The following is a 144,179-nucleotide window of genomic DNA, read 5'->3' on the forward strand; positions in this document are numbered from 1 at the left end:
TTTATACATACAAATTGTACAATAAAATATAATGCTCACTTGTAAGCCGACTCTGAAACGTTTATCCGTCCTTTGACTCCCGTTGTTTCAGTCCTGCTGGTAATATTTACAGTGTTTCCAAACAAGCAATATCTGGGCATGCGCTTTCCAATAACTCCAGTCATAACCTCACCAGAATGAATACCGATGGTTATCTGTTGAAAATTGTAAACAATGATCAGACATCCAACATTATAGAGACACAGTAAGAAAATGACCCTTTCCTCTTCGAAATGTATAAGTAGAAGGAAAGCAAATCTCTAAGTTGTTTTACTAATATGGTAATGAAAAATTACAGACAAATGAGATACAGAACATACGGAAACCTAGAAGTATCAAAAGCAGGTATATTGGTAGCCCTGATCGGCAATTTAACTTCTGTAGATTTTTTCACAATATTTCTTAGAAAAAAATAAAACTTTTCTTCTACATTTTTAAATAGTAACCTACCATCACCCTATCACCAGTTGGATCTATAATGTGTTTAGATATCGCCATCATATCCAAAGCAAGTCTCGCTATACTTCGCGCATGATCTTTACATGCTTCCGGAAGTCCACTTACTGCCATATATTTATCACCAACAGTTTCAACCTAAATTAGAAATTAATTATATATGTATTTTGCTGAAAGGTAGCAACAAATAAAGTTTAATAATATAAAGCCTCTACTGGGTATATCTTTCATATTTCTTACCATATAAACTTTTGTTAAACTTAAAAAAATGTAAAAAGCAATTTGAAGATTACAGTTAAAAGTAAAGTATTTTTGACATTAGAAATCGTATAAAAAATTACCAACATATTGAAAAATTATAAATCTTGTTCAGAAGAAATAACAATTTATATATTACCTTGTATACATTTGGATTATTCTTTAACAAGTCATCAAATTTTGTATAAACGTCATTAAGATATTTAACAATTTTCATAGCTCCATGGGCGTCCGAGTGATTCTGACAAAATTCGCTGAATCCAACGATCCCACTAAAGAGAATTGTGACACTTTCGAATTTATTTGCAGGAACTCGTCTTTGATGACGTAATTCATTTGCAACGGAGGCTGGAAGAATGGAATACATTAACCTGTAAATAGATACATAAAATTCCATGGCTAACTGTATACATAAGCAAGTTAAATGTCATGGGAAAATGAAAATAAAAAAAAAAATATATATACGAAAATGAGTTATAAATACGGTGCGTTTTCTCTTTAAATGCATCGTTTCCTGCCATGTTGCAATTTTGCTGCACGCTATTTAAAATATGTACTTCTTAAATACATTTTTGTACTTACATTCTGGTAGTAAACGTACTTTCTATCACTTCTGTTTAGTTTTTTTCCTAGCAATTTAGTATTAGCAAACATACCGAACTAACTCTGACAAAGGCCGTACGGTGACCTATAACTGTTAATTTCTTAGTCATTTTGATCACGTGTTGAGAGTTGTCTCATTGTCAATAAATTCAAAAAAGTAAAGTCAACCGAAATCATTCAAAAATTTGTGAAAAGAATACAGTAACATTTTAAATAATTCACATACTTATCTGTTTTCGCTTTCTCATCCTCTAGTTCTCTGTGTGTTTGTTGCAGTTGATCGTTCAGAATTTCTAGTTTACGCGCCAATTTATACTCTGCTTCAAATTTCTCAGATAACAACACGAGATCACGTGTGGCATCGTGAAGTGGAATGTCGCTCAGATATAAGTTACGCCGAGACAATTCATCTAAGTTAGCGACACTGGGCGAGCACAAGAATAACATACAGTTAGATTCAGTGACATGAATCATTTGTCCTTTGAGTCTAAGGTGAGAGTGGTCGTTTTGTTCTTCAATATCATTGTCTATGTACAGTCCATTGGAGTCACAACCAACAGCAGACTTTGTTTTTAAAACGTAAACAGTATTGATATGGGAGAGTAAATGATTAAAGTAGAAATCCATGTGGGGTCTTACCATATCAAAAATCATGTCAATTTTAGAGTGTCCTATTCTAAGTTTTGGTATGACTCTCATCAACGACGTACCAGCTTGTTGAATAATCATATTTTCATCAAAGAGAACGTGAAATGGAAACGCCCGACAGAATGTTGCTGGACTTATTTTTGGGTCCATAGACAGATTTTGTTCGTATCCTTCTATTTCGGAAACGCTTGATCTAGCGTCTGTACTTTTGTCTGTTATAGCAAACTGCACATGGTCGCATTCTTCTCCTTTTGTTTGAATAATATCTACATTAACCTCACCATTGTGTAGTTTTAAAGCTACTTCTTTAACAATTCCAATTACGATTGGTTCTAGACCGTCACGTTCTGAATAGTAGTGCAGGACAGTTGCTCCATCTGATTCCCGTGTTGTACAACGGAATGACGGAGCTCGCATACCTGGATAGATCGTAGCTAGATGGTCATGGAGGGCATCGAGATTTTGTAAGAAATCCTTCGTGGTTCCTCCAAGAACTTGTAAAATGGTATCGTATCCTGATTCTTGACAGAAATCGAAAAACATTTTGCCAAATAGTTCCAGGATTTGTCCTGCGGGAACGTCTGCAATAAAATCAAGATATATTTGTAACTATTGTGTGATGCATGTTTTTCTACAATACAGATCAATACACCTCTTGAGAGACTTGTCAAATCTCCTTTTATTTACACAAAGAAATTACAAGAGAAGTGGTTCATTCAAAAATACGCTATATAATGCCAAACCTACATAAGATCTACACTGCAACATTGGAACCAAGTCCTAGTCAAATGCATGGAGATGTGTTTAAAGTTACATTTAAGTAAATCATGGTCAATGACATTTTGAATATATGATACTAAAATTAACCAAATATCGTACATTTGTTGGCCATAGTAATTTGAAAAACATTTCAGACTTTGATGTTAACGTTTCTCCGTATTATACTAAAAACGGAAGGATTGTGATGCTCATATTTTCAAAATTTCATAAAATTTTGTTACCTTACTCTTGACAATGTTTTGAATGTGTTTTTCAGGTTATCCGTATATTTAACAAGAAATTTTTTTGAGACCATCAGGCTAACATACACTCATGATCAAAGAAATAACACGTTTCTGGTCATACATAAATTGCGTTCCATTCATCTTATTGAAGAAACCGATAAACATCGACTTCCCGCCTAAAATTCTTGTTTTCGAGAATTTTGACATAACAAAACAAACACACGAACCTTTGATTATTTTCCCATAATTCAAAAGTTTTATACATTATCTATCGAAAATAAAATTTTTGATGAAAATGTTGCTATTTTGAATTTTAACAGCAAGCAAATTTATGTGAAAACTTATATTTACCACAAGTGTCTTATTTTACTCATTGAAGTCAGTTATTTAAAGCTTAGATGCTTATAAGCCTGATATCTTTGATGAATTTATAGATGTTAAGTATTTGTGACCTTTTGTGAAAGTATGTGTCATCCTGCCAATTATCAAACTTTTTATTCCATTCACTATCTATATAGTTTGTTGAGTACCATTCGAACACTTTACCCCCGCTGTTAAAATCCAGATTTACCGTGTCATGAAGACATAATCTGACTTAAATCGTTACTTTTCTCCTTTTAATCTTAACTAGATAATTTATCATATTCATATCACTAAGAAAAATATACTTCCGATCTTTGAAAAGTAATATAAAATGCAGCAGTCGTCATTATCTGTAAGTAAAAGTTAAACGGTTATCTCTATTCTGATTAAAGGGTATATCTGAGACAATCCCCAGGAGTCTTAACGTGTCAAACTTAATCTAACTCGTCATGTCGTTATAACGGATTCGACTAGGCTTGATTTCTGCATTTAAAACAAATGAATGAATTATTTTATTGTTTTTCGCCTAACAAAAGTATCTACAGATTTTATAAGATGGTTAGCCTATATATATCTGAAGCTAGGCATCTAAGAGATTGTCTTCGTTAGTAAAGAGAGGTGAAAGATACCAAAGGGACATTCAAACTCATATTAAAAAAAATGACAACACAATGGCAAAAAAAAAAAAGGAAAATGACAAAAAGACAAACAACAGTACATAAAACACAACACAGAAAACTAAAGACTGAATTACACGAACCCCACTAAAACCCGGAATGAACTCGTGAACTAAACGAACCCCACTAAAACCCGGAATGACCTCGTGAACTACACGAACCCCACTAAAACCCGGAATGACCTCGTGAACTACACGGACCCCACTAAAACCAGGAATGACCTCGTGTACTTCGGAAGTATAAGCAGATCCTGCTCCACTTGTAACACCCGTCGTGTTGATTAAGTTACGATTATTTCATTTATCATTTTAATTTTGATATATGCGATCATTGGTCGACATAATTGTCTTGAAAAACTTAATGAAATAATGCCTTACTTAATACTTTAGAAGCTGCTCCAACCAAATCATACGACAAAGAATCCTCGTATACCATACGTACTAGGAAATGGCCTTCCATCTCCAACTCGGCTTCTTTTCTGAAAACGAAGATGAAAAACACATTTGACATAAACGCAGCTAATGATCATGGGTTTGCCTTAAGATTTAATGAAATGTCTGGAGTTAGTTTCCTTTCAATCTGAAATTTCAATAGAAAAAATCTTTAAAAATCATGTATCGTTCAATAGTAAGGCACATGTTTAGTTTTGTACTTTTGCGTTTGTAGTAGAATGATTTAAACAATTTATTACGTTTAGAAAGCCTAATGATGTAAAATTATAATATAGACAGGTGACTTTGGTGATAAATGAGAAGGCAAATCTTTAAACGGATTGGTTTTGGTTAACTTTGTCGATTCAGGAAAGATTCGGCAAATTTCGAGCATTAATTCACCAAAAAACAGAAAGAAAATCCCGCACCCTGGAGGTGGTATGATATATTTCATCTTTTAAAGACACTCTATTTTAACTTCTGAGACGACCATTCCTTGCTCTTATCCTCCTAAATGTCATGTGCTTAATAGACAAGCATATTACAATTTTGTAGTCTTTTTATCAATTAAATCAATACATTCCTTCGTGAATGATATAAAATAGAGATTTCCTGCATAAATTTAACAAGTATAAGTAATGGTGATGAACAACCATTGCACATACATAAAATGTACATCTTTGAATTTTATCCATTTGTTTTATTCGGTTGGTATTTCATTACCATTAATCAGCAAACGAACTAATTTGATCATTATTTTACTGAAACAAGCAGATTTGAGTGACAAAAACATTGAAAAACCAAAATGCATCACATTTTTACAGCAAAAAAAATATACCAAAAATGTAATAAATTACACTAATTTGTCTTTCTATTATTGAACATCGTTATAAATTGAATGCTGCAGCTGTTGATGTTACTGATTTCTGTATGTGATTAAGGTTTTTAACCAAATTATTCAAAGTGAGATTAGATACAACTTTGTTAATGTCAAACTATCTGTCATCCACTGATCAGTTTCTGTATCATCTACTTTATACATGACTTTGTACTAGGCACAGCTTGTGCTTTGGTATGTATATATAGCTTGTTACTATTTTCTAGTGCAATAGTTTATTAGTTTTTTTTTCAATAAGAATTTGAAAATGATTTTTTTTTCACTCAACGAATGAATATTCACCCTTTAAGCCATAAAATCAAATTAAATGTAAATGACATAGAATTAAAAACGTTCAAAAACTCCTTCCAGGTTTACAAAATGAAGCCTGACGTGTTCATGATTTTTATTCGTGTACCTACTTGATGGCTTCCCATGCCTCTTCACCAAACTTCCTGAGAACCAACAACTCCAAAGCATAATTGACGAAACCATACTGAAAAGAATCAAACATTATAGCTGTAGGTATGAAAGTTTAACGTGAGCTTCTTAATTGTATAAATGGATGGGTTATGCTCTAAAACATAACAAAGTACTGACAGATTTAGTTCGCAATAAGAGGAGTTGATACGAATTGCATTTGTAGAATAGCTTGCAAAAAGGTTATGTTTTATTGCTTGCATCCCGATTCGTCTGATACAGTAAATACATCTCTCTGATCTTTTTCAACTGCTTCGGACTTGTGTTGTCTTTTTATATTGTATTTTATATTTGTCCTTTTGGCAGGCAACTAGATACAATAGTTATAATACTGATTTATTCGAGGTGAATAAAATGTGATGTGTCCTCAAATCAATTTTAAATCGAAAAGTAATTTTCATAAGATCTTTTGTATTCTGTTAAAACAGTTTAGTTGTGGGATTTTTCAATGTTATAAATATTCAATAAAGTCAAATTGACGATCATTTTAACTTAGATTGAGCTTTACTTTACATCTTTGATTTAAATAATCATCTGATTTCTAGTTCTGACATGATTTAATACAATCCTGTGATCTTAATGTAAAGTTGTAACCCTCCTTATAACACATACTCATAGGAATAATCTGACCAAATAAAATAAATCACAGGCTTTTAATTTTTAAATTTAAATCAAATTTTTACAACTTATCCGTGACTCGATTGACAAAAGTGACAGAGTACTTTCTTAAAGAATTTAAATGACTTTGATGACATCAATAACAATTTAAATGCGGGTTCAATTTATTTTAATATGTACCCAGTGATGGAATTAAATATTTAATAAAGCTTGATATTTACATTTTCTTTGCTTAAAGTAACACCTTTGAAATATCGTTCAATGACACTAGAATATTCTTTTACAATATGAATGCATGTTACATTTTGTATGCGACTCAGATATGATATGAATACTACATAATTATTGCACAGAGTCATACATTGCGATCTTTAATAACCAGGAAAATATTAAATATATTAATAAAACTACAAACCAAATCTTTAATTAAGACAAACAAACAATGGTTTTCCGTTAAGATAAATACAAAACAAAACACTATCACAAACGAACGAGGCTAATATGTGTTTTTCCGCAGTATTTTATATCGATATTAGATAAACGATTGGATGTCTATAAAACGATCACTAATTACGTATTAATATAATCTTTACAAAGAGTTGCATGCATAAGTTAAGAAATTAGAAGAAAACTTAACTTAAAAAGCTATATAAATATAGGAGAAAAATGAGAGCTTACCATGATTTGGTTTCTTAATCACACGCCGTGTATCGATCACTGGTCTAGGCTATAAACATTATACAGGTATTCACCATAAATATACACAAGTACTCGCAGGGATATAAAATCTCCCAATAAAATGTAAATACTACTTCTTGTTTAACTATGGAGGTCAAATTCTGCAGTAGAAAATCTCAAAGTAAACTAAACGCCGACGATATTGTAAACACTGGTTAAGGTGTGATAGGATGAAAGCTAGGGATTTAAAACCAATTATATATACAAAGCTTAAGTTAAAGCGGAATGTAATTACATCGGACAAGAATTTCTCTTTGGATGATAACCATCTTTCGTCGCTTGTGGGTGAATGGTTTTATAAATATACTACAAGAAACTGAAAAGCCGTGCGTGGCTTAACAGCCTTTTTATGTGTCAGGGAGCTGTTTACAGATTTCACGCGTACATCTGGAGAAAAATGCTTAGACAATAAACAGTACACAATGAGAAGGATTTAGGGAAAGGGCGATCAACCATATGGAGCTACATATATAGAAGAAGAAGAAGAAGAAGAAGAAGAAGAAGAAGAAGAAGAAGAAGAAGAAGAAGATGCTTTATTTCCATAAAATGGGCTCACAAGGAGCATGATATAATATCATTACAATATTATTATTTTACAAATATAATAAACAATACAGTATACATAGTCACAAACACAAATAAGAGACAACAGTCTTCATGTATTATATATATATATATATATATCATGTATAGGAGTATACATAAAACCTTTGTCTCAGGCACACCTCTAGAAAGTAACAAAAAAGAACACTGTGAGTAGGCCGAATATATCTAGCCGAACTGCAGGAGGCACCAAGGGACGGTGCTATATGGCATGGTGGGTGCATATTAAACCGTGTATCAGGACACTTATGATATGGTAAAATATTGTAAGAAGTTGCACATAACTGGTATGTCATCCTCGTGCCTGGTGCAGAGGAGTCAGTACTTTTTAAAGTGACACAACTGCAAGAGGCACCAAGGGACAATGCTAATTGACATTCCAAAGTGCACATATTACGAAAAGGATAAAATATTAGCAGTTTGATAAAAAATATCACAAACAGAAAGGTAATAGAACTTATACGATGTGTCCTATACCTCACCATGCCAACCTCGTGCCTAGTGCAGAAAGCCTGATTTCAATATTTATCTTTCAAGTTATATTTTGTCTTCATCAACTAACTCACAGACAGATATTAAGATATCAAGATTCTCTACATTAAGAAGCCATATCAGTTTTTGACTAGGAATCAAATGCATAAAGTTAGAGCATAGTGAGTTAATAGTGGAATTTAAACAATTTCTCTTATCTTGAGATGATGTGCACGAGAATAAAAAATGTTTTTCATCATCAACTTCATTTGAGGTGCACCTGAGACATATCCTGTCTTGTCGGAGACTATTGCAGTATTTTTACATGTCAATTCCCGAACGTTAACTTGTTATTCACCCACCCTCTACCCTTTTGAGATTATCGGATGTGCACCTGATAAAGAATAAGCGAAAATGGTTGAATTTAAGGTAGCACAATACAAAGATTGTTTTACTTCCAATCACTAACCTTTAAAATGCTGTAACTTTCTTATGAATGCATAAAAAATAATAAAAAAGGTATATATATATATAGATAGATAAAAGATTAATCTTTTAACTGAATGCAATATTTTTATTTTGCAATCATTATGTAATCAATTATTATGTAATGAGTGGCAAAATCTTGGTAAGTTCACTTGAATGAATTTAGCTCTATCGTCTCTTTAACTATACAGAAAATTTTAATCAACACATAATGGGCTTCAAAAGGGTGTCTCAAATTGTCCCTATGGTATTCCACTCTCTCATAAATCTCTAATTAGTGTAAACATCCTAACCACAAAAAAGAAGTTAATGTTTAATTAGGTGTAAAATTTGATCTATACATTCTATCTGAAATCTGAGACACCCTTTTGTAGATAATGGCCATAGGAACAACATGTAATAAAATCAACCCTCTAGAGATACCTATGCCGAAGCTAATTTCATTTGAAAGTGGAAATTTGGTGCAAAATATTTTAGACACAGTTAACATTATAATTGGTTACATAATTGTTTCATGATACTAACATTGCATTAATTTGAAATAGTAATCTGTTAGCTATCCAAAACTACCACTTTTATAAATTTTCAAGCATTATTAAGAAAGTTACAGCATTTTAAAACTAGAGAGTTGGAGTTATAAAATCTTTGTATTGTGCTACCTTAATAAGAATTACAACTGAGCACAAATGATAATTAAATCTGCGGAAATATATTTGCATTTATTATGCATTATGCAACTACAATATTTAAGTTATAAACATTCTTTAATTTTCGAACTGAAATTATTTCTTTAAACTACACTTTGCCTTTTTTAGAATGCAAACAGAATGCGACCACGATGACTATGGCAGGCCATATGAACTAAGTATACATCGACAAGAAGTCTTATCAGTTCATTTCTATGTCATATGAACTTATTATACCCCATTTCCATTCTCAATTTTCATTGAAGATACAGAAAGTTCAATCGTTAGAGTGCATCAAAATTCGATACTGTGATACGATTTTTATCAAGAAGGAAGAAAATATATTGAAAGTTGCTAGCTTGACTATCCATTTCCTTGTTTTGTATGTCAAACTAATTTTGTGAGCAAATTTTTAAATCAAATGTCATTCTTATCGTTATCAAAAATATAATATATTACTATTATATATAAACAATGTAACTAATTTTTTTTATAACAACAAAATGTTTCCCACAACACGTAACGAAAAGTCTAACGAATCTTCACTTTTGTCAACAGTGACCGGATGAAAAGCAATTCATCATTATATACTGTTAGTCAACAGTGAACAACAATTCCTCACTATATAGTCAACACTGGCCGAGGATATAAAAGGGAACTAATGCATTCCGTATACATAACGTATACATGTATGAATAAAAGTAATACGAATATACCAAGTGGAAATACAAATAAAGTTGAAAAATCGAAGATTGAACAACATAAACAATATCAGAAGCTTCGGCGAACTCTGGAAGGCTGAACTGTTCCTACACCACCTGTGGAAATGTACACAGTTAAATAAACGTGATAAATCATATTCGTCTTTAATGATAAACATTCAAATGGGAAGATGGGACTAAGGAGAGAATATCTGTGATCGTTTTTGTGTCAGATTTTAAGCAACGGTCAACCAAGTCATGACGGTGTTTGTCAACCTCATATAAGAGATTGTAAACCTCATAAGAGATTGCTGCAATAGTTTACCGTTTAAATTCTTTGATTTACTAGCTTCCTTGTTAGCAGCAACCCTCCATTAATAATATCGCGACCACGAGTACGAACTGGGATATGTGCACTAATAATAAAGGCTCAACTTGACTTTTGGTTAATTTTGATGTAATGTTGTAACATAATTTCTTATGGCGCGCAAATATATAATACTACTTTTGAAATGAAGTACACCGTAGAGCGCTGACAACACATGTCAGTTCATTCAGTACAATGGATTAGGTAATGAAAGAATATTTTTTTTCTTCAGATTATCATGTCTTAATTAAGCAATTGTTTAGTACGCTGGCAGACATACAACTTATTTGTTCCCAGTTGAACTCTCAAAATTGATACACTGTTAAACGTTGCTCAATACAAATTGTTTTTAAGGGCAGTGGTGGATATACTTTCGGTAATACATTAAGCTTGCTTTCGGTCAAACACTAATTAGATATAGGAAGATGTGGTATGAGTGCCAATGAGGCAACTCTCCATCCAAGTCACAATTATAAAAGTAAACCATTATAGGTCAAGGTACGGTCTTCAACACGGAGACAAGGCTCACACCGAACAGCAAGCTATAAAGGGTCCCAACAATTACTAGTGTTAAAACAGTCATACGGGTTGTTGTCTCTTTGACACATTCCCCATTTCCATTCTCAATTTTATAAATATGGCATTAAAATATTTTTTGCTCTTATGGAGGCTCGAGGGTATAAAAAAATCAGCAAATTTTTAAACTTTTTTTTCTTTACAAATTATATATATCTATAATACTAAAATTACGAGGTCCAATTTGTCAGCCGTCATCACGTAAAAACGACGAATAAAAGAATTCAACTTTATATACAAATAATATAGTACAAAGGTGTAGATTAAAAATTACACCACTCCAGGCCCTTTTGGTTTTCCACGTAATTAATATCGCCAATAATTAGGAAGTTCCGGGTCGAGTCCGATACCGATACCAATAGTATAATCACCTGTTACCTATTACCTTATCTGTACGTTCCTCATCTGACAAGCGCACCACCAAACGGTGTATTCAGGATTAATAGGCTATATAAACGGGTCATAATCACAGGGTTGACACTACTAAATTGTCAAATTGTTACCTATTGTAGTTTTTTAATCCGTAAGACTTTCTAAGATAACAATACGAATACTAAAAATCTGGACTAAAAATAAGTTTCAATTTGTTAGCGGGCATGACGTAAAACAGCGAATCAAAGAATTCAACTTTATTAATAACTAATATAGGACAATACTGTTGATTAAAAAATACTCCATTCCAGGACCTTTTGTTTTCCAAATATTTAATATTACCAATAATTGATAAGTTGCAGTTCGACGGGTCCAAACAGAAAGATTTGAAAGCAGAGAAAATTGTGTATCTTATAATCGGCATGACTTTATCAGATGACAGTACTAATACTAAGATAAGGCTTGCGCATAGTTATATACTTTAATTCAGTCACGGACCCGCGATATCACGGGTGTGTTCTAGTAACACTAATAGTTGTTACTTTATCATATGGTACAAAAAATAAAAAATCCGTCGGGTCGATTCGCGGGACAACAGAACATACTTTCAAATTGATGAAGAAGACTTTTAGCGTAATGTTTCTCTTCTTGAGTTAGTAATCCATTTTAAGTAGATAAATCATTCAATTTTCACGAAAAAAAAAACCCTTTATAAGATGTCATATGCATTTAATGCCCAAATTTGATGGTGTCGACAGCATCATCTCTGTCAAAATTTGGAGTTTGAGAGATGGGAGTTCACGGTCGAGAATTCGGTGGTTGTGTAGGAGTTGTCGATTGAGAATTTGATTTTAAAAAAATAGACTGCCTAAAGTCGTGGGATAACAAAGTGTACCTTGGTAATGGTGATTCAGACGTACAGGCTAAAGTCGTGGGATAACAAAGTGTACATTGGTAATGGTGATTCAGACGTACTGCCTAAAGTCGTGGGATAACAAAGTGTACCTTGGTAATGGTGATTCAGACGTACAGCTTTACGTCGTGGGATAACAAAGTGTACCTTGGTAATGGTGATTCAGACGTACAGCCTCAAGTCGTGGGATAACAAAGTGTACCTTGGTAATGGTGATTCAGACGTACAGAAATAGACTGCCTAAAGTCGTGGGATAACAAAGTGTACTTTGGTAATGGTGATTCAGACGTACATCCTAAAGTCGTGGGATAACAAAGTGTACTTTGGTAATGGTGATTCAGACGTACAGCGGCATGTTTCTGTCTCGAAATAATGAAAGATCGATTTTGAAGTAGATAAACATAAAATCTATTGATTTCTTAGAAAATGAATGTTTCGTCTATGTGTCAGGTTTATATTGTTAAAGGCTCTGCAGGTTAGTGGTGTCAGTTCTATAGTGAATACTTAGTTATAGCAGAACAACTGTTAAAGGGGTTAACAAAATAAAATAGGTTATCATGGTATCGAAGCATTGTTGCTTTTCCAATAACAATTTTTACATAAATGACAAGAAAAAATGTTGAAACAGATGAGAAAAAAAATACTAAAAACGTTTTTTATCAGGGTATGAATTTCAATAACATTTAATCATTTTATATGACCAGTATTCAATCTTTGTGATGAAAATGGTTCAAAGTATATCTTAAAGGGATCGGTAAGTTTTTATTACAAGAAATAACTTTTTGTAAACATTTTTATAAACAAAATATTTGAGAACTGGCAATCGTATCATCAATATTGATAAAGCATTTAGGTCTCTATGTTTACATTATCATCGGATGAAGTCAATATAGGAAACCTTAAAACAAACAATTGTCAATGATCAAACAGAAGAGTACGGAAGTCAATACGGCTTCTATTAACAAAGATCTCTATTGATTTCATCTCAACCAAATCAATAGGATGCCAAGTTTAGACGGATTTAACGGGAACACAAAATGAATTAAGATTTAACTTTAACAATGCGGAGGAACATCAATTGTTTTATTTTAATTAGCAGAGTCATTTTGTTTTACATGGAACATCAATTATTTTATTTTAATTAGTAGAGACATTTTGTTTCACATGTGAATCTAAATGTTAAGTTTAATAGCGAAAGCATGTCTTTAAGAATCTAATTATTTGTGACATTAGCAGAATTTTTAAAGGCACCATTCTAAGCACGATACATTTAAGAAATAGTTTCATTGTTTGAATAATGCATGTAATCATTGTCGTATCTGCTTCTCTTTTGCTATTTGTGGCTATTGCCAGTCGTTTGAATCATTTTTGATGATTGGGTTTTAAAATATAAATTAGTTTTGTGTTTGATACGAATACGAATATACGAATATACGAATACTTTCCAAAGCCCAGTAGTCAGCACTTTTTGTGATGACATGAATTGTCATTGATATGGTTATATTTATAAATTTACTGTTTACAAATTTTTGAATTTTTTGAAAAAAAAACTATATTTAAGGCTTTTCTACCTCAGGCATAGATTACCTTAGCTGTATTTGGCAAAACTTTTAGGAATTTTGGTCCTCAATGCTCTTCAACTTCGTACTTTATTTGACCTTTTTAACTTTTTTGGATTCGAGCGTCACTGATGAGTCTTTTGTAGACGAAACGCGCGTCTGGCGTATATACTAAATTTAGTCCTGGTATCTATGATGAGTTTATTTATTTCTCACAAAACTACAATTACATAGTTATAGAGAGCATACATAAATGTAACTATAAGGTACAATTATTACAAGCATGTACGAACAACACAATGAAATTAACTTGAAGGACTGACTTTCATATTGATAATTGAGTTGTTTTTCAAACACTGTATATAATTTCATCTATTTGTAATATGCGGAAACTTTTTAACCGTCATCTAGTTGCATTATTTTCTATCTTAGAAAAGATGAAGGACGATGTTTGTTGTTTTAAGAAAGAAACTTACAGAACTAGTTTAATATGTTTAATGCAAATAATTTTAACATGTCCCACTCCTAATGTTGCCTTGTTTTGGGTCACCTTTTTGTTCAAAATTTGGATCCAAATCTACTTTATTATAGTCTGGTGAAAAGCTAAGATTCATATCAATTCATTTAGGTTAAGATGTCCGTCGTATGAAAATTTTCTAAATTTGGAATATCGTATCGAAATGTTTATCAACAACAACATAAAACTTAGTACTTAAAAAACAAATGATCTTTCCAAATGAATGGAAGAAACAACTCAGGACAAGCAGAATAGGAATGTGTCAATCAAAACATCTGTGAAGGCATAAACAACAACGACACAAAGCCGTTCTGGAAGTATATTAAATCTAAAAGCCAAGACTCAGGAGGAATAGTACCATCAACAAAGGGGCATAACCTCATCACTGACATTAAAGTTAAGCTGAACTTCTACGAGAACAATTCAAGTCAGTCTCCACAACAACATCATACACTAACCTACAAATACAAAAATAAGATAACGATTGACCAAAAGAGACTTAAACAAACTAATAAAAAAACAATCTAAACAAAGCCCTTAGACCAGACATTCCAAACCGCTTACTTAAGGAGTGTGCTGAAAAACTAACATCAATTCTGCAAATCAGACATGTATCCTTTACATCTGTCACCAGCAAAATTCTGGAACATATTATATGCAGGCACATCCTAAAACATCTGAAAAAAACAAGATCAAATCTAACTTAAACTGATTCAGGTTATGGTTAGTGAAACCCAACTTATCACTGCCATCAATGACGTCTTACAAGAACTTAAAAAGGGACATCAAATCGACGTAGCCATGTTAGACTTCAAATTCAGTACCACAAAACAAATTACTACATAAACTAGACAATATGGAACATAAGGAAAAATCAAACTTCTTAACTGCCAGATCAATGCACACCATCCTGGCAAAGTAAATATCCGGTGAAACATCAGTTGACTCTGGGGTACCCCATATGACTATCTTATGACCAATCCTGTTTATAGGCCACATAAACAACCTGCCATACAGTGTTACAGTCATCAGTAAGACTATTTGCAGACGATTGTCTGTTATACAGAACAAATTCTACACACTAAATGAACACATCCTACAAGATGTACCAATTAACTCATACTAAGGACTCCAAATATCAAATGACCTGAAATACAATATACACATAAACATCTTCAGCAAGACATCCAACGTCACCTTGTGCTTTATTACATGTAGGAGGAATTTGAGGATTGTACCAGAAACATGTAGAAAGGCAGCATACATATTCCTAGTAAAATTCAAAATGGAAAATAGCGCAACCATCTGAAACCCATAAATGTGGGATATAGACAAATTGGAACGTATTCAAAACAGAGGCATACGATGTATAAGGAAAAACTACAGGAGTCGAGAAACAGGGTCCATCACTAACATTAGACAATGCAGACGCTAGAGGAAAGAAAGCAGAGTTTCCATGTGATCCTGATAGACAAAGTTGTTGAGGGTCTGGTGCCGGCTCTACCAGCCGACAATTTTATCACACAAGCACGACCGAAAACAATCAAAGCCAATTATTAAAATTGTGAAACAGACAACATCATTTAGCGACAAGTAATAAATAACACCAGATGGCAGGACCAGACAGCAATAAGCCACAATATAAACAGTTATTCTTCGTGGATTCACTTGAACCAACAGCCAGATAAAGTTGTATTGTACACGCAGACTGCTCTGCAAGAACATCGTCCATAACAACGGCGTTCTGCTCCACCGTGTATAAAAGCCTATCATAAATAGGATTTTACACGTACCAATATAGATACAGATACAACATATACGATGATTACAATTTATCGTTGTCAACGATTTAATCTCAACTCAAAACCACACACATACTCTTATTTCTAGCCTGCCAGTCTTAAAAAAGTTCGAGTACGATTATTATAACCAGATTCAGAATTCAACCAAATAAAATTCCTTGAAAATGATGGTTTGTAAATAAAATGTAACTTCTTAAAAATGTACAGTCGTATTTATCTCCTTCTTTATGCATGCAAAATTGTTTTACAAAGATTTGTATAAAATGTGTATAAGGGCCGGTGCAAAGATTTTTTTATTAGAACACAAGTCTTTTAAATAAACTCATGATATATACCAGGATTAAAATATGTATTCAGACGCTCGTTCGTCCACAAAAGACTTACCAGTGACGCTCATGGTGATGAAAAAAGTGCTAGACACATATGGTTGTATGATATGAAGGTATATTGAAGTGACCTTCTTTTATATAGTGTAAAGCTTAAAAAAGTAAAAAGGAATAGAGTACAATGAACTTGATTTAGCAGCAAAAGTTACTCTGTTACCCATGGGAGATGAAATGCATCTATCAAGTTGCTAATTTAAAGACTTGTAATTAATCCGAAGTATCAGTGGTGTAAAAAAAGCAATCAATCTAAAAAGTAAAATTATGTAACACATAATTAAACAAAAACTACGCACATTTTGATAAAGATTGTTATATATAGTGCATGATTTCTATCAAATTTTATTTCGGTTTCAAGATGAAATAGTTCTGAAAGTAAAAAGTACAAGAAAGTCTTTAGTGCAAATATTCTGTCTTAAAAACACTAAAAAAAAAAAAAAAAAAAAAATTAGATGTAGACGGGAGAGAAGGGGGTTGAAATTATATAAAAAAGTGAAAGAATCGATAATTTGTTGAATTAATGTGTCTGGGTTTCGACTAGAAAATAATGATTGAGATTTACAAGAGATCCAAACTATTGAATACACCTTACAAATTATATGCGTCACAGAAGACAATATAAAAGAGGGACGAAAGATACCAGAGGGACAGTCAAACTCATAAATCGAAAATAAACTGACAACGTCATGGCTAAAAATGAAAAGGACAAACAGACAAACAATAGTACACACGACACAACATAGAAAACTAAAGAATAAACAACACGAACCCCACCAAAAACTAGGGGTGATCTCGGGTGCTCCGAAATGGTAAGCAGATCCTGCTCCACATGTGGCACCCGTCGTGTTGCTTATGGGATATCAAGTCCGGTAAATAGTCTTATTCGGTAGGTCACATTCATGAACGGGAAGGAGATTGTAGTTACGACGTAAGGAACATATCCGATATTATTTGTGAAACGGTTATTCCATAACGGTCAACCAACTCGTGCTGGCGTCCGTAAAATTTACGAAGAGATGATTTCAACTTCACCATTTGGAACTCTTGATTTAATAGCTTCCTTGTGAGCAACAACCCTCTATCAAAAAACTCATGATAGGAAATGCAAGCACGGAAATATCGTATCAATTGGGAGATATATACACCGTATGCAGGTGCTGCTGGAATGTTGCTACTTAGAAATGGAAAGTTCACAATTGGAAAGCTGAAATCATTTCTTTTGTCGTAAACTTTTGTTTTCAATCGACCCTCATTGTCAATTTCTAGATGTAAGTCAAGATATGAGGCCCACTTAACTTTTTCAATTTGTCTATTAGTTTGGAATGTGGAATACTTGTATAAAGTGTAGAAAATTCAAATGTTTTAATACTACTACAAGATGAAAGAGAGTTAGATTGTATGTACTCTAAAAAATCTTTGGAATTTTTAAGTATCCACATCTGATTCACGCCACCTCTAGAATAAGCAGGTTCACAATAACTCTGAAGCCCGTCTTTGATTGCTGATAAAATAGATGTTAATAATTTAGAAAGAGGTTTCGTGGAGCACTTGGAAGACCTAGCAATATACGTTGTTTGTAAGGACACTTATGTAGTTTAGGTATCTAATACAGTGATTGAAGATCCAGTTCATCATCTTTGGTTGAAATTCCAAAGGAACATAGAACAGACCTATGAATATCCAGGATTTCCTCTTTGGTAAGTGTCGTGAGGGTATATGTTGGGTTTCCAAGTGAATTGGCAATACCTAATTCGTTTATCAAGCAGTTAATTTAATGAGTTTTACACACCAAAAAGATATTGTTTGGGGCTTTATCTGCGGGGACAACAACATATTTGTCATGAAGGTAGGAAAGCTGTTTTGCAACATTAGGGTCTTTAAAGATTGACGTATCATGGGCATTGATAGACTCATTCAGTTTCTTAATTCTGATTTGTATCAACGACCTCACTGCCTTAATCCATTCGGAAAGAGTTCTACGTCTTCCTTCTCACGCTTAGCCCATTGATTGCCTGGCATAATCCTCGACTGAATCCATCATTTTGCAATGAAACTTTTGCAATTTTGTATATAAACTATACGTAAACGTTGCGTAATCACGAACTCATGATCCTGACTCACATTCGAATCATCAGAAATTATGCCTGACATTTGTATTGAGCAATTTACCACATTTGAATCGTATATCAAATAACTCGCGAATTTCAGTGGTGTTTACGCCGCGTTATCTGCATCTTTCTGCGTTTAAATGCATGGGGAATTGTTAAAAAAAAATCTTGTCTTAATTTGTCATAACCTTGTTGTATTAAGTCATTTCTAGAGTTTATATGTTTTGCTGCTTATTGAGTTGTAATTCATTATGCATGGTATACACGAGTTATAAATCACGATTCCCTTCTTGGTATCCATGAACTGGAATTCATGATTCCCTGTTAAATATCTATGAAGTACAATTCATTATTCCCTTTATGGTATCTTTGAGTTGTAGAACACGATTCCCTGATTTATATATCTACGAGTTGAAAATCATGACTCACTGCTCGGTATCTAGGAGTTGTAAATCATGATTCCCGGCTTGGTATATGTCCGAGTTGAAAATCATGACTGCTTGCTTGGTATCTACGAGTTGTAAATTATGATTCCCTGCTTGGTATCGATGAGCATTAATTCATAATTCCCCGCTTAGTATATCTGTGCTATAATTAATCATTCCCTCCTTGGTATCTATAGTTTTAATCAATGTTTCCCCGCTTAGTATTTATGAGTTTTAACTCTTATTTCCTTGCTGTGTATGTGTGACCTGTAATTTATGATTCCATCTGACAATATATTAATTATACAAATTAAAATTGCTCTTCATTTTTACAATTACTTTTTTTGATTGATGATATAAAAAGATGATTAAAAATGAACGCATACTCCACATGTGCATGCATTGGCGTTATTTTTTATTATTGTTTTTTTCATTTAAAAAAAGCTAGATAAACACTGACTTGAAATTACTTCCGAGAATATTTAAAAAAATATATTTTGATGTGCGTGTCTACAATGTAAGATTAATGATTCGTAAATACAACATGTATGCTTATTTACCTGGAATAAAACTAGATGTAGCTAATTATGTTTGTCAGTCTCTACGTTAAAGGAGCACGCTAGCAATCAATCTATCTGAACAGGTCATATGAGGGTGAACATTTCATGTGATTCAAATAATTTTCGTGTGACAGATCAGATTATGGGTTCTAAACAAAGTTGCTTAAAAAAGAAGAGAAATGTACATTAAGCAATACATGTCTTATCATTCAATTGAAAAATTGTTTACTAATGTTTTCGCATATTCTTTTCCAATTTATACTTCATACTCCCGACCGGTTGATGACTTTTTGTTTTGTAAATATCTTGTTGCTCGTTTAACCTCTGTTTTCGTTGATCAAAATACAGTTGTGACGTCAACTGTTCTTGCTGTCCTCTTAAATCATTTGTTACGGCATGACATACTATCTAAAAATATCCGCAAGCATCGTTTTTAAAATTGGAAAAAATTAAAGTGTATTGAATGGAGATGTAATGTAGCACACTCGGTAAAGTGGTAGAAACTATAAGAATCTACTTTTCTACTTTAAAAAAAACCCAGCAACAACAAAAATAAAACAACAGAAAACAGATGGTTCAATTCATTTCATGAAATCATATAATGCGCTTAATACGGCAAAGAAACATGCTTTCTTCGATTGAAAAAAAACCTTGACATGAAACAATTCATGAGGATGTTTAGCACCAAAAAAGCAAAGTTTCTCTGTTAACGACCATTATTAGATGAATATACTGAAAATATACGTCAGCATCAGTAGCAGTTGATTTAAAAAAAAAACAAACGAAAGAATGTACAGTAACTTGTAAGACCATATTTCAACAGAATTACAAATCCTAGCTTGTGCTTCCTTGTTAAATTATTGCTTAGGGTATATTTTGTGTTTGACATGTGGCACTCGTTTGTTGATGAATTAATGCGACATAAGACGACCGATGTTTAAATTGATTTGAAAGAGACAAACCAAATAACAAATAAAAACTGAGAAAACCGCATTAACTCTTAAAGGAACAACACCCAACGGCTCAAACGGTCGAAAATCAATTTACGTATAACCCTGTATCTCTTTTTATTAATTCAACGAAAAAAAGAGCGTTAAAAGATGTGACTTATAGGTAAAAATAGTCTTATATTTATCCGTATATACATTTTTAATTTTTCATCTGGTTGTATTCTAACATTCAAAGAGAAATAACTCTAGTTGGATACTAACAACATCCTTGTGTTTATGAAGTAATTTTAAATCATTTCAGGTAAATACAAAAAATATAACAAAATCATTGTTTTGAATATAATACAAAAAGAAAACGAGCATAACAATGTTCTACCATATATCAAGATCCATGTAGATGCAAAAATGACCACACAGAAGAACGTGATATAGGTCGTTTATAGTCTTACTGGAAAATATTAACAACAATGGTCCTGATTTTTATAAAAATAGGCAACGTATTCCCCAAACCCGTACTGCTAGACTTTCGTATTTAATTTTTAAAGAAACGGAATATACAGAAAAAGAATAACCTATACGCTCAACCTCTGACAGTTAAACATACGATACAAACTCATGTTATTATTAAACATATTTTTTATTAAGGAATAAGAAGTCGTATTAGATAAATGAAGGCCACAGTAGTAACTCGTCATATATATCAGGATTAAAAATTGTGTGCGCCAGACCCGCGTCTCATCTACAGAAAAATGCTATTTTACATTTTGCTGTTTATAATGATCTTAGACAAGTACTTTTTACTGAATCTCTTAAAATTGATGAGCATTTTAATAGTTTTACAGATTCTCAGGAAATGGTATTTTTATTTTCGAATCAAGATATTATAATATAATGTGCCAAAACCTGTAATTTTATTCTGAAAAGTCCCCCGAGAAGTTTTATATTGTAAATAATAATTGAATGATTATGTTGTATAGTCTTACCATTCATGCTTAGTATTTATTATTTACATATACATATTGTTTTAGTTGATTATAGTCTGTCACAAATCTGAACAGATTGGCTAATGTATAAAAAATGTATTGTGTTATTTTGTACATGAGGTGAGACGTAAATAAAATATTGAATTGAATTGAAGTCTATTCCAGATATAGAAATTCAGTTAATTTATGATGTGACCATAACAGTGATAATAAATGTCAACATAGAACACAGAAGTGTTGACTACTTGGCTGGTGCTAACCTCATTAGGGTCTTTAATTATTTTATTCCTTTTAATGCTTAAAGTAATAACACCAAATGAGAACAAAGAAAATATATATGTAACACTCGAAAACGTGTCCTTCCCCCCGAACCTGTCTGATTTCCTCAAACGTGTCTATTCCCCCAAAACGTGCAATATTCAATTTTGCCCAAACGTGTCCGATTTAATAACCCCCAACGTGTCCGATTAATGTTATTCGCCGAAACGTGTCCACTGTTCAACGCCAAAACATCTCACGTCTTTTAGCGCTAATATATGAATGTCCTAAACGACATCAATAACGTTTACGACTGAAATATGGCCATTGACAAGTTGCGTACATTTGAATTAATCGTTTACTTAAGTGAACAATTTTGTACTAATAAACTCCAATGATGCCTTTTATATTAATCCGAATATTGGAATATTGCACAGAGGACTTTTAGCAAAATTAACTTCCCCCCTTTTTTTTTTACAGTTCTGTATTTTATAAGCCAATCAAATCATAAACTGGTTATTATTTTCTTAAATGAATTTTATGTTTCGAGCATCACTAAAATTACACACGAACAAGAGACATAACGTCCAGTGCCATATATTTCAGTTGCCGAAATTAAAAAAAAAAACAACTGACGGCTTTTTTTTATATAGTAATCACATATTTAAAGAAGCAATAACGCTTCTTCATAAACACTCAAATTTGACAATGATTATATGATGTAATATAATATACACTCCACCATAAGTTAAGCACCACCCATATTTTTATCAATAAGAAATTTTCAAATCCAAAAATTCAATATTTTTGAATAAGAGTTAATCGTGTTGACATTGGTTAAATAAAATGTAAATATTGCGCAGTATAAAAAAATAAAAGTTAGGGTTTTTTATGCTTTCTGCTGTGTGAAGGGAACTTTCAATTTTACGATAAAAACAGTAAGTTAAAATCCCTATAAAATGTTTTAATTTGTTGATCATTTTCATTAATTTCAAATAATGATACAGTTTTGAACTTTTTGGAAAACAATCAAGTATACATTTACTGTCAATTAAGGTTCATAAAGTCAATATCGTGTATAGCTTCCGCGCTTCCGGTAGATATTCAATACACGTCTCCTCATTCCTTGCACAAGTCGTCGTAGCCTATACTGTGGAAATCTCTGCCATTCCTGTACCAAAGCGACCCTCAATTCTGGTATTGTTGCACATTTTGGTTATCTCTGGTTAAGTTTACGGCCGATAAGGTCCCATACATGTTCAACTGGGTTCATGTCAGGTGACATGGCCGGCCAATGTAAAGTGTCTATTGAATCCGACGTCAGGTATGCGGTGACAATTCGTGCGAGATGAGGTCTCGCATTGTCATCTTGAAAGACCGGTCTATCAGCTAACGCGTGATTGTCAAAATGAGGCGATACAATGGTGTTCAGGATGTCATCCCGGTACCTTTGTCCATTCAGGGTACCGTGAAGAACATGCATATCAAGCTTACAGTCATGGAAAAAACATCCCCATACTGTTACACCGCCGCCACCGAAAGCTGTTGTACCAAGACTGTTATTGTCCCGATATGCGGTGTTTCTTTCCCTCCAAACACGTGTTCTGCCGTCGACGGGCTTCAGCAAGAAACGACTTTCATCGGACCAGTGAATTCTTCTCAAGCTGCGTAAAGTACATCGGCGATGGTTCCTAGCCCACTGTTGTCTACTCTACGGTGTCTTAAAGTTAATTCTGGGCGCTTTATTGGCCTCCGAGCCCTTAGACGGAAACTATGCAACCTACGTATCACAGTCCGCACACTTACTCTACCCCCAAAAGGCCAAAGTCTACGAAGCTGATCAGCAGACGAGAAAGGTTTCAATCTTGCTTGACGGGAAAGATTTCTGTCTTCTCTGGGAGTAGTTTTACGTGGTCTGCCTGCTCTAGGGCGGTCTTCAACTGACCCTGTCTGTCGGTATCTCTGCACGAGCCTGATAATCACAGTGTGGTTAACACCAAAATGGACCGTTATTCTACGGCAACTTAGACCTGTGTTTGCCATACCTACAACTTGCCAGAGTTCCGCAATACTCAGTTTTCGTCAAGCCATCTTAAAAGTTTGATATCAATGGCTAATTCAAGTGCGAAATGCACGTGCTAAAATCATTTGTGTTTAGTCAAAAACAGTAACGCGAAAAACACACAACACAGGTTGTTAAAACTGGTTTTGAACAATCAAAATGTAATCGATTGACGTTTTACCTGTATCCAAAAATTACCTATTGTTTACAGGTTTAAGTATATATAGTATTTCTTTTATAAAAAAAATTATTTCGAAATTAAATTGGGTGGTGATTAACTTATGGCGGAGTGTATATATCTCGTTCAATGTCAATTTCCATAGCAAAAACTTCTAAGGTTACGATCGCGAACAAAATGAAGTTTGGCTGTGAGGTTATATACTACATTAAATGTACTATCTAATAAAAAGCATGAAGATCGAAAACCAGACAACGAATTTCATCAATTGGTCAATGAAGCAGGTAACCACCTGTCTAAGGAGAAGAAGCGTCAATTAACCGAGGACAGAATAACAGGTAACGTTCTGCTCTTTCTGATAAGGATCTCGAGTGTGTCGGTATCGTATGCCACCGCATAAGTACTGAAGGATCTCGAGTGTGTCGGTATCGTATGCCACTGCATAAGTACTGGAGGATCTCGAGTGTTTCGGTTTCGTATGCCACTGCATAATTACTGGAGGATCTCGAGTGTGTCGGTATCGTATGCCACCGCATAATTACTGGAGTGAATCAAACTGGTAAACAACCATATAGGTGGACGTTATAAGCCAAACGTGACGAACTTGATCAATAAGTTAAAAATGTGATTGGCAAGTCGTAATCGAATCGTCATTTATCGTACTTATCTGAAAGAATGACGGTTCAATTCGTGGATTATCGTCTTATCAATTACCTCACGATAAAAGACGTTTTTTACTGTTCATGTTAGCCCGTAAACAATTCATTGAAGCAACTCGCCGGTTCTCAACTCTTTGTTAAGGTATAAATAAGAGTATTGACCGCTAAAAAACTCCATTCTCTACATTGTTTGACTTTATAGGGGAGAGTCAAGTTCGTAAAACACCCCTTAGTGGTAGTTGTTTGTCTTATTTTGTAAATAAAGAGGCAATGATGGTATTACCATGTAACATTTGCTTGGAATATATCACACTTGTAGTTGACAGAAGTTTCGAAGTTGGTAAGAGGTCCATGTAATCTGAAAATAAAGCACATGCTTCAAAATCAACAGATAAATGCTAATACGCTTAACAGGATTGGTGATAATGTGGCTATGAACACGACTGGGAGTTAAAAAAAGTGAAATAACAAACAAAAACGAACTCTGAGGAAGATTTCAAACGAAAAGTCCTTAATTGATAAGCAAATGGCAAAATCAAAAGCTTAAACATATCAAACGATTGATAACAACTAGCATATTCCTGAAATGGACTGGGAGAAGTAACGACGAGTTAATATTGCAACACCAACACCAATACTTTAAGCGAATGAAGTATATCTTAATGATGGTATTAATGGAAATAGGTCGCTTTTGATGCTACAGCTTGAAGGTTCACATTTCTATAATTAAGACGTTGTATGAAACAGAAAGCACCCGCTTACCGAGAAATTATAGAATGCTATTATGTAATTGAATGTTGATGGTCACTATATAAAACCTTCAAAACGAATACCGGTTTTCTAGGCAAATAACAATTCACAGGATGTACATTACGCGTCGTCGCACCAATGACAGAAAGGTGTACAGGTTTACAGCAATATCATGACAATAAGACATCAGGACATCTTGAAATCCGAAAGATATAAATGCATATTTTTGTTTTTTGTTTTGAATGCGACGTGATATGGGTGTATACATAACATGATATGAAACATGCGTTAAAAGAGAAGGCCGAAAATTAGGGCAGACATCCAAATGTATATACAAAAACCAAAACCGTATCGAAAGGATAGCAATCGATATCATATACAATTGCGCAAGTTCCAACAAACAGCTATCGAAGACAAGCACATACTGATGAGTTTGATCATTACACAAAATAAACATACAGTTTCCCAATGCAGAATATGGAAGGATCGATCACAACATATATATATATATACGAGTCTAAATTGAAAACTACGCTCAAGACTATGATTGCGTTGTATAAAAACCGCAATTTTTTTTACGTGTGCATGTAAAACAAATTTCGTTGTAGAAGGGTATAAAAACAGCACAAACAACATTTTCCAAAAGACCAAAAAAGTGAAAAAGTATATTTAAACAAAACGCATTTGACTAACAGGTTATGCCACAAACATACGGGGCAATATTTATATATATATGTAGGACTCGGAGGTGCGATGGGGACGCTGAAGCGCGATAGTCACGCTGAAGTGTGTTGGTCTACTTCGAAATGCGATGGTCCCTTCGCTGAAGTGCGATGGTTTTGCATGAAGTTTGGACATTGTGACGTTAACTTGTTGATATTTACGCTGAAGTGCGATGGTGGTTACGCTGTAGTGCGATGGCCAACTTTAGACTTTGAGTAAAAGCAAAATGCACATGGGCTGTTGTAATAAAATAACACCATTAATATTTGGCTGCTAGCCTCTTATTTGGAAGATGTTTTAGCTTCTGTTTAGATCAAACCAAAGACTTTAATTTTTGTTTTAATCTAATTTTCCAAGTCTCAAATTATTCTTTTAGCACGCAAGAATCTGGAATAAGGTGTTCAAAGGAGAAATAAAAAAAGATTCAGCGTGTAGGTCTATATAATAGTACTAAGAAGTGTCCATCTTATTTACTTAAATATTATGATAAAACTTAGTAATTGCTCACATTCTTCTTCGATTTATATATACATGTTGTACCTTGAATGTCGGAACAGTACCACGAAGTAAAAATACCGACAAGTAAATTTATGCTTTACTAATAGCGAAGCTTGTCAATTATTTCACGAAAAACAAAGATGAGGATGATAAATTGGGAAGTACACGTAGGGTTTAGTTAGGTTAATGTCATGTTTTAGACTGAAACCATAAAAAACCAAGAGCGACGGTGTTCTTTCAAAACAAAACAAAAATATCTCGGGAATAAAACAACATTATATGAACTTGATATAGCAAAATCATTGAAACATTGCTAATACTATCATATTTTTTTTTAATTTTTAAATTGCCCACATAAAATCATGTGACGCTTACCGTACGATAAATTAAGAATAATATTTAGATTAGTATACTGTATTTATCGTACAAAAAGTCTGCGGAATAATTCAGAATACTGGTAAGCCCATTTGGTGACCAAGTATATCTTTCAGCCTCTTTGCTGCCTAAAATATTTTAACAGATTTTTTTAACCTCAACATTTAATAATGCTTAAAACTGTTCGGGACTTGAATTGTTTGTTTCCTTTTTTATTTCCTTACTTTTCTTTGTTAACATGAAACCTTCATCTACAAACAATATTCTCCTGCCTGCGAATCTATGTTGTATTTTTAAAAAGGTCATATTATTCAAACGTCATACACAAAACCATCGCACTTCAGCGAAAGGACCATCGTACTTCGGCGTGGACCATCGCACTTCAGCGTCCCCATCGCACCTCCGAGTCCTACATATATATATATATATATATGTGAGTCTAAAAGATTGTGTAACAATACCGATAAATAAATGGAAAACAAAACACTAAAAAGTGTTGAATATCATCGCACAAAGATGGAAAAACTGAACAGATGATATAAATCATACAATAATTGCAAATATTTCGGCTCAACAAATGGCCTTTTTCGGTGCAAAAGTTTTAACAATACTGATACATATATTAGCGACAGTTCATTTGCAGATTTGTGGTAGCAACACTAATTATTCCGACAGAAAATGAGTTGAGCCCTTTTCAACTGATTTTTATAGTTTGTGCTTATGTTTTACTGTAACACCACTGTCCCAGGTTAGAGACGGGTAGGTGCCTTCAAACATATGTTTAACCCCAACACATTATGTATGTGCCTGTCCCAAGTTTAGCGGTTGTCGTTGGTTCATATATGTCATATATGTTTTGTAAAAATAAATGTTTTTTTTTATAAATTAAGCTGTTTAATTTCTCAGTTGAATTGTTGCATCATTTTTATGTCGGGGCTTTTTATTGCGGACTATACAGTATGTTTTTTTTTTTTTGCATTGTTGACGGTCGACGTACGGTTACATATAATTGCTTAATCGTACTCTGATGAATATTTGTCTCATTAACAATAATCTGTGTATATCTATTTTAATAAATACACACTTTTCATTGCGTTTCGCCGTGTGTCTACACTCCCACTCTGGTGTAAAACTGAATGTTTTTTTTCTATATTTGTTTACTCTAATATTGGGTTTTAATACAAATACAAAAGATGAGTCTTTAAAATTTTTACGAAATTATACCGTATTAAAGTTTCATTTAGTTCCTTGTACAAGACACGTTTTCTCTCGTAAAAATCAAAATAATTGAGAGTTATCGGTTAAAAAACAGTTCATACCGTAGCTAAAAATATAAAGTTCATAATTTAAGTATGTCACAGTATAGGATCGAGGTTTGGTGTCAATTGCACACACTAAAAATATATGTCTGTGTCTGGTTCGATTATTCAATAAGCACAGATGCAGTATACCTTAATGAATAAGATGTAAGAATTTCAAATGTACATGTATTTAAATGCACAAACAGTTTAAATGACTTAACTTGCTTGTTGATAAACGGGCGTTAGAAATGGAAATGAACAACTCGAGAATGGACGGAGAAATAGTGTCGGAGAAATGGAGTAAAGTTGTTGATTTTGAAGAACAGTATGCACTCCAAGATGCTGCACCGACGGCAACACTACGACAACGGATAACTGGGTTTGCAGGGAAGTGTTGTACAAGAGACAAATTAAAATCTACCTTACATTCTAATTTTCCTTTCATAAATGTCATAAGGAGATATAAAATTTTACAGGATCTTCCAAGTGATATAATTGCAGGACTGACAGTCGGAATTATGCAAATTCCACAAGGTATGTTCATTTACATATTATAATTAAGATATGACAGTTTCCCTGTCTTTATGAAGAGAAATGGCAAAAAAAGTATAGGAATAATCTGGATAGGGTCGTATATTAATGACTTATGTTTCGAAGATGAATTAGAAAATTATATGATAATACCGGGCAACAGTAAAATAAACAGCTGTGCCGTGCATGTCCTGCTCTGGTTTTGCCTGTAAAATGGACCTACTTGTATTATTCTTTCACAAATCATTGTAATTACTAGTCTGGTGGACTATTTTTATTTTTGCATGTCTCTACTACATGGGATACATGTTTTCTTAATTGTTATGTTACTATTATTTTCATATTTTATTTATTTATATTTTTGATTTAACAACTATGCAGATATTGCAAGCATGTAAACATTGATAAGTATAGGTCATATCTAAAAGACATTCAATGTTATTCTATTTTTACTCTACCACTTTTGTTATTAAAATTATATGCAACTATGACACAAAAACGTTAACATGGTTAAATGGCAGTCAATGTAAGATTCGGTTTCCTGTTTACAGTTTACAGTACAAAAAATGTCACTGAACCTGAAAATAGATATTTAAACAACATGAGATCTTTCTTGACAATTTATTTTCAAATAGAAAGTTCATAATTTATGTTTGTTTAGAATGGAATCACCTTTAAAAAAAACCTAGAATATATGATGACCTTCACATGTCGTCTGCTCAAATAGATAAAGTTTGACAATGATGCAGTCATGTATGGTATTATGATAAAATAAACAAAAGTTGCTCAATTGCTCCATTAAAATTCATGGTTGAATAATAAACATTCAGCGGCAAATATGTCAGCATGTGCAACTGTACATGATGTACGTCCCAATTTGTTGTACACGCTTTATGTGAATTGTCTATGTTTATGCAGTATAAATTGAAAAGCTAAGCAGATAATAGTCTAAAACAAATAATATGTCAACTTGTATTCAATGGGAGATGATTAACGTATACATGTGATTGTTGTAAAAAGAGAGAAAATGTTACATTGGACAATTAAAGTTAGTAACAGTTGTACAATCAAGTTTGTTTTAAAACATTTAAGAAACACACAACCAAAAACTGTGTCAACTACAAAATTCATTTATATCTTAAATCTTATCTTTTAAGTTTGTATGCAAGTTATCGTTAGAGAATGTTAGCTTTCGATAGCAAACTGGCTACCAACTTTAAACAGCTATAGAAGCTAATCTTTTATTCAAATATGGTAAAACAATAGTATCGGTCAATTCCAGATATCTCCAATATATATACATGTAGTCTATACATTAAAATGTTAAAAAGTTTGACAACGAGTTTTGGTAGAGTGAATAAAAGTTAGCCCATTTACTAGTAATTTAAATACCACTGACTACTAACTTAAACAAAAAATAACACCTCTGTATTAATAATGTGAGCATTTATAATTAACTACGATTTGGACATAAAATTAAAATATGTTTCAGGTAATAAAAGCGGAAATTTGAAATAATATTTCGTAATTATAGTTTAAACATATTTTAGTGGATTTGGAAACAAGTTAATGCAACTTATATTAACCCCTTTGCACTTTGCGAGTGGTGTCTTGTAGCGACATTAGCTTGCTTTTTTTTGCCAAATCTACAAGGGTGTTTTTTACGTGCAAGAGATATGGCTCTCTCTTATCAAGTGGTCAGCCATTTTTCGTCCCCTTCAGTTTCGTACAATATTTCGTATTAAGCAGTCATTTTGGTCAATATTTGTCCAAAGAAGCTACAAAAAGCGATCATGTATTATTGACTTGCAAGTCAATAATTCAACCTCATGAATCCGCATTTACGTAACCTTAGCTGGAGATGGGTTACGAATGTACTAGGCTAGACTAGAATGAGACAAATCGGTGAACTCTAAATTGACAGCTAATCTCCCTTTAGAAGCAAATATATGTAGTTAAAGTCATATGAAACCTCAAATTAAAACAAAAAAATGCATATGTTTTTTATCACGAAATGGATAGTTTTCATTCTTAAACTTATGTACATATGGTTTTTTTTTCTGAAGAACATTCTTTTATTTGTCCACATTTAAAATAAGATTTTTTTCTAAACAGAAAAGACGTATATTTTGGCTAGTATACTTTATGAATTCCATGTACTTTGTTTTTGATATTTGTACTATTATACACAGTAAGTAACTTTTAATATGTATTTCCATTTACTGTGTTTGATATTTGTACTTAAAAAGTTTCTTTGAATATATTTACAGGAATGGCATATGCATTGCTAGCTTCTCTTCCTCCAATATGCGGTCTGTATACGTCTTTCTTTGGACCGTTGATATACTTCTTTACTGGGACTTCAAGGCATGCTTCAATGGGTATGTTTTCTCTTCTCTTTTTTAGCGAATAGTATTTGTTGAATTTTAGTTATGATCTGGGCTGATCTGGGCTGATGTAGCTGTGAGATAAAAGTATTATGGCATGGAATACTGAATGCACATAAAAACAAAAGATATGACTTCCATGTGCTTGTGTTTCTTGAATAATCCCCACTAGGTATGGTAAAGTCTAAATGTTTGGACATGCGAATTATATTTAAATTGATGAGCACAAAAGGTAAAATTGTATTGAAGATACTTGTAACACGTCAGCATATTAAGGAATAATGGAATTATAAATGTGCTTTCATTCATCAGGAAAGATAATGGGAAGGGGTTGTCCATTTTGTTCTGTTTTCTGGCGTTACTAATTTGATTTTCGTTCTGTGGTACTATTTTACAGGAACTATTGCAATCGTTGGCTTGATGATCGCATCCGTCCTTGACACAACTCTGGGTAAAGATACCTCACCTGATGGCATGGTCTCTAACTATACCAACGATTCAATGCCTAGTTTGGAGCATACTGGGATGACAGAACACGAAATCAAGAAGATCAAAATGGCTACTGCGCTGTCTTTTGTGTCAGGTTTAGTCATGGTGTGTAAACACAGCAATATTAAATGTCATATTTCAAAGTAATATGTATTCCCAACTTTTATTGTTTCTACATGGGTTTACCCATTGAACATCAGCCGCCGATCTAGATATCGTATATTAAAGCAGGACAGGGGCGATTTTTAAAAAGTGTTATGTAATATCATGAATATTAACACAGAACGTTTCGATAAGGAATTTAAAATTTTGTTAAATTAAAATTATAAAATAACTGTATATATAATCTATTACCTGATAAATAAAAATTCATTAAGTAATGACCGTTTAACTTCAAGGAGGTCGGGGGAGTTATGGTATTTTCCTTAAAAATAGTTTGGTCCTAAATTTAATGAAAAAAAAAATAATGTGTTCAAGCGGGTGATAACCAATATATTCTGAATGGAGATTCACTCCATACCTTGTTATAGTAAATTTTGAATAAAATATTTGATTGATAGTTTCGAAAATAACATAAATTGATATCGCTTTGCCAATCGCTCTTTTCCCTCAAACTATATATACCTCTGTTTCACCAAAATCCTTATCTTTACATATTTTCATTGTCATTCATAATTTTATGTATCATGTATTAATAGGTTCTTCTAGGGAAGATGCGACTTGGATTAGTAGCGACCTACATGTCGGAATATTTGGTCAGCGGATTTACATCCGGTGTAGCTATTCATGTAGTGACAAGTCAGATGAAACATATATTGGGAATCAATGTTCCGCGACATAATGGTGTATTTAAAATAATAAGAGTAAGAATTTTTAATAACATTAAGTTAATGAAAAATAAAAATAATGTTGAAGAATGTTAAAATAATTTTATATTCTACGTACGTGACTTGGTGTTTTTTATTGACGATCTGCAGTTTATAGTTTCTGGCTGTGTTAAAGACCCATTGGTGGCATTCGGTTGTTTCCTGAATTTTTGTCGTGTTGTTGTTTCTTTGACACATTCCCGATTTACATAATGTACCATTTCCATTCTCAATTTTAAAATCACAGTCAAGTTTGAAACATTCTATCACATGTGTCCCTATCCTTACTAAATCTCAAAAACTTTGCAGATACATGTACATGTATTAGTCTTAGATGCATGATTTGTTTGTAAAAGTTGTTATTGGCTTTGAACAAACTGTCAGTAACTGTGAATATTCTCATTTCTGTACTTAGTGTCATTTCATTGAGATGTATAAGTACTCGTCCTCGTCAACTCTGTGTATTTGTTAGATGTATTACTTCTTGTACCCATCTGACGAGTCAAGCCATTTTCAACTGATTTTCATAGTTTGTCTTTATGTTGTAATGTTTTCGATAAACTTTGTTATTAGAAAGTGGAATTTTGAAATCGTAATTAAACATCTCTCGCATAATGCGCTTTGTATATTTCAGATGGGAACCTTACAGATTACATTTTGTTTTTAATTTATATTTTTGTAGACATGGAAAGACATAATTCTAAATATTTCGTCCACCAATGTTGCAGCGTTGTTGACGTCAATAGTTTCCATGGTGATTTTATACATTGTTAAAGTACAGATCAATCAACGATTCAAGAGCAAATTAAAAATTCCGATACCCATAGAGATTATTGTAGTAAGTAAATATTAAGAATCCTTAACAATATTTTTTCTCTAGGAAAGACATACCCGTTTACATAGGTATGTGTCATCTGGTAAAGAGTAAGCATAAGATATGGATACAGTTTACCTGAAGTATTGTTTGTGGATTTGTATGTATTGTTGTAATGCCATCGTGGTCTTGTCAGGTTTCTTCCACTTTTGAGATTTGAATATCAGCTTGGTTTTTTCTGCATCTTTATGTACACTTACAGACCTATCTATATTTCATCAATTAATTACTTTAAAAATTGTGAATTTATACTTCTAAGAGACAGCAACTCAACGACAAGAAACAATAAATCAAACAAAAATATGTAACATCTAGAGGTCAAAATAGGTCGTCGCAATGGACAAGTGCCCAATAAGTATGTCAAGGTTACACAGTTAGAAATGAAGTTACTAGAAACTCATACAAATATGCTACCACCGACAAATAATAACATCATTCACATTAAGATATACACAATTATAACATTTAACTTAAATCATAATCTATAAATGTCGTTTCTAAAACCATAACATGTTGAATTTACTGCAGGTTGCCATAGCTACAGTTATATCTCACTTCGCAAAGTTCAGAGAAAACTTTGACGTAAATGTATTAAAAGACATTCCTGCAGGGTGAGTAATTAAAAATGAACCGAGATGCGAATTTCTTGTTCCAACTGAGATCAAAATTTCCTTTTGTGTTGGTAAGATACAATTGTTTCATTGCTCGTTTATATAAATACAGGATGGATTTTTAAAAAAAATTCTGAAACATTTTCTTCACATATCATTTGTCTTTTTACAGTATACCAAAACCTGATATTCCCGACCCAACATTGTTAGATGGACACGTGAAAGATGCCATTATTATTGGAATTGTAGCATTCTCTCAGTCTGTATCCATGGCAAAGATACTAGCAAAGAAAAATAACTACAGAATTAACCCCAGTCAGGTAATTTTCTCTGAACAAAGAAAGTAAAGTAAATGGCAGTAGTTAGAAAAGTTATAATCTTAAATATATATTTGAAAAAAACTTTTTGTTTTTCCTTAAAAGTCGCTGACTGGGGATCTATATGCCATATCCTCCAAATGAGTACATGTTTATTATTGTTTAATTGATGAAAAATTTACTATTTTTTTGCATTCTAAGCTCATGTAATTGTTGCAGGAAATGGTAGCCTATGGAGCAGGTAGTGTTTTATGCTCATTGTTTTCTGGCTACATAACTGCAGCTTCAGTAGCTCGAAGCATGGTTCAAGATGGCGCTGGTGGGCGTACCCAGGTAGCGTCCTTGTTTGGTTGTTTGGTAGTCCTGGTTGTTATTATAGCTGTTGGACCATTATTTTACTCATTACCCAAGGTAAATATATGACTTCTCATTAATTTTATACATGTACTATCTTTGTATAAAATAATCAAATTCTCACTCGTTATGAAACCTATATTCATAATCAAAGGTTTTCATTTCTTTTTAAATTTTCATAAACAAGATACGGTATTGGACCTTACAACAAACTGTAATCAGAAAAAAGCATGTCACGACTTATTTCAAAGGTTTTTCTTTAATTTTACATCACAAAAAATGTTTTAAAAATAGCTGGAATGGATGATATTTTTTTAGTATAAATATTGGGAGCTGTATGAAAGGACTCTCATCTGATTATGTATGAATCAAATTCATTGCACGATGTGCTTCTAATTGCTGTTTGTTCAGACCGACAATATCAGGATTTTATGATTGTTTTTGAAGAATGTTCTAAAATCATGGAGCTTCTTTTCTGAAATAATTTTCCAAATGACTTTTAGAAAATAAATATTTAGAATTTAATAAACTTATCAGATCAAATGTTTAAACTATTTTTGCCTTTACGAAATACACATTGTTTATAATATTTAGCTTGCGCTGTGATTGTGTATATGTTTGTATCTTTATTAAAGTAAACATAATTTTACAAAATTATAATCCTGGTACTTTTGATAACTATTTTGTTAACCTTGCTAGTTGTCACATGAGTATATTTTGTTAAATAAAAATTCATTTGTATACAATTTGAAATAAGAAAAAAAACCGAACTATTAGGGAAAATTCAAAACCAAAAGTCCTTTGTCAAATGTAAAAATCAAAAGCTCAAACACACCAAACAAATGGAAAACGAATGAAAAACTACTGTCATCTAACTGACTAAAGATTATAAAATGACTATCTATAAAACCCTAATTTTTCATGGAATATACAAAGCACACTAAGCAGCATAGATATCACAACATAATAAATTTATGAACACATATTCTCCATATCTTACAAAGATGAATTGTTATATATTTTCAAAGGCCTTCCTCTGAAATAACAAAATAGTCCAGTACGACAAACCGTCAATTTGTTTGTTTTAAAACTCCTCTCCCTTTTTGTCACCTAAGGTCCATTATTTGTTACATATGTATGTTCTATAACTACAATAAAGTGTATATAAATGTACAATGTAAATTTCCTTTTCTTTCTTTAAGTGTGTGCTGTCATCTGTGATATTTGTGAACTTGAGAGGAATGTTTTTACAATTTTTGGAAGTACCAAAAACATTTAGAAGATCTAAGTATGACTTTGTAAGTAATTGATATCTACAATCGTCGTTTTCATTGTCGTTGTCTACCAATTCACTGTTGAATGATGCCTTTATTGTGAACTGTTGTATACTATCTGTCTTACGCAGTGGCGGATCCAGAAATTTTCATAAGTGGGGCCCACTGACTGACCTAAGAGGGGGCCCGCTCCTGTCACGCTTCAGTGATTCCCTATATATGCAAACAAATTTTTCCCAAAAGGGGAGGGGGCGGCCCCCTGCCCCCCTAAATCCACCTCTGTTACGCTTTGCATGGTCATTGTGTTGTGTATCCATATATGTCTATAACATGCTATGTATAGGTTTGGTATCAAAGCGACTCGGTTTCAATACAAAATATGCATTTACCGGTAAGGATATCTACATTGTAGAATGTTATATCACTCGGTCTAGCAGTGATTTATTGATCTAGTAATTCTGTGTTGAACTATAAAAAAAGAGGATATATAAATCAAAGGGATAGTAAAACTCAAAAGTCGAAAACGAAGTGACAACTAGAATTGCCATTGCGAGCAATAGCGGATGTCACCCTGGTACGCCAATTGCCACTAAGTTGCAACCATTTAGATTTTTTAACATTGAATTAACATATTTACTTCAGAATACATCACTCTGCAAATGTTCAGGAAGTTTGAAGCATTTTGAAAATATTAACATTTGTACAGTTTCCATGGCAACAGCGCCCATTTTGAAAATTCCAAAGATGGATGGCAGATCCTCACATGCCAAAGATTATTTCCACAAAGTTTCATTCAATTTGAGAGACTTTCCGATTTTTCACATTCTTTCTGTTTCCATGACAACGGCAGCCATCTTGGAAATGCCAACCCCTGATTGAACATCTGCACATGGGGTTAACATTATGATAAAGTTGCATCATCATTGGTCCATTCAATTCCGAGAAATAGTCTGGACAAAAAAGTGTGGAATAATAATAATAAGGAAAAGAAAAAGAATCGAACAATAACAATATGTCATCCGACCTCCGTCAGGGTGACATAATGATTTGCAAAAAACATAGAAATTACCTAAAGAAAAACAAAAGTCTACAAAACACAACATAGAAAAGAAAAAATAGCTCAGCAACATGTATCTCACCAAAACCTAAGACTAAAATAAAGAAGAGTATAATACGTCATATAAAGATGTCAATCATTGATCACCTTTTAACCAAGACATATATTTAGAAGGAACCATAAAGTTGTGGACACATCCAATTTTTTATGGAAATATTCTTTATAAAGCACAAAGGTGTCAGTATTCACCTCAAAAACTAACAAAACCTTTGAATAGACTTATTAAGAAGGGATATAGTTACGATACTGTTGTCAGGTCATTAAAGATTGCATATTTTGGCGTTAACATTGATTCACTTATAGGGTCTTTGCATCGGAACTTAACACATTTATTCAAAAAACAGTTGTTGGCATGACACGGGTTATGTTCTTCTCATATATGTAATGATGGTATGATACTAAACCCCTAACGGGAAGGATTGTGCCTGATGTTCATATGATGAAATCATAATCTTTCAGTCAGTTTAATTGAAGTCTGGAGCTGGCATGTCAGTGAACTGCTAGTAGTCTGTTGTTATTTATGTATTATTGTCATTTTGTTTATTTTCTTTGGTTACATCTTCTGACATCAGACTCGGACTTCTCTTGGACTGAATTTTAATGTGCGTATTGTTATGCGTTTACTTTTCTACATTTTACTTTGCTAGAGGTATAGGGGGAGGGTTGAGATCTCACAAACATGTTTAACCTCGCCGCATTTTTGCGCTTGTCCCAAGTCAGGAGCCTCTGGCCTTTGTTAGTCTTGTATTATTTTAATTTTAGTTTCTTGTGTACAATTTGGAAATAAGTATGGCGTTCATTATCACTGAACTAGTATATATTTGTTTAGGGGCCAGCTGAAGGACACCTCCGGGTGCGGGAATTTCTCGCTACATTGAAGACCTGTTGGTGACCTTCTGCTGTTGTTTTTTTTCTATGGTCGGGTTGTTGTCTCTTAGGCACATTCCCCATTTCCATTCTCAATTTTATTAATAATAGCAATACAAACTGACATGCATTGTTCTTTTACACAATGTGACTTGGATGGATAGTTGTCTTATTGGCACGCATACCACATCCACTTTTATCTATGAATATGGTGATCGTCCTATTTCTTTCCGCATCACCTTCATATTTGGCACATTATATTTCTGTCAGTATAGTAACTCAATACTTAGATTCACCGTACTTTTCCTTGAACCGATTGGCCAATAAAGCTGTTTATGCCATTTGACCTCGAGCTATCCGGTGTAAAAAAAGCCAACAGTGGTATACCGGTGTTCGAACCCATTCATAAAAAAAAACTTGATATATAAAAAAGAAGATGTGGTATGATTGTCAATGAGACAACTATCCACAAAAGACCAAAATGAAACAGACATTAACAACTATAGGTCACCGTACGGCCTTCAACAATGAGCAAAACCCATACCGCATAGTCAGCTATAAAAGGCCCCGATAAGACAATGTAAAACAATTCAAACGAGAAAACTAACGGCCTTATTTCTGTTATAAATGAACAAAAACAAATATGTAACACATAAACAAACGACAACCACTGAATTACAGGCTCCTGACTTTGGACAGGCACATTCAGAAATAATGTGACGGATTTAAACATGTTAGCGGGATCCCAACCCTCCCCTAACCTGGGACAGTGGTATAATAGTACAACATAAGAACTATAAAAATCAGTTGAAAAAGGCTTAACTCATCAGATGGACAAAAATACAAGTGGACGTGGCCAGGTACTTATACATCCCGACAGAAAAAGACACAATGAACAGATCTGAGAGTACTCGCAGTTATCTGACAACTAGCTCAAAGCCACTAACAACTAATAAAAATATTATGCATCTAAGACTAAACTTAAACTATCAATCCGTACACATCCAACATCCAATGGATTTAGTGTAAAGCCGTCATAAACAGCCAGAGAAAAAACATGACCTTGTGCAATGCCAAGTTACAGGTATCGACAGATTGTAGATCCATGAATATGTATATGTATAAAACATACTAGTAATATTTAGTTGGCTTTTTTAATTTACTGATAACAAAATCAATGTTTATACCAATAAAAACAATATTCAATGATCTTATTACAGTGTTGAATAGGTAACCTTTTAGAATAAGTTTATTGAAAGTATGGTCTATTACATCTATTACAATTATATCTATTCCAGTCCAAAAACTAATCTACCAGATAAGCCATGATAAAAAAATAATCTTTCTTTTGAGTATTGGCACTCGGGTATATATGGTTAACTTTGACTTCTTGTGACACAGATTTCTTTCAATCTGATCTGGAATAATTTTTGTTTGTATTGGTACTATTTTTTGTTTTCATTTAGAATAAACTATATATCTTATGATTGTCATGTGTGCTATTGTTTGTCTGTGTGTCTGTTTGTCTTTTTTTCATTTTTAGCCATGACGTTGTCGGTTTGTTTTCGATTGATGAGTTTGACTGTCCCTCTGGTGTCTTTCGTCCCTCTTTTATGATATGTTTAGAACAGTATCATGAGCTTGCATTTTATCACATTTTAAGATAATTATCACTATTCCTTCCCTAGAGATGTAAGTATGTACTCTACTTGTGTTAAGCATATCTTGTGCTACGTACACCACCAGTATATTACCATTTAAAAAATAATCTGGCGTACTGTTAGTGTGTACAATGCATTTTGTGTATTAATATTGTCTTCATTTTACATAATTTATTCTTTAGTCTATATGGCTTGTGACATTTCTATGTACTGTTATCCTGGACGCTGACCTCGGAATAGCTATTGGTATCCTGTATTCACTCTTCACTGTTGCTCTGCGAACTCAAATGTAAGTGGTTAATTTCCGAAACATTATTTTTTTTTCGTCAATGAAAGTAAATTTTTGTTTTATGACATTTTCGAAAGCGTTATTTCAACTCAAAGTACCTATAATAAGTCAAATAAATGTCTTCTACATTAACTGAATATATCAAGACTTATCTAAGAACTGAATGCTTCTTTTTGTAACTTTATTGGGGTGTAAAAGCGTTGACCGAAGTACATTTTGTATGAAGCGCAAAAGCGCTTAATTCTAAAAATGTGCGCACGGTCAACGCTTTTACAACCCTATGAAGTTACAAAAAGTAGCATTCAATACTTATAATTACATTTTTTTAGCTAGGATCATGAAACACGAATATTATCATTTTTTTTTTATTTAATTCACCTGTGCACTTATTGTGGGACCTCGTGTTATGAATGATAAGTTTTATTGTGTAATGCAATTGCTTAAGGAATAACACGTGATGTGAAGTTAGCCAATCGGAATAACGTATTATAATCAAACACACATCTGATGTAATTATATAAATTTAATGTACAGTTCTTAACAGGCCAAGTTAATGAAACTATGCTGTAAAAACTTATGTGAACAATGTTCGTCACAGTTTGACTCATTGCAATGAGTGCATAAGTCGTTTGGTTCCATCATTGTCAGGTTCATATCAAAGAGTTTGATATGCATGTGTCAGTGTACAGCAAAAATAATCGTCCTGTTGACAGTCTGTGTTATTTTGTATCCGAAATGTTGAGAATAAAGTCAAAAGCATAAGTTAATCTACATGACAGAACGGTTTAACTGAACTGCCTGACATCAACCGTTAATCTTGAGATGACGTTATTGAAAGATGTCTTCATATCCGTATTTCCTACGAAACTAATTGTTGATCATGTAATGTCATAAGAGAAAGCTTTGTTTCATACATATATTTAATTTTAACAGACCATTATATAGCAGATTAGCATATGTTGGAATGACGAATATAATGAGACCATACAAAGATTTCTCTCCGGTAAATATATTATTAGTAGAACTATCAACAATCTGGAGAAATGTTACTTGAAATTTAATCACAGATATAAAAGATACACATACGTATATTTTATTTAAAAAAATCAGATGACACATATATATGTATATGCCAGGTGGGAAAAGATTTCTGTGGAGCTTGGAAAAATAGAATATAAAAAGCTGCGAATTATTATTCTTAACTACTATAAAGTAGGTAACCTATACATGCGTTTAGACGTGCAAGTTACAAGTTGTTTCTGAAGTACACAAAATGTACTTATAATGCTTACCAACTGCTACATAATACTTCAATAATATATAGGCATAGGACAAACCAATAAACCTATTTCCTTTAACTTATTTAAAGCCACAAAGAAGGCTCATTTTTATGTTTTTCCATTCTAATATTACGAGGGCCAAGCGATATAAGAATTTCAACTACAGCGAGTAGTATCTATTGTCTGTTTACACCAATGATGTAAATTCGAGTCCCAGCCAATGCAGATACGTTCGATTCCGATTTTAATTGACAACGATTGTCAGTTCGCTAGTCCTTTCTAGGCATACCTGCTTACTAAATCATCAAAAACTGACCATTAAACGTGTCAAAGGATGTATTTAACACCATCAATCAATCAATCGATCAATTCATTAATTGAATGTTATGATGGGTTAACCTGTTATGTTAAATTATATGAACATTGTTTCAAATCGATGTCCGTTGCTGTTTGTGACATTTTATCATTGATTTTGTAGCAAACAGAACCAAGTGGTTTCCGTGTGATACAGTACCAATCTCCAATTTATTTTGCGAATAGTGACATGTTTGTTAAAGCTGTAGCTAAGGCATCAGGTGTCGATCCTGAAAAACTCAGAAAAATGAAGAAGAAACTTGAGAAACAGAAAAAAGAATCTGCAGAAGTAAGTCACTGTTTCAATTTTGTTTTAAATTCAATAATTAAATTAGAATTGAAATTTGTCAGAAGGGAATGTGGTGGAGTGATTCAAAGATGGTCTTAACTGAAAAGAGTTACACTTGCTGCATCAGTGTTGAATTTTTATACATATGACAGTGCTTAATGTGTTTGACATTTTTACTGATATCCCAAAATATCTTCTTTTTTTTTTTAAATACAACTCAAAATCATGCATTATACCGAGTAGAAAGTTAAAAAAAATCTGCACGCTTAAGGTAATCACAAATCAGAATATAAAGGAAGCATTTGTCTTCCTGGATAAGTTTTACTCAGCATTTTTGAGTTCATTTCAAGTATAATACAGATACGAAGAAGCAATAACTTTGCTTTTCTGATGAATCAGTTTGTTTTTTTTGTACCATGACTCAAATTCTGACAGGTTTATAAAAAAGGAAATTACAAACATACTGAACTCTGAAGAAAATTCAAAACGGAAAGTCCGCAATAAAAAAGCATATCAAAAGCTCAAACACATCAAACGAATAGACAACTACTGTCATACTCCTGACTTGGGACAACCATTATCTTAAGTAGAAAATAGTAAATTAAACCTGATTTTATATCTAGTTAATCCTCTCATTTCTATGACGGTCGCATTACAAGAGCTTCTTATACAAATTCAGTTTAGCCTTTTATGTTTCAGAATGAAGAACAGTTAACTAATGTTAATTCAGATGAAAAGGAAAAAGTCATACTGAATGTTGACACGAGTGCATTTACTGATGTCACAACTATTGTTCTTGACTTCTCCACTATAAATTTTGTTGACTTGGTCGGCGTAAAAGCACTACGTCGCGTAAGTTTTCTATTGTGATAGTGAAATACTGTGAAATCAAATCTAGTGGAACATAACGTCGTTAGAAAAACGTAATAATGTGTATATGATTTGCATATCTATAAATATTCAAATTGGATTGTACCAAGTCCTGTACCAAGTCAGAAAAATGGCCATTGTTATATTATAGTTTGTTTCTGTGTATGTTACATTCAAATGTTGTGTTTCTGTTGTGTCGTAGTTTTCCTCTTATATTTGATGCGTTTCCCTCAGTTTTAGTTTGTAACCCGGATTTGTTTTTTTTTTCTCAATCGATTTATGAATTTCGCATAGCGGTATACTATTGTTGCTCTTATTGATCATTTATAACGTTTCAGCAAATTTATAACACGAAAAAAGAAACATGTTACATTTTATGACACTCCTTCATTGCAGTTGATTCCATTATTATTCAAATGATAAATGAACAGTATTCCTTTTTAAGCACGCAAAGTGTTGGAAATCTAACTACAAAAATACCAAACACGAAGGTATTTTCAAAAGAGGGAAGACCTTTAAAACCGCAGAAATAAATTATTATTCAACTGAACGAGTAAAAAGTAGACCAGCCCTTACAATAAATTGAGATTTTTTTTCTTTTCCAATTATAGTTGTACACTGAATATGAAAAGGTGAACATTCGTGTGTTAGTGGCTGCACCAAACAGTAAGTTTTTTTTTCTCTACCCGGTCATCGAAATGCTCTTGTATTTCAAACTTGAAGTTGTTAATAGTAAAGGAAATAAAGTATCAATAGTAAAGTGGAATTCAAACATTTTCAAAGTACTTAACAATGATGAAGACGTAGGAACACCAGTCCCACATCTCCCATGGTGGTATCATGTTTTATTGAATGTTTATCAGATCGTGCTCCACTATTGGCACCCATTGTGTTGATCATGACAAGTAAAAACCAGGTAGTAAGTCGTATTCGGTGTTTTATTATTTGAGGAAAAGCTGACATGATTGTGGCTACGACAATTTGAACATATGCATGGGTATTTGTGACTGATATTCCATAACTGTCAACCAAGTCTTTATGTCATACGTAAACCTTTTGAAGGAGTGACAATCATTCTGAAAGCTTGGTTCAATAACTTTTTATGTAAATTAGCATTCTAAATCAAGTAAAACACTATAGGCCTCTAAAGTTCTGGAAACTCGTATCAACTGGGAGATAAATACTCCAAAAACAGACACAGCTTAAATTTGTTAGACAACAATACAATTAAAAGATAATAGAATAGCTACAAGATCATATTTTTGTCGTAAGGCTAGTTCTTCACCGACCGTCATTGGTCATTGTCAATTTCTATAAAAGAGAGGCGAAAGATATGAGGGACAAATCAATAAGTAACCCAAGATGTGAAGCACAATTAACTGTATCTACGGTATCCTTTTTCTCAAGTATGATGGACTTTTTACGATCTTTGAATTATTTAGCGGAATAAATTTGTCTGTACAGGGGAGCGTGAAGTAAAAGGGTGGTGACAGTTCTTTTCATTCAAAGGTAACGGATCAGAGGGGCACAGTGTTCCTTATGATTGTCGTTTGTATTATTTAAATGTTCAAAATAAGTCAAACATTCAGAAAGACAAACTTTTTTGATTTTTGTAAGCAAGTACAAAACACACATTATACATAAAATTTTCTCAACCTATATTTATTTTATTTTCTTTTTTAGAAAAAGTATTGTCCATACTAAAAGCAGCAGAATTCTTTGAAGAATATAAGGACAGTATATACATCGATGTCTCGAGTGCTTTAGGCAACCACTCAAATGCCGAGGTGTAAGATTGTATGCTTCACTGAGCGCATATACATGTATCTGCATTATCTAGTGTATTTCAAAATCAAATTGTAGAAATATGTTACACATTAAATGTAGCAGAATTTGTTTAATTTTTGTTTGTTTTCTATTTAATACCCAAGTGCAGGATAACTGTTAAAATGATGCACAATTACTTTAAATAAGCATAGGAACAAACTCAAAGAAAGAAAATAAATATAAGATAAATGGTGTTCAGATAAAACAAAATGGCTAAAAAGTTTAATAAAAGAAACCAAAATTTAAATAAACTCTGGACTAATTTGGTTCTCTGCATATCGAAGACTGTGAATTTTATACAAACAGAGAATCAAAAATTTTGAATAACCACATCTAGTATGCATACAAGCTGATTAGGGCAAGCAACTGGTATTTTCGATACTTGTAAGTATATTATTATGATAAAACTTTATGGATGACTTACGTATACATGTTATAAAGCATTTGTGTCTAAACGCAAGAAAAAACCAGATTACATATGACAGATAAAAGATATACATTTCAGTAACATTGTTATTCATGTTTTAAAATAATATTAGTCGTCTTCTTTCTGTTTAATGATATATGTAACAATCTGGTTATAAAGCTCTCTTCTTTGATGTATGACTCTCTCACAGTTACTCCATAACTTATGTCACAGAATATTATCATTCTAATCCGCCCATACACACATATTTAATTTCTAAGTAATCTTCCAGTCCATATTTTCCTCCTTCACGCCCAAGCCCTGATTCCTTCCAACCACCGAAGATAGCTTCTGGCATTGCAGGTAGTCCTTCATTCACACCAACAATACCAAACTCAAGTTTCTCAGCTATTCGCCACATTTGACTAATATTTTCCGTGAACACGTATCCTGGAATAAAAAGGGGTCTATAAACAAGTTATCAACCTTAATACTTAATAGACAAAACATTTTAACTCAATTATGGAATTTTCCGCACAGTTGTGTAAAGTTATCATATTGTAATGAAACAAATCGACAGGTTTTTCTGCAGTTTCAGTTTCAATGTTTAGCTCTTTTTTTAATTTTCAGCGCTCAAAACTTTGGTTCCACCATGCATTGTGCGCAAGCAAATGAGAATAATGCTGGTTTTTATATATATTTCAGTCTATTCGTCAACGTAGGGATCTTACTGATAAAAGTTGAAGTATGAAACTTTGCTATAATGTATGTCAGTATGTTGCGATTTAATAAGTCAATCAGTTAAAATTTAATCATAATTGCAATTAACCAAATAATTTTCATCTTGAATTCTTTTATATTCACCAAGAGTTTTGTTTAATTGTAAGAAAAATTACGTTAAGATTAATGTTTTACTGTAATTTCATGTTCACACTAGATGCTTTTATGTGTGTAATAAAATCATAAAATACTGTAAAAAAAATATGTAATATACATGAATCATATAGTTAAAAAATTTCCATCATTCTATACTTAATCGGTTCTTATCATTTGATAATATATATTAAAATTTAACCTATGGTTTTTGTCTTGAAAAAGAATAATGTAATTTTTCAAAAATACCAATTATAAATGCCCATCAGTTAGCTTAATTTATCTCCCGTATGCAAAGCTATGATTCCTTGCCCGGCTTTGGCATACTTTTTTGTCCTTTTTTAGTTTAGAACTTTTTATACTTTTAATAAGCTTTGGACTTTAAAATATTTGGCCTCGATTATCACTGAAGAGATATTGATTGTCGAAATGTGCATCTGGTGCAGAAAAATTTGTACCGTTTATGTTATTAATTTACCTGCTAGACCTGATGATGTATTGTTTGCCAAATATATCGCCTCTTCTTCTGTTTTAAATCTGAAATAATCAATTTAAACATAGCTTATCAATTTAAAATTATAGAAAAGTTCATTAATTTAAAATTATAGAAAAGTTCATCAATATATAACATTAACCCATGTTCAAATTGTTCAGAAAAATTAAAACAACACGTTCTCAATTTAAAACATTTTTTATATGCATATCTTTTCTTTTGTCAAAAGTTGTGTCATTGATGCTAAAAAGTAAAATCACAAAAATACTGAACTCCAAGGAAAATTTAAATAGGAAAGTCCCCAATCAAATGGCAAAATCAAAAGTTCAAACAAATCAAACGAATTGATAACAACTGTCATATTCCCGACTTGGTACAGGCATTTTCTTCTGTAGAAAATGGTGGATTGAACCTGGTTTTATAGCTAGCTAAACCTCTCACTTATATGACAGTCGCATCAAATTCCATTATATTTTCACCGATGCGTGAACAAAACAAACAGACACAATAGGTAAAAATGTCAAAAATAGGGGTACAGCAGTCAACATTGAGTTATCATCTTAATCACTATAAAAACAACAAATATAACGAGAAGCACAAAAAGGCATGCATCAAAATTAACATCCTTATTTTGCTTATATTATACGATTTTATTTATCTATGTAAAATGCACTCATAAAGGATGGAAGGTTTTAAGTACTGGTATAAAATTGCGTGTTTGAAATTCGCACATGTAGAAATGAAATAATTTTGTCGTTCAAAGTATGACGGGATACATGTAGGTAAATGTGTCAGTTCAATTTCTAATGCAAACTACTTATTCTTGTAACATCAATATTGAACATGAATTTTTATGTTAATTACAGAATAAGTTTATACTTCTAATATTCAAAACAGATTGCAAGGTGTACTTAACCATGTTAAACCAAGTTAAACTTTATCAGTATACAATGTACCTTATGACAGCAGCCAGTGGGCCGAACTGTTCCTCATTATAACATCTCATATCAGTTGTAACATCACGGATAAGTGTAGGCTCATAGAAGTTACCCTCTTTCCTTTGTCCGCCTAATAATATCTTGGCACCATTTGATTTTGCATCTTGAACCAAATGATCAATCTGAATATAACATGATTTAGATTACATGTAGCAAAATTAAAAAATAAACCATATTTACTGAATACATAGGTTTTGTCAAATGTGTTTAGGGATTTCTTGTAAAGAATATACCCACATAATTTTCTATTAAATTGACGTTTCTGGCAGTGCCAAATGGAGGCTTCAAATGTTTTTGTTAAATAATAGCTCTACCTATGTGTACATGATATACATTATTTGACTTTCTTATACATTATTTATTGGCATATCTTACCTAACATATGCCAATAAATAATGCATAAGGAAGTCAAATAATTCTGATGGAATTCATAAAAATCTAATACAAGTGTGGGTAATGATATTGTGTGGGGAATTTATACATCATATAAATATTCCATCATATTATAAGGCTTTGGCATTGTTTGTGAAGGCTGTAGATAATTTTTATCCATACTTGAGGTATATTATCTTTTGTTTTTGCAATGCATTGATAAAATTGTCGAGATAATTATCCAACGTTTACTACAATAAATTCTACCTTTATCTCTCAAGACTAAATGTTTATCATATTAAATTGATATGCAGTGAAACCGAACCTTTTGCCTCATTCATTCAAAAAGCGAGACACAGAGATCCTACATTCCGTCGTCGTCGTCATCGTTGTCGGCCGCGTCCACAAATATTCACTCTGTGGTTATCGTTTTTGAAATCTTCTTAAACTATCCTGGATATCTACCAAACTTGTACAGAAGCTTGTTTATGATCATAAGATAATACCCAGAAGTAAATGTTGTAAAAGAAATTCCTGTGTTTCCGTATTTTACTTACAAATGGACTTAGTTTTTCTGCCAGGAATCATAACATTCACTCTATGGTTAAATATTTAAAATTTAAATAACTTTCTTAAACTATCCTTGATTTGTACCAAACTTAAACAGAAGCTTGCTTATCAACATAAGACAGTATTTAGAAGTAAATTTTGAAATTATCAGGCAATTAAGACAGCGTATATATATATATATGGGGCCGTGCAATAGAAAATAGCCAGTGTAAGTTTAAAGGAGGAGGAGAATTGGTAGCTGTTTCACTGATTCATACAAGTCATGTATGAATAGCTCTTTTCTTGTGCAATTGGTTTCCACTATCCTACGTTCTTTTATACAATTGTAACATGTAAACAGCATTCAGAAAATTTGAATAAGCCATATCACAATAAAAACGTTAAACAAAGGAACAAAAGAAAAAAAAATGTTGTAATATTCATTTTAGTGGTTTTTTTTTACCTTTTCAACGGCTCGTGCGTTGATAAGAGGTCCTTGGGTAGACTTTGAATTGAAGCCATCCCCGATATGTAATTCTTGTTCCATCCTTTTCGATAAAGCATCTAAGAATGTCTCATAAATGGAATCTTGTACCATAATTCGATTGGCACATATGCACGCCTAAAATGAACTCTCCATCAAAAGTTTGAAGATAATTAACATTCCCACTATTCAAACAATCTCTTTCATTTTAAAGTAAAATCAATCTTAAAGAAAAACTATTTATGATTCAATACATACCATGTTCACAAAAGAGTACAAAAAAGTACATTATATTAAGCATTGTGCCCGGATATTCGGAACTCCAAACAGGAATTCATGTGCGGCGTGTCTCGGTATCTTATATATCCAACTTTCCTGGATTTATGTTTGATGTTTTTGATATGGTTTCGGTTGGATACTCTGCTATGTCTTATTGTTTCGAGACCAATTAATTATAAAATTGCCTTTCCACACCATTATTGTCATGAAAATTATTTGGACAAATATTATAAAATAATTGATACCATTATTGTCATGATAATTATTTGGACTTATATTGTAAAATAATTGTATAAACGTCGAGATTGAATGTTAGTTACGTAAGCGCATCAGCTTTTGTTTATATTCTGTGGAGTTTGTCATTAATTGTATACGTTCGTTATTGTTCTGCGGTGTGCATGTTGTGTCGACTAATATATTATTTGTTAGTGCGTTTCTATTGGATGAATGTTCTTGCGTGTGATTGGGCTGTATTTCTGTCACGTTGTGTTTTATCGGGAAGTTTGGTATGCCATTAAACCAGGTTCAACCCATATTTATTCTTAAAATATTCTGTACCAAATCAGGCATAGGGCAAATATATCGTTTCTATGTGTGTTGTGTTTGTTTTTGTTGCACTATGGTTTCCTGTTGTTCCGTTGATTTCCTCTTATTGATGATGCGTTTCCAATGTTTCGGTTTGTTACCCGGATTCGTTTTTTCTCAATCGATTTATGACTTTTGAACACTTGTATATTGCTGTTGCCTTTATTTATCATAAAATATGAAGTATAGAATAGTATATACTTCCTGGTTCAAATGTTAGAAATGCTTTGGTTAAACTTGATGAACAAGTCAGTGTTGTCTTTGTCAATACATACTGACAATTTTAAAAACAAAAGTTGTAATTCCTCTTGTGATCATGTACCTTTGGTCGTTTAATGCTCTTTGGTCGAGTTTTTGTCTCTTTTACACACTCCCCGTTTTCATTCTCTATTCTAGCGTTAGTTAAATATTTCTATGAATTAAAAAAAAACATCTTCATGTTTTAGCCATTGATAACAAATGACAAAACTAACCTGGCCAGTATTCCTGAATTTACTCCCCATAACTCCAGTTACAGCTTTGTCAATATCTGCTGATTCAAAAACGATAAACGGTGCATTACCACCGTTCTCTAACGAAACCCTCTTAACAGTAGAAGCTGATTGTTCCAGTAAAATCTACAAGATCAGAAAATAACCTTTTAAGTTTTTCAGCACATTCTTTGTTCAATATTTCTGTATTCTATAAATTGTTGTTTTTTCAAGTTTATTTTTTAAAAAGTGTACTTAAACGTGTTTATCCGATAAAATGGCTGAATAATATTATTCTAATATATAATATAAAATATGGGCAAGGTCATGAATGCATACGGCACTCTTTCAATTATACTTTACTATATGCACATCATTATACAATGATTACAAAACTACTACAAAAAAAAATGGCGAAAAATTATGGTCCAAAATATGGTCATGTGTCAAAACAAAATTAAATTAAACCTGAAGTCAAATTGAAATAGCAATAAGACATAGTCAATGGTAAACGTACATGATACATCATAATTAAAGATACTACATATGCAATAATTCAAATACACTTGTACTGGTCATTTAAATACATGTCATTGAGGACACAGTTCGAGATAAAAGGATATACTAAATTGTATGGCATATATCATCTTGGACTGATTGAAGGTTAAATAATATATTATGTAAATAGTTAACTTAATATGTGCCAAACAGCCACTGGTTTGTGAAACAAAGTCTTCAGTTTATGAACCAACCTGCAAATTAGCAAAACGGTTCTATCTAAATTTAAAAAGAAAGTCTGTCTGATAGTAAGAATATAAATATGGTATCCCTACTGTATACATTTAGTACAGGATACATTTGAATTCCCACGACAGTCGAAAATGACATGTTTCCGTAAGTAGGTATGTAACATTAGGAACTATATCTCATTTACCTTCCCCACGGCAGTTGATCCTGTAAACGATATCTGTTTGATGGTAGGACTTTTACACAGAGTTTTGCCAACTTCAGCTGAATTATCTCTACTACATGTAACAACATTCAACACCCCTGGCGGCAATCCTGCTTTCTCAGCCAACTAATATTCAGATAAAATGATTAAGATAGAATTATCTTTTTATTTCACACAAGAAAATCGTAAGTACTAAGACAATTTACAATACAGTGAAAATATAAATATATATTTTTTATCTTATCAACAGATCCCAATTATGCTGTATGATTGATTCTTTTTTTGAAAATATTTGACTTGTTTTAGAATTAGGAATTATTTAAGTGATAAGTTATCAATATAGGATATCAGTTTTTAAAAAACCTAACACAAAACAGTAGCATTTATGAAAAGACGCAAGTTTCTGATCAACCAGAAAAAGATGGTAATCATGAAATACAATATATCCGCACATGCAGTCTGACCATGGCTGTGGGACTCGCTGCATATTATGATTATGAACTAATAACAACTATTGTTGAAGTTTGATGTTGTCTTTTGTGGGGATACATTTTAGAAATATTTACATTAGGTTTTAGACCAGCTGTTATATGTCTAGTGTCATATATTGTTATAATGTAAAACATTACAATTTTTTATTCAAAGAATGAGTTTGTACAATGAATATACATTATGATTTTGTCAACAGAGAATTTATGGTATGCTTACTATCATTAATGAAGCATTTTATATTTGTCAAAGCTTGTAAAATTTTAATATTTACCTCACAAAGAGCTAATGCAGAGTATGGTGTATCTTCTGCCGGTTTCAATACTACTGTACAACCTGCAGCAATGGCGGGTCCTGCCTTTCTTGTTATCATGGCATGAGGAAAATTCCACTTTTAAAATAGGAAGATAATCAATGTTGTACAAGAATATCAACACATAATGCCAAAGCTTAGTTTAATTGAATAGTTAATTCCACAAAGAAGACTAGCTACGCTGCTTCATTAGATAAACTGACCAATAGTGTTAAACCATGACGCACCATAAAAAGACGTCTTGATTGTATCACGAATGCACAAGTTTAAGTGTGCACATTTAACAAAACAAAACAGATGGACATTATTTGGTTTGTTCAAAAGGTGTATGTTATAAGAGTGAAATGCTCGGACCATGACGTGTATATATATTTAATAGCATTTGTATTGTCCTTTTCCTTTGTTGCTATACTATAATGCATGTAAACTAGCCCTTCATAGTTTGCTGTTCAGGGTGAGCCTAGGCTCTGTATTGAAGACCGTACCTTGACCTATAATGGTTTACTATTATAAATTGTGACTTGGATGGAGAGTTGTCTCATTGGTACTCATACCACATCGTCATATATTTATATAATGCATGTAAACTATAAAGTATCCAGGAACTGCTGACGGTATATTTTAATACACACACTGTGTATTATGTAAAAAAGGTAAGTAATCAAAACTTTTTATATCTGCATAAACAAATGTATTTTACAGTTATTGAGTGCCTGTTCTAATTGTCAAATAAAAAAACCCATCAAAAGCGTGTACTCCTTCTTCAAATATAATTTCGGCCGATCTACTTCTTGCTTATCAATTTATCAAATAGTAAAATTTTTAGTTGCAAATTCAATGGTTAAACCAAACTTCAACTACGCTGATTTCCATATTTGTAATATCACTAATGTGTATGAATTCGTTTAAAATCCCAAATAATATATACTTACCGGTGTTATCATACCAGTTACTCCTATTGGTTGTTTCAGTACCAACATTTTCTTTGATTTGGCGGGAGATGGTATGATGTCGCCATAAACACGTCTAGCTTCTTCCGCAAACCATTCTAGGAATCCTATTCCATAGTTAAGTTCTCCGATTGATTCCTGGAGTGGCTTGCCCTTATGAATAAGAAAAATAGTTATTTCAAAACTTTCAAGAAAATGTTGAGACTTGTGAAAAATGACAAATTCTTATCATTCAAAAATAAATCCAAAGATGCAATAAAAACTAACATTACTTTGACCCCTAAAAGACGTTTGATGAATTAAAAATAACAAACCAATCCGTACAGACTGCAAAGGACCAGTTAAAAGAAGCCATTCCTATGTACATATTTATTTTATAATATAAACATAAAACGACCAAACAAGGTATACATTAAGCGGTAAATGTTGTAAACACAACATCCCAAGTTATCAGCAGATTTCATGAAACAATGACGAAATTAGTATAAGCTGTACAATTATAACAGGTACAATTTTAACAAGAGTGTTAACAAAGCAATGGACACATCAAAATGTAGGATAGTGCTTTAAACATAAGAAAACTAACCATTTCTAATGTTAAAATCTTGGCTAGATCTTCTTTGTTTTCATTACACAGGTCAACCCATCGTCTCAAGATATTACTTCTTTCCTGTAATCAATAATTCATAATATACAAGAGTTTTAAATTTGATTATATAAAGAAGAAAACGGAGACACATGTACCATCGGAGCAAAAGAAAATATCGAAGACCGACAGACAAGAGCATTTTGACATTGTCTACAAGCTCCAAAAAGCTTAATCGACAAATCGGCTCATCGCTCATACATGTTTATGCTATTTTGATATTAATCTCATCTTTCAGCGATAAATGGAAACTGTGAATATGTCAAAAGGCAAAAACACGGCGATCGAACACTAAAAAAATAAGCATTCAATCCCTTTTTCAATCTGATGTTGATGCGTATGTATACACCCCACTCCAACATAGTCAAACGGATTGGAGAACTAAGAAGTCCTGGTGATCCTTTTCTTAACGCCAGTCAATCCTCGCAGTGAGATGGTTCTAGTTATTTCATGTAAATTACTTGTCATTATGTATGAAATAAATGCATTTATTTGTCTTATTCGTGTGCAAAACATTGACTTAGTTGTGGCTGTTGATTAACATAAACATGATTAAAACAAACATTCAGTGTTTCAATAACCCCTCATATATACACTACCTTAGCAGTTGTTTCTTTCCAGGTCTCAAATGCTTCAGAAGCACACTGTATAGCCCTCTCGGTATCCCCTGCATTCATGTCTGGAACACATCCTATTTTTTCTTGTGTAGAGGGATTGAAGACTGTGTCATGAAAAAGGGTGAATAATTAGAAATCACAATATTAATAGGGGTTTCAGAACACCTAACATGTATATAATCTGTGGTCAGAAGTTCAATTTAAAAATTTTTCATAGACACATTAACTTTAACATGTTTACTATATTACATATTAAGCCTATTTTATTAAAAATGAAATTAGTCTTTAAAAAAAACCGGATTATTATTAATTTTATTTAGACCATTACACATATATTGAAAAAATAAATTATGTAGGGTACAGGTATTTACAGAAAACAGACACACCAGTGTCACTCTGTAGCGATTTGGCATGATCAAACATATTCTTATAGAAAATATTTTATAATAACTTCATTTACCCCATTACTTTTGTTGATTGGTATACATGTAACGAGCACCTGAGATCACCCCAGGTTTTTTGATTGGTATACATGTAACGAGCACCTGAGATCATCCCCAGTTTTGTTGATTGGTAAACATGTAACGAGCACCTGAGATCACCCCCAGTTTTGTTGATTGGTATAAATGTAACGAGCACCTGAGATCACTCCCAGTTTTGTTGATTGGTATACATGTAACGATCACCTGAGATCACCCCCAGTTTTGTGGATTGGTATACATGTAACGAGCACCTGAGATCACCCCCAGTTTTGTTGATTGGTATACATGTAACGAGCCACTGAGATCACCCCCAGTTTTGTTGATTGGTATACATGTAACAAGCACCTGAGATCACCCCCAGTTTTGTTGATTGGTATACATGTAACGAGCACCTGAGATCATCCCCATTTCTGTTGATTGGTATACATGTAACGAGCACCTGAGATCACCCCCAGTTGTGTTGATTGGTGTACATAAAACGAGCACCTGAGATCACCCCCAGTTGTGTGGATTGGTATACATGTAACGAGCACCTGAGATCACCCCCAGTTTTGTTGATTGGTATACATGTAACGAGCACCTGAGATCACCCTCAGTTTTGTTGATTGGTATACATGTAACGAGCACCTGAGATCACCCTCAGTTTTGTTGATAGGTATACATGTAACGAGCACCTGAGATCACCCCCAGTTTTGTTGATTGGTATACATGTAACGAGCACCTGAGATCACCTCCAGTTTTGTTGATTGGTATACATGTAACGAGCACCTGAGATCACCCCCAGTTTTTTTTACTGGTATACATGTAACGAGCACCTGGGATCACTCCCAGTTTTGTTGATTGGTATACATGTAACGAGCACCTGAGATCACCCCCAGTTTTGTGGATTGGTATACATGTAACGAGCACCTGAGATCACCCTCAGTTTTGTTGATTGGTATACATGTAACGAGCACCAGAGATCACCCCCAGTTTTGTTGATTGGTATACATGTAACGAGCACCTGAGATCACCCCCAGTTGTGTTGATTGGTGTACATGTAACGAGCACCTGAGATCACCCCAGGTGTGTTGATTGGTATACATGTAACGAGCACCTGAGATCACCCCCAGTTTTTGTTGATTGGTGTACATGTAACGAGCACCTGAGATCACCCTTAGTTTTGTGGATTGGTATACATGTAACGAGCCCCTGAGATCACCCTCAGTTTTGTAGATTGGTATACATGAAACGAGCACCTGAGATCACCCCAAGTTTTGTTGATTGGTATACATGTAACGAGCACCTGAGATCACCCCCAGTTGTGTTGATTGGTGTACATAAAACGAGCACCTGAGATCACCCCCAGTTGTGTGGATTGGTATACATGTAACGAGCACCTGAGATCACCTCCAGTTTTGTTGATTGGTATACATGTAACGAGCACCTGAGATCACCCTCAGTTTTGTTGATTGGTATACATGTAACGAGCACCTGAGATCACCCTCAGTTTTGTTGATAGATATACATGTAACGAGCACCTGAGATCACCCCCAGTTTTTTTGATTGGTATACACGTAACGAGCACCTGGGATCACTCCCAGTTTTGTTGATTGGTATACATGTAACGAGCACCTGAGATCACCCCCAATTTTGTGGATTGGTATACATGTAACGAGCCCCTGAGATCACCCCCAGTTTTGTTGATTGGTATACATGTAACGAGCACCTGAGATCACCCTCAGTTTTGTTGATTGGTATACATGTAAAGAGCACCTGAGATCACCCCCAGTTTTGTTGATTGGTATACATGTAACGAGCACCTGAGATCACCCCCAGTTTTTTTTATTGGTATACATGTAACGAGCACCTGGGATCACTCTCAGTTTTGTTGATTGGTATCCATGTAACGAGCACCTGAGATCACCCCCAATTTTGTGGATTGGTATACATGTAACGAGCACCTGAGATCACCCTCAGTTTTGTTGATTGGTATACATGTAACGAGCACCTGAGATCACCCACAGTTTTGTGGATTGGTATACATGTAACGAGCACCTGAGATCATCCCCAGTTTTGTTGATTGGTATACATGTAACGAGCACCTGAGATCACCCCCAGTTTTGTTGATTGGTATACATGTAACGAGCACCTGGGATCACCCCCCAGTTTTGTTGATTGGTATACATGTAACGAGCACCTGAGATCACCCCCAGTTGTGTTGATTGGTATACATGTAACGAGCACCTGAGATCACCCCCAGTTGTGTTGATTGGTGTACATGTAACGAGCACCTGAGATCACCCCCAGTTTTGTTGATTGGTATACATGTAACGAGCACCTGAGATCACCCCCAGTTTTGTTGATTGGTATACATGTAACGAGCACCTGGGATCACCCCCAGTTTTGTTGATTGGTATACATGTAACGAGCACCTGAGATCACCCCCAGTTTTGTTAATTGGTATACATGTAACGAGCACCTGAGGTCACCCCCAGTTTTGTTGATTGGTATACATGTAACGAGCACCTGAGATCACCCCCAGTTTTGTTAATTGGTATACATGTAACGAGCACCTGAGATCACCCCCAGTTTTGTTGATTGGTATACATGTAACGAGCACCTGAGATCACCCCCAGTTTTGTTGATTGGTATACATGTAACGAGCACCTGGGATCACCCCCAGTTTTGTTGATTGGTATACATGTAACGAGCACCTGAGATCACCCCCAGTTTTGTTGATTGGTATACATGTAACGAGCACCTGAGATCACCCCCAGTTGTGTTGATTGGTGTACATGTAACGAGCACCTGAGATCACCCCAGGTGTGTTGATTGGTATACATGTAACGAGCACCTGAGATCGACCCCAGTTTTTGTTGATTGGTGTACATGTAACGAGCACCTGAGATCACCCTTAGTTTTGTTGATTGGTATACATGTAACGAGCCCCTGAGATCACCCTCAGTTTTGTAGATTGGTGTACATGTAACGAGCACCTGAGATCACCCCAAGTTTTGTTGATTGGTATACATGTAACGAGCACCTGAGATCACCCCCAGTTGTGTTGATTGGTGTACATAAAACGAGCACCTGAGATCACCCCCAGTTGTGTGGATTGGTATACATGTAACGAGCACCTGAGATCACCCCCAGTTTTGTTGATTGGTATACATGTAACGAGCACCTGAGATCACCCTCAGTTTTGTTGATTGGTATACATGTAACGAGCACCTGAGATCACCCACAGTTTTGTTGATTGGTATACATGTAAAGAGCACCTGAGATCACACCCAGTTTTGTTGATTGGTATACATGTAACGAGCACCTGAGATCACCTCCAGTTTTGTTGATTGGTATACATGTAACGAGCACCTGAGATCACCCCCAGTTTTTTTTATTGGTATACATGTAACGAGCACCTGGGATCACTCCCAGTTTTGTTGATTGGTATACATGTAACGAGCACCTGAGATCACCCTCAGTTTTGTGGATTGGTATACATGTAACGAGCACCTGAGATCACCCTCAGTTTTGTTGATTGGTATACATGTAACGAGCACCTGAGATCACCCCCAGTTTTGTTGATTGGTATACATGTAACGAGCATGTAACGAGCACCTGAGATCACCCTCAGTTTTGTGGATTGGTATACATGTAACGAGCACCTGAGATCACCCTCAGTTTTGTTGATTGGTATACATGTAACGAGCACCTGAGATCACCCCCAGTTTTGTTGATTGGTATACATGTAACGAGCACCTGAGATCACCCCCAGTTGTGTTGATTGGTGTACATGTAACGAGCACCTGAGATCACCCCAGGTGTGTTGATTGGTATACATGTAACGAGCACATGAGATCACCCCCAGTTTTTGTTGATTGGTGTACATGTAACGAGCACCTGAGATCACCCTTAGTTTTGTGGATTGGTATACATGTAACGAGCACCTGAGATCACCCTCAGTTTTGTAGATTGGTATACATGTAACGAGCACCTGAGATCACCCCAAGTTTTGTTGATTGGTATACATGTAACGAGCACCTGAGATCACCCCCAGTTGTGTTGATTGGTGTACATAAAACGAGCACCTGAGATCACCCCCAGTTGTGTGGATTGGTATACATGTAACGAGCACCTGAGATCACCCCCAGTTTTGTTGATTGGTATACATGTAACGAGCACCTGAGATCACCCTCAGTTTTGTTGATTGGTATACATGTAACGAGCACCTGAGATCACCCTCAGTTTTGTTGATAGGTATACATGTAACGAGCACCTGAGATCACCCCGAGTTTTTTTGATTGGTATACATGTAACGAGCACCTGGGATCACTCCCAGTTTTGTTGATTGGTATACATGTAACGAGCACCTGAGATCACCCCCAATTTTGTGGATTGGTATACATGTAACGAGCCCCTGAGATCACCCCCAGTTTTGTTGATTGGTATACATGTAACGAGCACCTGAGATCACCCTCAGTTTTGTTGATTGGTATACATGTAAAGAGCACCTGAGATCACCCCCAGTTTTATTGATTGGTATACATGTAACGAGCACCTGAGATCACCTCCAGTTTTGTTGATTGGTATACATGTAACGAGCACCTGAGATCACCCCCAGTTTTTTTTATTGGTATACATGTAACGAGTACCTGGGATCACTCCCAGTTTTGTTGATTGGTATACATGTAACGAGCACCTGAGATCACCCCCAATTTTGTGGATTGGTATACATGTAACGAGCACCTGAGATCACCCCCAGTTTTGTTGATTGGTATACATGTAACGAGCACCTGAGATCACCCCCAGTTGTGTTGATTGGTGTACATGTAACGAGCACCTGAGATCACCCCAGGTGTGTTGATTGGTATACATGTAACGAGCACCTGAGATCACCCTCAGTTTTGTTGATTGGTATACATGTAAAGAGCACCTGAGATCACCCCCAGTTTTGTTGATTGGTATACATGTAACGAGCACCTGAGATCACCCCCAGTTTTTTTTATTGGTATACATGTAACGAGCACCTGGGATCACTCTCAGTTTTGTTGATTGGTATCCATGTAACGAGCACCTGAGATCACCCCCAATTTTGTGGATTGGTATACATGTAACGAGCACCTGAGATCACCCTCAGTTTTGTTGATTGGTATACATGTAACGAGCACCTGAGATCACCCACAGTTTTGTGGATTGGTATACATGTAACGAGCACCTGAGATCATCCCCAGTTTTGTTGATTGGTATACATGTAACGAGCACCTGAGATCACCCCCAGTTTTGTTGATTGGTATACATGTAACGAGCACCTGGGATCACCCCCCAGTTTTGTTGATTGGTATACATGTAACGAGCACCTGAGATCACCCCCAGTTTTGTTGATTGGTATACATGTAACGAGCACCTGAGATCACCCCCAGTTGTGTTGATTGGTGTACATGTAACGAGCACCTGAGATCACCCCCAGTTTTGTTGATTGGTATACATGTAACGAGCACCTGAGATCACCCCCAGTTTTGTTGATTGGTATACATGTAACGAGCACCTGGGATCACCCCCAGTTTTGTTGATTGGTATACATGTAACGAGCACCTGAGATCACCCCCAGTTTTGTTGATTGGTATACATGTAACGAGCACCTGAGATCACCCCCAGTTTTGTTGATTGGTATACATGTAACGAGCACCTGAGATCACCCCCAGTTTTGTTAATTGGTATACATGTAACGAGCACCTGAGATCACCCCCAGTTTTGTTGATTGGTATACATGTAACGAGCACCTGAGATCACCCCCAGTTTTGTTGATTGGTATACATGTAACGAGCACCTGGGATCACCCCCAGTTTTGTTGATTGGTATACATGTAACGAGCACCTGAGATCACCCCCAGTTTTGTTGATTGGTATACATGTAACGAGCACCTGAGATCACCCCCAGTTGTGTTGATTGGTGTACATGTAACGAGCACCTGAGATCACCCCAGGTGTGTTGATTGGTATACATGTAACGAGCACCTGAGATCGACCCCAGTTTTTGTTGATTGGTGTACATGTAACGAGCACCTGAGATCACCCTTAGTTTTGTTGATTGGTATACATGTAACGAGCCCCTGAGATCACCCTCAGTTTTGTAGATTGGTGTACATGTAACGAGCACCTGAGATCACCCCAAGTTTTGTTGATTGGTATACATGTAACGAGCACCTGAGATCACCCCCAGTTGTGCTGATTGGTGTACATAAAACGAGCACCTGAGATCACCCCCAGTTGTGTGGATTGGTATACATGTAACGAGCACCTGAGATCACCCCCAGTTTTGTTGATTGGTATACATGTAACGAGCACCTGAGATCACCCTCAGTTTTGTTGATTGGTATACATGTAACGAGCACCTGAGATCACCCACAGTTTTATGATTGGTATACATGTAAAGAGCACCTGAGATCACACCCAGTTTTGTTGATTGGTATACATGTAACGAGCACCTGAGATCACCTCCAGTTTTGTTGATTGGTATACATGTAACGAGCACCTGAGATCACCCCCAGTTTTTTTTATTGGTATACATGTAACGAGCACCTGGGATCACTCCCAGTTTTGTTGATTGGTATACATGTAACGAGCACCTGAGATCACCCTCAGTTTTGTGGATTGGTATACATGTAACGAGCACCTGAGATCACCCTCAGTTTTGTTGATTGGTATACATGTAACGAGCACCTGAGATCACCCCCAGTTTTGTTGATTGGTATACATGTAACGAGCACCTGAGATCACCCCCAGTTGTGTTGATTGGTGTACATGTAACGAGCACCTGAGATCACCCCAGGTGTGTTGATTGGTATACATGTAACGAGCACATGAGATCACCCCCAGTTTTTGTTGATTGGTGTACATGTAACGAGCACCTGAGATCACCCTTAGTTTTGTGGATTGGTATACATGTAACGAGCACCTGAGATCACCCTCAGTTTTGTAGATTGGTATACATGTAACGAGCACCTGAGATCACCCCAAGTTTTGTTGATTGGTATACATGTAACGAGCACCTGAGATCACCCCCAGTTGTGTTGATTGGTGTACATAAAACGAGCACCTGAGATCACCCCCAGTTGTGTGGATTGGTATACATGTAACGAGCACCTGAGATCACCCCCAGTTTTGTTGATTGGTATACATGTAACGAGCACCTGAGATCACCCTCAGTTTTGTTGATTGGTATACATGTAACGAGCACCTGAGATCACCCTCAGTTTTGTTGATAGGTATACATGTAACGAGCACCTGAGATCACCCCGAGTTTTATTGATTGGTATACATGTAACGAGCACCTGGGATCACTCCCAGTTTTGTTGATTGGTATACATGTAACGAGCACCTGAGATCACCCCCAATTTTGTGGATTGGTATACATGTAACGAGCCCCTGAGATCACCCCCAGTTTTGTTGATTGGTATACATGTAACGAGCACCTGAGATCACCCTCAGTTTTGTTGATTGGTATACATGTAAAGAGCACCTGAGATCACCCCCAGTTTTATTGATTGGTATACATGTAACGAGCACCTGAGATCACCTCCAGTTTTGTTGATTGGTATACATGTAACGAGCACCTGAGATCACCCCCAGTTTTTTTTATTGGTATACATGTAACGAGTACCTGGGATCACTCCCAGTTTTGTTGATTGGTATACATGTAACGAGCACCTGAGATCACCCCCAATTTTGTGGATTGGTATACATGTAACGAGCACCTGAGATCACCCCCAGTTTTGTTGATTGGTATACATGTAACGAGCACCTGAGATCACCCCCAGTTGTGTTGATTGGTGTACATGTAACGAGCACCTGAGATCACCCCAGGTGTGTTGATTGGTATACATGTAACGAGCACCTGAGATCACCCCCAGTTTTTGTTGATTGGTGTACATGTAACGAGCACCTGAGATCACCCTTAGTTTTGTGGATTGGTATACATGTAACGAGCCCCTGAGATCACCCTCAGTTTTGTAGATTGGTATACATGTAACGAGCACCTGAGATCATCCCAAGTTTTGTTGATTGATATACATGTAACGAGCACCTGAGATCACCCCCAGTTGTGTTGATTGGTGTACATAAAACGAGCACCTGAGATCACCCCCAGTTGTGTGGATTGGTATACATGTAACGAGCACCTGAGATCACCCCCAGTTGTGTTGATTGGTGTACATAAAACGAGCACCTGAGATCACCCCCAGTTTTGTTGATTGGTATACATGTAACGAGCACCTGAGATCACCCTCAGTTTTGTTGATTGGTATACATGTAAAGAGCACCTGAGATCACCCCCAGTTTTATTGATTGGTATACATGTAACGAGCACCTGAGATCACCTCCAGTTTTGTTGATTGGTATACATGTAACGAGCACCTGAGATCACCCCCAGTTTTTTTTATTGGTATACATGTAACGAATACCTGGGATCACTCCCAGTTTTGTTGATTGGTATACATGTAACGAGCACCTGAGATCACCCCCAATTTTGTGGATTGGTATACATGTAACGAGCACCTGAGATCACCCTCAGTTTTGTTGATTGGTATACATGTAACGAGCACCTGAGATCACCCCCAGTTTTGTGGATTGGTATACATGTAACGAGCACCTGAGATCACCCCCAGTTTTGTTGATTGGTATACATGTAACGAGCACCTGAGATCACCCCCAGTTTTGTTGATTGGTATACATGTAACGAGCACCTGGGATCACCCCCAGTTTTGTTGATTGGTATACATGTAACGAGCACCTGAGATCACCCCCAGTTTTGTTGATTGGTATACATGTAACGAGCACCTGAGATCACCCCCAGTTGTGTTGATTGGTGTACATGTAACGAGCACCTGAGATCACCCCCAGTTTTGTTGATTGGTATACATGTAACGAGCACCTGAGATCACCCCCAGTTTTGTTGATTGGTATACATGTAACGAGCACCTGAGATCACCCCCAGTTTTGTTGATTGATATACATGTAACGAGCACCTGAGATCACCCCCAGTTTTGTTGATTGGTATACATGTAACGAGCACCTGAGATCACCCCCAGTTTTGTTGATTGGTATACATGTAACGAGCACCTGAGATCACCCCCAGTTTTGTTGATTGGTATACATGTAACGAGCACCTGGGATCACCCCCAGTTTTGTTGATTGGTATACATGTAACGAGCACCTGAGATCCCCCCCAGTTTTGTTGATTGGTATACATGTAACGAGCACCTGAGATCACCCCCAGTTGTGTTGATTGGTGTACATGTAACGAGCACCTGAGATCACCCCAGGTGTGTTGATTGGTATACATGTAACGAGCACCTGAGATCACCCCCAGTTTTTGTTGATTGGTGTACATGTAACGAGCACCTGAGATCACCCTTAGTTTTGTTGATTGGTATACATGTAACGAGCCCCTGAGATCACCCTCAGTTTTGTAGATTGGTATACATGTAACGAGCACCTGAGATCACCCCAAGTTTTGTTGATTGGTATACATGTAACGAGCACCTGAGATCACCCCCAGTTGTGTTGATTGGTGTACATAAAACGAGCACCTGAGATCACCCCCAGTTTTGTGGATTGGTATACATGTAACGAGCACCTGAGATCACCCCCAGTTTTGTTGATTGGTATACATGTAACGAGCACCTGAGATCACCCTCAGTTTTGTTGATTGGTATACATGTAACGAGCACCTGAGATCACCCACAGTTTTGTTGATAGGTATACATGTAACGAGCACCTGAGATCACCCCCAGGTTTTTTGATTGGTATACATGTAACGAGCACCTGGGATCACTCCCAGTTTTGTTGATTGGTATACATGTAACGAGCACCTGAGATCACCCCCAATTTTGTGGATTGGTATACATGTAACGAGCCCCTGAGATCACCCCCAGTTTTGTTGATTGGTATACATGTAACGAGCACCTGAGATCACCCTCAGTTTTGTTGATTGGTATACATGTAAAGAGCACCTGAGATCACCCCCAGTTTTGTTGATTGGTATTCATGTAACGATGACCTGAGATCACCTCCAGTTTTGTTGATTGGTATACATGTAACGAGCACCTGAGATCACCCCCAGTTTTGTGGATTGGTATACATGTAACGAGCACCTGAGATCACCCTCAGTTTTGTTGATTGGTATACATGTAACGAGCACCTGAGATCACCCCCAGTTTTTTGGATTGGTATACATGTAACGAGCACCTGAGATCACCCCCAGTTTTGTTGATTGGTATACATGTAACGAGCACCTGAGATCACCCCCAGTTTTGTTGATTGGTATATATGTAACGAGCACCTGAGATTATCCCCATTTCTGTTGATTGGTATACATGTAACGAGCACCTGATTTCACCCCCAGTTTTGTTGATTGGTATACATGTAACGAGCACCTGAGATCACCCCCAGTTTTGTTGATTGGTATACATGTAAGGAGCACCTGAGATCACCCCCAGTTGTGTTGATTGGTGTACATGTAACGAGCACCTGAGATCACCCCCAGTTGTGTTGATTGGTATACATGTAACGAGCACTTGAGATCACCCCCAGTTTGTGTTGATTGGTGTACATGTAACGAGCACCTGAGATCACCCCCAGTTTTGTTGTTTGGTATACATGTAAAGAGCACCTGAGATCACCCCCAGTTTTGTTGATTGGTATACATGTAACGAGCACCTGAGATCACCCCCAGTTTTGTTGATTGGTATACATGTAACGAGCACCTGAGATCACCCCTAGTTTTGTTTTTTGGTATACATGTAACGATCACCTGAGATCACCCTCAGTTTTGTAGATTGGTATACATGTAACGAGCACCTGAGATCACCCCGAGTTTTGTTGATTGGTATACATGTAACGAGCACCTGAGATCACCCTGAGTTTTGTTGATTGGTATACATGTAACGAGCACCTGAGATCACCCTCAGTTTTGTTGATTGGTATACATGTAACGAGCACCTGAGATCACCCTCAGTTTTGGTGATTGATATACATGTAACGAGCACCTGAGATCACCCCCAGTTTTGTTGATTGGTATACATGTAACGAGCACCTGAGATCACCCCCAGTTTTGTTGATTGGTATACATGTAACGAGCACCTGAGATCAACCCCAGTTTTTTTGATTGGTTTAAATGTAACGAGCACCTGAGATCACTCCCAGTTTTGTTGATTGGTATACATGTAACGAGCACCTGAGATCACCCCCAGTTTTGTTGATTGGTATACATGTAACGAGCACCTGAGATCACCCTCAGTTTTGGTGGGATTCGTGATGTTTTAGTCTTTAATTTCTATGTTGTGTCTTGTGTAACTATTGTTTGTCGTTTATCTTTTTCTGATTGGCCATATGACGTTGTCAGTTTATTTTTGATTTAGGAGTTTGAATGCCGCTCTGGTATCTTTTGTCACTCTTTTTCAACAATCAAGATAAGTGTAAATTTAAAGATAGTCAAAGTAACTGTGGACTTTCTTCAGCACGCTATACATGTTTGTTAATTCAGTTTGCTATTGTCACTATGAAAAAAAGTGATGACACAATGATTGTAAAGAGCATCAATGATGAGTCTTAAGACGAAACGCGCACGTCTGGCGTATCCATTTATAAGCTTGGTAACTGTGATAGCTATATGATAACAAGTAACCGTAACTTAACATATCTAGTTCAAATAAGTATACGTGTAGGTTATCTTCTATCAGAAACCGGGTAGACAGGCTGTCAGTTAATATAACATTGTAAACAAACGATATTTTGTTTGTCATAATTACCATCAAATGTCTTTCCACTGCTCGCCTCAACCCATTGTCCGTTCACATAAGCCTTTTCATATAACAGCCTGTGATATGATCGTAGTGTTTGGTCCAGTCTGGTTTTTGTAAATGTTGTACTGTAGAAGGGAACTATGCTTGTCTGATAAAGATTCCAACCTTTCCCAAGCAGAAGTCTAATCCTCATTTAAAACCTTGAAAATACAAATGTATCCACTATGAATTTTACAATCAGTTTTGTGGAAGTATTTTACGAGGTAAACAGTAACACCGATAAGTATGCTGTATCACGACTATACAAAATTTAATATGCGTAATTGAAATCTATTTTATTTAACAATGAAACAAATGTTGATGTTATGTAAAAGAGAGACGAAAGATACCAATGGGACAGTCAAACTCATAAATCTTAAATAAACTGACAACGCCATGGCTAAAAATGAAAAAGACAAACAGACAAACATTAGTACACATGACACAACATAGAAAACTAAAGAATAAACAACACGAATCCAACCAAAAACTAGGGGTGACCTCAGGTGCTCCGGAACGGTAAGCAGATCCTGCTCCACATGTGGCACCCGTCGTGTTGCTTATGTGATAACAAATCCGGTAAATAGTCTAATTCGGTAGGTCACATTCATGAAAGGGAAGGGGATTGTAGTTACGACGTAAGGAACATATCCGATATCATTTGTGAAACGGTTATTCCATAACGGTCAACCAACTCGTGATGGCGTCTGTAAAAATTAAGAAGGGATGATTTCAGCTTCACCATATGGAACTCTTGGTTTAATAGCTTCCTTGTGAGCAGCAACCCTCTATCAAGAAAATATAATTTTTGTATCTAAGCATTATTGTAGTAAATAGACAAATGTGGTTGTAACAACCTGGCACGACAGCAGCGTGCGAGTCAGTCTACTTACTTAATTCGCAAAGGCCTGCAATATGAATAAAGGCCACATGTTTCCCGTTAAAAGTTTACAAAAACACACGTTTCGGATTAAAAATTATCGGTCCCTTGGCACCATCGTATGATGTTTATATATCTCAACTTGTCCGTTGCTCTCGTTTATTTAAAAACGTAGTTGATTTAATGAAGTGATATATTGTATAACTGAAAAAAATATTACACCAGGATTTTCTATATCACAAACTTGTCAAAACATTTACTAAATTGTATACGGATGTTTTATCATCGGTACAAGGAAATAATTCGTATATATGAATCAACTTACAGACATCTAATACGTTAATTCCAGTATTTCACATCCCATCTTTTATGGTAAAATTCCTTATAAAGCATAACAATTTTGTTATTCACCACAAAAGCTAAACAAACAGACTAAGGACATTTTCATATGACGAAGACATCTGTAATCTTTCGGTCAGTTAAATTGAAATCGGGAGCTGGCGTGTTAGTAAGTTCTACTAGTCATAATTTTTTGTTTATTTATGTTGATCACTCATTTTGTTATTTTGCTTAGTTTCTTTGTTTACCTATTCTAACATCAGACTCTGACATCTGTTAATTTGAATTTTGCTATAAATATGCGCATTGCTGTGTGTTTGTTTATTCCACTCTGGCTAAAGGTATAGAGGGAATGTTGAGCTCTTTCAAAACATGTTGAAACTCGACGCATGTTTACGCCGTGTTCCAAGTCAGGAACCTCTATCCTTTGTTAGTCTTATTCGTTTTTATTTCTTCTAATTTTGGTTCAAGGTTAAGTGTGGCATCCCTTTGCTAAACGAGTATACATGCCGGCATCAGGGTTGTGGAAGTGTTCTCTGGGTTGAAGAACCATGGCTGTTTCTGCTCTTTGGCCAGGTTGATGTAACTTTGTCACATGCCCGTTCCATTCATTATTCTAGTATGTCTTCTCTGGTAATTTTATCATTTTCAACATTGACTTGAAAAATGTTTTTTTTTTTATTTATAGGAATTGAGTATTTGGTATCAATACCTCATAAATACACTAGTATCGTCAATACCAAATATCAGATATCAAGAAAAATCACAATCATTGAAATGAATTAGATATTAGGAATGCAGTGTAAATTATTTTTTTACATTAATTTTACACAATTTTTGCCATCAATTTTTCACAATTTAAGGACGACTCTTTATCCGTCACTGTGGTTCAAATGTTTCAAAATGCATGTAAGACAGAACATTAAAAATGACTTCTTTAAATAATTCTTATTTACTCTTGTTGCAGTTTCTGTTTACGACCTATACATTCTGCTAACAGACATCAAAGTTATTTTAGTAAACTCTTCCTACGGATAATAAAAAGCGAGCTTTTTCTTAATCAAATAACACTAAGTTTGTATCTCAGAAAACAGCTTTTTGTTTAGCTTCACTTCGATGCCAGACTCAGAATAAATAAAACATGTAGAATATGAAAACAAATGAGACTTACGTTTTTTTTTTTTATTTGATAATTTCGTGATGAATTTCGAAATATTATAGTAGACATTCACCGGAAGCGATTGTCGCTACACAACACAAAATTATATAATTGTAACAGATCGTTATTGTGTATCAATATGTAAAAATTACTAGATATATTTTTAAAATGTTCAATGTACTATAGGTTGAAATTTCTGCTTTAAAATCATAGACTCTGATAACGAGATGTGCCATTCAAGTAGGATACAAAACTGTATACCAATTTAGGGACCCTCCGAAATTACTTCCGACTGAAACACAGTAGAATGTCCTTTGATCATACAGCAACTCCGGTCTGTATATATATCTAAATAATTTCATAATTATGTAATTTATGATAATGATATATACTAGTACATATGCCATTATGATGACGCTACATGTAACATATTGGATAGTCATGCATAAGCAGACATACGATTTTCTATACCGACACGAGCAGATACATGTATGCAATATATACATGTAAAACTATGGAATGGTATCGAATAATAATTCTAAACGGACGTTAAGTACTGCGTACTTTAACATCCCGCACAGACAAACGGACGCCAAACTTTGACAAGGGTTTTGCTGCCGGATTGAAGAAGAACAAGAGTGATCATATATATTTTACCCAGTCACCCTAGCTTAATTGAAAGGTAAGGGTAAAGACTATATTGAGTGCATCCTTTGCGATAAGAAATTGAATCATAATTATGCAGAAGTTTGTCTGCAAAATAAACTAACATTCTTTTTATATAGTTTAGACTGTTGGTTTTCCCGTTTGAATGGTTTTACACTAGTAATTTTTGGGGACCCTTACAGCTGGCTGTTCGGTGTGACTGGCTGTTCGGTGTAAGCCCAGGGTCATTGTTGAAGGCCATGATGTGACCTTTATTAATTAATGGTTTACTTTTATAAATTGTTACTTCGATGGAGAGTTGTCTCATTGGCACTCATACCACATCTTCCTATATCTATATTCATTAAACATATATTTCTGAAATTTAAAAAAAAAAGGCTCTAAAAATTAGTACATGTATTATGGTCAGCTATTTGATAGACTGATGGTCTAGATGATGAAGACTGTAACATTTATATCAACTTTTATAGTAATAAAATCTTATGTTCCTGCAGGTGTTGTGTTGCAAAGTATGCTAAAGTATAAATACTCACGTAGAAATTTGCACACGCTAAGGTCATAAATGAGGACGTTTGCCTGTGACCTTCCTAAAACCTTGTATATAAATTTATCTATTGCGGGGTAGATAACATCTTAATCAATTTAATATATTAACTAAATGAGCGAAAATGTATCGGATTGCAAAATGTAGATAAGTACGTGTTTTTAGCATACTGACTTGTACATGTTGTTTATATATGTTTTTTTTCCATCTTCTCTAGGTCACAGTAAATAGGCTATTTTGACTATTTATAGATACAAATATACAAATAAAAATAAACATCGATAAAAATAATCTTCTTTTTTTTTTTATATATATACACACGAAGTAAGAAGAACTTTATCTAAAGAAATAAATAACATACAAAATAACTCCTGTCATCCAATAGAAAGCCGTTCGTTATAAGACCCCCCCCCCCCCCCCCTCATATAATAGAAAATGGGTAATTAACAAAAAAACAACTATTTTACATAACTTACGTATAGACACCTCTGAATCTTGAGACTTGATTTAACCGTCATGTACTATGATAGTTAGCTTTAATTAATTTTCTTAGTTTAGCAAACAAATAACATTCCAGAAATTTTTATTTTGTTGAACTTGTTTTTCATGTTTTTCTTTTTTGCCTTTTGCTTATCTATTTTTTTTAAATTTATTTCCTATTTGGAAACGAACAGCAATCTCGAGTTGATATAAATGTATACTGTCCTGTAATATAAAATCTTCAAAAACTGAATAACTGATTTATAACATAAGCCTCCAGCAAGCACGCTACTCACGTTTATTTGTTGGAATCCAAAATAAAATTCAAACAAAACTAATAAGTGTTTCCTTTCTAAAAGTATGTATTTTTCTGTTAATAGCGATACATCACGTATAAAGTATTAGTAGAACGTTGTAGTATAATGTCATTTTGTGATTTTTAGACACATCTCTAAATGGTTCTGTTACGTGTTTATCCTCATTGTCAACTTTAGTGGTCGATAGAATTGGTCGCTAGCTTGATTGGTCGCTAGAATTGGTCGCTAGCTTGAGTCTGGTATTCCTACACTGTATAACGCAAAAAAAAAAAAAAAGATTAAAAGGATGACCTCTTTTAAATTATCTTCTGACTTTTTATATTTTTTTTTATACTCGGTAATCAATTAATCAAAAACACAGTCTTAGATAATCAAATAATCACTAAAACATAAGTTACCAAGTATCACAAACCCAACATTAGATGCTTACCTTGTAGACTTTCACTATTTTACACCAATGTGTGAAACAAAACATTTATACGTTTGGTGCATGTGGATAATCAGACCAAATTATAATAAACAAAGTCAACATCTGCCATATATCTCTGACAACAAACAACACAGAACGAACGATGTTTTACAAACGACATTTAAATTGTATTTTTAGCAGTGTATTGATCTAGAACCATTGTGTGTTGATATGTGTATGGATTATTGTGTATAAAACACGTGGAAATATAAAACAACATTCACACTGCCATTATGGCAGAGCCTGAAACAGAAATCCAGGAATTAACGGCAAATGAAGACACCGGGTTGCACAGAGTTGTTGATTTTAATGCAAAATATTATAAACAGAAAACAGATGAAAAGATTTGCGATAGAATTAAAAAACATGTCAAGAAATACTCCTCATTGAATTACATGAAATCATGTGTGTTTTCAAATGTGCCTATAATACAGAACCTAAGAAAATACAACTTACGGAAATACTTAGTGAGTGATATTCTCTCTGGAATTACAGTCGGTATCATGCAGATACCCCAAGGTATGTCAGTTAACTACATTGCACAAAATTAATGTATTTTTAAAGAGCAATCTAATTAATATACTGATCATGGTGGATAATTCTTCTAAAATTCTCATTTGTCGTATTTGCATGTTCAGCGAAATTTGACAATTTGTAGTTGCATCTTTAATTACATGTAGACTAATAATGCAATGTATATATGATTTATAATGTACTAGTACTTGCTCGATAGTACAGTCAGTTAAATTGGGATCGGGAGCTGCCGTGTCAGTAATTGCTAGATGTCATAGTTTTTTGTTTTTTTATTGCTGAGTGTTTGTTTATTCCACTCTGCCTAGAGGTAAAGCGGGCAGGTTGAGATCTTTGAAAATAATTTATTATGTTTAATCCCGACGCATGTTTACGGCGTGTTCCAAGTCAGGAACCTCTAGCCTTTGTTAGTTTTTTGTTTTTTTTCTCTTCTAATTTTTGTTCTGGAGATAACCGTGGCGTCCATTTTGCTAAATAAGTATCCAAGGTGCGGGAATGTCTTGCTTCGTTGAAGACCTATTGCTGACATTGGGCTTTTTCTGCCTTTTGGTCCGTTTGTTTTCTCTTTGTCACATTTTCCGTTCCATTCTCAATTCTATCGTCTCTCCTTTTGTAATTTAAACCTTTTCAACATTGCTTTGCAAATTGTTTTTTATGGGACTCGTGTAGGATTTTAGAAATTTTATTTCATTAATGCAGAACTGAAGTATCGTCTATACCAAATATCAGATATATATATCTAATCGGGAAATCACAATCTTGAAATTAATAAAAACTTCAATATTTGGAATGCAATGTAATTTATTTTTTTACGTTCATACTATTTTTTCGCCACCCATTCTTAAACATTAAAGTAACATTATTCGTTACTGTGGTTCGAATATCAAAATATATGTTATTCAGAACATTAGAAATAGCTTTGCAAAAATAATTCTTATTTACTATTGTACGAGTTTCTGATTACGACCTATACATTCTGTTTACAGACCTTCATTTCATTTAAGTCAACTTCTTCTGTGGATATTAGAAAGCGAGCCACAGAACTACATTATTTTCCATAATCAACGAATACCATATTTACTCTGTATGATGTGTAAAAAATTGTTGTATTATTAAATGAATGATTTGATTGTTGGTGTTTTGACGCTACTTTTAAGCACCGCATATAGGCTTTTTTCGTAGCGGCCAGTTTTTATTGGTGGAGGAAGCTGGAGTGCCCGGAGAAAACCACCGACCTTTGATAGGAAAAAGAGAAAATGTTCCATCTCTAGGACATATATCGTAAACTGTTTCCAAGTGCACTTTTCATTCACACGAGTCTTTTCCATTACAAAAGAAATATAAGAAAAAAATGTTTTGTTTACCTTCACTAAAATGCCAGACAGATAATAAACAAAACACGTAGAATGTAATACAAATGAAATTTACGTTTGTTTATTTGATATTTTCGTGATGAATTTTTGAAACATTAGACGAAGAGTTATATTATAATGACTTCAGAGCAGAAATTTCTGTAAGTAACGGACAAAACAGTACTAGAAAAAACTTAAATTACGAGTCTGGTTAAGAGGAACCGTAAGGGGTCCTGTACTGTAAATCAAGTATAAGTAATAAGTAATAAACATGCACAAGAAGCGATTGTCACTACACTTTCCCCCTGTTAATTTATTGTGAATTTAATATTGCCATCCACACTAGTCTTTTCCATGACCAAATAAATATAAGAAAACAGTTTTTTGTTTAGCTTATATATGCCAGACTCAGAATACATAAAACATGTAGAATATGAAAACAAATGAGGCTAACTTTTTTTTTATTTGATATTTTCGTGATGAGTTTCGAAACATTAGTAAACGTTCACCATGTTCACCAGAAGCGATTTTCGCTACACAACACAAATTGTAACAGATCGTTGACATATATTATTATGTAAAAATTAATAGGTATATTTAAAAAAAAAAATCGATGTAGATTGAAATTCCTGCTTTAAACATCTTGATAACGAGATTGCCATTCAAGTCGGATATACTCATTTAGGGACCCTCCGAAAGTACTTCCGACTAAACACAGTAGACTATCCCTTGATCACACAGTAACTCCGGTCTGTATATAATTATATATGAAAATAATATATACTAGTGCATAAGCCATTATGATGACGCTACATGTAACATATGCGACAGTCGTGCATAAGCAGACATACGATGTTCTTCGCCGACAAGAGCTTGTACAATTACATGTATGCAAGCATGTAATTCAGGAGCAAGCATGTAATTCAGCCTGCAATTCAGGAGCTGTAATTCAGTGGTTGTCGTTTGTTTATGTGTTACATATTTGTTTTTCGTTAATTTTTTTATATAAATAAGGCAGTTAGTTTTCTCGTTTGAATTCTTTTACATTGTCATTTCGGGGCCTTTTATAGCTGACTTACGGTATGAGCTAGATTTGCTCATTGTTGAAGGCCGTACGGTGTCCTTTAGTTGTTTCTGGGACATTTTGGTCTCTTGTGGAGAGTTGTATTATTGGAAATCATACCACATCTTCTTTTTTTTATAATATAAGGCATTGTGTATAATGTGGAATGGTATTGATAGCTTGAATCATGATTTTGTTTTGCATTGTTTATTCCAATCAAGTCACTAATTGATTATATTTGAATCATAATGATTGTTCATTTGTTTCTCTTTTTTGCGCTGATTTGAAACATACGTCCGCGTCTAACGTGCGACACCTCGATGAAAATTTCACCCACGTAAATTTTTTTTTACCGAGAATATAGTTTGCCGGCTTCGATGGTCGAGAGACCCGCGGGTATGGTAAGGACAGAAAAATGCAAAACTCACCAGCTAGAGTAAGGGAAACACTTCATATACACGTATACATGTCCGGACGGATTTTCTGAAAGCAGAAAAGACTACTGTTGCATGAAGACGTGTACGTTCAAGTGTCAATTTACGATACAACTATTCAACATCTGTAGTTAAAAGTAGCTTCAAAGTCACAAGTTATAGTTTATTCGAATCCTTAAAATTAATCTTAAATATTGACAAATGGAGGTTTGGAACCAAAGGCCCAATTAGTACTGTACGTAAAGTCGAAAACTTTGAAGTGCAGTCGCATTTAAATTTGTATTAACTTTTGTATTAAAAAGCTGATGTTCCAAAACAGGTATGCTTAATATAATTACTCACGTACAATGTAGATATTTCACTGCACAAGATAATGTCATAAATAAGGACGTTCACATGTGACCTCTCTAAAACCTTGTATATAAATTTATCTATTGCAGGGTAGATACATTTGTAACATCTTGATCAATTGTATGTATTATATTAATTTATCTAAATGCGCAAAAATGTATCGCATTGCAAAATGTACCTAAGTAGTTACGTGTTTTTTACATGGTTTTTTACATACTGACTTATACATTAGACATTAGACATTAGACATTATTTTATTAGACCAATCATGGGCCCTTGTCGGGCAAGATACAAAAACATCATACAATGATTATATAAACATTAGTGAAATACACAATATTATAAACAATACACAAATAATAAATTGATGATATGAGCAATGTAGGATATAATTAAGGTAAGAGGCATTGAGTGCAATGAGGTCGATTTAATATTAAAAGAATATGATATAAAGTTTATTAATACGGAAACAAAAGGTAAAAATAGAACCAGGAATATAGTGTCTCATTCTGCAGTAGTTCTCCTCATGACCAGTGCACAGCAGTGAGGGATTTTTACATCACAACAATGCAAAGGTCATCAAGGGGAGATCCTTCAGAACTAGCTACAGATACATGAGATAACTCCAATAGTGATTCTCCTCATGATTAATGCACAGCAGCAAGGGTTGACATTGCTACTGGGCAATATTCATCAAGGGACGGTGCTCTAGAACTCACTATAGAGAAAATATAAAGTTCAATTTACAAGTAGTAGAGGGAGATAAATCCCATTAACACTTTTCATATTTCTTAATGAACATGCATAATTCTGATAATAAATTCTCATCTTCATTATTCATTAACCATATCAGTTTTTGGTTAAGGTCAAGATTTTTAAAATTCTTGCAGCAATTATTTATCATTGTTATCATGTCTTTCCTTTGGTCCGATAAACTATCACAGTTGAAAAGAAAATGTGTTTCATCTTCGACCTCATTACTACAACATCTCTTACAAATTCTATTGTGTCGGGGAGTATTACTATATCTACCTCTCTCTATAAGTAAATGGTGAGCAGATATGCGAAATCTTGTTAGACTCCGTCTATCTTCAAATTTTTTAACAATATTAAGATATTTTTCACAACCAAAATTTGATTTAAAGGTAACATATGTGCATAGTTTTCCATCTGAGTGAGTTTTGAGATTTTTTTCCCAATCTTTCAACATGGCATTTCTTAGTTTTCCATTGTCAGTTGGTTTAGCCGTGTCTGAGGATATTTGATAATTATTAATCAGTGAAAGAAGTTTTTCAGACGACATATACCAAGACGGTTTCTTTGACTCATACAATTTTTTTGATTCTATAAATGCATTATATAACAATGGAAAGTTAGTGTTTGATTTTTCTAGTCTGTAATAGTATTTAGTCATTGCTTTAATCATGTTAAAATATATTGGTAGTCTTCCCAACTCAGTTAATACTGCAAAATTGGTGCTTTTTTTGGAGCTCCAAGAATAAATTTACAGAATTTAGTATGAAGTTTTTCAGCAGGTAATTTAGAGTAAATATGGTCAAATGAAAAAATTCCATTTCTATATTTAGATGACATTGGATTAAAGGCACCCCATATCTCACAGCTGTATAATAGGATGGGTTTGATGGTATGATCATAAACATGCATGCTTGTTTTGACTGAAGGATGCAAGGATAAAAAATCTTTAGATAACTTAAAATAGGCTTTTAGTGCCTTTTTATACAATTCATCCTGGGCTTCTGTAAAGGAGCCAGATGCACAAAAATGTATACCCAAATATTTATATGAATTAACACACTCTAGTTTTATACCATTTAGCATAAAATCATATTTGTTAATCAATCTACCTGCCTTGTTGAATATAAGAACCTTTGTTTTGTTTGTATTCACACTTAAGCACCAATCATTGCAGTAATTTTGCAAAATGTCCAATTTTTTTTGCAAACCATTCGGAGATGTTGACAGTAAAACAATATCGTCAGCATACATAAGGCAGTGTAAATCTTGATCATTTATTGAAACTGGGTCTTCAGAGTGTTTTAAATAGTTTGTCAAATTATTAATAAAGATCTTGAAGAGGTTTGGACTAAGATTGTCTCCTTGTTTCACCCCCAGGTGCGTTGAAAAGGAATTTGTTAAGTTTTCATTTACTTTTACACATGATTTACTTACTTCATACATGCTTTTAATGATGTTGTAAAAAGAATATCCCACCCCAATATCTAGTAGTTTCAATTTGATTACTTTAAACATATTTTATTTCAAAAAATCATGTACATGGCATACACATATAAATACAGTGATAACATATTACAAAAGGATTCGGAAACAAGGTTTCCCTTATATTAATCCGTCTCCCTATTTGATTCCATTTTCAATTTGATTCCAGTGTGAATAACAGTATCAAAGGCCTTTTTAAAGTCAACAAAGCAGGCATATAGTCTACCACCAGGGTTATTACAATATTTATCAATAATTGTCTTGATTACAAACATGTGGTCAGAGGTCCTAGCTTTCTTTGTGAAGCCAATTTGGCAGCCATCAATTATTTTGTGTTCGACTAGAAATTTGTCAAGTCGGGAATTTAAAATAGAATTAAACAATTTTCCTATTGAACTAGTTATGGCCAAACCACGATAGTTATTAGGATCAAGAATATCATTAGCCTTATGTAAGGGTGCAATATATCCTTCTGCCCATTTTTCAGGATAAATGTTTATGTTCATCTACTCTAGGTCACAGTTAATAGGCTATTTTGACTTTTTATAGATACAAATAGATTTATGTAGATAAAGATCAATAAAAGTATTCTTTTTTTTTTACACAAAGGAAGTTAGACTGTAATTTTTCTAAACTGTACTCACTTCCGCTGTCTAGACTGAACTCTCTATTGAATGCGTGTGAAGAATGCCACACTACAGATAGTCGCTCTACGAAGTATAAAATAGTTGCCATGGTGATGGATATGGCTAACCATAGATTATTCAGACCCGTTTTTGAACATTCGAAGGAACTGCAAAAACGTTCTTTCTTCAATTTGAAGTTCACAAAAACAAGGGTATTGATGCTATAAATATTAGCAATATTCTTCACCATAAAAGAGTAAAAAGCAACATTCCTTCTTTCTTTAAGGAGCAATCTTCTCCTATAGTATCGTATTCCCACACCAACCCTGTTGAATCTTTAATCACTAAAAAGTTTTGCAGAATCTAAATAGTGATGACCTCAAAGCTAAACCACCTGATTGTGCCTGTTCACATTCCCATTTCGTGTATAATCCTGCTGGCCATGTAATTCCTGGAGACCTAAACATAGTAAATAACTACAAGTTGAGACAACTTTTGTCCAAGGGTCCGAAATACATAGAGCCACAGCCAATCAATTTGAAGCAGAACTTCAAACTACTAATGGATTCTGTTGAGGGTTATGCAAAAGACTTGGCAAAAAGAGAAAAGGTTGAGGTTGACACTCTTTCGGATTAGGTAAAATCAGTGAGGTCATTGATTGAGATAAGAGTAAGTAAAGGGTCAATGAGCACCAAAGCTCCTTCCATCTTTAAAGACCTTCAGTTCATAGAGGAGTGGTCCTTGCAAGAAACACTACATTGACTGCCTGATTAAGGAACTGGGGATAAATAACACACTTGGAAATCCTACATATACACTAAGTACGCTAACGAAGCAGGAGATCCTGGAAAACCACAAATCGGTTCTAATCTCCTTTGGTGTTAATCCATAGGTTGAAGACCAGGATCTTCTATCCTTATATTGGATTCCTAAGCTTCACAAGAATCCTTATAAGGAAAGGTATATTGCAGATTCTTCCAAGTGTTCCACTAAACCCTTTTCTAAAGTTCTTACTGCTATACTCACTGCAGTCAAAGAAAGGCTTCAGAAATATTCCGAAACAGCATGTTCAAGAAGTGGTGTTAATCAGATGTGGATGCTAAAATATTCAAAAGAGTTATTGGTGAATTTACAATCTCAATCATTACAACATTGTACCAACATTAAAACCTTTGATTTTTCAACTCTTTATACCACTATTCCACATACTAAACTTAAAGCTCGACTGAAAGAACTCGTCAGCTTATGTTTTTTTTTAAAAAAAGGGCACAAGACGTTCTTTAAATATCTAGTTTTAGGCTGGAATTCAGCTTACTTTGTGAAAAATAACACAGAGTCAAGGAAAAAATACATCGAAGAGGATATCACTGTCATGCCGGACTTTTTAACTGACAACATATTTGTTGAATTTGGAGGTTTGGTCTTCCAACAGACTATTGGAATCCCAATGGGTACCAATTGCGCTCCTCTACTTGCAGATTTGTTTTTATATTCCTATGAAGCAGAATTTATCCAAAGGTTTGTACAGAAAGGAGAAAAGAAATTAGCCCAGTCTTTTAATTTCACCTTTCGGTATATTGATGATGTACTGTCTCTTAATAATAATAGATTCAGTGATCACTTACATTTAATATATCCAAGTGAACTTGAAATTAAATTACTACCGACACAGATAAATCTGCTTCATATTTAGACCTTTTTCTCGAAATGACTTCTGATGGTAGGTTGAATACCAAAAGGAGTAGGTTCAGTAAGACCCCTTTTTGGCCCCAAAATATAGCAGTTTTACAAAAGTGTGAAAATATTACCTTTCAGCTATTTATTGGAAAGTAGAATGCTTCTGCTACATAAATATGGGCTGTTTTTGACAATACAATGCACATATATCGAGTACTAGCATCATTAAGTCGTGCTAAATTACAAAAATCTTCCACAATTTCAGCATTTTTGTTAAATTTTAGACGGTTTCCGTCTTAAATGAAAGTGGCCGCATTCGTGTTCATTAATAATTTTGAAATGTAAGTTGTATTTGATAATATTAAATAACATGCATAAAGGTTAAGATTATCTAACTATTCAACTATACCTATAACGCAATTAAAGGAATAAAAAGATGATCTCTTTTATCTTTTGATTCTAATTTTGTTTAAACTCGGTAATCAATTAATCAAAAGAACAGTCTTAGATCATCAAATAATCATGACATACATTTGGTATAGTAATCAAACTTAAAACACCGACCAAGTAATAATGTAATTAAAAACCCAACGAGGAGGCTCAGAGATTAGATTCTTACCTCATTTAAATAGACTTAAATGCCTTTACAACCTATGTGTGAAACAAAAACATATGCATTGGTGCATATGGATAATCAGCTATAATTAAGAGCCAATCTGCCAGAAAACCATACAAAACCGTCCGAATGTTATTTTTGCCAAATGAGTCCATATTTGGCACATTGATGTACCTTAGTAATGTACATACATTTGTAACCACACAGTTGAAATTGCTCGCAAACAACAAAAATAAGACGTTTCTGGCATATTTCGCTGGTTTAAATAAAACAATATGGCAAGATTAATGATTTTTTTTATAGTTTCATAGTAATATATAGTTTTTCCTAGTAATACATGTACATACTTTTATGTGAAAGAATGCATCAGTCTAATTAAAACCAGCCCTACTATCCACTTGCGTTTGTAAACGCAAGTGGATTGTGGGGATGGCTTTAATCAGACTGTGTTAAACCCAAAATAAGTTTCAAACATAATATGCGGAATTGGTCTTGCAAATTAGAAGCAAACGAAAATCACGTAAAATTCGTATATGAAAAAATCCGCCTTTGGGTCCGTGCTCCTGACAATAAGCCAAATTGTTTAAATTTTCATTTGTATTGATCATAACATAGTAAAATTGATGGGTTTCAGCTGACATTACTTTAAAACTCAACTTCCCCATTTAATATGCTTCTGGGTAATTCTTAAAAGGCATAAAAAGGTTGGATTTTCCCTTGGTTTCATAATGAATTTACAGAAGTATGTAAAGAGGCTGTTACTAAAAATAGATACAATTCTGAGAAAAATTAAGTGGGTAAAATTCTTTTATTTTATGTCAAGAATTGAGATGATGTATAAAGATTTGTCAAGTTTGGATTGTTGATTTGGACGATCTTCTGAATATTGCATGGTTTTCTGATGGATTGGCTCTTTATGAATGTTCTGATTATACCAAAGTATAAACAAAGTCAACAGCTGCCATATATATCTCTGACAAAAAAACAACACTGAAAGAATATTTTTTACAAACATATTAATTGTATTTCTAGCAGTTTATATTGATCTAGAACCTTTGTGTGTTAAGGTGTGTATGGATTATAGTGTACAAAACACGTGGAAATATAAAACTACATATACACTGCCATTATGGCAGAGCCTGAAACAAAAATCCCGGAATTAACAACTTATGAAGACATCGGTTTACACAGAGTTGTTGATTTTAATGCTAAATATTATAAACAGAAAAAAGACGAAAAGATATGCGACAGAATTAAAAAACATGCCAAAAAAAACTTATCATTGAATTACATGAAGTCCTGTTTGTTTTCTAATGTGCCTATAATACAGAACCTGAAAAAATATAACTTACGGAAATACTTAGTGAGTGATATTCTCTCTGGAATTAGTCGGTATCATGCAGATACCCCAAGGTATGTCAGTTAACTACATTGCACAAATGTCTGTCTAAAGAACAATCTTATTAATATACAGATCATGTTGGAAACTTCTTCTTCTTCTTTAATTTTCATTTCTCCTATTTGATTGTTCAGCGAAATTTGAAGATTTCTAGTTCCACCTTTAGACTAGATGCATATGCAATGCATATATATGATTCAAAGAACAACGTTGCAACTAATAAAAGTAACTTGAAATCTATGAAATAATCTAATAAATAACTTTTATTTCTCAAGACTTCAGGGGTATGTGAATATGATAGGAATAACAACAATACCATATATACAGAAACCATGAGATAAATGGAATGGCATGGTTACATAAATTATGCAGTTGTATAATGTACTTGTTTTATTGAATTTGCAGTGATCAGGAAAAAAAAAAGAAAAATCACAATATTAAATAGTTTTTGGTCTTTATATACACATTACAGGTCAAAAGCCTTTTTTCTTTCATCTAAGAAAAATAACATCGAAACAGATAGTGGAATTCATCACCAATTTCACATTAATTACACACAGATTCGATCGACAATTGGTGAAAGAAAACCATTACAGGTCAAAGGATGGCCTTCGACACGGAACTTTGGCTCATAACGAACAGTAAACTATAAAGGACCTAAAAATGACTAGTATTAAAACATTCAAACATGAAAACCAACGGTCTAATATATTATATGAAAAACGATAAACGATAAACACTTGTAAACCACATCAACAAACAACCACTGAGCAACAGGTTTCTAAGTATGCATTGTTTAAAGTGTCGCGAAATTTGTGAGACAAAGTCCGTGTGTTCATGGGTCCTCTTTATGTAACGATGGTAACTGATGATACACGTCGAATACAGTCAGTAAAGATCCAACTTAAACAATACAGAAAAAAGAAGTTTGCTCATTTTTTATATTATGTATACATGTAATATCCTCTAACATTTTAACCTTCATTTTGAATAAGCAATATGTTATATGCCTCGCCGCCTGGTTAATGTACAATGTGGCTTTGAATTGTTGAAAGCACTGCCATCTATAGCAATATATCGGATGTACATCTAACTTTTCTTATTTCAGGTATGGCATTTGGTTTATTGACAACACTGCCACCAATATGTGGAATGTATACTGCATTCTTTGGTCCTTTGACATACTTTTTCCTCGGATCATCAAGGCATCTCTCTGTAGGTAAGGATAACCAATTGGACGTTCCCGCTTTCTTCAAGCGCCGTACAGTCAGGCAAAAAAAGTCAAACTTGAGCAACAATATGTTTTTCCGAAACTAACCTTCGAAGATTCCCTGTCTAAAAAGTTACTTGAGATTGCATGTTGCAGTAGCTACAGTTAATTGATATAAAAAAGAAGATGTGGTATGGTTGCCAATGAGACAACTGTCCACAAGTGACCAAAATTGAGATTACATGTAGCAGTAGCCGCAGTTTATTGAGATTACATGTAGCAGTAGCCGCAGTAAATTGAGATTGCATGTTGCAGTAGCCGCAGTCAGAGTTATACTCATATGGGCGTTTTTCAATAAAAACGTATTTTCTTGTCCCAGCCACTTTAAAAAAAATGTGTTTGATCTTTGCAAGTAATTTTTTGTGCAGTCCGTACATTGAATTAGATTTAACATTTTAAAGCAAAGAAACAGTTTATTTTTAGAGGGATTGATAAAATATTGACTCCTGAATGGTCCAAAACAACCAAAATGGCATGTCCCTAGACCGCCTGTTCAACATTCATACTCTAAAATATCGTAAAAAAAATAAGAAATAAATGTTATTTTTACTTTACATAAGTTCTTTAATAACTCAAAAGTATGTTCAGAGCCAACATATTTTAATAAACAGCTTTCAATACAGGATTTTTAATTTCAGAAGGTGTGTCCCTCACAAAATGTCCACTACGAAACGAAGTCATTAAAATTTGCCAATAAACAGTTTTATAAAATCAATGTAATTTTTGTTTGCAAGAGATATAAACATTAGGGTCTTACAAAAGAAGTGATGCTTTTATAACGGCAATTAAATTGTTGGTAAGAAAAATTGAGCACATCAAATGGACCAGAGTGATACCGTATTTTTGTTAATGTCCACTACGAAACGGGTCAAATCTCCTTCAGTATCTGGTTTTAAAATTATGAAAAAAATATCAGTGTACAGCTTATTAAATGCTTTGATGAATACAATAAGTCTTGTTACTATTGCAATAAAGGGATTGTGGGGAAAAAAAATAAAACATGCGAATACGTCCCCTACGAAACGGTCCCCTACGAAACAAGTATGGAAGAAAAACGTTTCGTAGTGGACACTACCACTACTATGCAGTCTTTTTTAAATCTTTTTTCAATTATATTCGTGCAAAACAAATAACAAGGGTTAGTTTCATGTAATTTTTATTATGTTTTTATTAACATATAATAGGGTTGATGTCAACTACGAAACTTTTTGTCCACTACGAAACGGTTTTGTTCACTACGAAACGCATCAAAATGTCCACTACGTAACATGAGTTGTTCCTTCATATGTGAAGTACTGTCTAATCTTTATCGATAAAAATGGTTTTCCAATACAGAAAAAATGAGATTTTTCTAGTATTTAAAAGTAAACAAACTGGAATGTCTATAGGGAACATTTAAAATTGCAAAAAATATGTGTGTTTAGAAGAAGTACACAAATTATGAAAATAATATCATTTTAAAGAATATTTAAGATTGCACTTTTTGTTTACAAACAGGTCTACAATAGAGGTATTCAAAATAACTTGTGAAATTAAATTTTAGACAAGTTGATTTTCCATTTTTTTTAGGTCTGAAAGTTACGCTTTTATTGAAAAACGCCCATATACAGTGAAACATGTTCAAGAGACCTGTATTAAGCAATCACCTCTGTTTTGAGACATGCACCATTTATAGATTTCATTTATATTGAACCTGTATTAAAAGATCACCTGTGTTACGAGACCACTAGTTTGCTCTTCCTTATGTGTTCTCTTAATCAGTTCAGTTTCTTGTATATTCCTCCATTAATTGTGGAGCACTACCTATAGGGTATAATTTTAGCAACTATATACACCTTAAAACAGGTTTCACTGTATATGTTATTTATACTGTGGTAATGTGCAGTAGCTGGAGTAGTTAGGTTTTTTTTGTTTTTGGGCGCATTAAAATTTAATTCAATATCTATGTTTGCAATAAATTATGTTATTCTGTGCAGGATCTGGATTCAGTTTGGTGCTGTTTTGTTATGATAATTGTGTAACTAGTATGTGCAGAAGTTAGGGTCAGTTTGATGTTGGTCGATTTTTTTTTATTATCAGGGGCAGTTGTCGTAGTCAGTCTGATGATGGCCTCAGTGATTGATGTTGATAATTTTTTTTATTAGGAGCAGTAGCCGTAGTCAGTCTGATGATGGCCTCAGTGATTGATGTTGATAATTTTTTTATTAAGAGCAGTAGCTGTAGTCAGTCTGATGATGGCCTCAGTGATTGATGTTGATAATTTTTTTATTAGGTGCAGTAACCGTAGTCAGTCTGATGATGGCCTCAGTGATTGATGTTGATAATTTTTTTATTAGGAGCAGTAGCCGTAGTCAGTCTGATTGTGGCCTCAGTGAAAGATGATGATAATTTTTTTATTAGGAGCAGTAGCCGTAGTCAGTCTGATTGTGGCCTCAGTGATTGATGTTGATATTTTTTTATCAGGGGCAGTAGCCGTAGTCAGTCTGATGGTGGCCTCAGTGATTGATGTTTATATTTTTTTTGTATTAGGGACAGTAGCCGTAGTCAGTCTGATGGTGGCCTCAGTGATTGATGTTTATTTTTTTTTATTAGGGACAGTAGCCGTAGTCAGTCTGATGATGGCCTCAGTGATTGATGTTGATAATTTTTTTTATTAGGAGCAGTAGCCGTAGTCAGTCTGATGATGGCCTCAGTGATTGATGTTGATATTTTTTTTATTAGGAGCAGTAGCTGTAGTCAGTCTGATGATGGCCTCAGTGATTGATGTTGATAATTTTTTTATTAGGTGCAGTAACCGTAGTCAGTCTGATGATGGCCTCAGTGATTGATGTTGATAATTTTTTTATTAGGAGCAGTAGCCGTAGTCAGTCTGATTGTGGCCTCAGTGATAGATGATGATAATTTTTTTATTAGGAGCAGTAGCCGTAGTCAGTCTGATTGTGGCCTCAGTGATTGATGTTGATATTTTTTTATCAGGGGCAGTAGCCGTAGTCAGTCTGATGGTGGCCTCAGTGATTGATGTTTATATTTTTTTTGTATTAGGGACAGTAGCCGTAGTCAGTCTGATGGTGGCCTCAGTGATTGATGTTTATTTTTTTTTATTAGGGACAGTAGCCGTAGTCAGTCTGATGATGGCCTCAGTGATTGGTGTTGATATTTTTTTTACTACGGACAGTAGCCGTAGTCAGTCTGATGGTGGCCTCAGTGATTGATGTTTACATGTTTTTTTGTATTAGGGACAGTAGCCGTAGTCAGTCTGATGATGGCCTCAGTGATTGATGTTGATAATTTTTTTTATTAGGGGCAGTAGCCGTAGTCATTCTGATGATGGCATCAGTGATTGATATTGATATTTTTTATTATTAGGGGCAGTAGCCGTAGTCAGTCTGATGATGGCCTCAGTGATTGATGTAGCAATGCAAGAAAACAATCTGTATGTCGTCACAGAAAGCTTAACAAATACTTCAACAGATGATATTATTAATAAACGAAAAATAGAGATAGCTACGTCAGTATCATTCGTGTCTGGGCTATTCATGGTAACACTATAGTAAATGTTTATTATCTTTTTCTTAACGCTATTCACTTTAAAGACAGGCGAAATATACCAAAAGGATATCCAACTCATAAGTCGAAAACAAATTGACAATGGCATGGCAAAACTATAAAAAAAAACACGCCGAAAAGACAAGCAACATTCAACACAACATAACCAACACCTTTCATTGTTCATGTGTTTTTGTATATGCAATTTATGATATATATCCCCGTTTACATCTAACATGTGAAATAACCTTTTTTTTTGTTAATTGTAAATTATGTCGTTAGTTTTCTAAATAAATTATTTCGTATATATTTCATGTCGGGGTCTTTTTGCTATACGGCATTCCACCCCCCCCCCCCCCCCCCCCACCTCCCTTATTGTTGAAAACTGTACGATTCCCTATAATAGCTTACATCTACTTCATTTGAACTTTGATGGATAGTTGTCTCATTGGCAAGGATACCACATCTCTTTATTTTCATATTGGAGAATTTTAAGTAATGGCATATAAAGCAACTGATTAGTTATCTAATTGACACAAGAGTGTGAAAAATTATTCCGCTACATGAATAAAAATTAAATCAATCTAAATATATACAAGTTTGTAAATATTTTTTTTGTTTCAGATTCTATTGGGTAAATTAAAGTTTGGTTTGATCTCGACTTACATGTCAGAGCAGTTAGTAAGTGGATTTACGGCAGCAGTGGCAATCCACATTACAACCAGTCAGGCGAAACACATCTTTGGTATCTCAGTGCCACAGCATAATGGCATATTCAAGGTCATTAAGGTAGGGTGATCTTCATTAAAGTGTTACCCTTCATGTCCGTCAGTCCGTTCTTAAAATCCAGCTCTTATCTGAACTGTATTTTCTTCATGACTGAAGAATTAAAATGTGTATTGGGTAACGTCATTTTGCATGGGAAAACGAAAATATTCCCAGTCTTTTTCGATAATTTTCGCCTTGGGTTCGAATAATGAAAACAAGGGGCAATCAAAATACATAACTTAGATAGAAACAGACAATACATACATGTATGCACCATGAACAAAAGAAAATCAACGAATCCATGAGTGTTTAAGGGGTTGGGGCATAATTCCAGGAAACTGCCTTTTTAAACAGTGTTATGCTAAAAAAAAACAATTAAAGGGCAGTTCGTTCTCTAAACACCGTAAATCCACCACTGTAAATATTAATCAGTGAATTATTACAATTAGCGGCAGATGAGATGTTTTGAATAAATTATTTAGTTACATTAATATTATTACATGTATCTATACTTATAGATTGTCGTTGATCATCTCAACGAGATTGACTTTCTCGCTTGAGCTGGAAGGAGAAATGCAATTGAGTTGAGATGACCAATGATAATCTGTTTATCGCTATTTTACCTAAGACGTACGACGTTGTCGATTTCATGTCAATTTCATTAGCAACGCCACGTGTCTCCTTAGTTTCTAGCGATGATTTTCCATCTCAAGCGAGTAGCATGATATGAAAAATTATCACCAAAAAAAATCAAAAGAAAAATGCACAAAATGGCGATAATTCATTATATATTCTATTTTTTTCAGACCTGGAGAGATGTTTGTTACAACATACCATCCACTAACTTCGCCACACTCATTACCACTGTGATATGTTTCATCATACTTTACCTCATTAAAGTTCAAATTAATATGAGATTTAAGTCTAGACTGAAGATGCCCATTCCTATTGAACTCATCATTGTAAGTTTTTTTTTTATATTTTTAAAATTCTCATCATTGTAAGTATAACAGAACATGGAATGCATGAACCAATCATATTTAGTTTGTATTGATAAGCATTAAACACTCTTACTATTGGTTACATGTATATGACGACAAGTCGCACAGTTTAACATGGATGCAATATTGGTTAATGAAAGAAATTTCTACTAAATGTCAACTGTTACAGAAAAACTATATATAGTCTAACAAACTATTTCAATAAAAAATAGATATAATTGTTACAAATGTATATGACGAGCAGACTGCAATCCAAAGATCCAGACCAAATCTTCAGTTTTTTCTTAAATAAACCAAAACATGATGTATTTACTAAAAAACAATTATATTTTCTCACTAATATATAATGCGAAATTTGCACCTATAGATAGATATGCATTAAATAAAAGCTTATAATCAATCAAAATAATATAATGTATGTTCCTTCATTTCTAGATTTCTATAGCAACTGGAATAGCTCACTTCGCAGAGTTTAATCAGAGGTTCAACATCAACATTTTAAAAGACATTCCAGCAGGGTAATGTATAGCTTGTTAAACATAAAATCTCTATATTAATCTGCTTAGCATTCGGTGCTAGAGTTTATGAACAAGATCGACTTTAAAATCAATTATTTCTTAAAATTCTCATCTTATTTACATTACTAGGTAGTATGACGGGTGCAACACGTTAAGCAGGATCTAATTATTATTCTAGAGCATCTGAAATTATATCCGTTTTTTAGTAGAATCCATGTTGCTTTTGTTTATTATGTAATGTGATGACCCTGGCTATGTGTTCGTCGTTTTTCTATGGTTGCCGTGGTAATTAGATATAGGAAGATGTGGTATGAATGCCAATGAGACAATTCTCCATCCAAGTCACAATTATAAAAGTAAACAATTATAGGTCAAGGTACGGCCTTCAACACGGAGCTTTGGCTCACACCTAACAACAAGCTATAAAGGGCCCCAAAATCATTTGTGTAAAACCATTCAAACGGGAAAACCAACGATCTAGTCTATATAAAAACGAGAAACGAAAAACACGTATGAACTACATAAACAGACGACAACCACTGTACATCTGATTCCTGACTTAGGACAGGTGCAAACATTTGCAGCGGGATTAAATGTTTTAATGGTACCAAACCTTCTCCCTTTTCTAAAACAATAGTATTACATCACAACATAAAAAGACACATAATGTCAGTTTTTGGTCGACTTGGTTTATTCTGCTTCATTTTAAAATGTCTTTGACTTCAGTTTTAAATGTTTTGCGAAGGGTAACAACAACAAGTTAGTGCAAACTGTATCCCTGCGTATCCGTTTTAGAACAAAAGTAGTATTGTGGCAATATACATATATATCGGCGATGGTATTGATATTTATGTTATTACTTTGTACTATGTTGTAAATGACTTTTTAACTGTTTTTGGCAATACAATCTATTTGAAATTAATAAAGTTAAACAAAGGACATGAACATCTCTCCACTGAGTTTAAGTATATCAAAATAACTACGTATGGATATTTACCTTAGTGCCATGCTGATTACAATTGCCTAATTTATTTAAACTATTTTATCCATGTATATTATTTCAGGTTACCATCACCAGTATTACCGAACCCCGTGATAGCTACAGATTATATAGCTGACGCCTTCATTATAGGAATAGTGGCCTTCACCCATTCGGTATCTGGCGCTAGACTTCTGGCCAGGAAACATAATTATGAAATTGATCCAAATCAGGTAAAGTACAAGTCGTGCCTGGATCACTCACCTGGAAAATGTACCCGTCAAGTGCTTATCAAAAGATGGCTTATGCCAAGTTTAGTTTTAATGGCTCTATGTTGTCATATAGAGAACATTGCATGCTTTATCCCCAAAAAGATAAAGGGTTGTGTTTCAGAAACTGAATTAAAAATAGTAACGGTATAAAAATGGTATCCATTATTCCAGGTAAACAATAAGTTTATTGAGAAACTAATTTTAAACTAGACAAAATGATGCCCGCACTCCTCTCTTAAGTAAATATCATAACAAATTCAATGTTGGAATTTCTTTGAGATATTTTTGTGTCTGGTAGACACAATTGATGCCCCCGCAGATGCAAGGTGTTATCCAATGAAATACAATGCAGACCTTCATAGAGGATCTTACATATGAAATCATACCAAGATCTCCACTAATACAACACTTTATGAAGAGCTGTGTAGTGGTAAAAACCAGCATCAATCCATGTAGAAAAGTTACTCAATATTTGGTCTTTGACATGTACGAGAATTATGGTGCATCTGTATCTTAATCAAATTGATATAGTCAACATTTTTTTTCATTTTTTCCAGACAAGATGACGTTTTTAATGATGGTTAATCAAACTAATGTTTTTCCTCCAATTAACAATATAAAAACCAGTCTTCTATGGCCATTAAACACCATTATTAAATTTTGTTCGTGGATTATAGATGTACTGAATTAACAGTTTAATATTTTTGTCCTGATAGAGCTGAGGAAAGAATTAGTTTCTAATCTACAATGTACCACATACCGAGTATGGGTATATAAATAAATTCATCATAGATACCAGGATACGAGACACTCACACGCATGCCAGAAAGTGTATTTGCACAGCGTTAAAACTTGAAATACTTTACATACACATGAGCGCCATACCATGATAGGATCTTAAAAATGTTGCTTACCTTTATAGAATTATATGATTATGTGAAATTAGAAAAAAAGTGCTTGTAATGAAAACGTGCATGAATTACAGATATTGAGAAAGTAAAATGATATATAATTATTTCTATAGGAGTTAGTTGCAAGTGGAGCTGGGAGCGTTGTATGTTCGATTTTCTCTGGATACATCAATGCAGGTTCATTATCAAGAACTATGGTATTGGATGGTACGAACGGTAAATCCCAGGTATCGGTTCACAATATTTCTTTCTTTGGGTTTCAGTATAATTATATAAAATAAATTGCAATGTTTTTTTACATGTACATTTTCCTACTTGGTTTTGCCACTCTAATACAGCTCTGTAATCGCAATCAGGAACCCCCACAGATTTTTGTTTTTGGTTCAAGTTCAATATTTGATTGAGATTTGGAAGAAATGCATTAGTGAAAATGAACACTTAAATATGTGAAAATAACGACACGTACATTCAAAATAAAAATCTTCAAATGAAAGTTATTGTAAAAAATAAACAAACGTATAAAATATAGGAATTTAATATTTTATAGATTGCCTGTTTAGTGGGATGTGTTATCGTCATCATCATGATATTAGCAATTGGGCCATTGTTTTACTCATTACCAAAGGTAGGATGCCAGTGCTCATTCTTCATCATATAGACGTTTCTGTATATATATTTTTTTTTAAATGAAGCTGAATGTACGTCACGTAATTTGAAAGCAGTACATAGTTTATTTCATTGAACATCTTATATGTAAATTATAATTTTATTCTTATATATAAATGGTGTTAACTTGAATTTATACGTCAGAGCAGCTATTGGTCCTGAATAATGATTTAAACTTGAAATGAGTTTTTTTTCATTATTTATTATTGTTTAATATTTTCTATTTATCCGACATATAAATAAACTAAAAGTAGTGTTACTTATCTTATTATTAAGGGCATACAAAAAGAATGGACAACCTAAACTTAATTGAGTGTCTATAAAAGGATATTTGATTTTACAGTGTGTTTTGTCAGCAGTCATAATCATAAACCTCCGTACGATGTTTATTCAGATATTAGAGGTACCATCACTGTGGCGTACATCAAAGTATGATTTCGTAAGTAGAAACTATAACGTGTATACCAAGTATGTTGGTTAATTATATACTTATAGTCTAGTCCATAAGCATGACTAAGATAAAAATCAGAATACATATATCAATAATGTATTTTTACATAACAATTCTATCTCGTTCGGTAAAACCCATGCTAAAGAGTAGCGTCCGTTTGGATAAGAGGGTTGTATAAGTACCGATTATCAGGTTATCTGCATGTTGATATCGTAAAATATCAGCTGCGAGACATAATATGAAGCTTTTTGTCGAGTGAGCGTAGCGAACGAGATCAAAAAGCCTTCATATAATGTCAAGCAGCTGATATTTTACAATATCAATATGCAGATAATCTGATAATCGATTTATCGGGCTATATTTGCGTGATTCAGAAGTGTTTTCTTTGTTTCACCAGCACACAAAAGATGACTTGATAAGTTCGGGTCAAAGTTATTAACGTCGGGTCAAACATTATGACGTCGCTGATATGTCCGGGTCAAAGTTATTTAAAAGGCCGGGTCAACGTATTTGACGTCTAAAAGACATGATACGGAATAATATTAAGAGCTGAACAAAGTGATATAGACAGTGGGACGACCGATAAATACACTGACACGTCCGGTTGCTATTCAAAATTACATCTTTTCCAAGTGGCATTCTTAATTATCTGGCCTGGATAGTTGTGTCATTGGAAATCATAAAACACTTCCTTATTTGTAAAAGAGAGCGATTTTTCCAACTGCAGTGTAACTAAACAGACTGAGAAGTTTTAATTGTAAAGTTTTTTTCTGCAGGTAATATGGATGGTGACCTTTCTGACCTCCTCCATTCTTGATGTAGATATTGGTATAGCGTCCAGTCTGATATTTTCTTTGTTAACAGTATCATTACGAACTCAGAGGTAAACTGCAAAGCATTATAGTATACACACAGTCTATTAAGTATTACTAGTATTACTTTAATTTACAACAATTTTTTTTATAATATAATATAGCTCTGCTTATAGCCATGACAACAATAACATTCACATGGTATTCAATTTATTTTATATATAGTCTAAATATCAACCCAACAATGTTAGATCTGTAAATTTGCTTTTGCAATTTTTTTGTTCTTCCCTCGCCGGGATTCGAACCCATGCTACTGAGATATCGTGACACCTAATCGCCTGCAGTCGTCCCGCTAGACCACACGACAACCTGGGCTTCACAAAAATAAAGCTTTCAGTGGCCGTGTGTTACCTTTCCTCGTCAGTTTTAATCTAGCGTCGTACTACAGTACATGATATATAAGGCATGGAGATGTTATTGTTACAAATCAGCTCAATTATCTATAGTAAAGGATCCTACAAATTAATGCAAGATACAGTCACAGAAAATAATTATATTTATAAGTACGTCTGAGTCAGTGACAACTCTACAATAGATTTATCCATCGGATCGCCATCAATATATATATATATACTAGAACACGCCCGTGACTGAATTAAAGTATAGAACTATGCGTATTATCTGATAAAGTCATGCCGGTTATAAGATGCACAGTTTTCTCTGCTTTAAAAAGCTTTCTGTTTGAACCCGTCGACCTTGAACTTATCAATTATGGGTAATATTAATTATTTGGAAAACAAAAGTGACTGGAATGGAGTATTTTTTAATCAACAGCATTGTCCTATATTAGTTATTTGATCTTTGATTCGCTGTTTTACGTCATGCCGGCTAACAAATTGAAAATTGTACCTATACGCCTTAATTTAAGTCAAAATTTTTAGTATTCGTATTGTCATCTTAGAAAGTCATACTGATTAAAATACTACGATAGGGAACAATGTGACAATGGTTGAATTTAGTAGTGTCAACCCTGTGGTTATGACCCGTGTTTATAGCAAAATCCTAAATACACAGTATGGTGGTGCGCATGTTAGATGCGGAACGTACAGATAAGGTAATAGGTAACAGGTGAATATACTATTGGTATCGGTATCGGATTCGACCCGGAACTTGTTAATTATTGGCAATATTAATTATGTGGACTGAAAAAGGGTCTGGAGTGGTGTAATTTTTAATCAACACCAATGTCCTATATTAGCTATATATAAAGTTGAATTCTTTGATTTGCCGTTTTTACCTGATGACGGCTGACAAATTGGACCTCGTCATTTTAGTATTATAGATATGATCAAAACAAAATCTTAACCATATAAATATGGCAAAGAAAAGAAGTATAAGGTTTCAAGTACTATAACAACATATAGAATGATTTGTTTTTCGGCAGCACACTTTGTATTAAGATATGAAATTTAAAAATTTATGTTATATTTATTTCAGTCCTTCGTCATATACACTAGGATTTGTTGGGAAGACAAATCAGTTGAAATCAGTAGACAGATATGACCCCGTAAGTGAAGTATCACTTCTAATACAATAAATACACAGTGGGTTGATTCAGATTTATAAAAAAAGGTGTGGTATGATTGTCAAGAAGACAACTCTCCACAAGAGACCAAATGACACAGACATTAACAGCTAAAGGTCATCGTACGGCCTTCAACAATGAGCAGAGCTCACACCGAATAGTCGGCCAAAAAAGGCCCAGAATTCACAATAGTAAAACAATTCTAGCGGGAAAACTAACGGCTTGATTAATGTACAAATACATCACCGAAAACACAACAACAAACAACAATCACCGAATTACAGGCTCCTGAATTGGGACAGGAACATACATACATAATGTGGCGGGGTTGTCTGCCTAACATCTAGTTTTAAATACTCAAAGGACAGGGTCCAAATATCTTCAACGTTCGTGTTATATAAAAATATAGAAGTAATGCAACTTGTCAAATGTCAAATAGTAATTGTCTATCCCTTTGCAGGTTGTTACACCAGACAATGTTAGAATAGTTCAGTTCCAAGCTCCTATTTACTTTGCTAATGCAGACATATTTGTGAAGAGTGTTGTTAAGTTGACTGGTATAGATCCAGTAAAGGCCAGGAAGAAACAAAAACAGTTTAATCAAATAGAGACAAATATAAGCCCGGTAAGTGTTGTATTCATTGATAGAAATCCAGTAATTTATTTGAATGTACCATTTATACTTTGTCTACTAACAAATCAATTCAAGACGTTACATGTATGAATGTATCAATAAGATACCAAACTTCGCCGATAGGGAAGTGTCTATAGAATACTGTGCATGTTAAACACTTAATGTCCATTGACATGAAATTCCCTGCAAGACAATGATGACAAACAAATATAAGGATTTAGAATTTTTACAATTTTTTTTCGAGTGCACATGATGAAAACTTTAATTGTCTCCCGTTTTGTCATGTCGTGCCTTTTATAACTAAATATGGGCATGGGTTTTGCTCTATCATACAATTTGGCAACGCAATTGTAAATTACTGTATTTATTAACATGTTCCATACTTTAATTCATAGATAGATGTGACAGAAAATTGTGATCTAACAATGCAAATAGAGTCAAAGATGTCAGAAAACTTTGTAGAAGGTGTAGAAATCGTTATACTGGATTTTTCTGGAGTGAATTTTGTCGATATTGTTGGAATAAAGGCTTTAAAAAGGGTATGTAAATGTGTGTTCTATGAATATGAAACGCTAGTCATAATGTTAATATGTTCAGTTATAAAGCTACCATTAATAGATTCATTTTATAATAAAATTGAGAATGGAAATGGGGAATGTGCCAAAGAGACAACAACGAAAACACAACAGCAGAAGGTCACCAACAGGTCTTCAATGTAGGTATATTATAGGTAGAAATTTTTATTTCAAAATACAACTTAGAACATTAACATGAGAGACATTATATTACAACCATAGTCAATAAACATATGTTAACAGTATGTTTCAGTTTTATTTAAGTCACACTAGACCACGATCGCACCACCACGATCACCGCGATCTGAAATAAATTTAGATCGTAGTGAGGTCGCTGTATGAGCGGCATGAAAATGTAGATTTTCGTTGTTTTCACGATGCTACTATACGTCCTCATTATGCTTTTACAACAATTCCGCTACGATTATACCATGCTTCTTCTGCGACCTCGTCACGATAATCACGATATTACTATGCTCATCACATTCTCACTACGACCATACCACGGTTTATCCGATTGCAACACGATCTTACTACGCTTCATCTGCGATTATAGCACACTTTTACCGTGTCATTGATCATTCTTCGATCTTACCACGTTCATTTCGCGATCTAACTACGCTCTCAGCAATAACGTCAACATCATGTTCTCAGCAATAACGTCAACGTTATGTATCGTATAAATGCAGTAACTGCTTCATTTCCTATTATTTTCATTTATACGTAGATTTCTAGAAAACAACACAAGCGTGCCACCAAAATATCCCACGAACATACCACGACCTTACTATGCACTCGATACGCTTCTACTACGATCTGATTTCACTGACCGCACCACGATTATCTTGAACATGTTGCCTTTTTTCAGAGATCGTAGCGCGATCGTGGCCTAGTGTGACTGCGGTATTACACTGAAAATCTGATAGATTACAGTATTAATAATGTGTATCAGTTTAGTTAATTATACATGTACAGTACACACAACTTTTAAATTTTCCTACAAATTCTGTAAAAATTCAAATATTATCGCGTGCATTTATAATTGCAGTTTTTGATGAAGTGACGAAAAGGCGAGACTATTTACTGCAATCGTCGTGCACCCAGTCGCATTTATCGAATCATACGAACCTTGCAATTAGTTCTGAATTTACAGTGGTCATAACTTTGATAATTAATTATGTTTTATGATATCTGAATGTTATAGGTATATACCGATTATAACAGCATTGGAATTCCAGTTTTTATAGCTAGCTGTAATGGTGAGTAGTTTTAAAAGAATTCCTTGTACTATAAGCTTGTTTGTTTGTAGTAGGAACATCATATCTTCAAAGTGATCAATTTATTGTACTTTACATGCAGAACAACAATAATGGCGCTGTTTTTATGCTCTAGGTTTAACAAGTCGAAAAGCTATTTTGTGCACTGAAATGATATATCATAGCCTTTCTTTTATTCATATGTATGTAACGCTTTACGTTGAAGAACGAGTTCTCGCTCGTACTTTTATTATTTGTGCTGAAGGTTCAAATATGCAGTCAGGATTCTACTTCGTCAAAATTATCTCCCCATTACACCAGTTCATTTTCACAATCGTAGAAATGGAAGCCATTGTGAGATGACGCGCTGCCAATTTTGCTCTCGGAAACCGATAAATTTATCCACATTGCACCATTACGATCCTTATATGTCAGTTGTATTTTAAAAGACAAATGTATCAACTAGCTAATGAGCATCAGTTAATGATCTTGTCTGCATTTATTATTGATTCAACTTAAAACTATTGTCTAATCGGTTGTCATGTGGAATTTTCGAAAATTCATAAACATTTAAAAAAAATCTAATTAAATATTTCCTGGAAGGGCAGACTAGATTTTTTAGTGGTTGAAGACTATAAACCCTACTTTTCACACACACAAAATTATAATTTTTCGAAGATATGCATTTTCATCATCCAACTTGAAAGACTGTCGGCAAGTACTTTCAGAAAAAAAATAGCTATTAGAACACACCTACTCTGTTTTTGTGATTCATTAGATAGGTATTTCACTTGACCCATATATTTCATCCTTTAGTACTGTGATTTTTTTATGTTATAAAGTCAACCTGTAGCTTTGATATATAAAAATGATAGAATCTGAAACGAGACGATGTATAAAGTATTTTTGCTTTGTACGATATCAAGACAAAATATTCAACTCAAACACGCCCTAACATAAAAAGGTGCACTCGATTTTCTCTTTTCGATACACTATTGTTACCCATTTTTGGGAATTTTTTCTTGTCAAGTTGAGTCACATAATTGAAGGGCAGACACGAAAATTACTGAACTAATAGATTGATATGTTTTCCGTCCGTGGTAAATTAAAAATTAATCGGAGGTTATGCATTTTCTACATCCAACTTGAAAGATACCCATGTCGTCGACTTGATATCTTATTGTTCTGCTTTACTATGTACTAAATAAATTGAAAACTTATGCAAATGGTGTTTTCAAAATAAAACACTTCGTAATTGAGAATAAAATTGTAATTTTGTTTGTTTCTATTAACTTTTATAATTTTTGTCACTATAGTAAACATTACAGTAAGCATTTATTGCCTTCTCTAACAAAGAGCTTCGATTCTTTTGTTCTATTTCAACCTGGTTTCCGACTGTATGTGAACTGTGGAATAGTCAGCTGTTGTTGATAAGTTAACTGTGTACCGTTACACTACTTTCATTTTAACATTTTTCAATTATTAAAATTAAGCCAGTTTTATGTGAATAATTGGGAATGTTCGGTAATGTAACAGCAACCAAATGTTATGAGAGTAGTTTTATCTGCACACATTCTGGTGAATCTATAACATCTGTAGCAAAATGGGGATTAAATAAAATAAAATAAATGTATCATATTTTTGATAAAATTTTAATGTTTTGTTTTTTATTTAACAGATAGTGTGACATCGATGATGACATCTACCGACTTTATGAAGGATTATGAAGAAACAGTTTATTTAACAGTGAATTGTATACTTACCCATAAAAAACTAAGATCAGGATTACAAGTTTGATACAATTCTTATACATTTTCAACTGTGTTGAATAATAAATAATGCATGCAATTGGAAGTTGTCATTTTCTGCCTACATTTTATACCATGTCTTTTATCTTCATTTTATTTATAAAAGAGGTCCGTCACAAAGTTACCATTGATCCACTGACTACCCTGTCGACCGTTTGATGACACGAAGGGGTTACTCACTTGGTTCAATTGATGAACAGACATACCTACGTAGTCTAGGTACACCTGCAATATCCGCTTATCATTCAAAGTCAAAATTTCAACCCCAATGGATTGTTTTATTTCTAAGTCCTGTATATAATTATGTTTCTTAGTACATTTTATTTAAACTGTTTGCGTGATTATCAAAATACAAATTAAGATACAATTTGGCATGACAATATTCTACACAAATTGCTGCTGTTTTAGTTCTATTACCGACACTTAAAGTGTGTAACCATGTTAACACCACTGGTATTCATGTTCGCTTTACACGTGTAGTGTAGTGCAGTGAAGAGTTATAGGTGCATGTTCCTAATTTAAAGCTTCAACATAAAAACATCAGTTTCTAAAAGATTTGGACAAGTAGTCATACGAGAGTTCCGATACCTTTGTTGAAGTACTCAAAACTTCATTTTCAACGGACCACTAATGAATAATTTGCAGTAGCGTTTGACTTCAATCCCAATTTACTAGGATTGCAAGTTTTCCTACTGCGGGTGGATGGTTCATTACGGAGCACTATGGCTTCTCTCGACATAAAAACTGCACGCATTTTTTTCTAGTTATCGATTGTATATTGTCAGTAACAATTTCTGAATAATCATTTTTAATAACCGTTTTTTGTTCTCTTGTTGGGTTTTCTTCCTTTTATGAATTATAAAGATTATTTTTGAATCTAAATATTTTAAAAATATAAACAATGACATATACCGAAGGGTATATATAGGAATCCGGTTTCTTTTGATTAACTTTTCATATTTAAAAAGGATCTACTACGTATACGCCTAATGAAAAGGAAAATGATTGGTATACATCCTTGAGAAGAAAGCAAGCCGACAAAGATACACCTGCACACTTGAATCAAAACAAAATATAAAAGTTATCTGTACAACATGTCGAGCTCAGTTTTATCCTGATACTAACATGAAATGGTGAATATTATAGATGGTAGTAAGCACATAAGTTACGTCAAGACTATTTTTCTCTTTAAATCCGCCCCTGTGTTCTGTTCCTTTTCAGACAGTTAATCCTGTATCCTATACACACGAAGAAACACGATGAACTACGTACATGTACACAAATGTATATCTCTGAACATTCCCTAAAAATGACTTCAAGTACATGTACATTATAATCCATAAAACGTCAATGGGAGATTGATGAGCTGGTCGGGAAATAGGGCGATCAATTAACTTGAAAAAAGGATATACAGATATCAGAGCACAAGTCATCAGAAATCTACATCGACAGATCTCCATGTATGTTGTTGTCCGATATATTTATTGACTACCATTTCCCTAGCATTACACATGTGATACATGTACATCCTATCAAGCCAGACGGATTCCATATCCTTTTCACCAAGGGTCTTACCTGCGGTTCATACAAACATGTTTAAATTTATATCACCCAAAACACCTTTTTGATATTAAACATATATAGTAGCTGATTTCTCGTCTGTACTGAAATAACGGTATTTTTTCAGCTATATGAAGTTTGAATACATATTTACAAGTGGCAAATGATGTTTGAACATGTTATACAACAAAACAGTAAAGCAACACAAAAGTTTCATGAACACCGAGGGAAACACATTGTATATAATAAACCGTGAATCTAGTTGCAAAATGAGTTGTTCTATTAGATATGACGTGTTGAAAGGAGAAAGTATCTATATTAGATTATAACGCATGAAGTATATCTGTTGCAATACTAAAAACGAAAGTGGAAATTGTTATGAATTCAATTTCTGGTTGAGCTATAGTTCTTGTATGCAATGCAATTTATATTAATAAGGTAATTTGATTTTTCTCAACGTTTGTACGAATATCCTTTACGCAAACTAAATGTTTCAAGTTTAACGTCGATAATGAAATAATTCATGTAGTGAATCTTGAACAATTTTTGACAATTAAATACCTGATCATTGGGGTATTGTATGACGATTTCACTTCAACTGTTTCAAATCAATTGTTAATGTTAAAACAATATTTCATGGTTCATTGGTTAACAGTTGATTATTTGAATAAAAATGGCGACAGTTATAATTCAGTTTTGTAATCGTTGTGAAGAAAGGAAATATTTAAAGCTATGTAAGAAATGTCTACAGTATTTATGTAGTGATTGTAAGCGTGAACATTTCTGTGGAGTTACCGCAGCACCTCCTACTATCTATAGTTCTAGTGAACACTTGATAAAGAGCATCGACAATAAACCATTCCAATGTCGCACTCATCTGAAGGAAGTCGTCCGTTTTTGTTTTACTTGCACTCTCCAGCTGTGCGAGGAATGTCTAGATAACGATCTCTCTCAGCATAAAAATCACGTGATATATAATGTAGATAACGCTGCTAAAGAAATACGAAGGCAAACAGATGAAAAAATTGCATCACTCAAAGTTAAGATAGAAAAGGCTAGAAGGCAAAGGCATGACCTTGATAAACAAAGGTTCAGTTCTACAGACAGACAGAATACTAGACGACAAGTCACTAACCTCGCCTCTAATCTCGCTTCCGCCATAGTTGCCGCCATTGAAGACCAGGCACGATTAGATAAAACAGTAGCTGCCGAAAGTGTAACAAAGCTTCAGAAGACTATTGATGTTTGGACGGAAACCAACCGTACACTTCATAAAATATCTACAGCACCTCACAACCTAGAAAATATCCACCTGTTCTGTAAATATATAAAAGTTCATGAAAATTTAGATTTACCTTCTGTTAGGACAAGAGCCGATTTTCCTGATGATAGAAAATTCCAACACTCAGAACTTGTCCAAACCGAGTTAAGATCATTAGTGGAATACTTGGAAGCTCTGTAAGTATGACACAATACACTTCAACTTCATAAAAATGAAATACATTCGAATCACATGTAGTCCGTTTCCGGGATCATAAATAAAAGCGCGAGGTGTGGCTAGCCGCAAAACCAGGGTCAACCCCCCTATTTTTCTTAAAATTTCCTGAACCAAGTCAGGATAATGGCAGTTATTATCTTATAATAATAGTTCGTTTCTGTGTGTGTTGCATTGTCGTTTTGATTTTTTGTTGCACTTTAGTGTTTCTAATGTTTCGTTGTTTTCTTTTTATAGTTGATGTGTTTACCTCAGTTTCAGTTTGTAACCCGGATTTGTTTTCTCTCAATCGATTTATGACTTTCAAACAGCTATACTACTGTTGCCTTTATTTAGAGTTTAACTTAGATAGTTTCAAAATACTCCCTCCCTTTTTATTCAAAAGAACAAATTAAACACAATAAAACGAATCAAAACAAAATGTTGAAAACAAAAGTACCCCCCCCCCCCCCCCAAAAAAAAAAAACCCAAACATTTTTTCCATGAAAAATAAATTGAAATGGACTGATTTGTTTATTTTACTGTAGAATAGAGATAAATATAGAGTATCTGTATCTGAATCTTGGCCTTAGTTAACTGGAGGTTTTGAGGTCGAAAATTGAGAATATCTGGCAGTATACATAAGTTGGTCGTAACGCAGAACAGCCGTTTCTTCATGTAATACTGAGTTTGCGTTAAAGGTAGATATATTGTGATTAAACTGGTTGACGATAATAGGTCGTCATATTAGGATAGTTTATGAATTAGTTTTTTATATTGAACCTTTCTGCTAATCGATCGAATTATAAAATAAAAGTTTTATAAAAAATATCGAACCCCAAGGTGAATCAAAAAGGAGAATTTCATAAAATTAACTGACGATATTATATGCTAGACCAACGGAACGAAGGGAAATGTCATATGCCTGACATGAAACAATTCTTTTCTGAATGAAATGGTGAGATAAATCTGATATTGCACAATGTAGTTGGAGCGTTGAATGAACGGTCATTTCTATGAACATATATCTTTTTTTATGTAATTTTCTTTGACAGAACTGGTATCAATGTTCCCTTGCCTGTGAAAACACAAGAAGAAATAGAAAGGTAAAGATTAACCAATATATGATGATAGATGACTGCTAAACGTTCAGCGGCAAATTAATTGCATATTACGGAAGAAAAAATGTTAACGTCATGAATATTAACCTACCTTGTACCTCACCGACAAACCGAGCAATAATTTAACTAGGTTGGTCCCCTCCGTAAAATATCCAGTATTTAACGTGGTAGTTTCAAGAAACTAGTCTACAGGAAGACTTTTCATCCAGCCAGGACAAATCATCTGACTCAAAGTCGACCATAATTTACTCTTACTCCTACTCTGCAACAAATATCAATTTTGAAGTTTGTGTTTGGTTTGGTTCAAACCCACGACTCCCGTTCACAGAGGCGAAAACGCTACAACAAGACCATCAGAGAGACATATAAGTAAAACGAAATCCTTTAAAATTATTAATTACTGGCTGTTTTACACAGAAAAGTGAACGTTTTCATTTCTGTATATATACATGACAAAACAAACCGTTTATCTGGCACCAACACCAACAGACACGAACCGACATTTTACAGCTAAACTAGTTAAATGGCGTTAATAGTTCAAAGGTACCGGGATAACGTCAACACAGTCATATTGAATTTTGGAAATTAGTATGGCGTTCATTATCACTGAACTAGTATATATTTGTTTAGGGGCCAGCTGAAGGACGCCTCCGGTGCAGGAATTTCTCGCTACATTGAAGACCTGTTGATGGCCTTTTGCTGTTGTTTTTTCTATGATCGGGTTGTAATCTCTTTGACACATTCCCCATGTCTATTCTCAATTTTAAACTCACATATTTACATAAGATTAAATACGCACTGATATGGACAATTATATATATATATATATATAATATATATATATATATATATGTACATAAGTACGTCTGAGTCAGTGACAACTCTACAACAGATTTATCCATCGGATCGCCATCAATGATGGTGATACATGGCTGTGTACATAATGTATATATATAACCACAAATTTGCGAAAGCAAATTTACAGATCTAACATTGTTGGGTTGATGTTTAGACGAGTTGTATATATATATATATATATATATATATGTTTGTGGCACAACATCGTGGCCACAAGTTTACAATTTTTTTTTCTGTTAAGTATCAAATTTATATTAAGATCCATTTTTTTACATCTTGTGATCAATTTTATTTGGCAATCGCCAATGGCAGTCAGCAGGGTTAAAGAACATCAGTTGTTCGACCTGTTAGTCAAATGCGTTTTGTTTAAATATACTTTTTCACTTTTTTGGTCTTTTTGGAAAATGTTGTTTGTTGCTGTTTTTAGACCCTTCTACAACGACATTTGTTTGACATGTACACGTATAAAAATTGCGGTTTTTATCCAACGCAATCATAGGTTTGAACGTAGTTTTCAATTTAGACTCGTATATATATATATATATATACAACTCGTCTAAACATCAACCCAACAATGTTAGATCTGTAAATTTGCTTTCGCAAATATATAACTCGTCTAAACATCAACCCAACAATGTTAGATCTGTAAATTTGCTTTCGCAAATTTTTGGTTCTTCCCTCGCCGGGATTCGAACCCATGCTACTGTGATATCGTGACACCAAATCGCCTGCACTGCAGCCGTCCCGCTAGACCACACGACCACCTCAAAAAAAGAGCTTTTGGTGGGCATGTGTTACCTTTCCACGTCAGTTTTAATCTAACGGCGTACTACAGTACATGATATATAAGGCATGAAGATGTTATTGTTACAGATCAGCTAAATTATCTATAGTAAGGGATCCTACAAATTAATGTAAGATACAGTCACAGAAAATAATTATATTCATAAGTACGTCTGAGTCAGTGACAACCCTACAACAGATGTATCCATCGGATCGTCATCAATGATGGTGATACATGGCTGTGTACATAATGTATATACAACTCGTCTAAACATCAACCAACAATGTTAGATCTGTAAATTTGCTTTCGCAAATTTTTGGTTCTTCCCTCGCCGGGATTCGAACCCATGCTACTGTGATATCATGACACCAAATCGCCTTCACTGCATCCGTCCCGCTAGATCACACGACCACCTGGGCTCTCAAAAAAAGAGCTTACGGTGGGCATGTGTTAGCTTTCCACGTCAGTTTTAATCTAACGGCGTACTACAGTACATGCTATATAAGGCATGAAGATGTTATTGTTACAGATCAGCTAAATTATTTATAGTAAAGGATCCTACAAATTAATGTAAGATACAGTCACAGAAAATAATTATATTCATAAGTACGTCTGAGTCAGTGACAACCCTACAACAGATGTATCCATCGGATTGTCATCAATGATGGTGATACATGGCTGTGTACATAATGTATATACAACTCGTCTAAACATCAACCCAACAATGTTAGATCTGTAAATTTGCTTTCGCAAATTTTTGGTTCTTCCCTCGCCGGGATTCGAACCCATGCTACTGTGATATCGTGACACCAAATCGCCTGCACTGCAGCCGTCCCGCTAGACCACACGACCACCTGGGCTCTCAAAAAAAGAGCTTTCGGTGGGCATGTGTTAGCTTTCCACGTCAGTTTTAATCTAACGGCGTACTACAGTACATGCTATATAAGGCATGAAGATGTTATTGTTACAGATCAGCTAAATTATCTATAGTAAAGGATCCTACAAATTAATGTAAGATACAGTCACAGAAAATAATTATATTCATAAGTACGTCTGAGTCAGTGACAACCCTACAACAGATGTATCAATCGGATCGTCATCAATGATGGTGATACATGGCTGTGTACATAATGTATATACAACTCGTCTAAACATCAACCCAACAATGTTAGATCTGTAAATTTGCTTTCGCAAATCTTTGGTTCTTCCCTCGCCGGGATTCGAACCCATGCTACTGTGATATCGGGACACCAAATCGCCTGCACTGCAGCCGTCCCGCTAGACCACACGACCACCTGGGCTCTCAAAAAAAGAGCTTACGGTGGGCATGTGTTAGCTTTCCACGTCAGTTTTAATCTAACGGCGTACTACAGTACATGATATATAAGGCATGAAGATGTTATTGTTACAGATCAGCTAAATTATCTATAGTAAAGGATCCTACAAATTAATGTAAGATACAGTCACAGAAAATAATTATATTCATAAGTACGTCTGAGTCAGTGACAACCCTACAACAGATGTATCCATCGGATCGTCATCAATGATGGTGATACATGGCTGTGTACATAATGTATATACAACTCGTCTAAACATCAACCCAACAATGTTAGATCTGTAAATTTGCTTTCGCAAATTTGTGGTTCTTCCCTCGCCGGGATTCGAACCCATGCTACTGTGATATCGTGACACCAAATCGCCTGCACTGCAGCCGTCCCGCTAGACCACACGACCACCTGGGCTCTCAAAAAAAAGAGCTTTCGGTGGGCATGTGTTACCTTTCCACGTCAGTTTTAATCTAACGGCGTACTACAGTACATGCTATATAAGGCATGAAGATGTTATTGTTACAGATCAACTAAATTATCTATAGTAAGGGATCCTACAAATTAATGTAAGATACAGTCACAGAAAATAGTTATATTCATAAGTACGCCTGAGTCAGTGACAACCCTACAACATATGTATCCATCGGATCGTCATCAATGATGGTGATACATGGCTGTGTACATAATGTATATACAACTCGTCTAAACATCAACCCAACAATGTTAGATCTGTAAATTTGCTTTCGCAAATTTTTGGTTTTTCCCTCGCCGGGATTCGAACCCATGCTACTGTGATATCGTAACACCAAATCGCCTACACTGCAGCCGTCCCGCTAGACCACACGACCACCTGCGCTCTCAAAAAAAAAAAGAGCTTACGGTGGGCATGTGTTACCTTTCCACGTCAGTTTTAATCTAACGGCGTACTACAGTACATGATATATAAGGCATGAAGATGTTATTGTTACAGATCAGCTAAATTATCTATAGTAAAGGATCCTACAAATTAATGTAAGATACAGTCACAGAAAATAATTATATTCATAAGTACGTCTGAGTCAGTGACAACCCTACAACAGATGTATCAATCGGATCGTCATCAATGATGGTGATACATGGCTGTGTACATAATGTATATACAACTCGTCTAAACATCAACCCAACAATGTTAGATCTGTAAATTTGCTTTCGCAAATCTTTGGTTCTTCCCTCGCCGGGATTCGAACCCATGCTACTGTGATATCGGGACACCAAATCGCCTGCACTGCAGCCGTCCCGCTAGACCACACGACCACCTGGGCTCTCAAAAAAAGAGCTTACGGTGGGCATGTGTTAGCTTTCCACGTCAGTTTTAATCTAACGGCGTACTACAGTACATGATATATAAGGCATGAAGATGTTATTGTTACAGATCAGCTAAATTATCTATAGTAAAGGATCCTACAAATTAATGTAAGATACAGTCACAGAAAATAATTATATTCATAAGTACGTCTGAGTCAGTGACAACCCTACAACAGATGTATCCATCGGATCGTCATCAATGATGGTGATACATGGCTGTGTACATAATGTATATACAACTCGTCTAAACATCAACCCAACAATGTTAGATCTGTAAATTTGCTTTCGCAAATTTGTGGTTCTTCCCTCGCCGGGATTCGAACCCATGCTACTGTGATATCGTGACACCAAATCGCCTGCACTGCAGCCGTCCCGCTAGACCACACGACCACCTGGGCTCTCAAAAAAAAGAGCTTTCGGTGGGCATGTGTTACCTTTCCACGTCAGTTTTAATCTAACGGCGTACTACAGTACATGCTATATAAGGCATGAAGATGTTATTGTTACAGATCAACTAAATTATCTATAGTAAGGGATCCTACAAATTAATGTAAGATACAGTCACAGAAAATAATTATATTCATAAGTACGCCTGAGTCAGTGACAACCCTACAACATATGTATCCATCGGATCGTCATCAATGATGGTGATACATGGCTGTGTACATAATGTATATACAACTCGTCTAAACATCAACCCAACAATGTTAGATCTGTAAATTTGCTTTCGCAAATTTTTGGTTTTTCCCTCGCCGGGATTCGAACCCATGCTACTGTGATATCGTAACACCAAATCGCCTACACTGCAGCCGTCCCGCTAGACCACACGACCACCTGCGCTCTCAAAAAAAAAAGAGCTTACGGTGGGCATGTGTTACCTTTCCACGTCAGTTTTAATCTAACGGCGTACTACAGTACATGATATATAAGGCATGAAGATGTTATTGTTACAGATCAGCTAAATTATCTATAGTAAAGGATCCTACAAATTAATGTAAGATACAGTCACAGAAAATAATTATATTCATAAGTACGTCTGAGTCAGTGACAACCCTACAACAGATGTATCAATCGGATCGTCATCAATGATGGTGATACATGGCTGTGTACATAATGTATATACAACTCGTCTAAACATCAACCCAACAATGTTAGATCTGTAAATTTGCTTTCGCAAATCTTTGGTTCTTCCCTCGCCGGGATTCGAACCCATGCTACTGCGATATCGTGACACCAAATCGCCTGCACTGCAGCCGTCCCGCTAGACCACACGACCACCTCGGCTCTCAAAAAAAAGAGCTTACGGTGGGCATGTGTTAGCTTTCCACGTCAGTTTTAATCTAACGGCGTACTACAGTACATGCTATATAAGGCATGAAGATGTTATTGTTACAGATCAGCTAAATTATCTATAGTAAAGGATCCTACAAATTAATGTAAGATACAGTCACAGAAAATAATTATATTCATAAGTACGTCTGAGTCAGTGACAACCCTACAACAGATGTATCCATCGGATCGTCATCAATGATGGTGATACATGGCTGTGTACATAATGTATATACAACTCGTCTAAACATCAACCCAACAATGTTAGATCTGTAAATTTGCTTTCGCAATGTATATATATGTTAAATGACTGAATAAATAGTCAACGATAAATCTTACGGGGCGATGGATCATATAAACATGATGCAGTACACTACATAATATAATATATAACAAGTCTAAAAGAATACAACATCACCAAAAACACAATAAAACGAACAATATGTTAGATATTTCGGATAACAGATATCCTTCTTCGGTAATTGCACGATGAAAAATGAATCATGTCAATTCAAATTAAGACTCTATCAAAATCTTGATTTATACAATTTAAGCGAACGCTGGAACAATTTTAAAATTTCCAAACACACCGCAAAGACAAAAAATAAAAAAAGTTATTTACGATGTGAACTGGCACAACTCTAAATTCCCAATGGTGTTGACAGTTGAGATGTTAAACAACTGCGTGGAAATACAGTCCCAATAAACAGTCCTGACCGATCTAAACTGGTGTGATATTTAAAATATGACAACGGTAGGGCAGTTGCATCAGATACTGCGTATTTAAACATCCCAAATATATATTAATTTGATGATAATAAAATTGAGTAATAAATTTTTACTAAGGTTAAGTAATAGAACGTGGCTGCGTACTTACACATCCTTGCCAACTGTAATCAAAACTAATATAATTTAAAAAATCCTGAAAAGTGTAAGGGTCCAGTGCGGAAGCCGTAGTAACTGGCCACAAGTGATGGTAGGAAAAATGAGTGACTCTTCTATGTTTTTCCATTAATGCCCTCTGGGGAAACTGTCCTCAGCTTTTTTATCCAAAAACTTTCCCGAGCAAGTCTGTCGGCCTTTGACCAATCCTCGTTGTGATCTATGATAGTGATGGTAAGTTTTATAAGATCAGCTTGGGCGTACCCATGTGATCTTAAATGACGACTTACGGGGAGGTCGGGCTTGTATCTGTAGTCGCTACGATGACCATTCATGCGTTTGTTGAATGGCTGTTCTGTCTCGCCAACATACTGCATGCCACATCGACACTGAAGAATGTATACAACATTCTGGGTTTTGCAAGTTACATTACAAAATATTGTGTACACAGACCCAGTGGAGTGGCAAGTAAATGTTTGAGTATTCACTATTTGTTGGCAAGTCAGACATCGTTTGTTACCACACGACTTGCACCATCCTGTAGTTGGACAGCTTTTATTAGAGGAGACGGCAGCTTTTACAAATAAGTCTTTTAGACTTGCTGGTCTCCGAAAAGCTAAGACAGGAGGATCGGGAAAGATTTTGGATAATTTTGGGTGATTGGCAATACTTTGCCAATTGGCACGGATCAAACGTGAAAGGTTTGAAAAGGCGGGATTGTATGTTAACACAAATGGAACTATTTTGCTGCGCCTCTTCTTTTTGTACTGTAACAGGTCTTTGCGGCTGTTATTGTTAGCACGCGCAAACCCCTTATCTATGTCCCATTTCTTAAAACCTCGTTTGATTAGAAATGCGCGAAGTTCCTGTAATCGCTGAGTGACAGCCTCCTCAGAGGAGCAAATCCGCTTTACTCACCAGCAAGTCTTTAAGGCTTTTGGGCCTACGGAAAGCCAGTACAGGTGGCTCGGGAAAGATCTTGGATAGTTTAGGATGTTTTTCGATATCTTTCCAACTTTCACGGATAAGGTGAGATAAGTTGTCAAATTTTGGATGGTAAGTCAACACAAAAGGCCCCCTCCTGTTGACCTTTTTGACTTTATATTGTAAAAGTTCATCTCGGCTGATGTTGCTAGCACGAGAAAAACCTTTATCAATGTCTTTCCTTTTGTAGCCCCGATGTTTTAGGTGACCGCGAAGTTCTTGTAGTCGTTTTTGGCAACATCGTTGGTGGAGCAAATTCTTTTTATTCGTATGGCCTGGCTGTAGGGAATGCTCTTGGTGCAATGCTTAGGGTGACAACTTAAAGGAGACAGATATTGATGTTTGTCTGTGGGCTTGCAATACAAATCTGTAAATATGTTTCCATCCCTCAATAGCGTTGTAGTGTCAAGAAATGTGATCTTAGAGTCAGAGATTTCATATGTGAATTTTATTGAGGGATGGGCATCGTTGGCATGTTGAATAAACAAATTTAGTTCTTGTTCAGTATTATCCCACTTCATGTCAATATCGTCAATAAATCGGAACCAAGAGAGGGGTTGATAAAGAAAAGAATTTAGAATTCTCTGTTCTAATTTCCCCATAAAAATATTGGCATAAGACGGGGCCATCTTTGTTCCCATTGCTGTTCCATTAACTTGGAGAAAGTGTTCACCATTGAATGTGAAGTTATTGCATTTTAATACCAAAGTGAGGAGCTGGATGAGACATTCAGTTGGTGGATGTAAGGTGTTACGAGAGTTCCAGACTTCCCTACAGGCTTCAATACCATCGTCATGGGGGATGTTAGTATAGAGGGAGGTAACATCAAGCGAGACAAGGATCGTTTCAGGTGGGAGAGGGTTCAAAGATTCCATTTTTTTAATATAATGTGTTGTGTCTTGTATATATGATGGTAAATTTTCTACATGTAGTCTGAGATGAAAGTCAATAAATTCTAATATTTTCTCTGTAGGGTGGTCATTGGCGGAAACAATTTTATATATATATATATATATATAGCCGGCTCTTTACAAGTAATGTTTTCCTCAAGTTTTCGAGCATATGCACGATATCTTGAGTAATATGTTAATCGATATATATATGTTAATATATTATTGCATACAATTGTTATAGACTTGCAACCGCCTATGACCAAGAGATTACGATGGTTGACTTGGCTACCAACCCAGCGTCCAGACCACAATCAAGAGTTAGTATTAAAACAAATGTGACATCGACCACCATGCTGACTAAGTACGAAGAAGATTCCATTATGTATATCAAAAGTGAAAACCAAGCTCTGAAAATGGAGCTCAGGTATGGTATTCAATATATAACTGTTACTGTTGATAATATAATACTATCTACCTCAGGAATAGATTACCTTAGCTGTATTTGGCAAAACTTTTAGGAATTTGGTCTCAATGCTCTTCAACTTCGTACTTTATTTGGTCTTTTAGACATTTTTTTATTCGAGCGTCGCTGGTGATTTTTTTGCAGGCGAAACGCGCGTCTATGTAAATATCAATTTTTAATCCTGGTATCTATGAAGAGTTTATATATTCTGCAATACAAAATATGATCAGTTGAAATCAGTCGAAACGCGTGTCTGGCGTATATACTAAATGTAGTCCTGGTATCTATGATGAGTTTATTTACAACTACTTGGATTTATCTCCCCGAGGGTATCACAAACCCAGTAGTCAGCACTTTGTAATTGTGCTGACATGAATTGTCATTGATATTGTTATATACATAAATTTACTGTTTACAAGTTTTTGAATGTTTTGAAATACTAAGGCTTTTCTACCTCAGGCATATATTTCCTTAGCTGTATTTGGCAAAACTTTTAGGAATTTTGGTCCTGATGGCTCTCCAACTTCGCACTTTATTTGGCCTTTATAACTTTTTTGGATTCGCACTGATGAGTCTTTGATTGACGAAACGCGCGTCTTGCGTATATACTAAATTTAGTTCTCGTATCTATGATGAGTTTATTCACTTCTAAATAACAATTGCGTCCTTTTGATTTTTTCCTTCTATGGAGTTCTAAATTATGAACAGGAACAATTAATTTGTTGGTTATAGTCTTCATACATAAGAAAATGATTGTTTTATTTTGTTTATAGTTTTTAAACATATTAACTTCATCAACCGAAGATTTAAATAGGTAAAATTTGATTCATCTGTGTTATTATTTGTTACAGTAAACTTCGAAAACAGACAAAAGAAATGATCCACGCTGCATCACTTCTATCAAACTACTGCACAAACGTGATGAAGTTTTCCTTGATGCAGGAGGATGATATATTAGAAGCCCTAAGAAAACCAATGGTGGACGACGATGAATTATCCGAGTTTTATCATAGCATCTCATCTGTTGGACATTCGTTCTGCAAACTGAAAAGCAAGGTGTAAGTGAACGGTGATTTCTAGATATGATCAGATATACAGGATGAATGAAAAATAAAACAACTCAAGCGATTTTTCGAGACTAAGTGTTGTCCTCTAGATGATTTTGGATGTATTGTGTTCTATGGTTACTAATGGATTAACATAATGTACGCTATAAAGCTATAGAATATATCTCAGTGATAGTCCAAAAATTCAAAACAAAGTACTCTTTAAGTTAATTAGACTCACATACGTTTTTTTTAACATCACACACATTCAGTTTCCGAACAACACATCAATCTCTTACCACAATGAACAGTGCGTAGTTTAACTTTTGTCATTGTGTGACGTATGTTTTGTTGTGTGGAATATAATAATTCATTACCGCAACCTGCTACAATAGGAAAGATAAATTCAATGCAACTCTGCATGTTAAGAACCCTTTGAGCAATTCGTTCGTGGCTTGTTGCACGTTGCATATAAAAAGAAGATGTGGTATGATTGCCAATGAGACATCTATCCACAAAAGACCACAATGACACAAACATTAACAATTATAGGTCACCGTACGGTCTTCAACAATGAGCAAAGCCCATACCGCATATAGTCAGCTATAAAAGGCCCCGATAAAACAATTCAAGCGAAAAAACTAACGGCCTTATTTATGTAAAAAAATGAATAGACATGAACTATCATTTTCCAGTCGACAGTGGCCTTTCAACTTCCCCGCCCTTTATACCAGTCAGGCTCAAATCGACACCATTTTTACACAATGCGTAAAAACAAGTAACAGAGAATTACCAATTGTATTTTATATTCTAACAAGTATTATGTACACAGTGAAAGAATCAATAAATATAATATATAATGTGCAATAATCAACAAATGTATATTTTAGACTGAATGTTGAAAGTACTGATATGGGATCCTTTGAAGACCTCCAAAATAACACCGATGACACGAAAAGTATTCAAACAAGGTAAGTCAATATATACTAATTATAATAATATGATCACAGGTATCCATTGTTAATCAGTAATCACTGCACAAAAGTCTGCTATTTAGACGTAGCACAGAAAGAACAATTGCGACGTTCATTTTTCAAATGCTGGTTCTTATTATGCATTTAAAATTCCTAAGAAAAGTCAAACTATATATATTTCTTTGATTTTCAATGAAAAGTTTCAATAACAGCTTTTCCATTTGTATTCAACAGAATGACTATTGAAACGGTAGTCAATCACAGCATAGCAGAAACTGTTTCAACTACAATACACGACAAAGTCAGTGAGTTACCTCCCATATCACAGAAGAGCAGCAGACCAAACAGCATCATATACATGTACTCTAAATTATATGATAACGAATGGAGTGATGCCTTAGACATGCTTACACAGTCTGGCAAACGATGGGCTTTGGACCTCGTAATAAAACATCTTTACCTAGTCATAAAGGTAAACTAGCTTTTTATTGATCATTTTTTAGTTGTAGCATGTTGAAGTACATAACCTATTAAAGATGTATTACATAATCTAAACTATTTTCCCATGAATATGTTTATATCTTAGACAGGTTTTGGTACTTGTTTGTAATTATATACTTAAGGGAAGTGTTGCAGGTTTTATTATTTAAGATTGGTGAATTTTGCAATGGCTCGTCTTTTTTTTTAATATTGATGAAAGGTTTGTTGTCGTGTACTGTTCGTTGCTGAACATAACACACATGATTACAAAAATCAAACAATTTGCATTTTTTTGTACATAAATACATATTTTTAATTATGCTGCTGATACATTCTTTTCAATTGGTTAAACCGAACTAGTACTGCAATTGCAATATTATAATAATTCATTTTAAATGAAGTGTGCTTTGTCAACTTCTATATGTGTATTCCAGGGTTGTTACAAAATATGTAAACATATAGAAGAGCAACAGCTACAAGATTTGATTGATACAGTATTTCTCTCAAATAATGGCCGGAGGGTGAGTTTATGACTAGAACCTAGATAGTCTTGCAATAATTCAGATGAAATGAAAAAATAGAAAATCAGTTGATGTGATTCAAAACAAAACAATTATTCAGCCAAGAGGAAATCATATGAATGTATAGTTTCATAGTAGTGAAAGGTCAATAGAAGGTTAATCTATATTATGTGGAATTTCATTGAATATATGTAATAACATAACATCTATTTGGGCTAAACTTCGTTTTTTACAATTAATCGAAGAGACAATGACCATATTACATATTACACCAGTTTTTGGATAGGGTTCGGATTGCTTAGTCTTTAGTTTATAGTTATGTCTTTTTTACTTTTATTTGTCTGTATGGTTTGTTTTTTAAAAAAACTTTGACATGGCGTTGTCGGTTTATTTTCGATTTATAAGTTTGACTGTTCCGCTGGTATTTTTGGCCTCTCTTTTAAGTTAAACTTGTTGATATAAGCCCATGTATGATCGTTAAGACTAAATACATCTAGAGAAAAATCAACCAAGATGCGTTTTGATTATTTCCTTCGTTTTATTTACAAATGTGAGTGATTGTTTCTTTTAAATTACAAAAATATGTGTTTATGTTATCCCTAATATATTTTCGTCCTATTGATAAATGTGAATGATTGTTTCTTTTAAATTACAACAATATGTGTTTATGTTATACCTAATATATTTTCGTCCTATTTATAAATGTGAGTGATTGTTTCTTTTAAATTACAAAAATATGTGTTTTTTATGGTATTCCTTTTATAATTTCGTCTTTCAGCTGCCTCTAACAGATATAAAGGCAATAATGGATTTACGTAGACGAATAGCAGTAGATACAGCCATAAACATCAGACAGGTACCACATTAAACGAAATTTTTTTTTTCATATAATTCTTTTGAATTATTTAATTTTTAAAAGCTCTTCCGCTACAAAACAGGTATTGCCTAAAACTTGTACGATTCAAGCGCTACTTACGGGTGTTTTGTAGAATAAATATAGACATACTACAATACCCTTAACAAAAGAACACTGCAAAGCTTCCTTAATGTGATTTATCGTACTGAAATCATCTAACAGTTTATAAAAATGAGCAAACATTATAAATAGTTATCAAAGGTACCAGGATTATAATTTAGTACGCTAGACGCGCGTTTCGTCTACATAAGACTCATCAGTGACGCTCATATCAAAATATTCATAAAGCCATACAAGTAGTACAAAGTTGAAGAGCATTGAGGATCCAAAATTCTAAAATGTTGTGCCAAATACAGCTAAGGTAGTTTATAATAAAATTGAGAATGGAAATGGGGAATGTGTCAAAGAGACAACAACCCGACATATTATAACATTATTCCTTAAATTCAATTGTTGAAGGTTAAATTTATACAATATTAAGCGAATCGCTACAGCAAAGTCCTCAGATCTCAATATCTCAAATATATGTATTTTGGTTTAAAAAGAACTATTATTTATTGACCTTACAATTATGGACATTGTGCAAGTCTATATTTCAAAATTGCTCTCTATCTCTCATTGATAATTCGTACAGATGAATGTTATTTATTTTTCTACCTAAGAACATACCAAAGATGGACCAGTTTCAATCAGAGCTGATTAAGTGTTCATTCAAGAAGGACAAGTTACTTAAACAAATATACAATACTCCATTTTACGGTAAATGTGTATACCTATGCTGGTGTATGACCTTAGAGGAGCCACAATTGTGTTTAGACAAAGAGCCGCCGAAGGGATCAGTATTTGACAAAGATCTATATAGAGAATTTACAAAGGGAGGAAAAAGGATAGAGTATTGTGTATGGCCACCATTACTTCTCAAGGAGGATGGCGAGATTCTAGTGAAAGGAATTGTACAAGTCCGTTAAGTAAATGTACAATCAGACTAGGGAATGATACAAACTAAGACAAAGACAACTTAACAACATTATACCATTTTAATTTCAAATAACATGATATAGATAACCATCTAAAAATTGAAAGATAAAATTTACTTATTTCAAACTACATTTAGGGTTGATCAATTTGTATAATAAAATGCAGTGTATAAATTTGAAATACAATTCAGTTTCTTCTGTCGATGTCTCTAACACTTGTTGCTTATGTTGTGCCAAAAGCTCTTGATAAATTGTCTGGATCTCTAGTTATCAAAGAAGTAACATACTAGACAATGTTCAATATTTGAAAATCAATATTGATCACAAACCAAAAGCAAAAATCCGATTGCATTTTATGAGCAATACTGACGATTGGTAAACAGGTGCATTGCTAACCTGTCTACTAGAATTCCTTGCAATAGGTCGTAGTGAAAAACGATTTGCATAAATGTTCAGCGCTGATATAAATATAAAATATTTTCGCAGCCCGCATTCAAATTGGTGTTGTCGTCAATCAAGCCTAACGAGGAATTGTTTTCTTCTTTTTGTTATTTATTCAAAATATAACCTGTCACTTCCAATTGTGTCTCTTTCCTCGGGATGTTACCATTTTGGTGCGGTTCGTGCTGCTAAGTCTTTAGTATGATCGTTGTGTCGTCTGTCGTTTCATTTTTGTCATAACGGTGATAGTTTTTCGTCGACTTTAAAGTTATGAAGTAAACAAAATTTGATCGGGTCTTGTCATATATTGCTAAAATCTTCTGTGAAACAAATGAAGATAGCAAAAAATACAACACTTTACTTAAAACTTTGGAAAAACAATGAAAGGATGAGAGGGTTTTTTATTTAAAAAACGACATTGTCTTACTAATTCAATTATGTAAAATCGTAATCATCTTGTTATCATTTGATAAGTCTGCAAAATAGAACATTTTCAATCTTATGGTAAATTTTAAGACAGTTGTTTTATTTCCTTGTTAGGATAAAACATGAGAAATTACATAATTTAGACACACAGTTGGAAAAAAATAGCACTATTAAGATTAGTCAAGTACATGGATATCAGAAAATATTTTATAGTTGATATGGTTATTTAAATGCTGCATTTAAAACACTCAATTTATTTTTAACTTTTTTTTTCTCAATCGATCCATGAACTTCGGACAGCGGTAAACTGCTGTTGCCTTTATTAAATGTCCCCTTGGCATAAAGAAAACAAACCAATGCTTGATGCACAGCAAGATGAATTCACCTCTAAAGCATTGGTTTCACAATAAATGGTCCTGTTTGTTTGTGAAGTAATGATAATATTATTTTATTAATCACTGTCTGACGGACATTCGCAGGTCTCAACAATCTGATGAATTAAGGTGACAGTAGCTTACTGATGTGAAATAGTTAAACAACAAGTCAAGAAGAGACAAATCAAGTGCGTGTAAAGGGTTAGCAACACCTGTTACATGTATGCATGCACCACCCACTTTGCGAATATTTAACCCAGCCTGTCGAGTGCTCTGATAAACTAAAAGATGTAAGGCAACCTCAATAATACCCTTAAAATACTTCGAATCTATTGGAATAAATATGCCGACACCAAATGTTTTGCAAACGTTTAAATGTTACTAAACATTGTCCGGTTTTCACTACATATCCCTTGATATGACGTTAAATAGGAAACTGACACTCGATCAATGTACAATTCCACACAATTAGTTCCTTAATTCACTGAGGGATCAAGGTTCATAACCGTAGCACAAACAAAGGCGCCATGCAATCACTATTGTCTTTTTGTTCTGTTTTGATTTACATGCAGATTTCGAGGAGTAGTTGCAATTCTGACCGGTGTATTGTGGTTCTCAGGTAATTACAAAATATGTATTTCTGTAGTATGATCTCGATCAATACGCACCCTATTTATCGTTAATACTATTAACAATGTCTTAATTTTAAATATGATAGCGGAAATATGTCAAGATTAACGGGGGTATGAAATAAAACTCTTCAAGCGAATTTCTGTGCATTGTATCAATTAACAAATGTTGTAGACACGGTAGAAAATTCTACTTTGTAAAATTCTACTTTTCATTTTCCTTTTTTTTACAAAATGAATTACGAGAAACTAGGACATTTCATTCTACCGAACGTACAGGCACTAACGTAAGATTTCAAAAATAAAAACAGTTGTGTAGCGTAGGAAAACAATTTTGTCCAACCATCGTATAATGGTGGAAATAAAGAGAATCAATCAATCAATCACTGTTATTGTCTATGTATTACTATTTTTTTTCTTTTTCTGTTTGTCAAAAGGTTTCGATTTGTGTTCAAACCGGACCCGAACGGAGTGAAACGTTCAGCATTGAAACGAGTAACCTACAGAAAACATATCGTCAGTTGTTCCATAGAAGCATGTTTAGATAAGACCTGATTTAAAATGTCACAAACAAATCATGCATTCATATATATTCGCAATATGCATAACGAATCCTAAACTATACATCATAGTTTTTCTCAAATGAAATTTAAGCACTTTAGGTAGCATTATACATAAACAAAGCTATATGGCTGGACCAAAATCAGATACATTCTGGTTTGTGCCTTGATCGTAATTCGACTATATTGTTTAAATACTTAATTGGTTTTAAATAACTGCTATTAACAATGTTGATTGTTTATCATGTTTGATTAAATTGTTTTTATTTCTGTTATTGATAACAAAAAAATCAAATATAACAACCAAGTCCCATTTAAATCAACACCATATGTGTTTATCATGTGGTAGTAGTTTGGTTGGCAATAAATCGTGAAAGCAATCTTATTTTAACCTGAAGATAACGCAGCAAAATACAGATTTAGCCATGAGCAGATTTAGATCCAGTTTAGTCTCCTTTCAATTCGATGTTAATGTTTTGCTATACATGTTTGGAGGGGAATATCAATGAAAGGGTGTAAGTTTTTAAAATATCACGGGACCGGACTATTTGTTTCATTTAAAAATAGGAAATGCGTATTATGAACAAAATATATATACATGTTTTGAGTCATTTACTGAACAATTCAATTGTCAAATCCACTTATAATACACTTTAACTTCATTTTAAAGTCCATGGTTCAAATGTTTATACCAAGTTATCACATAAAATTATACTACCGACACAAAATGTGAGATTGTATCATTTTCTAAAGCTCGCACAAGTGTGTTTTTGCACAATTATTTGATTATACAGATTTACAACAAATGCACGCTAATGATATTAAAAAAAAAGTTTACTGTCGTTAAACAGAAAAAAAAAATCAATATAATGTACAAGTTTCGCCCACAGCATTTTATAACATCCGTAGATTAAATCTATTTGTTTCCGTTAATAATTCCATATATAAAGATTTATAGTTGGATAATCTATCAAAGTTCTGTTAATTTGGAACTTGAATACGAAAATGCGTGTCAAAGTTAACCACGGACGAGGCCGGTATCTGAATTTTTCAGTTGATAGAGTACACCGTATGAATATAAACTATTGGTAGCAAGCTCCTCTAAATCATGATATGAGGGAAAATATTATCTTTCACATGTTTGTTTTGTGGTTCGTATATGACTGTAAGTATTTGAAAAGTTCAGCCTTGTTCTGCTGGTGGTTGGTAATAATACTTCCAATTATATTGCAATATGGTTGTGGATGACTTTATAGAAATTTAGAAGTCGAGTTAAAGACAGCGGTCAGCTGACATAGATAGTTATAATGATTTTTGTTATCATATTTGTAACACTACTGGTGTTACGGACGTTATAACAAATGTATCTCTTTTATCGTCTTTGAACTACAATGTATTAGTATTTCTTTGTTTTGTTTAGCATCTTTTGTGTGATGGTCACATAAACTGCAAATGTATTCTAGTTAAGATATGACAATTGCTTGATATGCTATCGTAAAGCTATATTTCCGTTCAATATAATGTTGTTATAATGAAGGTTCTTTTTGAAGTTTGATGATACAATTAAACGCCCTTTTTAGACATTTATAGGTGTATAAACTCAACCAATTCACTCTAATATGGTGCAGTCATTGACAAGGAGTTTTAACTTGCTATTTGTTAGATGTTCTGAGAAATCTTTCACTGATATAAATTAGAACCAATAAAGGACAACATACAGTACTATAAAGAACTGTTGACTCGACTGCACTGTACAGGAAATTTCAATATATTACGACTATATGTCGGATATGAAACCTTTGGTTTATAAGGTTAAAGTATTTTGTTCATATCGTAGTAATTGAGGTTGTAGAGACGTCGATGGCATAATGGTGAAGTCAGTTCGAATGTTACATTCGTGATTGAAGTCCATTTATAATAGTGTTGTCAAATCTTACACTTTTTCCTAACCGGTTACTCGGATAATCGTTCGACCGATTAACCGGTTAACCGGTAGTTTAATTTGGTGTTTGAAAGTTTATCAATAGTACCCTACACATAGATAAGATGAGGTATGAGTGTCAATTTGACAACCTTTCATCCTAGTCATAAATTTACGCTTATGGAATTAAAGTATGTCCTTTGGCATCATATGGCTTGTCTGGGAGGATTCATGGCGAAGTTTGACTTCTAATAATCGAAAACACCGTATCAACTATATAGCGATTGTACCAACTTTAGATTGAAAAAATGAAGAAAAAAAAACTTCTTGATCTCGTATAATTGAATATGTCTGAAACCGATTATTCTTTTCTTTTCTCTTGTTGTTTCCGTAAATAATTCGGAGTGTTTCAATTTGAAAAGATTAATCGTTAAAAAAAGAAGATGTGGTATGATTACCAATGAGACAATTTTCCACAAGAGACCAAAATGGCACAGAAATGAACAACTATAGGTCACCGTAAGACATGTTTCTTTACTTTGTTTGCTTGTTTCTTTAAGTATGTTACTCGTACTATCTCGTATACATTAATATATTCACATTGGTTTGCATTTTACAATTTTTCAGTTACCATTTCGTTTAAAATAAGACTAAGCCTAGCACTACGAAGGTTGCAACTTTAGATGTAGGTTTACACAATATTAGATCAAAAACGAAATAATAAAGTAATTAGTAAAATGTAATCGCATCACTGATTTAAAGTTACCGTTAAAAAAACATGTTTACTAATTATCTTTCTTTAAGATCCTGCCCGAGCTCTAATAAAGTTTATGTTTTTAGGATTAACAATAGCAATCAATATACTGGACAATTGATCTGTCAAGTTAATTACCACGACGACATTTTTAAAAAATAAAACATAACTTTATAATAATTTCAATACAAATTTATATCAAATCTATCAAAATTGAAAAAAGTCCGGTTAACCGGTTAGCGTTTTTGGTATTCGGTATTCGGTCGGTTAATCGTTGACAACACTAATTTATAATGATCCTTTTTTCTATAAAACCATGTTGAAGTTTGTAAAAAATGTGGAGTATTCCTGTGAATAAAACTCTGAGTTGTCAGGAATATACTCAGAATATAATAAACATTATTACATAAACTATGACATTATAAACAAATAATTCTATTAAATCAATTTCTTCAAATTTATGAATAATACACTTTGAGAAATTATTTTGCTTTTATTCATTTTATTTATTTTCTTTTGTTACATCTTCTGACATCGGACTCTGACTTCTCTTGCACTGATTTTTAATGGGCGTATTGTTATGCATTAACTTTTCTACATTTGCTAGAGGTATAGGGGGAGGGTTTAGATCTCACAAAAATGTTTAATCCCGCCGAATTTTGCGCCTGTCCAAAGTCTGGAGCCTCTGGCCTTCGAAGTTAAGTATGACGTCCATTATCACTGTATTAGTATACTTATTTTCTAAGGGGCCAGCTGAAGGACGCCTTCCGGTGCGGGAGTTTCTCGGTACATTGAATTCCCACTGGTGTCCTTCGGTTTTTGTCTGCTCTATGGTCGGGTTATTGTCGCTTTGACAAATTCCCCATTTTCTTTTTCAATTCAATAACCCTGCTTATTTTATATTTGTGCTGAATTTGGATCCCTCTACCAAGAAATTTGTTTTGCATGCACACGTTTGAAATAAGCGGTTTTATTCAACACAATCATAGGTTAAAAAAGAGGGACGAAAGATACCAGAGGGACAGTCAAACTTTTCAATCGACAATAAACGGACAACGCCATGGTTTAAACGTTGGTTTTTTATTGACCCTTTCTTTAATTTTGTTGTATATACGTTTTAGTTATTTGTTTGTCACCAAAGGTACTCTGTGTTTATATGTGATCATTTTGTGTGGAATTTATTTTTTAAATGATACAACACGATCGCAACTTCTTTACTTGAATCATGATTATGTTCAAGTGATATGTGTTTTCTTTTCTAAATCATACTTTGTTTTCCAAAAAAAAATTGTTTCGAGTGATAATGAATATTCCTCGATACTTCCCGCTCTCTTTTGAGCCATGGATCTATTCCTATATAGACTATGCCATGGTATGCTTGACCAACTGGTGGGAGCGTTGTGATATTCATTGTATTTGTTGTATTTGATGTAAAGAAAAGTTCTATAATTATGTCATTACGTATAGATTTATTTGTCACTTGATGTAAGTGGTGATCATTTGTTATGTCTAGTTATTGTTGATGTGGTTTGGTTCATGTTTGCTGTTAACTACTAATGATATAGAGCAATCAATTGCATTATGGCCCAAGTTAAAGTCCACCTCAACCCCGAAAATAAATATTGAAGTACGTTCTATTCTATTTAATGATATGTTGCAGTTTTCTAGGGGTGTTCCGTCATCGGAAAGAGATTGGTAACAGGTACCACCAACAATCTTTTAAGAACCTGTAATGAGTGATCGTATGCACTCGTTTGTTATTGCTAAAACAATCCATCTTCGTGGCTTTTGTCTTTCCTATTGGGTTTTCTGTCTTTTCTATACACATTATAGCGGTTAAGGGGGGGGGGGGGGTTAAATGAAGTTGTTTTATTTTATGATAATGATAACTAAATTAACATAGGAGGCTAGGACTACTAGCAGTTACTGACATGCCAGCTCCAGACCTCAAATAAAATGATTGAAAAAATATGGCTTCATTATTTGATGATAAAGCACACTCCCTCCTGCTAGGGATGTAGTTTAATACCACAATTAAGATATATGAAAAGAACATAACCCGTATCATGACAACAACTGGTTTTAGAATAAATGTGGGTTTTTTTCTCGATGCATAGACCCTATGAGTGAATAAATGTTACTTCCCAAATATGCCATCTTTTATGACCTGATAACAGTATCGTAACTATATCTCTTGTAAATAAGTCTGTTTGAAGGTTTAGCTAGCTTTTGAGGTGAATGACGACATTTTTGTGTTTTTATTACCTCATAAGATTGGATTTTAAATACCTGAACTATTGTCTGTATGTTGATTTATATTTCAAATTTAGTCCATATACAGAGAATAAAATAAGTAAATGTGTTGTCTGGTTTGTTATATCGAAAACCTTGGTGTAATTACTTTTCAGTAATTCAGATATTTCTTACGTTACAAACAATAACGTTGTTACATACACAAGCGAATAAAAAAAGTTGAGATACATTAACACCATAAGATGGTGACAAGTGAACGTAAAAATTTAACAAAAGGAAATACGATATCATATATTTTTATCATAAATTGCGGTTTTAAGCTTCCATTAAAGATATAGATAGCAAAATCCAGGCACGGGCAGTGTTCTTTATTAGCTTTTTTGAAAGTCAGTTTGAAAGGGTAAATCTCTTTAGTGTACATACTGATGTCGTCATTATTGAGAACCAATATATCATCCAAATATTTAGGAGCATAATCAAAAATTTGTGTATCAGATGTTTTTTTTTCAATAGGTCTTTGCTGATTTTAGTCATAAATTATATCTGATTAAAGATACAAAAACCTGTGCGCAAAAATTGGTACACAGTTAGTCCCCGTTGATACTTGACGATATACGGATTCTCGAGCTCTATAGCGAATAAACAAATTTCTAATGAACATGCAAGTGCAGTTATCGTATCAAAGTATGTTCAATTAACTTAGTTCTTTTATTTTGTTACTAAGAAATGATTTTTAAGAGTTTGAAAATATATATTCGCATTCAAAACGTTATTAATTCCTCTTTTTTTAAAGGCTTTATTTGCACAATTTATGAGTTTGACTCTCCCTCTGGTATCTTTCGTTTTTTTTTATAACACACACATAACAAGTGCCACATGAGTGAGATCTGCCTCCTCTTCCGGAACACCTGATATCAACCCCAGGTTCTCGTGGGATTCGTCTTTAGTTTTTTATGTTTTGTCTTCTGTACTATTATTTGTCTGGTTGTCTTTTTATTTTTAGCAATGGCGTTGTCAGTTTATTTTCAATCTAGGAGTTTAACTTCCCCGTTGGTATCTTCCGTCCCTCTTTTTTAACATCACTTACCGTTTTTAAAGAAACACATGTGATCCCTTTTCAGGATTTCACATGTTGACAAATGCTTTATGTTCAAAATCATTACACTGCGAATCAATTATAATTAAAAACAAATATGATATTTATTTTAATCCAGCATCTCTGATATTGCCAACATTTGGTAAATGACTATACATAGATGCACTAGGTATGTATCCTTCGAAGCAAGAAATATATATGCGCTATGACTTCAATATGTTATATTAAGTAAAATAATTTCAAGATAAACCTGTATCATTTAAAATACTGAAGAATAGCATTATAATCATAGTGCACTTCGTTTGATTTTATAGTGATGGGCGCAAAGAATGGTTTTGTTGTGATAACAAAGAAGATGTCAACGGAGTATGCAAAGGTTTGTATGCATTTTTTACATTTTTAATACTGCAGGAATTAGGTAATGACTGAATCTCTAAAACACTTCGTATAGCTATCGTACCTTGATAGGTAAGGACAAAATTTATAGGATTAAGTTGTTCTCTACTATTTTATTCATATAACTTTTATAAATTATATACAAAACAAGAATGTGTCCTCAGTACACGAATGCCCCACTCGCACTATCATTTTCCATGTTCAATGGACCGTGAAATTGGGGTAAAAACTCTAATTTGGCATTAAAATTAGAAAGATCATATCATAGGGAACATGTGTACTAAGTTTGAAGTCGATTGGACTTCAACTTCATCAAAAACTACCTTGACCAAAAACTTTAACCTGGAGCGGGACAGACGGACAGACAGACAGACAGACAGACAGACAGACAGACGGACGAACGGACCAGAAAACATAATGCCCCTCTACTATCGTAGGTGGGGCATAAAAACCACTTGTATTAGTTGCTCATGATTCGTTTGCTTATTATGAGGTTAAACAACATATTTTGGAAAATTGCTAAATTTACTAAAAAAAAACCTAAAAGAAGCATGTTGATCTAGAAGCGAAATAGAGGTAATGGACAAACTAAAAATGATAATATAATTTCAGAAGTAAAAAGCCATAAACATGTGGTTTAATTTTCAATGAGGATGGTTCGAAGCATTTTCATGTCAATAATAATTAAAAATAATTGAGAAGATAACACCTATATAAATTCTATTTCGTGTTTAAAATTCAAATTAAAAAGAAAGTATTTACAAACTATATGTTTAAGTTTTATCCGACCTTTATTTGAATATACAGATATTATTTGGGACAATATTCCAGACTATTTAAGTGATAAACTAGAAAATATACATCTTGAAGCGGCTAAGGCAGTTACTGATGGTACTAAATTGTCATTCATAAATAAATTATACGACGAAACAGGATAGGAGTTACTATCAAAAGGCGTAAAAAACACAAAATTCAAATATTTTATAAAATGTTTCATATTAAGGACCTGATTATTTAAGCGATTGTATCCTCAACAATTGTTTAATATTCATAGTTATGGCACAAGACGAACGAATAACACGCAAAATATAAAGTGTAGAACAACATTTTATCAGAACTTTTTTTTCCTTCAGTTATTCGATCCTAAATGCAATTCCGGACGATATCAGATTAAGTCAATCTAAGTTTACACTTAAACGTTACCTTATTCAAAATGTAAATAAAATAGCAAATTATTATCTTTATGGAGACAGGAAAGGACACGTACCTCATGCCAGATTTCGGATGGATTGTAGTAATCTAAACAAACATGTTTTAAAGAAAAAAATATTGAAAGTAAAAACTGTACTTGCGGTAGAATCAAGAGCAGTAAGCATTTTCTTCTCGAGTATAATAATTTCTCCCTTGTACAAAAGCGTACGATAGAAACAATTTCGTTCCCATACAATATAAATACACTCCTATTTGGCCGTAATAACCTCAACCAATGCAAGAGGAAAATCTATTTGAGTTTAAACAAGTACAACCATTTTATTAGTAGATTCAAAGCGATTTGGCATACAGCGTATTTCGTGCGTGGTGAGGATCGTAATTGATCGAGACAGTCTTGACAAAGTCCTATCACTCATCGCAGCCGGTAGAAATATATTATATAGGAAAGATCTGAAGAAGATTTTTTATTTTTATTTGTAGTAATTTTCTTTAATTTTTATTATTTGTTATTCTCGTGGTGTTTTGTCTGATGATTGGTCAGTTTCTGTGTGTGTTGCGTTTCGGTGTTGTGTCGTTGTTCTCCTCTTATATTTAATGCGTTTCGCTCGGTTTTGGTTTGTTACCCCGATTTTGATTTTTGTCCATGGATTTATGAGTTTTGAACAGCGGTATACTACTGTTGCCTTTATTTATTACAGGGAGACAAATTAATATAAGAGAAACCTTGTTTCCGAATCCCTTAGTATCAGTGTATCAATATATATATATATATGATGTGAAATAGTTTGCAAATTTAAAATTTTTATTATATATATATATATATATATATATATGTGTGTGTGTATGTCATGAAGATGATTTTTTTAAATAAAATATGTTAAAAGTAATCGTAAATTTTGGTTTAGTAGATTCTATGTGAGCTGCAACCCTATATAATGATATAATATCGTATCAATTAGAAGGCATATATATGCTAGTACTCAATATATATATATATATATATATTCAGACGAGTTGTATATACATAATGTACACAGCCATGTATCACCATCATTGATGGCGATCCGATGGATACATCTGTTGTAGGGTTGTCACTGACTCAGACGTACTTATGAATATAATTATTTTCTGTGACTGTATCTTACATTAATTTGTAGGATCCTTTACTATAGATAATTTAGCTGATCTGTAACAATAACATCTTCATGCCTTATATATCATGTACTGTAGTACGCCGCTAGATTAAAACTGACGTGGAAAGGTAACACATGGCCAGCGAAGCTCTTTTTTGAGAGCCCAGGTGGTCGTGTGGTCTAGCGGGACGGCTGCAGTGCAGGCGATTTGGTGTCACGATATCACAGTAGCATGGGTTCGAATCCCGGCGAAAGCAAATTTACAGATCTAACATTGTTGGGTTGATGTTTAGACGAGTTTTATATATATATATCTATATAAACGAGTCTAAATTGAAAACTACGTTCAAACCTTTGATTGCGTTGGATAAAAACCGCAATTTTTATACGTGTGCATGTCAAACAAATTTCGTTGTAGAAGGGTCTAAAAACAGCACAAACAACATTTTCCAAAAGACCAAAAAAGTGAAAAAGTATATACAATTATATGTGCTTCTCGAATGTTGCTTCATAGGAATGAAAAGTTCCAATCGTGAAACTGAATCATCTCTTTTGTCGAAAAGTGTTGTTCTTAACTGCTCTTTATTATCACTTTTTCAGAATGTAAACATGGATACCATTCTCAGCGAGGTGAACCATGTCGGCAATGTTCTGAAGGGTCATACGGGAGAAAGTGTGCTGAAATTTGCAAATGTAAAAACAATTACAGGTGATAGGATCTTATTAAGAAAAAGTACCTTTATCTGTTTGATGTTCTGTTATTTCTGTTAACAGATTATCTTTTGATTTGAAAAGACACTATGACACTAACGATAAAATATGCAAAATTTACCGCTTGATGTTCCTATCAGCTCTTGCGTTTAAAAAATGTCAAAATATTTTTGCTTTGCATTACGGTGCACAAGTAGTATGAAATATACCAGAGGAACATTTAAACTCATATGTCGACAAAAAAAAGCCAGCACCATGGCTAAAAGTATTAAAAGATAAATAGAAAAATAATAGTAACTAAAAGGAAAATCACAGAAATACTGCACTGAATTTTAAACAGAATGTCACTAATCAAATGGAAAAATTCAAAGCTTAAACACATTAAATTAATGGATAACAACTGACATAGTCTTGACTTGGACAGGCATTTTCTTACGTAGAAAAATGTGGACTAGCTAAACCTCTCACTTGCATGACAGTCATTTAACCAGCAAAACTGGGAATGATATCAAGTGTTTCTGTAGAGTAGAGAGATCCTGCGTCAGATGTGGCACCGTCGTTTGCTAATGTTATCAAATACCTGGTAATAAGTCTTAATTCGTAGGAAAAATTCTTGAAAAGGGTACCAGGTTAGAGTACGACGTTAAGAACATATTCCTTTTTATCAGTTAAACGCATACTAGTATTCCATTACGGTCAACCAACTGGTGATGGCGTCTGTAAATGTATGAAGGGAGGACTTCAACTTTACCACTTGGAACGCTTGATGTTTAAGGTTCCTTTTGAGCTGCAATCCTTTATCAAGGAAATTATGATAAGAAATACAAGCCCTGAAACATCGTATCAAATGGGAGATATGTACTCCTTATGACGGCGCTGTTGGAATGATGCTACATAGAAATGCAAAGGTCATAATTTGGAAGCATAAATCATCTCTTTTGTCGTAAAGTTTTATTTTCAACTGACCCTCCTTGTCAATTTATAGATGTAAGTCAACATATGAGGGAGATTAAACTGTATCTGCTGTATCCTTTATCTCAAGTTAAATTGGCCTCTATTAGTATAAAACAAAATGTAGTGTTTGTTTTTTTCACATTTTGACAACACTGAGTAAATATTTTAAAGTAATAATTGCATAAGCGTGACAACTCATCAAATTTACAGAAAAGTTTCCAATAAAATACAAACCTTACCTTGTTTAACCCTTCGTCATTTCATCGATATCCTATTTTCAGTGTTGATGACATACAGAAACAGAAATATTTGATATTTGTTACATTTCAGATGTGATCATGTCGTTGGTTGTAAGAAGCTTGGTACAACGTTTACATCGGTCAAAGGTAAAAAAAATCACAAAAAGGCCGTTAAACTAATGTTTAAGGAACGTTTCACCTTTTTGTTTTTACTAATAATGTGCAAGGAACGTATCACTTTTTTTTACTAATAATGTGCAATTTATTTTAAAGAAACTATCATGTAGTATTATATTTTTAGTTACTTTGTCATTTTATTATTCCTAATTTACATGTAAGTTTAATGAGGACAACAGTAGTAAACCAATGGTTAACCATAATAAATCTATTGAGAGGAAATAAATCCATGTTACAAACCAAAACAGGTAAATGCAACACCTTACCACCGTCTATTTTATAACCAATTTTTAATTTTGAATGTGGAGGTGTAAATGTTACATTCTTCTTTTTGTATATAGATAATTACAGTGCGTTTAAAGATAAGTATGAGAACAACAGATATTTCCTATATTCCGACATCTAATGGTTCATCAAGAATTGTGTTCGACTCCTCATTTTGTGTAGCCGACAACTCCAATTCATTGGCACACTTTCAGCTTTACGATTGTAACACAAAAAATAAACCATAAATTATAGGAATTGATGTTATGTGGTATTTGATCGTATGATTGCAAATGTGACAACAGAGCCCAAATGAATGAAAAATATGCCCGTAGAGGAATTACAGGAACAATCGTTGACCTGTTATTAAAACATAAATTGTAATTGGCTTTAACCTATCTGTTTTGAAATTTTCTGAATCAGACAGGCCGTTTTGGGGTTGCTGTCCCTGAATTAGTTATTTTAAGGAAATTTTGCTGTTTTTTGGCTGTTGTCTTGAGTATTATTATAAATAGAGACAAATTGTAAACAGCAATAATGTTCAAGAAAGTAAGATCGACAAATATAACATGACCAAATTGATCAATTGACCCCATAAGGAGTTATTGCCCATTAAAGTCAAATTTAACAAATTTTTGTAAATTTTTGTTATCTTGTTAAAGAGACTCATATCTCACTAAAGTAAAAGTATAATGATTTTATTATTTCATGCATCAATTGTAAATACAAAAATATCAGATGAGCGACACAGAATCTTTAGAGCCTCTATTTCGTGTAGTTATTATATCAGCTACACACTATTTAGTAAATGTCGTTTCTTCTAAAGTGTTCATATAGGAAACACCATCTGAATATAAATATATTAATTTCGATTTTACACGTAAGACGAAACTATATGTACTATATAAACAATGTATTATTCTACTTTTAAATATATGTCACAAAAATACCCACAGTCCCATTTATATATAACTCAAAGGCACATGACCCGGTGTTTCACCGACGCACAGCATAACTAATATCTGACCACTTGGGTTAAAAATAACCACTTAATATAATATAATAGAAATTTATATCACGCATAACATTTCGTGACGTCAGACACTCAGATCAATGAATGTGTTCGTAGATAGTAGATGTGTTTGTGTTCGGTTAAATTGTTCCTGTTAAAATTGTTATACGATGATGACTGATGTACTCATATTTTGACAAATTATTTATTGTGTCTGTTTTTTAACGCATCAATGTATATATAGCGAATTTGATAAGACTGTCATTAAAGTGAGAGGGTTAGCGCTATAGAACCAGGTTTAATCCACCATTTTCTACATTTGAAAATGCCTGTACCAAGTCAGGAATATGACAGTTCTTGTCCATTCGTTTTTGATGCGTTTTGTTTTTTGATTTTGCCATGTGATTATGGACTTTCCGAATTGATTTTCCTCAAAGTTCAGTATTTTTGTGATTTTACTTTTTAAAGGTTTCATATCCCTAAAATATATTTCCAAAAACAATTTGCCACCAAGGCAGGTCAGTATTAATTCCTCCAGCGAAGGCGAATGTAAAATGCAATAAAAATTACCCCTAAGTCTATAAAGAGGCCACAATTACAAATATAAATGATCACCAAGGTCTTAAAAGCAACAAAGACTTGTATTTTCTACTTAATATTGCCACCAAGTCAAATGTAAAAAGAAAATGACCGCCTAGGTCTATTAAGAAGCCATTAATGCAAATATAAATGACCACCAGCAAGCTTTTCATTTTCATTTTTGGCCATTGCGTTGTCAGTTTATTTTCGATTTATAAGTTTGACTGTCCCTCTGGTATCTTTCGTTCCTCTTTTACAGCCTACAAGGCTAGTATTATCCGTTAAATGATTCACAAAAGTAAGTGTAAGTAATGGTTATAGGTATACTTTGCCAACAACAAGTGAAACATGACCATCCCACAATTTTGATGTTGAAAGCAGAGGATGCAACACATCCAAATCTGCCAAAAACAAAAATTCCTGACTATTGAACAGCGGTATGCTACTGTTGCCTTTATAAAGAACTATAAGAATTATATCGTCTTGATAACATTTGACAGTTACTTTACAAAAAAAGAAAAATACCGGACTCCAAGGAAAATTTATACCAAACAGTCCTATATCAAATGGCAAAGTTAAAAATTACATAAAACACATACAACAGTTCAATGGAAAACGACTGTCATATTCCTATTTTTTTAAATGCATTTTCTTGTGAAAGAAATGTTGGAATAAAGCTGGTTTTATAGCAATATAAACTGCTCACTTGTAGGCCAGTCTCATACAATTCCATTATATTAACCACAATTTGTGAACAAAACATAAACAGTCACATTAGGCAAACATGTAAAAAATAGGTTACAGCAGTCAATGGGTTATACTCTAAATCACTATAAATACAAGCAAATTTGCCAATAAAGAAACCAACATGGCATATTGATAAGGCACTGAAAGCAAAAATTAAAAAAAAGAACACAAAATGACCACAGCACAACAACATACTTGCGGGATGCGTAAGCACCAACACACGCAAAAAGGATAAAACTATAACTCGTACTTAAATTGATAAACTACGTAAGTACTTAGAATGTACATACTCCAAGACCATAATGTATCATTTATAAAGCTGATACGGAATATTTATCCCCTAGGTCTAGGTATATTTTAATGATTTTGTTTAGAAAAAGGACGAGACGTTATTTGACATAACGCTTAAATCTTCTGCTCAGGCAATATATATATATTTCTTCAGTGTAACCCAATTGATAAATTAGTTCAGTGTCATTTACTTATGAACAATGTACAACAACGTGGGGTATGCATATATAAATTAATGCCAAGTTATTTCTATTGCAGGATTGCTAGTAAGAGAGATTTTTGTTTATACATTGGTTCCAATAACGTTTTTAATTGTCGTTGTTGTTTCCGTTTTGTGCATACGGTACTACAAAAAGCGATCATCAAACAACATCAATGGACTACAGAATAATGCAGTTGAACAAAGAATGGAAAGACGATACGATTCAATAGACGAATTAAATATGTCTGATGTACTTCCCAATGACATTAACAGGAGAAATAATTTGAATGAACTTCATATAGAAACAAAGAATGACGCGAATCCATCTCCGGAATATCTGAATCCAGTTTTGTCAGACGCAGAATCAATTACGAATTCAACGAGAGAAGAAGGAAGACATTCCGAGTCGTCAGATACTGAACAAACAGTACGGGGGTCAGGTTATCTTCATCCATATCAATCTCTTGTAACTGATGAAGATGTCCATACATATGATTCTAAAACAAATGAGGAAGGTGCAACATATTCCAAACCTAAGGTGGTGGTTTCTGGCAAATACGAATTAAATGAACTTCAAGAGAAAACAGAGAATTGAATTTTACATACCAGTTTAAATATAGACCATTCCAAACCTTGAATAGCTATTTTCAACTTTCAAACAATTAACTTTTTGTGGAACAGATTTATCTAAATAAAATACATCAAGTAAATCTACAACTAAAACACACTTTAAAAATAAAAAAGAATACTGATGACTACATTAAACTTATGTGTTCTAGAATCAATTGCTAATGTAACAAAGCTTTGTTTACTTAATAAAAAAATATATGACATAAAAAGTGAGGCGAAAGATACAAATAAAAAGTGCAAGTTGAACGCTCAATTTGATATTTTAAACCTGTAAATTCTAATTTGTAAACTCAAACGAACATGAAATATTTGTCAAACTCTCACATGGAAGACACCAATTGCAGAGACAAGCGCGCTGGAAATAAATAAAGACGAGAAAATAGCAATAATATGTATTGAGTTCCTAAATTTGATTAACAGATAAATGTGCTTAAAGGGGAACTAGCTACGAGATATATTAAAAATCTAATTATATATCATTTTGTTTTGCTCAATCATCAATGAAATGCAAATAGTGAAATAATAATTCGCTTTTAGCAGCCAGTAATGTTTAATTTTGTGAAACTAAGCTAAAAGATATGATTATTGAATCCGTATTCATGTGAACTTCAATTTAACCCATAAGCTTGTGTAAAGTTATTTAAAGGAAAAGAATGTCAACACTGAAAGTGAAACAAAGGTAAATCATGTGATTGACTGATTTGATCCACAAAAGATCTTTCTTTTACAGGTAAAAACAATGATAAACATTTATTTTTCATCTACAAAATGAATTCAAATAGACCTAGAATAATCCAACAACACGAGTTTGCATAATCTATTTTAATATCTATATTTATGTTTACATCACTTATATGGTCATCGGAGGTCAACTCGAAAGTAAATTAGATGGCGTTTAGACTAAAATACCCACGAAAAGAAGCTACGTATTTTCATGCCCGTGCATGGCAGAATTACTCAACGACCAATTTAAGTCGGTCTTCACCAAAGAAAACGCATCAAACCAACTACCAAAGATCCATGAATCAAAATACCCAAGTATGAATAACATTAACATCGAAGTACAAGGAGTAGAAAAACTGCTTAGAAACCTAAACATCAACAAAGCTAGTGGACCAGACGGCATTGCAAACAAAGTATTAAAACTTTGTTCAATTGAACTAGCACCAGTAGTGAGTCAAATATTCCAACTTAGTTTAGACTCGGGTACTCTGCCATCTGACTAGAGAAACGCCAACATCAGTCCAATATCTAAAAAAGGAGATAGACATACAGCGGCAAATTACCGACCTGTATCACTCACCTGTGTTTGCTGTAAACTCATCGAACATATTGTCTGCAAGCATATCCTGAAACACCTGGAATTACTATGCATGACATCATGAAATCTTTGATGCCAAGAAGCAAATTGATTTAACCATACTGGACTTTAGTAAGGCATTTGACACTGTGCCTCATCGAAAACTCCTACACAAATTAAAGAACTATGGAATCGATGGTAATACAAATGCATTGATTAAATCATTCCTAATGCAACGACACCAGCGAGTTATTGTCGAAGGAGAATTTTCTTCATCTTGTTCCGTCGACTCAGGGGTGCCCCCAAGGAACTGTCCTCGGTCCCATTCTTTTTCTATGTCATATTAATGACTTGCCGCTATGTGTAAAATCACAAGTACGTCTGTTTGCTGACGACTGCCTCCTGTATAATACCATCGAGACACCACAGGACCATTTCCAAATACAGAAAGATCTAGACTCATTAGACAAATTGGCAAAGGACTGGGGTATGCGTTTCAATGCCAGTAAATGCTATGTCATGTCAATTCACCGTAGCAGGACCCCGCTCACATACAGCTATACCCTTAGTAATCACATTTTAGAGCAAGTCAGTGAAAATCCATACCTAGGTGTAATCATTAGCGATAATTTGAAATGGTAATCTCACATTAACAAATTTTGCAACAAAGCTAATTTTACACTGGGATTCACAAGAAGGAATCTTAAACACTGCAACAAACATTTTAAGGAAACCGCCTACATCTTGCTTGTTCGCTCAGTATTAGACTATTCAGGCACTGTATGGGACCCATATCTACAAAAAAAAAACGCATAGAGAACATACAAAGACGAGCAGCTAGATTCGTTTTTAAAGACTATAGACGTACGAGTAGTGTCACCTCCATGATGAAGGACCTTGGATGGAAACCTCTTGTGGAAAGAAGACGCGAACAACGACTGGTACTACTGTACAAAATAGTGAACGACCTGGTAGCCATCCCCACTAAACATCACATAGAATTTAATACTAGACCATTCAGAACTTCAAACGTCAAACAAATAAAACTCTTATCAGCAAATACTGACATATATAAACATTCATTTTTTCCACAAACTATCATCGACTGGAACTTACTACCAAATACTGTCGTGAACTGTAAAACTGTGGAAAGTTGTAAGGCAGTTATATCGCGCGACTAGTTACATCAGTGGCTCACACACACTTCCTGGATGAGTTTTACTCAGTATTTTGAGTTCATGTCTAGTATTATACAGACAGACAGCCAGATGATTAATGTTTGAGGTTTTTATTAAAACCGGAGAACATGAATTTGACAGCTTGTGCCCCTTTAAAAGTCTTCTCTAATGTAACCATCCTTTCTTCTGTCCAATATAACATTTCATGCTTAAAAAAAATCCGGTGTTAGCCCTAAGCTGGCTCTTGTATATGAAAGACGTCTTGAATCATTTCGAAACTTACGAACATTGGACTTGTATGTTAATTTAACAAAAAAATAATCAATGTCAGCATCTTCAATATAACTTTTTATACAAGTTTATTTAGTTGGCCTTTTCATACCAAATCATATATCAATATGCGATACTCGAGTTAAGCCTAATAGCTTAAACAACAACCAGTAGTGTCTAAAATAAATGCTTAGTGATTTTAATAATTCACCCCAGTGGCATTTATATCAATCTGCTCAGTGACGTTAATGATAAAAAGCTCAATGGCTTCCAGATGCCAAGTAGCTCAATCAACAACCCCAATGACTTAAATAACTATCAGGTCAGTGGATTCAATTACAACATGCCATATGTCTTCAATAACAACCATTCTAGTTGCTTCAACAACCTGCCCAGTGGCTTCAATAACAACCATGCCAGTGGTTTTAACAGCCAGTCCAGTGGTTTTAACAACCAGTCCAGTGGCTTCAATAAGAACATGTCAAGTGGCCTCAGTAACAACCAGTCTAGTGGCTTCAATTACCTGTCCAGTTACTTCAATAACAACCAGTCAAATGGCTTCAAAAACAATCTGCACAGTGGATTTGCTTATAAATAGCCAAGTGGTCATGGCTTAAACAACTATTAGCTTAGTTGCTTCAATATTGACATGTCATGTTGCGTCAATAGCAACCAGTCCAGTGTTTTCAATATTAAACACTCCAGTGGCGTCAATAACCACCACTCTATTGGCTCAAATAACAACCTGCATAATGGCTTTAATGATAAATAGTCCAGTGGCTTACACAAAAAATTGAAAACAACAGATTTAAAAATTGCATGCGTCCGAAGTGCTTTTCTGGATTTACCTTCATCAGGAACGCTCAAAGTCAAACATTTGAAATCCGAGGATGTATAAGTACCGAAACCGCTGAAGATCTATATGTCAAAAAATACCTTAAATAAATAGCCAAATTCATCTAAAGTCAACTTTGCCTGAGGGAGTTGAAACCTTAGCTTCTTCATAATTTCAAAATTTATAAACGGACATATAACTATCAACCCAGTGGCTTCAAAAGCAACCATTTTAGTGGTTTTAGGTTGCACTTTGTAAATACAGCTGTTTCTCAAAACACGCCTCTTTTTGGGAGATCTTGAATATTCATAGAAAATTAATTTTGTTTACATACTGGTTCCCTGTTATGCTCTCTGTGTTCCACCTCATAGTGACATAACTTCGGAATGTTACCAGTAACTATACATGTGCATATTGTTTACATTGAAATCTGTGGTAACCTTTCATTCGAGGTAGGGGTAGTTAAGAAAATTAGTGTTAGTTTAAACTCTGAGAAGTTCAGGGCATATAAACGTTGAAAATATGCCGCACAGCCCTATATTTTGACCTTTGAAAAAATTGTGGTGCATAGGAACTTTCAAAATTAGGATAAGATTTTTTTCAAAACTTCATAGTGAAAGTGGTACAGTTTTAGCCGTAAAAGGAGTTCTTATGGGAAATTTCATTGTCAATATTTACGGAAATGCAACCTTTAATATAAACCAGCGCATGCAGTAGATTTAACTTTCAATCTGCCTAATGATTTAGACTTATATATGGTGGCCAGATGCGTCCATTTCGCGTTTTCGCGCGTTCGTGTTTTCTTCCTTCACTTTGCAAACGTGAAATCGGGAAATCGGGAAATCGGGAAATCGAGAAAGCGAGAAAGCGAAATCGAGAAATTGAGAAATCGGGAAACCTGGAAATCGAGAAGTAGGGAAATCGGGAAATCGAAAAATCGAGAAAGCAAAAACGCGAAAACACGAAAGCGAAAACGCGAAATGAATTTCTCGATTTCGCGTTTTTACTTTCTCCCTTTCCCAATTTTCCGATTTCCCGATGTCTCAATTTCTCGATTTCTCGATTTTGCTTTCTCGATTACTCGATTTCCCGATTTCCCGATTTCTCGATTTCTCGATTTCGCTTTCTCGATTTCTCGATTTCCCGATTTCTCGATTTCACGTGAAAGGAGAAAACGCGAAAACGCGAAATCAAATCCGGCCACCATACTAATAGGTACAGCGCACATCTATTGACATTTTAATGTCTCCTATTGACATTTTAGTTTATTTTATTTTATGTACAGGAAAATTAATTTTTTTCTAAATTGGAGAACCCTTTTTATCGATAAAGATTAGACAGTACTTCACAAATGAATGTACAACTCATATTACGTAGTGGACATTTATATGAATACGTAGTTGACGAAAACCGTTTCGTAGTGGACAAAAAGTTTTGTAGTTGACAACAATTCTATTCTATGTTGATGAAAATATATTCAAAACTACATGAAACTAACCCTTGTTATTTGTTTTGCACGAAATTCAATATAATTAAAAACGGTATAAAAAACGACTGCATGGTATTGGTGGTGTCCACTACGAAACATTTTTCTCCCAAACTTGTAAATGACCGTTACTTAGTTGACATATTCACATGTTTGATCCCCCACAATCCCTACTTTGCAATAGTAACAAAAAAAGATTATTTTCATCACAGCACTTGCTAAGCTGTACATTGGTATTTTTTCATAATTTTAAAATCAGATACTGGAAGAGATTTGACCCGCATAAGAAAAACATACGGTAAGACTCTAATCCATTTGATGTGCTAATTTTTGGGCCAACAATCTAGCTGCCGTTATAAAAGCATCACGTCTACTGTAAGACCCTCATGTTTATATCCAGTTCATTTCGTGTAAACATTAATTGTATGCAGCTGTTTATTCGCATCATTTAATGACTTCTTTTCGTAGTGGACATTGTGTCAGGAACATACATGCTAAAATGTAAAATCCTTTGTCAGAAAACTGTTTATTAAAATATGTTGGCTATTATGTCTTCTACTGTATGTTTGAGTAATTTATTAAGAAGTACTGATTGTGATGTTTGTATTATCTCTGAACATAAACTTAAAACCAGATCCTTAAATTATTTGTCAAGTATTGAACAAGGATATAATTGTGTATGTAAAGCTGATTCCTTGCCTAATTTTTATAACGCATATCATGGCAAAGGTGGTATTGCCATCTTGTATAAGAGCACACTTCAATTTTCTATTAATGAAATTCATGATACGAACTCAGAAAGAATTGTTGGTCTTGAGATCAAAACCCCATCTAAAGGGTCATTATTTATTTTTGGTGCATATTTACCATCTGATGAATCTGTAGATAACTATAGAACTGAACTTAATATATTAGATGCATTATATACTCATTATAGTAATTATGGCAATGTTATAATCGCAGGGGATTTAAATGCCAGTTGTCTTGAGAAAGATAAATTATGTTCAAACAAGTACAAATCTGCGGAGCTAATAAAATTTGTTAAAAGATATCAATTGCTATTTTCAGGTGGAAAAATTAAACATAAAGGGCCAGATTATACATTTATTAATAAGACATCAATGATTGATTATATTCTTATGAATGATAGTATATATCGGCAGCTTAAGTCTTATGAAATACTTAGCGAGGGTTCGGTTAGTAGTACATCCGATCATTTACCAATTTTAGCCGAAATAGTGTTGCAACATAATCCGCATAAAATATTGAATTCATTTAGTAAGCTACCAGCATGGCATAAAATAACGGACGATCAAATCGAACTGTATAAACAATTTTTACACGAACCGTTACAAATTCTGATAAAGAAAATGGACTCGGATAATGCAGATATTGATACTTTATACAATGATATGGTGACTATTTTACATGCTGCAGCGGATAAAACAGTCCCCAAGTGCAGTTTTAATCCTTTTACTAAACCGTATTGGACATCTGGTGTTAAGATTGCCCACGAGAAGGAACGAACATTACGAAAAGCCTGGGTTATTGATGGTCGCCCTAGAGGTATGCATTATGATTCATATAAGTTATACAAAAGAGCAAAACATGAATTCCGAAATATACAACAGGCTGCGTATGAACAATATATACAACAAACTAACGATGACATTAATAAGGCAGCTGAATGCGATATCCGTCTTTTTTGGAAACTTATTAAACGTAATAAAACTGTCTCGTCCAAAATTTATCCTGAAATAATCCAAGATGATAATATATGCAACACTCCCGAGAGCATCGCTAATGCATTTATGGACTACTTTTCGAAACTCTACCAGCCGGACAGTGATGAAATGTATGATAATGATACAAGACAACAGATTGAACTTGATTACAATAAAATATTAAAATCTTGTTATGAACAAAACGTGTATTTACCAGGTGGTATTATCAAAGAAAGTGAAGTCGATGGTATAATTAAACTCTTGAAGCGTAGAAAAGCTAGTGGCCATGACAAAATTCAACATGAACATCTGTTGTATGGTCATACTTTAGTCCGATGCTTAACATCGTTATTCAATCTAGTTGTGAGTAAAGGTCGTATCCCTAATTGATGGAAACTAGGTCTCCTTGTTCCATTATTTAAAGGCAACAATAAACCGAAGACCTCACCGGACAGTTACCGACCAATCACGTTACTGCCATGTGTTCTCAAAGTGTTTGAGCATGTTATTAAGTCAAGATTGTTGTTATATGTCTTTGATGGAAGTGTCTTTCCGAACCCTCAGCAGCAAGGCTTTCAGAAATATCTCGGATGTCTTACTGCATCCTTTAATTTACATGAAACTATATTTCATAATATTGAATTATTTAGTAAAATTTTTGTAGCATTCCTTGATAGCAGGAAAGCTTTTGATACGGTATGGAGGATAGGTTTAATGTACAAACTGTTTAAACTTGGTGTAAATGGTAAACTATGGTTATTAATTAATGACTGTCATTATAATACGAAAAGTGCAGTTATTGTCAATCAATGTCAATCAAGTTTTTTCCCTGTATTAGAAGGTGTACGACAAGGAGGTGTGCTCTCAGGTTTATTGTATTTAGTATTTATAAATGATTTAATATGTGATCTGGAAAAATTCAATCCAAATACAGGTATTTTCAATATCAATTGTTGTGCACCTGCTCTTGCAGATGACATATCATGTATTGCCACATCTCCAGCATCCTTACAACGTATGCTTAATGTGTGTAACCAATATTCAAAGAAATGGCGTTTTCGCTTCAATGCAAATAAGTCATGTATCATTCAATTTTCTGTGAATACGAGAGAGATCAGTGTCAATTTTCCATGGTTTATTGGTAATGAACGTATTCCGATAGCAAATAACTATCTACACTTAGGTATAGAATTAAACTATCGATTTAAATCAAATCAAAGAACTGAAAGTTCCTGCAGAAAAGGCAGAAACGCATACTTTGCGTTGAATGGCATAAAGACAAATGCAACAAACCCGTGTGTGTTACTCAAACTATATAAAACTGTGATACTACCCAGTGTTTTATACGGGTGTGAGATGTGGAATAACATTAAATCTTATGATAAAGCTACTTTAAACCGGTTTCAACATTTTATAGTGAAACATATTCTCAACTTGAAAACGTCGACTCGATCTGATATGTGCGAAAGTATTCTTGGTATTCATCCAATAACAGGATATATAGACAAAAGAAAACTTATTTTCCTACAAAAACTGTGTACTTTAGACATTTCCTCTATTTCTAAGAGAATATTTCTCACCAGATTGTTTACTTTCTTTATAGACTCTCAAAGGAAACACTACGGATTTATTCCTGATATCGTTGACATTTTAAAACAGTATGGACTTATGAGTTACCTTCTTGACTATATTGAAGATGGAACATTTCCAACAAAACAAATTTGAAAGTCTATTGTTTATAGTGCAGTCGATAGTATACAGTTAAACAATTGGTTAAACCGTGTTATTTCAGATGACAGCTTCACACGTTTCAGGAATATTCATACGTCAGTGACAATTACAGAATTTTGGAAACACTCAAATTCTTTTAATGAGATTAAAAATTCTTTTTTAATCACTAAATTACTAACTGAAATACCAAATACAACAAGTGATATATGTGATATATGTTCAAGGAATTTTAAAGATGTTTATGTACACGCTTGTTGCAATTGTCCAAGTACTAATGCACAGCGAGAAGTCTGGTGGGACATTTTAAGTGACAATTTTCCAGTGCAGCTTTACTGTGAATTAAACATGTATGACGACGAAATCCTGTTTCAAATGTTACTCGGTCGAAAACCACTGACAATTTTTTCAAGCATAGATGAATCGGTTCAATTTCTCAAGCTGTGCCATGCACATGTTATTCAGTGTGTAGCAGAATATAGTCGATCTCTTAGACAGTGTTATTAGATGTGTCAATACACGATGTGTCAATACATGATGTGTCACTGCAGTTATACTTTAAATATTGCTTTTATAGATTATTTATATATCATCTTTTGTGTATTTAACCTTATACTTTGCTCTTATACTAATAATTTGTGTGTAATTATGTTGTAACGTTTGCTTATATTTATTAATTGTATGTTCATTGAATCTCATTTATGAGGAATTAAAGATATGAATGAATGAATGAATGTGTCTTTGCTTAAAAATGTTTAATCTATTTAAATGTACTGATTACACAAAACAATTACTTGTAAATAGCAAAAACATGTTTGAAAGTGGCTGGGACAAGAAATCGCATTTTTATTTGAAAAACGCCCATAAACAAATGTGAACTATATTAAAATTTTCCTGGGTCAGGAAAAAACTTGTCCTCCTGGATCAATTAAGTACCCTACAAGTTAGAACACTTGTCAATACGGTACAACTTATATCTTGGTACAAGTAAAGTGGAGATCACTTCTAACCTCTCATTAGAACTGTCAGAATAATCTGTCATAGAACTGTTCTAAACTGTCCTAGAACAGTTCTAAGTAGAACTGCCAGAATTAGTTCTATTCAGAACTGCCAGAAATTCTTCTATTTAGAACTGCCAGAATTAGTTCCATTTAGTAAAATTGAGAATGGAAATGGGGAATGTGCCAAAGAGACAACAACCCGACCATAGAAAAAAAAACAACAGCAGAAAGTCACCAAAAGGTCTTCAATGTAGCGAGAAATTCCCGCACCCAGAGGCGTCCTTCACTGGCCCCTAAACAAATATATACTAGTTCAGTGATAATGAACGCCATACTAATTTCCAAATTGTGCACAAGAAACTAAAATCAGTTCTAGGTAGAACTGTCAGGATCAGTTCTATTCGTAGAACTGTCCGCACAACTTGATTAAATCAGTTCTAACCGTATAACTGTAAGCAGAACTATCTAAAACTGTTTTAGCCGTAGAACTGACCAAACTTTCAGGATCATAGAGCAGTTCTAAAGGACGTTACTGCAGTTAAGGCATGTTAAAACAGTGCTGTAATGTGATTTTTTTAGTATATAGTTCTATGGATATAACTGACTAAATCAATTCTAGCGGAAGATCTGACCAAATCAGTTCCAATCGTAGAACTGTGATAGTCGTAGAACAGTTCTGTTAGTAGAACTGACCAAGGACTTTGTCAGTTCTAGGTAGAACTGTCTAAAACTGTTCTAGGGTATAACTGTCAGAATCAGTTCTAGTTCGAACTGACCAAATCAGTTATAGGTTAGAAATGTTCGAGCTAGAACTGTCTAAAAGGTGTCAGGATGACAGTTTTACATACTGTCCTAGAACAGTTCTCCTAACAGATTCTGACAGTTTTTATGAGAGGTTAGAAGTGATTTGCACTGTATGTACCCTACAAGTTAAAAAACAATTTGTATACTTCAACTTGAAAATTCCGTGTTTCTAACAATTTCTGTAACAATATCTATAAAATAAGAGACAATTATCTTAAATATCAACGTATC

The 144,179-nt window shown here is 34.1% G+C and overlaps 4 protein-coding genes and 2 long non-coding RNA genes across 9 annotated transcripts in view; 4 read left to right on the forward strand and 2 right to left on the reverse strand.

Annotated features, from left to right (window-relative positions):
* The window catches only part of LOC143085053 (guanylate cyclase soluble subunit beta-1-like), an 11,421-nt gene extending 4,087 nt beyond the window's left edge, over positions 1–7,334 (reverse strand). Inside the window, exons 1-7 of the mRNA XM_076261197.1 lie at positions 7,133–7,334; positions 5,779–5,852; positions 4,426–4,526; positions 1,583–2,585; positions 893–1,124; positions 490–633; positions 40–194 (exon numbers count right to left, since the gene is read on the reverse strand). Of these exons, the coding sequence (XP_076117312.1) occupies positions 40–194; positions 490–633; positions 893–1,124; positions 1,583–2,585; positions 4,426–4,526; positions 5,779–5,852; positions 7,133–7,135 (1,712 nt within the window). The 5' untranslated portion in view covers positions 7,136–7,334. The remainder of the gene's footprint in view (positions 1–39; positions 195–489; positions 634–892; positions 1,125–1,582; positions 2,586–4,425; positions 4,527–5,778; positions 5,853–7,132) is intronic.
* A 21,195-nt stretch (positions 7,335–28,529) lies between these two features.
* Positions 28,530–44,789, forward strand: LOC143085055 (prestin-like). Its single transcript, XM_076261198.1, has 15 exons — positions 28,530–28,992; positions 31,260–31,370; positions 31,774–31,970; positions 32,564–32,728; positions 33,414–33,569; positions 34,134–34,216; positions 34,389–34,536; positions 34,753–34,944; positions 36,090–36,185; positions 39,989–40,095; positions 41,029–41,098; positions 41,854–42,018; positions 42,718–42,870; positions 43,500–43,554; positions 44,572–44,789. The coding sequence occupies exons 1-15, from the start codon at positions 28,707–28,709 to the stop codon at positions 44,679–44,681; spliced, it is 2,094 nt and encodes a 697-aa protein (XP_076117313.1). The 5' UTR covers positions 28,530–28,706; the 3' UTR covers positions 44,682–44,789.
* Positions 43,809–71,446, reverse strand: LOC143085057 (glutarate-semialdehyde dehydrogenase-like). Of its 3 annotated transcripts, none has more exons than XM_076261201.1 (12): positions 71,310–71,446; positions 66,462–66,655; positions 54,174–54,295; positions 53,515–53,598; positions 52,911–53,081; positions 51,940–52,056; positions 51,159–51,302; positions 50,228–50,371; positions 48,870–49,028; positions 47,444–47,607; positions 46,473–46,531; positions 43,809–45,571 (listed from the first exon to the last, which is right to left on the reverse strand). In XM_076261201.1, exons 2-12 carry the CDS (start codon positions 66,646–66,648, stop codon positions 45,363–45,365), a joined length of 1,560 nt encoding a protein of 519 aa, XP_076117316.1. In that variant the 5' UTR covers positions 66,649–66,655; positions 71,310–71,446; the 3' UTR covers positions 43,809–45,362. The 3 variants fall into 3 exon arrangements, with proteins under 3 accessions (XP_076117316.1, XP_076117319.1, XP_076117318.1); XM_076261204.1 differs by lacking the exon at positions 71,310–71,446 and adding an exon at positions 70,257–70,279; XM_076261203.1 differs by lacking the exon at positions 71,310–71,446 and adding an exon at positions 70,072–70,178.
* Positions 71,435–98,727, forward strand: LOC143085056 (pendrin-like). 2 transcript variants are annotated; one of them, XM_076261199.1, is made up of 16 exons: positions 71,435–71,867; positions 82,744–82,854; positions 86,272–86,444; positions 87,076–87,240; positions 88,026–88,181; positions 88,656–88,738; positions 89,803–89,950; positions 91,014–91,127; positions 91,448–91,525; positions 91,910–92,005; positions 92,794–92,900; positions 94,327–94,396; positions 94,875–95,039; positions 95,444–95,587; positions 96,828–96,882; positions 98,558–98,727. In XM_076261199.1, exons 1-16 carry the CDS (start codon positions 71,582–71,584, stop codon positions 98,674–98,676), a joined length of 2,070 nt encoding a protein of 689 aa, XP_076117314.1. In that variant the 5' UTR covers positions 71,435–71,581; the 3' UTR covers positions 98,677–98,727. The 2 variants fall into 2 exon arrangements, with proteins under 2 accessions (XP_076117314.1, XP_076117315.1); XM_076261200.1 differs by lacking the exon at positions 71,435–71,867 and adding an exon at positions 81,517–81,649.
* Positions 98,728–101,567: 2,840 nt separating this feature from the next.
* On the forward strand, positions 101,568–111,668 carry LOC143043104 (uncharacterized). Its single transcript, XR_012968196.1, has 3 exons — positions 101,568–101,705; positions 102,777–102,827; positions 111,486–111,668. It is a non-coding gene; the product is annotated as an uncharacterized LOC143043104 (long non-coding RNA).
* A 3,006-nt stretch (positions 111,669–114,674) lies between these two features.
* On the forward strand, positions 114,675–116,655 carry LOC143043105 (uncharacterized). The gene is made up of 3 exons (XR_012968197.1): positions 114,675–114,728; positions 115,507–115,584; positions 116,307–116,655. It is a non-coding gene; the product is annotated as an uncharacterized LOC143043105 (long non-coding RNA).
* The last annotated feature ends 27,524 nt before the right edge of the window (positions 116,656–144,179 follow it).

Source organism: Mytilus galloprovincialis, chromosome 8, assembly GCF_965363235.1.
Source record: "Mytilus galloprovincialis chromosome 8, xbMytGall1.hap1.1, whole genome shotgun sequence".
NCBI classification, from domain to species: Eukaryota; Metazoa; Mollusca; class Bivalvia; order Mytilida; family Mytilidae; genus Mytilus; species Mytilus galloprovincialis.

Excerpts from the sequence above, each read along its gene's own strand:
- LOC143085055 (XM_076261198.1), top strand. The coding sequence starts at position 28,707 with ATGGAAATGAACAACTCGAGAATGGACGGAGAAATAGTGTCGGAGAAA. Across the intron at positions 28,993-31,259 it reads AATTATGCAAATTCCACAAG|GAATGGCATATGCATTGCTA; the intron begins GTATGTTCATTT and ends ATATATTTACAG. Across the intron at positions 43,555-44,571 it reads GTTAGTGGCTGCACCAAACA|AAAAAGTATTGTCCATACTA; the intron begins GTAAGTTTTTTT and ends TTTCTTTTTTAG.
- LOC143085057 (XM_076261201.1), bottom strand. The coding sequence starts at position 66,648 with ATGAGGATTAGACTTCTGCTTGGGAAAGGTTGGAATCTTTATCAGACA. Across the intron at positions 50,372-51,158 it reads GATCAACTGCCGTGGGGAAG|ATTTTACTGGAACAATCAGC; the intron begins GTAAATGAGATA and ends CTGATCTTGTAG. Across the intron at positions 45,572-46,472 it reads TACATCATCAGGTCTAGCAG|GATACGTGTTCACGGAAAAT; the intron begins GTAAATTAATAA and ends TTTTTATTCCAG.
- LOC143085056 (XM_076261199.1), top strand. The coding sequence starts at position 71,582 with ATGGCAGAGCCTGAAACAGAAATCCAGGAATTAACGGCAAATGAAGAC. Across the intron at positions 88,739-89,802 it reads TTAAAAGACATTCCAGCAGG|GTTACCATCACCAGTATTAC; the intron begins GTAATGTATAGC and ends ATATTATTTCAG. Across the intron at positions 91,128-91,447 it reads GTACGAACGGTAAATCCCAG|ATTGCCTGTTTAGTGGGATG; the intron begins GTATCGGTTCAC and ends AATATTTTATAG.